Source organism: Amaranthus tricolor, chromosome 7, assembly GCF_026212465.1.
Source record: "Amaranthus tricolor cultivar Red isolate AtriRed21 chromosome 7, ASM2621246v1, whole genome shotgun sequence".
Lineage (NCBI taxonomy): Eukaryota > Viridiplantae > Streptophyta > Magnoliopsida > Caryophyllales > Amaranthaceae > Amaranthus > Amaranthus tricolor.
In genome coordinates, this window is record NC_080053.1 from 27061489 (window position 1) to 27205667 (window position 144179).

Below are 144179 nucleotides of genomic sequence, written 5' to 3' on the forward strand. Positions count from 1 at the left end.
CCAAGTGTTATGTGTTAAAATAGGCTATCCAATATTACAATAGCAAGTTGCAACAATTGTACCCCCTATATTGTCTAACTCAAATTATTTCACTGAATAATACTCCCTTTATTCTTTTTTTTTATTCACTTTTTTTTTTACGTATTTAAATGCAAATTTGAGCCTCGATATTTCATAATATGCATAATAAAAAATTAAAAAAATTATATATTAAAATTCTTTGTATCAAAACGAATCTAACAAGATTCCACATCACTAGTGGAAAAAAATGTATTTGCTGCTCAATATTTGCTGCGGTTTTTGTGTATTAGCAGCAAAAAATAGAAAAACGTATTGGAAAAAAAAAAATACTCTAATTGCTGCGGTTTTCCTAAGGACCGCAGCAAATACTCTAGCATCACGCATTTATTGCTGCGGTTTATGCACAACCGCAGCAAATACCCTAGCAAAATTGGATTAATTGCTCCGGTTTTCTAATGAACCGCAGCAAATGACCTTTGCACAAATAAAACCCGCCATTTCTTTTTATTTCTCATATATCTTCTCAAATACGTTAACGTTATACGTACAGTTGTTCTTCATTGAAAAAACACTTCATCTTCTTTTGCAATTCGTTCCTCTTCAACATCTTCACAAACGCTTCATATTGTGTTCGTTTCTTGTGTTCATCTTCATTTTCACAAACGCTCTTTTATTCATTTGCTGTTATTCATCTTCATTTGTACGTGTTCGTGTTGTTGTTCATCTTCTTCATCTTCACAAACTTGTTGCTGTTCATCTTCACAAACTTGTTGCTGTTCGTGGTTCTTCTTTTCATCTACTGTACATCATCAAACTTGTGTTTTGAAGGTAAATCCTTGTTGCTTCTTGTTGCTGTTTTTATTTTTAATTTTATTTTGAACTTTTGCTGTTCTTGTTGCTGTTTTTATTTTTATTTTTATTTCATCATCAAACTTCGAATTTTCATAAACGAATTTTGTTGCTGTTCTTGTTGCTGTTCATCGAATATATGTTTCTGTTCATCTTCTTGTTGTTGCTGTTCTTGTAAAAAATCTTGTGGTCATTTGAGAAGATGAAGTTGTTTTTGTTGTTGATGTTGCTGTTCATAAACCATGTTTCTGTTCATCTTCAACTTAAAATCTTGTTACGTTGTTGTTCTTGGTTCTTATTCTTATTGTTCTTGTTGTTCTTATTGTTGTAAACTCAATCAAATAATATATCAATAAAGCAATATCAAATAAAAAAGGGCAGTTTCGTCATGAAGAAGATGAAAGACTTCGAATACGATTTGTGTACGTAGGTTAGATCAGTCATGAAGAATAATGCAAGAAAAAAAAAACTCTTTAGTTTAAGAATATTAATTATTAATTTTGGTCTCTGTTTTCGTTGTATTTATTATATTTATTTTACTAATTTGCATTATTCAAGTTTTTCATATATATGTTTTACATTATTTGAATATATATGTGTGTGTATGTATATATATATATATATATATATATATATATATATATATATATATATATATATATATATATATATATATACATATATATATATATATATATATATATATATATATATACACACATATATATATATATATATATATATATATATATACATACATATATATATATATATATATATGTATATACATATATATATATGTATATATATATATATATATGTATATATATATATATATATATATGTATATATATATATATATATATATGTATATATATATATATATATATATATATATATATATATATATATATATATATATATATATATATATATATATATATATATATATATATATATATATACATACATATATATATATACATATATATATACATATGTATATATATATATATATACATACATATATATATATATATATATATATATATATATATATATATATATATATATATATATATATATATGTTTTACAACAGTTTTGGTCTCTGTTTTACATATATATGTTTTACATTATTCAAGTTTGTTAAATATTTGTGATATTTGTTAAAAATATGGTTTGTTGTTAATTGTTATACTTATTAGAATTAGAAATAAGTATATATGTTTAAAATTTGTGTATTAATTTTTTTTTGAATCAATTAATCACACTAATTAGGATGACAAACGATCGTTCTTGGATGTATGGAAGCATTGAATCGTCGGAATTTATTGATGGCGTATTAGAATTTTGTAGTATTGCGGTTGAACATCAAGTTAGGACGGGGGGAGTTGGTTTTTATTGCCCATGTGTCAGTTGTGGCAATGTATCAAAGGTAGATAGTGTTGATATCCTTAGGGAGCACATACTTCGACGTGGGTTTAGGCCTCAATATCATGTTTGGGTTTGGCATGGTGAGGAGGGAGTTTACAAAGAGAAAAGTGTTGTTGAGGACGTCAATAATGTGGCCGATGTCAATGAGGATGTAGTAGATCATGTTGATGGGTATGAGACAGATGAAGAGAATGTCGATGAGGATGTGGATCGTGTTGATGAGATGATGGAGGGAGTCGAGGATGAGTTAGGAAAACGTCCTCGTGTTTTTGACTTATTGACAGAGGCTTCTCAAAAGCCTTTGTACCCTGGATGTACAAAGTTCACCAAACTAACAGCAGTGTTGACAATTTTCAACATTAAGTCAAAGTTCAATTGGAGTGACGCTAGTTTCACAATGTTATTAGAAGCGTTAGGTGAGTTGCTTCCTGAGGGAAATGAACTTCCAAAGTCAACATATTATGCCAAAAAGCTCATGTGTCCTTTCGGCTTAGAGTACCAGAAGATTCATGCGTGTCCTAATGATTATGTGTTGTATCGGAATGAAAACGAGAACTTAGAAGAGTGTCCTAGGTGTGGGTTATCGCGCTACAAGCGTAAAGGGGCTCGGGATGCTAAAGGGCCCCCGGCTAAGGTATTGTGGTATCTTCCAATAATACCTAGATTCAAGCGCTTGTTTTCTATAAAGAAAGATGCGTTAAATTTGAGGTGGCATGCAGATAGGGTGAAGAAAGGTCACTTGCTCACACATCCATCTGATTCTCCGGAGTGGAAGAGTATTGATAGGTTGCATAAGACTTTTGGGGATGAGGTTCGTAATTTAAGGCTCGGACTGTGTACGGATGGAATGAACCCGTTCGGCAATCTTAGTTCTCAACATAGTACTTGGCCGGTACTTTTAGTGATCTATAATTTGCCACCTTGGTTGTGTATGAAGCGTAAGTACATAATGCTTTCGCTTCTTATCTCGGGTCCTAAACAACCTGGCAATGACATAGATGTGTATCTTGCACCTCTCGTTGAGGATTTGAGAAAGATGTGGGATGAAGGCGTTTCGAGTTCACCTTGCGTGCAATGCTTTTATGCACCGTTAATGATTTTCCGGCATATGGCAACTTATCGGGGTATAAGAACAAAGGGAAGAAAGCATGCCCGATATGTATCGATGACATGGAATCCACGTGGATTCCTAAGTGCAAACACGTATTCATGCACCATCGAAAGTTCCTCCCACGTGACCACCAATATCGTAAGAAGAAGAAGTTGTTCAATGGGGAGGTTGAGGATTTTATTATTGTGTTGAAATGGTTAGACTTGATAATAATAGTCATATGCTAGAAATTAGAAGTTAAGTTGCGATTTTATCCGTTTTTAAGCGTTTTTGTCAATTCCGCGCGTAAAGTAGCTCAAACATGGTTTGTTATGCACGAAACTTGGTACACAACACTATTTGGCATATATTATTGTGTTGAAATGGTTATACTTGATAATAATAGTCATATGCTAGAAATTAGAAGTTAAGTTGCGATTTTATGCGTTTTTAAGCGTTTTTGTGAATTTCGCGCGTAAAGTACTCAAACATGGTTTTGATGCGAAACCGGGGCTGATTAAGGCCTTGGTTATGCAAGGATTAATGTTGTGCGTAAGCTTTGATTAATGACACAGTCAAAAACTACAAATGATCATGAAAAGAACACGAAACAACCACAAACACTTAAACATAATTCTGATCTAGCAAACTGTCGACCAGCCCTCCTTCGGCTCAGCTTCTAGGAGTCCACGGGGATTGTTAGAATGGTTTTAGGACTTTGATAGCTAGATCCAAGTACTAAGATTCCATTTCCACTTTAGCCTAGGTCCTGGATGCATAGGTTTGGTCTCCACGTGTCGTGCAAGGTGGTCTGGTCACTAGTTTGATGCTGTCAATTTCGCGTTTTTATTTGTCAATTTCGCGCGTAAAGTAGGTCAAACATGGTTTGTTATGCACGAAACTTGGCACACAAAACTATTTGGCATATATTATTGTGTTGAAATGGTTAGACTTGATAATAATAGTCATATGCTAGAAATTAGAAGTTAAGTTGCGATTTTATCCGTTTTTAAGCGTTTTTGTCAATTCCGCGCGTAAAGTAGCTCAAACATGGTTTGTTATGCACGAAACTTGGCACACAACACTATTTGGCATATATTATTGTGTTGAAATGGTTATACTTGATAATAATAGTCATATGCTAGAAATTAGAAGTTAAGTTGCGATTTTATCCGTTTTTAAGCGTTTTTGTCAATTCCGCGCGTAAAGTAGCTCAAACTTTGTTTGTTTTGCACGAAACTTGGCACACAACACTATTTGGTATATATTATTGTGTAGAAGTTGTTAGAATTGAAAATCATAGTCATATTCTAGAATTTATGTGTTAAGTTGCGATTTTATGCGTTTTTAACCGTTTTTGACACTAACTTCTATTTTCTCTTAGTGCTTTCAACAACCTCCTTCTTCCGTTGACTGCGGCTACTACGCGCTGAAGTTTATGGACGATATTATAAATTCCGTGAAGGAATTTGGAGTCGAAAATATAGATGCCGTAAGTATTTGTTACGTTCTTAATTAAATATATTATTGGTAAAATCTAAATGCATGTTTCTATAGTAATAGCTTTTATTTCAATATTATAATATAGGTTTTAAACGACATTCCGAGGGAAACACGTGCTTTGAGAAGTGAAGAGATGCGCGAATTAAAAGACAAGATTGCCGTGTATCTTGCTAATATTTGTCCTTGATTAATTGTAATTAGTATATATATTGATTATTTTTTATAGTTTATTAATGTATATATATATATGTACGTACATATTATATTATATATATATACGAGCGAGAGTTTATTATTACAAAGAGATTAATGTTGATTATCTGTGATTATCATTGGATTAATCACTGTTATTACATTGTAATATTATTGCATTATTATAAGGATTAAACGGAAAAAGAAAAAAAAAAAAAAGACTTATTGCTGCGGTTCGAGACCTGACCGCAGCAAATAAACCTTCACTTATTGCTGCGGTTTTGCCCCCTGCCCGCAGCAAATAATGCTTCACTTTTTGCTGCGGTTTTTGCCCATAACCGCAGCAAATAACACCACTTATTGCTGCGGTTTTTTACCGCAGCATTTAAATTAGGACATTTGCTGCTATCACTATTGCTGGGGGCCAAAACCGCAGCAAATAATGGCAAAAAAAACCGCAGCAAACAAGGTTTTTTCCACTAATGCATGAATATATTTTCTCTCAAATATACATTTTAAAAATCAAATTCAAATTTCTCCCTCATAAAAATTGGAAAAACTTAAAATAAAAAAAAAACTGAGGGTGTTATTTTTGTATTTCTTTTTATTTGCAACTCTTTTTAAAACACTCATTTTATTTTCACTTTTTATCATGAAAAGTTACATCCTAGAGCCTCTTTAGTCATATTTGTTTATCATTTGACATTTTCTTAAAAATTACTACTATAAATTAAAAAGGCGATATCAAGTTACATCAAGACAAATCTAACAAAATTTCACATAAATATATTTATCTTCTATATAATTTTCAAAAATCTAGATCAGATCCTAAAAGGAAAATATTCTAAATGAAAATAACATTAAATAGAAAAGTATTATTATCACAATTTAAAACTCATTAACTATTCAATAACGTAGCACCAAAATGCATCAAACTAAGTCTTCTATGAATATACACTCCCTTTGTCCCTAACATTTTTAAATAGTTTTTTTTATTGTTCATCAATTGGTTTTAATTTATATTTTTTATTTTTAATTTATTTATAAGTTAAAACTTAAAATATAATTAAGTGAGATTTTGTTTAATTCATCTCCATATAAAAATTATTTATATATATATATTTTATTTTTTTATTATTTATAATAAAAATATTAATAATTAAACTAGTGCATTAATAGCGTAAAGATTAAATATAGCGAAATATTAGTGACTCCTTTTATTTAACATAACAAAAAAGACTAGTAGTTGACATCATTTTCTTTTACTGCAGTGCACGGTAACTTAAATTTTAATCGTCACTTTTAAAAAATGATTAATTCTCTCTTTCTCTATTCTATAGCTATAAAGATTTTATAATCCACCCCCGAATAAAAAAAAAGCATGACAATATGAATATAAATAGAAATATAGAATTGTATGATTAGAATAACCAAAAATCAGCAAAAATACACCACAAAAAACAATACATCATCAATCACATTCACATACATGAACGCGTCAAAATTCACAACATAAAAAAATAAACCCCCACACTTGACCAATTTACAATAATAAAATTATACTTTATACTAATTCCTTGTTTCTTAAGCATACATAGTGAAATTAATACTCTTTTAGTTTCACAATGTTTGATAATATTTTACTTTTTTTTACATATTAAAATTCTATACATCAACACTTGAATAACATTAACTTTTTGTGATATAAAAATTAGTGACAATAAAAAATGTCATTGTTTATATTTTAAGTGTAATAATTATTGATTTTTATTTTAAGTTTTACTATACGGTGACTTAGTGACACTTTATTTGGTCTTTAGTGACATATGTAATTGTTAGTATAGTATATAGTAACATTTATGAAAAATGTCACTAGTTTCTATGTCGCGAAAAGTTTTAGTATGATTTTTTATGCTGCTAAATAGTCTAATAAATGTTACTAAATCCACTATATACGCCTAGGGATGGTCATGGGTTCAGGACCCTGTTGGACCCGCCCCTTTTATAAGGGTCTGGGTCTTATTTTTAGAGACCTATCGGATTCGGGTCGAATATGGATCTACAAAAATAATTGACGGATCCGAGTCCAAGGGTCCGGACACGAACCTGAACCCGAACCCTTCTAATGATTAAACTATCTTACTATTTTGTGAGTATTGTGACTTTTGTCTAATGTTCTGACTTCTACCCCCACACCAAAACCCCATTTATTTTATATATATATTTTAACTTGATTATATCGATAATAATCCTGTTTAATATTTCTCTCTCCATATATAGGATATTATGAACACAACCATCGATGAATATAAAATAAAATAAGTATCCGTCTAGATATTTATTTATTTATCTATCTAGATTTAAAAAGCGTTGATAATTCAGTTTATCATAATAATCTGCTATTTTTAGGGATTGTGATACATTGATTTGTTTAATAAATGGAAGAATGATCGTAGAAGGTAATAGAAAAGGACATGTTATATGAAAGTTTACACGTTTAAAAAGTATAGTCACTCGGCCACAATTACAATTTATAAGCAACACAATATAAAAATTAATGAACTTGGATAACCCATACGATATTTTTAAATCAAAATACCTGAGTACTTGTAATACTCCCTCCTATTCAGCTTATGTGTCCCATTTTCTTTTATGGTCAAGTTACCTTAATTGTCCCATTTCTATTTTTGGTATGGGTTTTTGACTTTTATGCCCTTAGTAACTTTATCTTATTTTCAATTATATCCTCCATTACCCATACTAATCTTCCTCCCTTACATTAAAAAACTCATAATACCACTCTCTTTCCTATCCTTAGGGTCCCACTTTTGACTCTCCTTAAAATCCGTAAAAAGTCAAATGGGACTCTTAAGGTGAATAGGAGGGAGTATGTTAAATTGAATACTCCTATGTTCAGTAAAAAGAAAATTAAAATTTAAAGAAAAACGTGATATTTAGTTATAAATAAAGATAAAATAAATTGTGTGGATGGAATCAAAAGAGTTAAAATATATGAAAGAAATTCAAAATAAAGATAGTACGCGATTTACCAAAAATAGAAATAATACAAAATGAAAAAACAACCCAAAATAAAAAACTAAATCCTGGATAACAAGAATATAGTGAGTATACATATTTTATCTAAAATTCTTTTACAACACTAAAAATACTATTATTGTGTCGAAGTATATAACATATTACGAGGTCTCAACCATCAGCTTAGACTTTTAGTTGAGTTGGTTCCTTAACATGTTGTACAATGTCATTAGAACAATTTGAAGAGAAATACTATTACTCCTGGAAAACACGATGAGGGTATTTGGCAATGTGCATAGTGTTAGTTATTGGTTGTTAGTTGTTGATTGATATCTACTTTTATTCTATGTTATATGGTGTTGTCTGTTTTTATTGACTTTAAAAATAGTTAGATAATCAAGCTATTTAAAAAAAATACTCCCTCTATTTTCTAATGTTCTTCCCGTTTAGAATATTTTATTTTGGAGAGAGAAATTTGATTAACATTTTTAAGACATATATAGATGATAAAATTTATCCATGTGAGATCTTGTTAAATTCGTCTTGATGTATACTTTTTTATTATATATTTTTTATAATTTTTTATGATACGTATTTAGAGATATTAAAGGTTAAAATTTACTTTAAAAACTATGCAAAAAGTAAACGGGAAGAACATTAAAAAACAAAAATAATAATTAGTAAAATTTAATTGTTTATTAGAGAAAATTGGAACGAAAACCCAAAATCCAAATGCAAACATAGTTTTCATTTTAATGTAAAAGTCAAATTAATGTAGTCAACTAAAAAACCAGCATAAAAACCAACTACCAATCAATCCAATACATTTATCATTAGGTATTCATATACATGAACACGTCAAAATTCACAACACAAAAAATACACCCCCACACTTGTTGACCAATGGAGGCGGCAATAACAAGGTAACCAATAAATTAACAGGTGAAATTTGGTACTAGTAAACCACCCTATATACTATTCTATCAATATGTCTATCTTTCTCAATTTGCATTAATTTTTATTTTAATTATTTTACTTATCTCTTACATTTTTGGTAATAGTCTTATATTTTTTTAATTCATTTATTAACTTGCACTTACTCTTCATCTTAACCACCCATTTTTATCATCTATTTATTTTTTTATCGCATTTTTCAACTTAATTTGGGACAAAAAAAATACTCTCCCCATCCCATTGAATTTCAGTATTTTCCATTTTGATCCATCCAAGCTAATTTACATCATTTTTATTTTTAGATAAAGACTCTTTTAATATCATCTATACATATTAATTCTATAGAGATAGTATATATTACTTCTATTATCTAATCTAGAAACAAAAAAGGACACGTTAATTAACCACCAAAAAGAAAAACCTTCCAAAAGTCAAACAAAACAAAATTTCAAAGTACCCAATTCCTGACTTTTATTATCTTATGTGATGATATCCTTTTTTATACCTTCCACAATCCACCCTACAAAAAGTCTCATTACCCCCTTTCAATTCAAACATCACCAAACTAAACTATACGAAAAAATGTCATCTACCCACCAAAAAATCCACCCTATACACGACGTCGAAGCCCCCCCACCACCCCCATCCGCCCCACTAATCCCACCTCACACACTACGTTCCGATAGCAAACACCACCCAAATCACCCCCACCTACCACCACTACCCACTCGAACCGGTCTTCCATCCACTTACCCAACCCCAAAACACAAACGAAATTGTTGTTGTCGAGCATTCTGCTGCATTCTCTGTACCCTTCTTATCCTTCTGGTGCTCATCGGAGCCACAATCGGTATCCTCTTCCTCATTTTCCGACCCAAAATCCCTCATTACTCGATCGACACACTTAAAATCACCCAATTTTCCCCCAACTCAAATAACTCAATTTCAGCCACATTTTCCGTTAACATAACCGCACGTAATCCAAACAAACACATAGGGATCTATTACCTTAGTGGGTCATCTCTTAGTGCATACTATAAAGACATACTTCTATGTCAAGGTTCCTTGCCTAAATTCTATCAAGGTCATCGAAATACGACCTTTCTAGATGTTTCTTTATCTGGTACCGTTAATAATGCAACTGGGTTTTCTTCTACATACCAAGAACAGTTAAGACAAACAGGGAATATTCCCTTGCTTTTAAGGGCCAAAGTTCCTGTTAAGATTAAGTTGGGAAAATTAAAGTTGATGAAAATGAGGTTTAAGGTTAAATGTGAGCTTAGTATTCAAAGTTTGGCTAATAATCAAGAAATTCGAATTGGGACTAGTAGTTGCAAATTTAGACTCAAACGTATATTTTAATTGCGAAGGCGGAGTAAAAATTGATATATATTTTTATGTTTTATATATCGATTAATTTAATACTTGAAGTTTCTTATTTTTAGAAAAATCTCTACCATGGAGTATGTGATACATGCCTAAAACTTTCATTGATTCTTTTTGAATCCTCTTTTATTTCCTTGTATATTATTATGGTTTATATATATACCATATAAACCATATTAATTTTTTTTTAATTTATTTTATTGCCTTGAGCATCTTTATACTTTTACTTATTCATGCATTAAATAAAGATTTAGGGGATTATTTTTTGATCATCCATAATTCATAGTTTAGGTTAGTACTGTTGTACTTGTATATAAATGACGGATATGTTCCATCACATTTTGATGAATATAAATATATTGGTATACTTTTATTAGATTTTTTTTATTTATATCTATATCTATATCACTTTTTGATATATATATATATATATATATATATATATATATATATATTTATATATATATATATATATATATATATATATATATATATATATATATATATATATATATATATATATATATATCATCCTACTCAGTGTATCCCGCTCATAGATTGAGGACAGGGTTTGGAGAGGGAAAGATGGCGGCAACTCATACCCATAAAGGATAGCGCGGCCAAAGGAGTCCCGCGGCTCGAAGAAGATAAATAGACGTAATAACCACGGAAAAGATAATGTAAAAGGCCTATAAATAAAACAAAAGCAAAACCACTACAAAAAGAAAACAAAGAACTAATAGAAAAGAAACAAGAAAAGTAAGAGGTTAAGACATTAGAAATCTAAGACATGGATATGGCTTCTCCACCACTCTTATTCCTAGTCAAGTCCGCAAAGAGGTTTAACTTATGCAAGTCAACTCTTATTTGCTCATCCCAAGTTCTCCTGGGTCTTTCTCGACTCCTCTTACCCTCTACTATAGTGCTTTCTACCCTCCTCACAGGGGCGTCGAAAGTCTTTCTCTGCACATGCCCAAACCACCTCAATCTATTTTTGCGCATTTTTTCAGATATAAGGGCTATCCCTAGTTTGTCCCTAAAATCTTGGTTCCTAATTCGATCCATCAACGTGTGCCCACACATCCACCTCATCATACGCATTTCTGTAACTTCCATCTTGAGTTCAAAATTTTTCCTTACAGGCCAACATTCGGTCCATATAGCATAGTCGGTCTGATTGCCGCCCGGTAAAACTTTCTTTTTAACTTACTTGTAAATTTCCTATCACATAGCACTGCGGTGGCTGCACGCCACTTGAGCCAACCCGCCTGTATACGATCATTTACATCTCTCCATATATATATATATAAATATATATATATATATATATATATATATATATATATATATATATATATATATATATATATATATATATATATATATATATATATATATATATATAAGTATATTTTTTTTGGACTTGAACAAGTGTACATATCAACATATGTAATGACGACAACTTTGTTTTTTTTCACTTTAATTTGTTTGGTTTCTATTGTTTTGATCATTATAATATTATGCAGTTGGTGCTTTAAGTTGTAAAATAATTGATAAAAAGAGAGATATCATGAAGAAATAAATATAAAATTTAATCGGGTTTGGGGTTCATCAATTGTTAAATTAAATTGTGTACAGGTTTATGTCGAATTAATATTGTTGATTAATGAGTTAAAGTTAGTTTTATACTTTTATATAAGTTTTTAGTGTTGTTAATGAGTATGTGACTGAGTCAATTGGTGTTAGTAGATTAAATATATATCCAAATTTTTATGTTTGGTTGTTTGGTAATATTAATCTATTTAAATGGACCATATAATTAGAGTTTATTAGAGTAATAAGAAATTAAGAATATTTCTTTTTATCTCTTACCTATAAATGGTATTTAACGCCAAAATTATGATAAGGAGTAGAGATGTTTAACAAAAGAAAAAAGATAAGAGTTGGAGTAGACAAGTGAATACAATTAAAAAACGTTGTTCATTAGTATTATGGATTTGTGAGTTTTATTGAGCATGTTTTGGGTTTTATGTCTAAATCTTGTCCATTAACCCATGAGAACACGATGTTTGGATCCTATGAAAAAGAGAGAATATTTGTGTTTTGAGGTAAACTCGTAATTTTATTTTTATAAATCTAAAAGTCGTGATCAATGCAAAAACAATTTATAGAATTATGATTGTGGTAGTGGTCATAAATTTAAATATGTGTATAAATATAAGAGAATGCTCATTAATATTGTTGTGTTCCTAATAAGTGTTTACAACCAAATGGCAAATGTTTTAGCGACCAAGTTGGTGTTATGAGGACTTCATGTGTAACAAGATTAGTGTTGAAGTGTTAATTTTATTATTTATTTATTTATTTATTTATTATTTTTTTTTGTGTGTGTAGTGTGCATTACTAAATTTGATCAAGATCAAGTGTTTATCTAATAAGTTGGCAAAGCTTCCATGGTGTGTTTGGTCATTTGCGGTGTACAACTTATGTTTTAGCTGCTGGCATGGACGAAATCAGAAAATAAAAGTTGGGAAGAAAACTTTGAAACAATATTAATAATATATGATTTTAAATTTTGCAAGGGCCAAACTAGAAAAAATGTTGTAAGAATAGACTGCGAAAGTATATTGTATGGGTTGGGCCTCTATCAGCTCCTGGCCCACTTTGTTGCTTCGCCCTTGGTTACACTAATACATGATGCTACTATGTGAAGTTATATTTGCGATAAAATTTTGAATTAAGGAGAGTGCTGGTTATTACGAGTGAAAGTTAATTTTCTAGTTTTTAAAGTTAGTTGTTAGTGTTAGTGGATATGTTTTGACTTTTTAATCTGATTTTCTCTTGTTCACTATTACTACTAGTAAGTAGCAAATAATTTATAATCTCATGCTCGGATATAAAAACGTTAATTTTAAAAATTAATATAGCGTCACACTTGTTTTGCAATTTTTAAATTAAAAAGTGTTATTTTTTCATTTTCCCAAGTATGGACCAACTCCTCAATTGCAGGAATTTTTGAAATTCTGGAGTGAAAAAAAAAATTAATTAAATAAACTAATATTTAAACTTTTTTCAAAAGTAAGCGTCCAAATCCTAAAGCTGTGCTTTGGAGCTGTTCGCAGTTAGTAACTGCGAACAGCTATTTTGTCTTTTTGCTGTTCGCAGTCTAACTGCGAACAGCTATTTTGTGTTTTTTGAACTGTTCGCAGTTACCAACTGCGAACAGCTAGTTTGTCTTATATGCTGTTCGCAGTTAGTAACTGCGAACAGCTTCAAAGCACAGCTTTGGGGTTTGGACGCTTACTTTTGAAAAAAGTTTAAATGTTAGTTTATTTAATTAATTTTTTTTTTTTCACTCAAGAATTTCAAAAATTCTCAATTGCAGTCCATCAAATTAATGAACAATGACCAAATTGTTGGACCGGACTGCTTCTTCATTGGCTGACATCAAGTATTCCGCCTAATTATAAATATTGGATCCAATTGCCTATTAAAAAATTATTTAATTTACATATCAAAAAACACAAATTCTTGTATAAAACGAAATTACCTAATTGAAAAGACAAATTCTTCATTAAGGACATCTCATTGTACAACCTTTTAATATCGCTAGTCTATTATATAATTAAAAAATAAAAGAAACAATTTCATATTCAATTACATTTCAATTTGCTTTATTAATTTATTTTAAAAAAAATTATTAAATGAACTGCTAGTATGAATTTGCCTCACAGTAAGATAGTCTCGTAGTGAAATATTACTAATTGTGGGTTAAAAAAATCTTAAAAATAATATTAATTAAAATAAAATTATTATTGAGTTAAAAATGATTGACCAAAATAAAAATATTAGCAAATAATACCAATTAGTTTATCAGTAATTTCATTTCAATCAGATAAATCATTGACCTGGTCAATTCATAAGCCAAAAAGATATCAACTCTAAAAACCCACAAGAATAACTCAATCAACAATCAGCAGCATCCACAAAAAAACTAGCATAATCCTATACGAGGTGATCAACCGCACAGGGTTCTTTCTTTCTCTCGTATATAAAAAAGTTAATAAAAAATATATTAAATTTATTAATAAAATAAATATATTTAATATAAATAAAGTGCTAAGTAAAATTTTACTAGCAATCAGCAGTGTAATGTAAATTTAAAGTCCTGAATCTTTCGCAAACAAGCTTGAGCCTTCTCAAGTAAAATATCCACCCTATCTTTTTGCTTTCTTTCCTTCTTACCATTTTCTATTTCAATTTCATTTTTCAAACAAACCCTTTTTCTTTTTCTTCTCATTGTCGTTGATGCTGCAAATTAAAACCAATAATAAATAATCATAATTAATTCTCATATTAAAGGTATATTTTGCTATAATAATATTAATTACCATATTAATAACAACTCTCAAACAATAAGTTTAAGTCAAAAGTTAATTTTTTTGGTTTTTTTATAATATTTACACTCTTTTCTATCTTTGATAAATGGTTACTCAATAATTTTCTATTTTGCTCTGATTTTATTCATACTTATTAAATTATTACTTTTCTCTTACCATTTAAAGGGCTCTAAAATAGACAAAGATGCATTGAAACTAATGTAGAAATAGAAAAATATTTTAAAAGTGAGTTTACATAAGTCTTGTGCTACCATCCAAAGATGTCATTAATTCTCAACGGAGAAAATATAATCTATTGCATCTAAAACTATTCAAAACAAACTAAATGAGCCGATATTTACACCAACTGATAACCTAACCTAATTTGACTCGATTTCAAAATAAATTTAGAATAATATAAGACAAGACTCAATTTTTAAACCGACTCAAAAAACCGGAAAAAAAAAAATTGATTAAATACAACTAATTGCTAAATATTTCAATTGGAATTTGACTATATCGGGAAATCAACTCAACTAGAAGCTTAAAAAATGGTCGAACTCGTAATTTATAGTAATAATGAAAAAAATAGAAAGGAAAAGGAAGAACCTTGAGTGGTGGCATAAGAAGTAGAAGGTAAAGAGTCAACAATAAGTTGGGATTGGAGAAGAGAAATGAAGGAATTAAGCTCATTTTTGAGATAATGAAATCGATTAGGATGAAGGGTTTCAAGCATTTCTAGTTCTTCTTTTGCTTTCTCTAACATTCTTCCCATTCTTTAATACTCTTTCTTCAATGGCGACAGATTATTGGTGCTCTTAAATAGTTAAATGGTAGTAATAATCAAGATTAGGAAAGGGGTTTCTTTGTAAAGGAAAGTAGAAGTAACGGTCAATGCAAATGCCAAAAAGGCTAATAAAAGAGGGGAACAGAAAGGTCTGTGCTTTCTTGGTATTTGCCACAGGACGAGACAGGGCGCATTACACGAGTTATGGCCCCATAATCCCTTAATATATGAACATTTGCTCGATCACCCCCTCGTAAAAAGACCTACGGTGAAACGATCTTAAAATAAATAGTTTATATATTAATGTTTTATAAAGTATTTTGTATATTACTTACTCTATTTTTTAATGTTTTTTTTTATTTGAAATATTTGAAAGAAAAATTTAATTAATGTTTTTAACATATATTTAGAAAATAAAAATATATCCATGTGAGATCTCGTTATATTCGTATAATTTTTTATTATGTATTTTTTATAATTTTTTACTATTTGTATTTAGAAATATTAAGGTTTAAAATTTACATTGAAAACTGTGCAAAAAGTAGATAGGAGGAACAAGAAAAAACGGTGAGAGTAGATTGACTACTTCATTTCTTAATAAAGTTCCCATTAAGAATATTCACGGGGATTAAGAAAAATATAATCTTTTAAATAGTAGAGATATTATTTTATTTTATTGACTAATAAATTTGATGTAAGAAAGGTGGAAACTATAAATATTTAAAAAATATTAAAAGAAAGCTAGTTGAAAAAATATGGAAACCACAACTAATAAAAAAATGTTTTTATAAAATGAGTGAGTAACATGTGAGAATCAATATAAAAATGATAAAATGAAGTTAATGAAAGATATCTAGAGACATAAGCATTATTAAAATAATAAAAGGAGGATGAGTAAGGTTATTTTTGTCAAAATTTGTGATATAAATGGAAGGATTCTTTCTGAAAACAACAAATAAAACACCCCAAAATGAAAAGTGGAAACTTAACGGAGGGGGTATTTAACTCCAAAAGGTTAAAAGGATATGTAATAAGTGTCACAGAGACCGTCTTATACAAAAATTTATGTAGTTGATTAAAACAACATTTATAATCCTAATTACTAATTAAAACTTTATTAGTTGGTGTTACCAAATTTGTCATATTTTTATTTTTAATAATGAATTATATTTTTTTATTTTCTTTCATATATTTAACTTATTTTTACATTTTATTCACATATTTCTATGACAACCCAATAATATTTGTTTTTTACTCTTTTATTGATTTTTCACTAAATACCTATAATGCAAATTGCAAATTTGATGACACGGTGAGTACTTGTGTTTCCAAATGGAAATGCTTTTATGATTTATGGTGTGTGTTCTTGGCTTTATCATTTATGTTAATACATAAATTATACTCCAATTTTTTTTATATGTCTTGAAGAAATAAATCTAAGTACGAAGGGATAAAAATAGAAAAAAATGATTAGAATTGGTAAAAAAAGAGTATGTTTTATGAAAAAGTAAGAAAAATGTGCGAGAAGAGTGAAAGTTAAATATGTGAATAAGAATTAAAATATATGTGAGTCATAATTAAAAATAAAAATTTGGCAAACACAATGAGACGGATCAAAAAGAAATAGAGCTCAAAAATGATGCTAATTTCAACCAAAATAAACTTTTCAACCTGTCTTATACCCCTTTCGTTCTTTAATGTTCTTCCCATTTGAATTATTTCACCTTAAGAAGAGAAAAATTTAATTAATGTTTTTAACACATATTTAGATAATAAAATATATCCTATGTGAGATCTCATTATATTCGTCTTAATGTATACTTTTTTATTATGTTTTTCTTATAATTTTTTATTATGTGTATTTAAAGATATTGAGGTTTAAAATTTATATTGAAAACCGTGCAAAAACTAAATGAGAATAACAAAAAGACACGGATGGAGTATAAGACTGTCTCACTGTGAGACGGGTCCATACAAACAGCCCAATAATAAAAGAACATTAAAAAAAATGAAAACTGAACTCCCACATACAGGATTTGTTTTTTTTTTCTAAAAAAATAAATGTATTTTCATATTTTTTTTCAAAATACTTTGGACTGGCTCAACTGAAGTCGTCTTACGGTGAGACGACTTTAATTTAGAATTCAAAAATTCTTGTATGAGACGGTTTCATCCGTGAGACATGTCTCATACTAGGTTTAAATAACTCAATAATAGAAACTTTTAACTTATGAACTTCTTGTTTTGAGGTTGTCTGACCGTAAAATGGTCTTACAAGACGGACAATCTAGAATTAGTGTAAACTTAATGATATGGGGATATAGGCCGAACTTGGTCTTCCCTCGCGGTGCCCCTAACAAGCGAAAATTTGAAACATATAAGGAAAAAAAAAAATTAAAAATCCAATAACAATCAACTTTTGAAAATATTTTCCAAAGTAAGCACTTTTTACACGAAGTTGTGGTTAGGATAAGTTCGTTGTTAATAACACCAGGTAAATAAGCCAGTCAATTAATGGTCGCTGTTATTAACAACGGGCAATTAGTTTAGTCAGCATTCGCCCGCTGTTAATAACAGCGGCCCATTAATTACCTGACTTCCACTTAATTTTTAAACAAATCCTCCAATGTTTTTACATATATATATATATATACACAAAATGTTATTTACAATTCAATATATAAAAAACGTCTGTAATAACTTTTCATTCCTCGTCTACCCTATCTAATTGCGACGGCCTAGTTCGTCTCTTACGATAGTAAGAGGTTGTGGTGTGACGCTCTGGCTATTGCACAGCAGGTGCCTGTGACGATCCCGCATCGTCATGTGGATAAAAGGATACATCTAGCTCATCCAAATGCCTCGGTGGGGATGTACTCGGCTCCTTATCAGTCTGTTGAGCAGCGAGCTCCTCGACATTAAGAATAAAGTTCTCAAACTGAGAACCCCGAAAAATAGTATGTCCTATCTCCCTGACGAGGACCTCCTAACTTGTGTGGATAACAAAAGCCACTCCTTGTGCCTTTAACAAGAGTAAATAAGTGTTTGTAATTGTTGTATAATCAAAATGAATTATAAATATTTAATTTCATAAAGCAAATAGTACTTATAAATGCAATCATCATAGGTGCAGCGGGTGCGTACTGGGCTGCAGCAACAACATGTCGTGGAGTCATCCAACGACGAGTGATCGATAAGAACCAGGGTAGATAATCAGGCGTCGTAGGGACACCATTTTCCTGGTCGATCGAAATACTCTGTTGTAAGTACTCTTGCCTTTGGTCCTGCAGCGCGATGTGGCACGCATTGATGTCGCTCCAATTCTTCAGGCACAGGACCCATTCTGTTGGATCGATGAAGATGAGAATCTGTGTTGCACTCCAAAGGAATTCCTTGTACCATACTATACTGGTGCAATGCGTGCTCAGGTAGGTGTAGCTCGATAATGTCGAAGCATATTAGTGGTACAGCGCTCCTCCAAGTGCCCGTCAACATACCCGAATGCTCAGGCAATGCAGTGTATGCCATAGCAGGGTACGGATTCCAAGAAAACTTTACAAATAACATTAATTAATTCATTAGAAAGCAAACACAAATCTCAACAAAGTGTAAGGAGAGAATTAGATACCTGATCAACTCTAAGCAAATCTAACTGATTGCGGTAAAAGCACACACCTTTAGACGTGTGTGTCCGCGTACGCTTGTCAAACAATCATCTTGTTCCCCATGGAACATCTTCAGCTGGCTCTTAGGGATGAGCAACAACACCACGACCAACAGGCCGTAATGGCTGGCCAACGCGTATATGTTCCCAAGCCCAAAACTATTCACATATAAAGTAAAAAGTTAGAATAATAATCAATTATTTGACTTTAAGTAATTCAACGTGCTTACCTGAAGGAGTACTAGTGGTCCAAAAATCCCCTTCTCGTTCTTTTTTGATGCACGGCATAGACTTCTATATAAGTACGCTAGTGCCCCAGATCCCTAACTATATGATTCAATGCGCTTCCAGGGCTGATCCAACAGGGTGATATACAACATCTAGATCTCGTCGCTGCTCTTGTTGGCGAACAAAACGGCACCAATTAAGTAGAATAGGTACGCCTTAGCGTACCTCTCAATAGTCACCTCATCCGCATCAACGGGAAGCTCACAGAAGGTTTCAATCAGCCATGTGGCCCTCAACACACTACCTCGACTACTTTGAGGGCGTTGTCCCAATACCCGCTCAACTATGTCTTGCCAGCTATGAAATTGGCAACTAACTGTGGAAACGGCATGTCCCTCAATGGGAAGCCATGATAATACAACGATGTCCAATAAGGTGATAGTTGCCTTACCTAGTGGAAGATGGAACGTATGTGTCTCTTGGCGCCATCTCTCAACCAACGCCGTGATCATAGCTCAATCAACACGACTTGATGATAATCGTATAACCTGGCTCTAAGAAGATATGGGATGATACGATCATCAATCTCCCATGGCGCTGAGTCGGGATGCCTACAATACAATGTATAAGTCTGAAACATGGGCATCCCATAATAATGTGCTCCTATGGTCTTCTTGCAACGTGAGGATGCTAGGGTCACTAGGGCGGGGAGCTGCTGGATCTATGTGGATCTACAAAGCAATGATATTGGTCACTATGCTTAAATCCAAATAAAATCAAGTAGTATATGTAAATATTTCCTAGATGAGTTGGTTAGTGTATTGTGTTCTACATAAGTGACCCGGGTTTGAAACCCATGAAGTGCATTTAACTTTTTTTTGTACATCACTTTTTTTTTTCCTGGATCCGCCACTGCTAGTATTCATCCCTAATTGCCTACGTCGGAATGTTTGTAACACCCCGAGATTTTAATAATGAAATTATTTAATATTTTAATAATTTTTAAAGATTTTACAATTATATTAAATTATTTCTGAATTAGTTTTAATAAATTTCTTTCATACACAGATTTAAATGTTAACTTATATGTATATATATATATATATATATATATATATATATATATATATATATATATATATATATATATATATATATATATATATATATATATATATATATATATATATATATATATATACATATATATATATATATATATATATATATATATATATATATACATATATATATATATATATATATATATATATATATATATATATATATATACATATATATATATATATATATATACATATATATATATATATATACATATATATATATATATACATGTATATATATATATACATATATATATATATATATATACATATATATATATATATATATACATATATATATATATATATATATACATATATATATATATATATACATATATATATATATATACATATATATATATATATATATATACATATATATATATATATATACATATATATATATATATATATATACATATATATATATATATATATATATATATATATATATATATATATATATATATATATATATATATATACACATATATATATATATATATTAAAAATATAGTTACGATTTCTCAAATAAAGAGATTCGAATCAAAATGATTATTTTATTAAAATGTGTGAGCCCACGAAGGTGAGTCTCTTAGTTGGGTCTCACAAGAAAATAAATCGAGATAAAAATAAATAAATAAACCTAATAATAAATAAACGTAATAATAATAATAATAATAATAATAATAATAATAATAATAATAATAGTAATAATAATAATAATAATGATAAGAATAACAAGGATAAAACGCATAAAGCTGTCGTTGCTCAAAACCTAACTGTCGTTCTCCTTTGTCCTTCTCCTCCTTCTTTCTCTCTTCTCCTCTTGCACCGCCTCCTCTTTTCCCCAACCATCTGTCGCCTCCTCAGTTCCCCACCAGCAAGCAGCTACCGCCTACGTGATCACCAACAAGCAGCCGCCCTCGCCTCTCCTCGCAAGCAGCAGCAGGGGCTGCGTTTTTCCCCCAAACAACAGCTGCCCAGCAACTAGCGCCACCACCTGTTGTGCGTCTGCTTCAGCCACGACCGCCAGCTTGCTCCTCCCCTTCTGCCGTGAAGGCTGCCGCCACCAGCAGCCACGATTCAGCCGCGTGGTGTCCTTCACAAGTACCATCTAGTCTTCACTCCTTTTCTAATTGCCCTATTGTAAGTCTCTCAAGTTTACTCTAAGTAATCTTCCTAGTATCTAACTAGAATTTTACTAAGTTTATGAGTGTGGGGTTAATTTTGTATGATTGTCATTGAATCTTGTTATGGGTAAGAATTTGATTGATGATTTGAATGTACTTATGAATTGGGTTTTTCAAATATGGATGAAAAGTGTTGAACTTTGTATTATTTTCATTGAATCTTTTATGGGTAAGAGTGTGTTTGATGAATTTAACATATTTATGATTTAGAGTTTGAAGTATGAATGAAAATAATGGTTGTGTGTTATTTTGTTGGTGTCTTAGTACATGAGTAACTTTATTTATGTTGAATGTGGGATTTAGGCATGGTAGTCTTAATTGGCCTTGTTGAAGTAAAAGAAATTATTAATGATGATTAAAAGTGCTCTCGTTAGATTTTTAAAGTATAATTAAATGATATTAGTAAGGCTATGAACATAGTGTCAACTGTTGAGAATTATTAAAGTTACTTGTTATGATGTCTTGATTTTAGTTCTTTCTAACCTTAGAGAATATAATAAATGATACTGAGATGTGATAACTTTAAGATTCGTCCTTGTCGTCATATTAGCACTACATCAACATTAAGTGTGAATCGTCGCTTTATATTAAGATTATGTGAACCGTTATAACTCAAAGTTAGTTGGTGTAATGAAACAGTCGACATAATCCTTTTATTCTTTCCCGATGGAAAAAGTTGTGTTATTGTTGAATAGACGATTATGCTTGGTGTTGAATGAGATGCGTACGTGCTAGAAGTAATTGAAAACTTGTCGTGAATGGATGATAGTGGTTACTTTGGCTTTTAGCTGGTATGGCAAAGTAGTTAAGGGAACATATTAGTTCTATTCATAACTTATATAGGTCCCCACTTCATAAGAGGAAAGTAGAACCTTAGTCGGGTGATTTTTGTAACTTGTGGTCGCGCAAGATCCAATTTGTTTTGACTCGTTAGGGTTAGCCCATTACCTTGAGTGAGTGATGCTTGCAGGTACGTACATGCAGTAATTAATTATTATATTCATCGTTTCAAAGTATTATCAATATTACATGATTATATACATTGCATTAGAATTATAGAATGTCAGAAAGTAAACCATGCTAGTGAATAGTCATAATAATGATATAGGCAAGTAGAATAAAAGTCTTAGGAGACTATGAGAACAGATTTCTAAATAGTAGAAAACGCACCATGGTTGTGCGTGGTATCGAAGTGATTTCCTACTTATTGAGCGTTGATTCATGATTAGTTGGCGTGACTCAACTGGATTATGTCCGGTTGATTTAGTAGTCCCCTAGTTGAGGTCCGACGGGACCACCGTAAGGGGGTATGAGCATGCTTGGGTCACTGGGCGCCGGATGGCCGATACCTCCCCTTAATCGAGGTGTTACCATGCGGGCCTTGCAAACCCCAATATGGTGGCGTCTTCACGGGTTTAGTACCCCAGTGTGTTAGTTTTTCCCGAAGGTAGGACCCGAGAGGGTTAGCTGGAGGGGGCATGAGCTCATACTTTGCCATGGGCGCCGGATGGCCGATAATGCCATTGGTCGTGTCACTATGCCATGAATATACTCGAGAGATTAGTAGTTTGAAAGAGAAATTATGAGTAAATAGAGGTGTTTAGACAGATGAGTTGACTCGTTATTGCCATACTATATCGTTGTCTATAGTTTTGTTCGATGACTTCAATTGTTATAAGTTCATTAATTGCTGACGTGTATGTGTTTGTTGTTTTTTGCTCATGACTCTCTATGATGTTCTTGCTATGACACATCTGACTATGGTCATTATGTTGATAGGAGCTTCTTTTGCTTTGCATTGGGGGAAAGAGCGGAGTACGGTCGTAACAATTGTGTACAAATTAAATTGTCTAATGCTTGTAGCTTCTATATTACTTGTAAAGTTTTCTTTTGGGATTGTATAATTTCTTTTGTATGGAGCCATGTGACTTCTTGTATGATTCATAGTTCCGTTGCATAGTTTTTGGATGTACAGTAGTGAGAATACTCCTTTAGTTTCCGTCAGATCAATACGTTAACACTGGAACCATGATCCTCGTTAGAGTTGATAATTTGAGAAGCCGACGATGATTCTTTCCATCGTGACGTATTCTTGAAGGCATTAAAGGCCTTAGATTATTTTAGTTATGTTATCCATTTATATATCCTTGTTACATCCTTAGTTTTCAGCAAAGATGCTGCCGAAATTTCCACTTACTCACCTTTTTAATTAATCTTTACCGTTATTCTAATTATTTTCCCTTTTCTTTTTATGTAACACCCGGATTTCCTCCCTTCCTTCACGATTTCGATTTCGTTTAAGGGGTTGGAAATTCAGGGGTGTTACAATGTTCAAGATACGCAGGCTTTGCACCTATATTTGATTATTCTGTATAAGAGGCGTATAGTTGAAGGAGAAAAAGGGATGCTATTGTACTAATGTATTGAAAGCATGACTTCTCACAGGTAATGACATTCTTTGTGAGGCCGGGTAAGGAGTTGAAGATACGCAGGCTTTGGGCACTAAATATCATGCTCGGAATGCAAGTTAGGGGTGTTGGTTCTTCATGGAAGATAGGATATGGATTTATACTTGGTATCATTATTGTTACAACAGTTATTCTACAAGTTTTGTCCATGCTAAGAAGCTCAGAGAAGCCAACTCAACCTTCTACTTACCAAATGAGTTAACATCCATAAGAATTTCTATTATGAGTAATGAAATAATACATTTGTATTAGAATTTCTACTCGGTGAGAGGACTGGTGGGTAGTCCAAAAAGGGGAGGGTGCAAAATGTAAATATATTTTTGATGAAATTATGAAATGAGTTGTACAAGATATTTAGATTCCTATTGTCTTAAACTTCAACTAATAATGTTTCTCAAATTAAAAAAAAACTCTAATCATACGGTTAAAAAAGTCAGCCTTTAACGGCTAAGTACTCCATTTATATCCAATACTAGCCTTATTTAACTTAACAAACAATAGTATAACCAACAAACAACAGTATATCATGATCTTTGCCCTAAAAGATTCACCAAAAAAAATTCATCCTTTGCCCTAAAATGTTAAAAATAACAAAATAAAAAAGAAAAAGTTATACATTTACGCAATTCAAGTTTATCCTAGATCAATTAAGAAGTCTCCAATTGAAAGAAGGAGATGTTTGAGAGTTTTGAGGGTTTTTAATGGAGGGAATGGCGATTTTAAAGTTATGAAACTTGGGGAAAATGAACCGAGGAAGATGACTGTTTGAATTTAGCACGCGAATGGGCCACTGTTATTAACAGTGGGTGAATCGTAACTAGTAACTTTAGTGTAAACTAATTGCCCGTTGTTAATAACAGCGGTCCATTAATTGTCTGACTTATTCGCCCGCTTGTTATTAACAACGAACTTATTCTAGCCACAGTTTTCTGTAAAAAGTGCTTACTTTGAAAAATATTTTCAAAAATTGGTTGTTATTGGATTTTTTTAAATATTTTTTACTTATATGTTTCAAATTTTCCTTAACAAGCTATCCAAGATAAGTAAGATCAAAGCCTATATTTTAAAAAATAACGAAGCCTTTTTTTGGCCCCTTTTCAAACCTTTGTTAAGATCTTAAGTTGTTTTTATGAAATCGTCTCACGGTGAGACGACCTCAAAACAATAAGCCTATAAGCTAAAAGTTTAAATTATTAAGTTATTTAACCCAAGCATGAAGCATGTTTCACGGTGAGACCGCCTCATACTAGAATTTGTGTAATTTTTTTAGGCTCTCAGATAGGTTATATATGAGTTTTTTAATACGTATTTGCATGTTTACTTTTTAAAGTAAGAAGGATAAATTATAAATTTATTTCAGTTAAATTAAGTATTGATTCTTTAAAAAGAACTAAGTATTGATTGACTCAACTAATCTAATTAACGAATAAAAAATAATAAATTAAGAATAATACTACTTAGTTACCTAATTCAAATAATATAAATGAAAAAGTAAAAAAAAATATCAAAGAATACCCACTAAACTAATAACCCAAAATCAATAATTAGAAGAAAATTACTCATTATCAAGATAATAAATCGACATTATTATGGAAAAATATTGACATAAAATTTTAATTAAAAAAATCGAATATATGAACAAAATTTTGGCCTTCTAAATAATAAGGCACTGAGCCGTCGCTCATGCTACTTATGTGGTTGAGTCGGCCTTGCATAATCTAAGCAAGATCCAAGAGGTATTCATTCGAGTATTCGACTAAATTTTAGTTATAATATATTGAATCTAATTATTTTTCGTTTTAAGACAATTATAAATAACTTGATAACTTACTTTTTAATTTTTGTATTTTTTTTTTGTGCGATAAAATCGAGTCATACTCAATATCAATTAATGAGATCAATTTTTGTCCAATTCTATGTATAGTGACACAAACACGGCGTATAAATTACTCTTGGTAGGAATAGCACGAAACCACGTAAGTTTCCCGACAATCTCAGAAAATAATACAAAATGTTCAAATATGAGTTATGACATGTGAATCATATCCTTAATTACGACTATACGAAGACTTCATTTGTCAATGTCCTTATCTCAAAATAAAACTTTGCAATTTGGAAAATAGCTCAAAGAAAAATCAAATTTGCAATTCCCTTAAGGTACTACAAAGAAGAATAAAAATTTAAATTTTCAACCCTTAAATTATAAAAACATTAAATTTGTTAATAAATTCATAAATATCGTATAATATTTGAAATATTAATATATTTATTTAAAATTAATTATTACATCAAATTTTATTTTTTTTGGATTATAGATTTAGAAGAGAAAAATTTATTACATACTCATAAGTAGAAAATATGGTGTAAAATGATTATATTAGGATAGATTTTAAGGTTTTATGAATAATAAAATTCTATTTGTCTTAATCAATTTGTATATTGTCAATTTTTTTATTTTTTGTTTTGAAAATGTATATTGTCAATTTAGTGTCCCTAATATTGCCATATTTCTCTAATGAAAATATGAATGTTACTTTCAAGTATTATCTTTCACACTGATAATATTTTAATAATTAAATCACTTGTTAAATTTGTGTGCTAAAACATTTGTAGCAATCTTATCGGAACAATGATGTACCGTTTTAAAAAATATCACAAATAATTTTAAATTTCTGCACCACAACAAGTCTAGGGGCGACCTTCCGAAAAGCCCCTCCGACGCTCAAGTCAGTTGCAAAGATAGAAATTAAAAAAAATTATAATATGATGAATGCAATATGAATGATTATTAGAGGTTTAGAAATGGTATGAATATGTAAATGAGTTAGTTAAATGTGAATAATTGTAGAGGTTTAGAAATGGTATGAATATGTAAATGAGTTAGTTGAATGTGAATAATTGCAGAGAATTGGTAGAATGAAAATGCTTGGCCCTCAATGAATTTTGTAAGAGGTATTTAGAGTAGCTAATGAAGGGATTAAGGACAGTTATTTAGGGAGATCATGGGTGACATGAAGCATAATGGAGGAAAATAATGTGTAGTGGCCTAGTGGGTGGTTATTTTAATGTTTTAGGAGCTTACTTTCTTGGTGGTCAAGCAAGGTGAATAAAAAAGTCGTAAAAAAAACGTTGACCATAAGTGAAGGTCACCAAAGGATTAAGGTCAATAAAATTAAAAGTCAACAAAATATAAAAATAATCTTACGATAAACAAATAAATAAATAAATATTACCATAAAACGTATATTCCACTCTAAATTAATTCATTTTCTATTTTAGTTTATCATCATCAATTAATGGTTATGTCTAATTCTGTTTTGGGACATAAACCATCACTTGCTTTATAATAACCTCCACGGCTCCACATTTTATTCCACTATATTGAACTCCATATTTCCCTATTATTTATAAATGCGAGAAAATAATTAAGATGAACAAAGTATAATATTAGGAAAAGAAATTTAGTGAACGACAACTCCACAAACCTAAAAAAACGTGGAGGTGTTTGGTAATAAATGATTAATAGCTCATATTATTTCACCATTTGAGTTTATTAGTTGATTTAATCAGTTAATTTTAAACACATTGTTAAAAATAAGTTGTTCAAAATTAATCTATTTACAACAATAAATTATTTAAAGGTAATGATATTTTAAAGCTCTTAGGATTATACAAAAAAATCAACAAATTCTCTTTATCATTAATAATTTTAAATTTTCAAGAAAATCTAATCTACAAATTGAGAAACAATACATATTTTATATAATCACTTTAACTTCCCAAGAAAAAATAAATATTAAAATAATTAAATATAATTAAATGTTTATGTTTCCAAAACAAAAATAATATTAAATTACATAAATTAAATACAAGATTCTTTCTTATATACAACCTATATATATCATTTTCCAACCAACTATTTACAAAACATTAATAATTAGATGATTTGACCATCATATATCTATTTATGTCAAAATAAACTAATATTATTCGTTATAAGCATTGTCGTTCCTGACAAGTTTTTGGGCGTAGCAAAAATTAAAAAAAAAGCCCTTAATCATAAACTTAACTGAGAAATCTAATGCTGTAAGTTCGATCCATGCTAAATGCTACTTATGTAAATACTAATTTAATTATAAGAATTAACTCAATTTGAATCCTTTATAAATTGAGCCTTTGACAATTGCACCTTAAAATAGTTTCGAAAACGACCCTGGCAATAATTTATAGCCAACAACGTCATGTTCACAACGTCTTGTTTAATAATGAAGTATACAAATAAAATTTTGCATGATGAAGACATTGATTCCACTACAAATACTCCACTCATCTCTAGTTGGTGTTTATCATTTAGCACATAATTCTCCTTTATTACTCCACCAATTACATACTCTTCTTAGTCAACCCAATCTTTCATAAATGGATCATCTTAAATCCAGACCCGCTAATTCTCCACCACTCACTCCATTAGGCTACCTTGAAAGAGCAGCCACCGTCTATGGCGACTGCACCTCCATTGTTTACTCCAACACCACCTATACTTGGTCCGATACCCACCGTCGATCTCTCCAAATCGCCTCTTCTCTCGTTTCCTGCGGCATCCAACGAGGTGATGTTGTCTCTGTTCTTGCTCCCAACATTCCGGCTTCTTATGAACTCCATTTTGCGGTTCCCATGGCCGGTGCGATTCTCAATAATATCAATACTCGTCTCAATTCTAGAACCATTTCTGTGATTCTTTCTCATAGCGAATCTAAGATTGTTTTTGTTGATTATCAGCTCTCTTCTCTTCTTCTCGAAGCCATTGATTTGCTTCCTAAAAATCATCCTCGTCCCCGAATTGTTTTAATCGAGGAAGCCATTAATGGCGGTAAAAATGAACAGTTTTTTACAACATACGATGAAATAATTAAAAATGGAGATCCAGATTTTGAATGGATCCGTCCTGAATCTGAGTGGGACCCGATTGTACTGAATTACACATCTGGTACTACATCTTCTCCAAAAGGAGTGGTTCATAGTCATCGTGGATCGTTCATCATGTCAATCGACGCTTTAATCGACTGGTCAGTTCCTAAACAACCAATTTATCTATGGACTTTACCGATGTTTCATGCTAATGGATGGACGTTCACATGGGGGATGGCGGCGGTAGGCGGCACAAATATATGTCTTCGAAAATTCGATGGCGCCGCCGTATTCGCCGCCATTAAAACCCATAACGTAACCCATCTATGCGGCGCTCCTGTTGTTCTTAACATGCTATCGAATCTCCCAAACCCGACCCCACTATCCAAACCCGTTCATATCCTCACAGCCGGAGCACCGCCTCCGGCCGAGGTTCTCGGCCGGACTGAATCCCTCGGGTTTATTGTCAGTCACGGGTATGGGTTAACGGAAACGGGTGGGTTAGTTGTTTCCTGTGCTTGGAAACCAAAATGGAACAAATTCCCAGCATCAGAAAGGGCAAAATTAAAAGCTAGACAAGGAATTAGAACAATAACACCATCAAAAATTGATGTAATTGATCCAGAAACTGGTAAATCTGTTCCAAAAGATGGAAAATCAGTAGGGGAAATTGTTCTAAGAGGTGGGTATTTAATGTTAGGGTATTTAAAAGACCCAGAAGGGACTAACAAATGTATGGGAAATGATGGGTGGTTTAGGACAGGTGATGTGGGTGTAATGCACCCAGATGGGTACTTAGAAATTAAGGATAGGTCAAAAGATATAATAATAAGTGGTGGAGAAAATATTAGTAGTGTCGAAGTTGAATCGAGGATTTATAGCTTTCCGGGGGTGAATGAGGTGGCGGTTGTGGCGAGACCGGACGAGTATTGGGGCGAAACGCCGTGCGCATTTGTGAGTTTGAAACAAGGGTTGAAGAATGTACCAAAAGAAAAGGACGTAATAGAGTATTGTAGGATGAAATTGCCACATTATATGGTGCCTAAAACGGTTGTTTTTAAGGATGAGTTGCCCAAGACTTCTACAGGGAAGATTCAGAAGTTTGTACTTAGAGATATGGCCAAGGCTTTAGGGCCTTCAAGAGCAAGTCGTTTGTAAATTGTGTGGTTGTAGTTGTAATTGTAATGCATTAGTATAATAATGACTAATGAGCTTGTTTTTATTGGGGATTCGGGGTTTACGGTTTTGGACTTTCCTATATGGTAATGCTGTTTACTTATTTCGTAACATATAGGTCGGAAATTTCTCATTTGAAATGTCTAAATGTAACGTATTGAATGGGACCGAATGAGTGATGAGAGAAAGTTGTGAAAAGTTAATACATAATTACATTACATATTGAGCTAGAGTGTAAAAATAAATCGTGGTTTCAATCTTGTTATAAAAACTTTATTAAAAGCATTTAATTGTACTATTTTTATATATTATTATAAATTTATGTAAAATATTCGAAAATTTTCATTTTGATTCAACCCCAACTATTTTAATAAGTAATTTTATTTGTATTTCTTAATTATTTTTTGAATGCACTAGCGCACAATATTTTTACCACACCTTTTGCATCCGACCCTTAATAATTAATATATTTTAAAAATCGAATTTTCACAAATACACAAAAGAAGTTAAACAACAAAATATGTATTTAAATAAATATTATCTCATATTTCTAACATGGTTGGATTTTGTTGTAGCTTTATCGCTTGTAATGGCAAATCTCTAGTCCATGTAATTGCTAGATGGAATACGGGATTAGTTAATGAGAAAATATGTATGGATTAGCTGAACTTGATCAATAATATTTCGCAGGTTCATTTCAAAAAAAAAAATGGAACTAACCTTGGCATTACCTCTTGTCTTGTGGGGAGGAAGATTTAAGACCCGTCTGACACCTCATCCACCTTAGTCATTTGATGACCATAAACACATAGCCCAATACTCTCTATCTTATTTTTTATCATAAAATCTTGTAGAGACGATCTCTTTGAGAAACCATTTTAAATTAGGTCAGCTCATTATATATTTTTTAAAATATTATAAGTAGGCATTAAGAATAATGTAAGTAGATATTTAAGATATTAAAAACAGCCATCAAGGATACAGTAAGTAAGCATTAAAGATGATATAAATAAACATTAAAAATACAGTAAGCGGGTATTATTCTTTAATGCGTTGGACTTAAAATACGTCTTTCAAAGAGATAATCTCTCGAAAAATTAGTTGTTTTTTAAAGGTACTCTCCATGCCATTTAATTTGTACAGTTATACTTTTTTTGTAGTTTTTCTTTCCTTCTTTTGGTAATGATTTTTATAACTTTTTTAATCTCATTACAAATTCATTTAATCGTTTGATCTCATTCATTGTGAACCACACTTTATTATATGTCAACTATAAATTACTCCCTCTAATTCAGCACTAATTTTTATTTGCTTTTGGATACTATTTATCTCTTACTCTTAATTTGTATTTTATTATTATTCTAAAAGTTAAAACATAGTTATGTGGGATCTTGTTTGATTCGTCTTAGAGTAAGAATTATTTATATCAATTTTTCATAATTTTTAATAATACACAATTAGAGATATTAATAATTAAATAAATATATTTGATAGAGTGCTTAAAATAAATAGAACGTTAAATTTGAGGGAGTAATATTTATTTTTCTATAAAAGATGTGAAAATAAAACGGGACAGAGTTGGTGATAATTAAAGCAAAAGGGTGAACATTAGCTTTTGAGTTTTGATGAACACCATTTTTAGAAGAAAAACATAAAGACACCAAATCACATAGTCAAATTAGTTTTGAGCATTTAAGTCTCAAAAAGGCCTTGTTTTTATTGCACTTGTCAGTCACCAACTCGGGACAGCTTACGATACAACTTCATTCTGTCATTCATTATATCTGCAACATATTTAATTATCACATTTAATTTTACCATAAAAAACAAAATGGTAAAATGGGCAATGGTTGCGGCGTGTCTTCTTCATATTCATATTTATTTAAAAATTTTCACACCTACCACTTATCCATCACCTATGGTAGGTAAAATTTTTATATCTACGTCTGTCCATTTGGATATGTATTCAAACGCATCTCCACCCACTATGACCAACTGGATATACTCATCATGGGTATACTCGTCTCACATTCTCTACAAGTCCACGTTATTATATACTCTATAGGTCTTTACTAAGTTAATTGTATATCTAGTTTTATTTAAACCATATAATATAATAAAATAAAAAGAATATGTTTAAGTTTTTGTCAATAATTTTTAATAAAAAATTTTGATATAAATTATTACATAGTAGATATAAGGCAAGTGGCTGTAGGGCAGGGAGTTTGGTTATGTGGTTGGGCGATGGATATGGGGTGAGTAAGATCTCATACCCACCACCTACCCACTACCCATGGCGAGTATTAAAACATTTTATGTTTTATACCCACCCATTGCCCACCAAATTCATATTCATCTCCGCTCCAACCGAGGTGAATGAGGTGCAAAACCCGTATACTTTTACACGCCTGCCTTCCCTAGTTAGTACTTCTATGTACATTCTAAAATCCAAGTCCTAAATCCCAAAGAATATCTTGCATTGAAAATCAAATTTTATCTAAGTTAGAGCAACAAGGAACTTGATTTGATTTTCACTACTATTTCCTCTTCTCTAAACCTACTTATAGGCTAATACCCGTCAAAAAATATTTCATATAAGAAGAGGGAACTTTAAATAAGTTTTTAGTGGATATATAAAAGTTACAATACATTCATATAAAATTTTATTAAATGTATAAAATTTTAATATATGCTTATATAACTTTATAAAAAATATATTTAATTATCTATTATCTTATCGAGTCATTTTATGACCTCACTTGATATACAACAACAATTTAATATTTGCATTTTTTTTTGAAAGAGATGCTAATTAAATAGGAGGAACGAAGTATTATGCTAATATAAATAATTAGGTACTTTGGTGCAATGTTTAATTAGATACTTTGGTGGACCTAACATTCCTTATCTATCCCCTATTTATTTATTTGTCTTTTTCTTCTTCTAAGGCTTTTATTTCTATCGTATTAATGTTTGTTTTTATCTCTGAATTTTCAACTCATTTGATACAATCGTTTTTATTCTGCATGTAGACTCAATTAGGAATGGGAACAGCAACAAGAGGGGGGGTGAATTGTTGTTGTTACTAGTTTAAGCGTTTTTGCCCTGTTTTTGCGGAATTGAAAAAAATAAATAAAGCTTAAACTTAGAGCGAAATAATTAAAAGAGACAAACGATTTTTACGTGGAAACCTTCTAGGCCTAAATAGAAGGAAAAACCACGACCCTACGGGATTTCTAAATTCTCCACTATGTTTAAGGCAACTCGTTACAATTACATTAAACATCTTACTTCACTCGAAGCGCATCAACTAGGCCAACTCTTCTCTCTTAAATTGCTTCACTCAAAGCAACAAACTTAGCTTCACTAAAAGCTAATTCTCACCACTAGCTTCACTAGAAGCTTTCTCCTTAGCTTTACTCAAAGCTAATCTCTTCTCTAGCTTCATTAAAAGCTATCTAATTTCCCCCTTAGACTCACCCGAGTCTAATTACAAATTCTCTCAAAAACCCTTACAAAGGATAAAAATTCTCTAAAAATAAAATCAATGAGTTGCACAAGAAAATATTATAAATTAATTGGCATTTTAAAAACAAAATTTTCTTGTAAAAATTCTCCCAAAATTACGTATGATTTAATGGCTCATACTAAGGCGAGTTTTGAAGAATAACCGAGTCCACTATTTATAGAGCTAAAGTCCCTAATAAAAAGGAATATTCCAATCCATTATCCCATCATCAAAAAGATCATGGGAGTAATGTGGATTTTAATAACCAAGTCTTCCTACGGTTAATCTTAAAAATAGGCATTTAAAGTTGACCAATTCAAGCCCACGGTTATTTAGCAATAACCGCTATTCCCTAATAATAGGTTATGTTCCCTTTAAGGCAGCAGTTTTACAAACAGCTGTTCCTGTTCCAGTACTAATTGCTGGAACGTGTTTGCTATAAATAGAAACGGTTATACTGATTGGGAATGATTACTTGCTAACTTTTAGGAATATAGACGGTTTAGAATGATAGCTAAGACCCATTCAACAACCACTAATTCTATTTTTAGTAAATCCAATATTTACTAAAAATAGATCCTAAAATAAAGGATCTTAGAAAATAAGGACGTTAATTCATTTTATTTAAGAAAAACGATTTGCCAATTAATTTTAATAAATTACTACTGCAACAAATTAATTTTATTAAATACATTAACTAAAAATAATAATTAAAATATAATAACCAGAATTTTCAGTTAACGTAGGCTGACTGCAGTTCAGGAACAGTGCGCTGTTTCCAGAATCCAGTTTTGCTAGAACATCCAACTTAGGAACAGTAGACCTGCTGTCTCCATTTTACATCCCAAGCGATATACTTCTTCTAACATCCCTTGAATCCTTTTGACACGTGCATTCCCCTGAACTAAGCCATAGTACTATCAACGATCACAATTAATCGGATATCGACCTGCACACAATCTCTAAACACATATTTGCTTAAGTGTAGTCATCATCAAAACTCAAGAGGTCCAACACTGCATATACTTAATTTGTTAACGTTAGTTTAAATGTCAACACTCTCTTATTAGTATGAGAAACAATTTTGATTATCTCATAATTTATTATATGACTTGCACATTAGCAAAGGAAATTTGTTGTGCAAAAAATTTAAAGGTTGATGTTTAGATTGCTACGTAAAGTGATAAATTAAGTGTATATAGGATGCCTTAAACAAGGTAAGAAGGTACATAAGGATCTTAGTTCATGCCTGAATAAGGCAAGAAGAAGGAAAGAAGGTGTCCTAAACGAGGCACAAGTAATCAAAAAAGTCAATAATGCTGAGAGCAAGTGCTTGTTCAAGCACATGATGTGCTTGTTTGAGCACCCTGGTGCAGGGCAAAATTACAACTTTGTTTTTTGCACGATAATTGGGGGCAAGTTGTCTATTTTAGGGTATATTACTGCAATTCGGCCTATATAAGGAACTAAATCAACATTGAGAATAGAGTGTGGTGGCTAATGCAAGAAAATTAGTGTTTTTAATGCATCCGTTTGTTTAGCCAACAAATAAACAGAAGACATAAATGATCCGAAAACAATAGGATGCTCTACAAAGTTATGATAAGTAAAAGGATATAAAGGAAATAAATTAGATTGGAATCATAGATTAAATTTTTCACCAAAAAAAATCTTAAGTGAAAAATCTTTCAAAGTATTAAATGTATATCATAAACACTTACATACAACAAATACATTCAATATGATAAGAAAAAATTTAATGAGCTAATATCATAATTTAAAAAAATAACATATATAAACGAAAAGGCAATCCAACAAAACATATCTTTAAATTAGAGTATACAATGTAATAATAAAAATATTACTAACACTTTATAGCCAATTTGACTCTATTGATAAGTGTATGGTATGACGTTTTCCAATTCTTTTTAAACCCTGATGATAAGTTATATAACTTATATGAATGAAATATATTGAGTATAATGATGATAACGACGACTTTTATAGACGACTTGTCAAGGTTGTAACAGCAATATCACAATGTTGTTCCAAACCTTTAGCAATTTCCCTGAGCACATATTTCTGAATTTTTCCGGTAGAAGTCTTAGGAATCTCATCCTTAAACACCACCCTTTTAGGAACCATAAAATGTGGCATTTTCTTTCTGCAATATTCAATTATTTCTCTTTCTGTTGGGTTTTCCGTCCATCCTTTACGCAAGCTTACAAAAGCACATGGTGTTTCCCCCCAATACTCGTCGGGTTTGGCCACAACAGCAACCTCATTCACTGCAGGAAATGTGTATAAAACATTTTCAACTTCAACACTGCTAATATTTTCAGCTCCACTGATAATAATATCTTTAGAACGATCTTTAATTTCCAAGTAACCATCTGGGTGCATTACACCAAGATCACCCGTCCTAAACCATCCATCTTTTCTCATACATTTCGATGTTCCTTCTGGATCTTTCAAATACCCTAACATAATAGAACCACCTCGAAGAACAATTTCTCCCATAGCTTTTCCATTATGATCTACAGACTCACCCGTTGTTGGGTTAATAACATCAATTTCAGTTAAACCTATAGTTCGGACACCTTGACGAGCCTTAAAACGGGCTCGCTCTAAAGCTGGGTATTTATTCCAATTTTCTTTCCAAGCACACGAAACAATAACCCCGCCAGTTTCAGTAAGCCCATACCCATGCCCAACTATAAACCCAAGGGACTCCGCCCGAAGCAAAACAGGTGCGGGCGGAGGTGACCCGCCAGTGAGTACATGAACAGGCCATGAAAACGGATCTGGATCCGATGTTAAACTAGTAAGCATATTGAGAACTATAGGTGCAGCACACATATGGGTCACACGGTGGGCCCGTATAGCAGCATGAATGGTAGCACCATCAAACTTCTTAAGACAAATATTAGTCCCACCAACAGCAGCCATCCCCCAAGTATAGCTCCACCCATTTGAATGAAACATGGGTAAGGTCCATAAGTAAACGGGTCTCTTGGGTACTGCCCAATCAATTAACCCATCCATAGTAGCAATAAACGACCCACGATGACAATGTACAACACCCTTAGGTGAAGATGTTGTTCCTGATGTATAATTCAACACAATCGGATCCCATTCATTTTTTGGGCGGATCCAATTAAAACTCGGATCCCCTTTCCTAACCATTTCCTCATAATTTGTAACAAATTCTTTTTTATCAACACCCTTAAATTTTGTTAAAGGTTTGATAGAAAACCCGGCATTATGATCATACTCTTCATCCGTAACAAGAACGAGCACAGGATGAGCCTGTGCTCGTTCTTTTGGGAAAAGTGCAATAGCTTGCGACACAAGGGATAACAATTGCTCGTACACGAAAACGATTTTGGACTCACTATGTAGAAGTAGGATAGATATGGTCCTAGGATCGAGTCGAATATTAATGTTATTTAGCACGGCCCCTGCCATAGGCACGGCAAAATGTAGCTCATATGCTGCAGGGACATTTGGGCTAACAACGGATACTACATCTCCTTGGGCAATGCCTAGGGACGATATCGAGGAAGCGATTCGGAGACATCGATGGTGGGTTTCGGCCCATGTGAAGGTGGTAGATTTGTATACAATTGATGGGCAATCACCATAGATTATGGCTGCTCGATCAATTAGAGTTAGAGGAGTAAGTGGGGTGGAATTTGCTTGATTTGGTTTAAGTTCATTCATGTTTGTATTGGGTACTGTGAATGAATGGATGGAAATGAAAGAATTGGGTCGTAATCACACTACATTTATAAGGTTAAACTTAGAATTAATGAGGTCAAGGGAAATAATTAATTATTTCTTCAATAGGATATGGATTTAATATAACTATATAAAATATTATGTTGGTTTTTGAGTTGATTGTTTGAGATAGTATCTGAGTTCAACGTGATAAGGAATATCACCCACCTCTTATTTTGTAGGGTAAAATAAAAGATTTATGATTTTATTTGAGACCACAGTGTAAAGATAAGGCTGCATCACATGGCATTGGATCAATCACGTTTTAAAGATTTTCAAAACAAACGAACCAATATTATCCTGTTGTAAAGGTGTAAAAGTTTGCGCTTTGGATACATGGATAACTTATGATTCAACCAATATTTAGGCGTTACAATAACCGCATCATTGTTACCGAATCACCATTCCGTTACCACATTTTTACGCTATGTTTGAGACCCTTAAATTTACAAGACTCTATACAATCGATCATCTTATACATGCTCAGAACCACGTTTATGTAAATAATGCAAGGTGGTTATGATCTAAACCAGTGATAAGGAAACCTAACTGCAGTTATGGAAGTTGGAAAAGCAGTTGTGCTGATAATATAAAGAAGACCCTTCTGAAAGACTGTTGTTGAGTGTGAAGATGAAAGGGTAAGGTACAGTTTGGCATTCAATAAAGAACAGCAAGAAATTTGCTGGAGTAGTTTGGGAGTTAGGATGATTTATGGTTGAGCCAGAATTTTGTAATAAATTGGGTCATAAATTGTTCATGCATTGGTCTAGAAACTATATGTGAATAATAATTTGAGAGGTATTTAAAAATTTCGCGTCTTATCTTAGTTGGTGCATGTACTATATTTTCTTTCGAAAAGATCTAATTTTGATTCTCACTATTATATTTTTTAGCCGTTAAATTCCAACAGTCCAACCTGTAATAAAAAAAATGGTAATATTGAGTGTTAAAATGAATTTCTAGTTCATAAAACTCACATATTAATGTTTTAAGAGGAACAAGAATGGAGTTTTGGTATGTGTTGTCACAATTTCAGACTAAATTAGAGCTACGCTGATCTCTTTAATGCCTAGTACAAAAGAGTAATTAAAATCCATGGATTTTTTAGGAAAAAGGAATGTGTGGAGACTATAATTTAATTATGATGCTTAAATAAAAAAATATAATGTTACATAAATAAAGAAATTTTAAAAAATTAACTCAACTAAAATTTTAAGCTAATTGTTAAGGTCTAATATATGTTACATATTCTATCACACCCTTTTACACGAGTTCTTTCATCTAAAACTAGAAATGTAGATGTTGTATAAATTTTCATATCTAATTCAAAATATTCCATTTAAAATGAGAGTAGTTGAAATTTAAATCTATAATCGTCTGTTACTTTAACAACAATATAATATTAAAAAATCAATTAAACTAAAAACTTTAGTCGATAATCAAAGTGCCAGGTTGAGACATTCTTCCCAGTAAACTAACGAAATGGACAAATCAGTTAGAATTTAGTTTAAATCAAGACTTAAACCAATAAAAATTTAGTCAAAAAAGAGTATAAAAAACAAAAAATATCCAAGAAATGATAGAGATGGTTAACGGTTGGCAATTGGCATCTGAAGACTTGTTGAGACGTTGTGGACTTGTTTGTCGGATTCATATTAGTGTACAAGTTACAACTGTATAATAATTGTAGTTTGCATAAATACTCAATAATGTAATTCTCTACTTATATTCACAATAATTAAGGAAAATAGATATTTTTTATAGTGGGTATATTATTTTATTAAATAATAAAATTAATGAAGAAAAAATATAGATTATAAATATTAAAAAATATGAAAATAAAGTTAGTAGAAAAAATATGGAAACTATACCTAAGAAAAATGTTTAAATAAAGTTAGTGGAAGCAGGTTAGTAAAATGTTTATTTTTCTTTTTATAGCCTAGGTTGTAAAATGTTTTTTGAGTTAAAATATATTTCTTTTAATTGCCAAAAAAACGTTAGTAGAAGCATGTGCGGACTATAATCAATATAAAAATATAAAGTTAATGTTAGTAGAAAATATTTGGAGACCATAAACGATTTAATTTAAATGAAAACAAATCGGTAACCATAAAACCTCAAACAATGCCAGAATGAAATCCGGACAACAAACGCATGTTGTGCTCCACTTAAAACATGAGCCCATGGTGAGCCTCTACCTTGGAACAACACTCTTCCTCTTATTAGGGTGATACTTAGTTGATAGCCAGCTCACCTCTACTAATATAGAATATTTTGTTTTAGTAATCCTGGATAGCTTGTATATATATACCTCTTTTGTTTTAGTTTAAGAGGCATAATTTTTGATTGAGAAATAAAAGCTTCTTCTTCTTCTTAACCTTCTTAATACTCATCTACAAATCAAGATTATCTTGATTTCTTATCTGCAAGTTTGCAGTTTCTCATGGTATCAGAGCAAGATTTCGCTCCTACTGCTTCCGTCTTATCTTCTTTCTTCATCCTTTGATTTCTTCTTTTTCTTAAAATGGCTGATTCAGAAACGCCATTTTATAAACATGCAGAAACACCTTAGACAATCAATGATGAAATTTTGTTAACAAATAATCCTGAAATTCCAGTTCAAAGCAATATGAATTTCAATTTTGATGATCCTTATTTTCTTTCTTCTTCTGACATTTCACAACATTCTATTGTCGCTCTTCTTTTTTCGGGTTCTAACTATGTAAACTGGAGTAGATCTGTGAAGATGGCTTTATATGCAAGAAATAAAGTGAGTTTTATTGATGGAACTCTTCTCAAACCATCTGTTTCTTCCTCTGATTTCAAGAAATGGATCCGGAATGATTACATTGTAAGATCTTGGATCATCAATTCCATATGGAGAGAGGTATTGCAGAAACCTTCATGTTTGTTGATTCAGCTTATCAATTGTGGAAGGAAGTTAAAGATAGATATGGTCAAAGCAATGTGCCTCAATTGTTTGATCTACATAGATCTCTTTTTCCTATTGAACAGAAAGATTCTTCCATTACTGAATATTATGCTAAAAAAAAGAGATTATGGGATGAAATTCATGACCTAGAAGGTTTTCCTGATTGTTCTTGTGGTATTCTTGCTAATTGTTCTTGTGGAATTCTTAAAAAAATCTTAGATGCTGACAATAGAATAAAGTTAATTCAATTTCTTTCCGGTATCAACCCAGCTTATGATCAAGTTAAGACAAACATTCTTAGTACTGAACCTTTACCTAACATCAATAAAGTATATCACATTTTACAATCTGTTGAGAGACAACATCAGAATAACCTTTATACAAGTCATTCCAATGAAATTAGTGTTTTTGCTGCTCATCAATTCAAACCTGATAATTCTGCTGGTATGGGGAAGGATTCCAAGAAAACTAAGTTTGAAAGAGTATGTGAGCATTGTAAAGGCAAAGGTCACACGATTGATCAATGTTTCAAGCTTATAGGCTATCCTGAGTGGTATGCAAACAAGAAATTTAAATCCGTTTCTAGAACAGCTGCAAATGTTCAAATTGATAATTCTGCCATTCTTGGGTATGTTCCTTGTTCTGGTTCCACTGGAAAGATCTCTTCTCCTGTTATTGATCCTCAAATGCTATCTGTTGTATGCAAGGAAGTTATTAAATGCATGAATCAATCTTCTATATCTACTGATCTTCTTACTTCTTCCTATACAAATGTGAACTCTGCAGGTATTTTTTTGTTTCTCATGTTGCTTCTAATTTTCCAAACATTCTTGTCAATTCTTGGATTATAGACACTGGTGCTTCTGAACATATGTGTTCTAATTCTAAATTTTTTTCTTCCTTCCACCCTCTGCATTCTCCTATTCTTGTTGGATTACCTGATGGTTCAACAAACACTGTCACTCATTCTAGATCTATAAAACTTAATTCTGATATCACTCTTAACAGCGTTTTATTTGTTCCTTCTTTTAAACATAATCTTTTATCTGTTGGACAATTGTTTGACAATAACAATCTTCTTGCTAAATTTACTAATCATTCTTGTATATTTTAGGACCTTACAACTAATGAGGTCAAAGCCACTGCTATGAGAACATCAGGCTTATATCTTTTGTGTTCTTCAGCTTCTTCATATCATGTTTCCCCCAATAATCTTCTTGTAAATACAGCATGTTCTTCTTCTAGTCTTGATTTACTTCATGCAAGATTAGGCCATGTTTCTTTTTCTACTATGAAACATATTCCTCATGTAATAATCAATAATAATAAAGAGAATTTTCATTGTGAATCTTGTATTTTAGGCAAACATCATAAGTTTCCTTTTCCTGTTTCATCCTCTCATGCTACTGCACCTTTTGCACTTATTCATATTGATCTTTGGGGTCCATACAGATCACCCTCCTTATCAGGAGCCACATATTTTCTTACTATTCTTGATGATTACTCTAGAACTACTTGGACACATTTACTTCACAGTAAACACCAAGTTTTTCATATAATATCTAATTTTCTTTCCTATGTCTCAAATCAATTTAACACCACTGTTAAAATTATACGGAGTGATAATGGCACTGAAATTTTCCAACAATCTTGTTGTTCTCTTTTTGCCTCAAAAGGTATTATACATCAAAGGAGCCTTCCTGGTTTACCTCAACAAAATGGCAGAGTTGAGAGGAAACACAGGCACCTTTTAGATATTGCCAGAACACTAAGATTTCATGCTGATTTACCTATTAAATTTTGGGGTGATTGTTTATTAACTGCCACATATCTCATAAATCTCATGCCCACCCCTGTCTTGGATTGGAAAACTTCATATGAATTACTCATGAACAAGCCTGTCACTTTTGATCATCTCAAAGTTTTTGGTTCTTTATGTTATCCTGCTCACAAAATTAATGACAAATTTGCTCCTAGAGCTAAAAGATGCATATTTCTAGGTTATCCTTATGCTCAGAAGGGATACAAATTGTATGATTTGGATCAACACAAAATTCTTCTTAGCAGAGATGTTATTTTCAAAGAAAACATTTTCCCTTATAAACAACAAGATTCATCTAATTTTACTTCTCAGCAAACTGAGCCCATTTTTCTTTCATCAGATACTTCTGATGATATTTCCAATTTTCAACAAATTCCTTCCATTAATCCTCTTTTAACTCCTTCTTTCAGTTCTCCTCAAACCACTAGTCCTTCTTCTACCTTTGGTTCTGATCAGCACAATAACTTCATTGCTTCCCCTAATTCTTCTCCTCTCCTTCCTAACCCAAGAAGATCTTCCAGAATCCCAATTTTCCCTTCTAAATATCAAGATTTTATTACCAATATTCCCAACATCAAACCTTTAACTACTCCACAAGATATCTCTTCTCCCTCTTCCTTATCCTTTAATGTTCATACTGAACCTTCTCTTCAACATATGTCCTCTGCAGACTTAGATAGTCTTTCTTCCATGCTATCTGTTTATGAACCCACTTCTTATAATAAAGCTAAAGATGACCCTAGATGGATCAATGCCATGAACAAAGAACTTGAAGCTTTGGAAAACAATCATACTTGGGACTTAACTACTTTACCTCCTGATAAGACTCCTATTGGTTGCAAATGGGTTTACAAAATTAAATTTCAACCTAATGGAACTGTTGAAAGATGCAAGGCTAGGTTAGTGGCCAGGGGTGATAAGCAGGTAAAAGGAAAAGACTATAAATACACTTTTAGTCCTGTTGCAAGGTTCACCACTGTAAGAACTATTATTGCCCTAGCTGCTGCTAAACACTGGAGTATTCAACAGATTGATATCAACAATGCTTTTTTACATGGCTACATATCAGAAGACATATATATGAATCCTCCCCAAGGGTATTTCAAAGCTCTTCCTGGTCAGGTATGTAAACTGAAAAGATCTTTATATGGCCTTAAACAAGCTTCCAGACAATGGAATATTGAACTTAAAAAGTTCCTGCTTTATTCTTTGGATTTTATTCAATCCAAGCAAGATTTTTCAATTTTTACTAAAAAAGATCGAATTGATTTTACTGTTATTGTTGCTTATGTTGATGATTATTTGATTTCTGGTTCAAATAAATTAATCATTTCTCATATTAAATCTCAACTTCACCAAGCCTTCACTATCAAGGACTTGGGTGATTTGAAGTTTTTCCTTGGCATTGAAGTTTATAGACTTCAGAAGGGATTCTATTGAATCAAAGAAAATACATTCTTGATTTGCTTCAGGACACAAAAATGGAAAATTGCAAAATTTCTCCTTTTCCATTACCCAAAGGTCTCAAACTCAGTACTTTGACTGGTGATTTATTGGCTAATTCTGAGATATACAGAAGAATCATTGGGAAACTCCTATATTTGAACATGACTAGGCCAGATATTTCTTATTCTGTCCAGCAACTTAGTCAATTCTTGAGTGCTCCCAGGGCTCCTCATTTTGCAGCTGCTTTGCATGTCTTGAAATATCTTAAGGGTTCTCTCAATACAGGGTTATTTTACAGTTCTAAAATTGAATTTCAACTACAAGCTTGTAGTGATGCTGATTGGGGAACTTGTGCTTACTCTGGCAAATCTCTCACAGGCTATTGTGTTTTCCTTGGACAATCCCTTATCTCCTGGAAGACTAAGAAGCAAAAAGTCACTTCTAAAAGTTCCACAGAAGCTGAATATAGATCTATGAGTCAGACAACCAGTGAATTAGTATGGTTGGAAGGTTTATTACAAGATTTGGATATTTTTGTTCCAAGACCTATATCTCTTTTCTGTGATAACAAATCAGCCCAATACATTGCAGAGAATGAAGCTTTCTTGGAAAGAACTAAGCATCTCAAACTCGATTGTTACTACATCAGGGATCATGTTGTATCTGAATTTATATCTCTATCTCATGTCAATTCCACTCTTCAACTGGCCGATTTGATGACTAAACCATTAGGCGCTGCTCAGCATAATTTTCTTTGTTCCAAGATTGGACTTCTTCACTATCCCTCATGTCCATCTTGAAGGGGGGGTATTAGGGTGATACTTAGTTGATAGCCAGCTCACCTCTACTAATATAGAATATTTTGTTTTAGTAATCCTGGATAGCTTGTATATATATACCTCTTTTGTTTTAGTTTAAGAGGCATAATTTTTGATTGAGAAATAAAAGCTTCTTCTTCTTCTTAACCTTCTTGATACTCATCTACAAATCAAGATTATCTTGATTTCTTATCTGCAAGTTTGCAGTTTCTCACCTCTTGAAGCTCATTGTAACTAAAAATGTATTAAAGGGCTTAAAAACATAAGAATCAATATTCTGCAAGTCAAAGCAATATTTAAACTTGTTGAATGAAGCTGATTTAGTAAAGAAATCAATAGGATTGTCAACAGTCCCTACCTTCTTCACCTTTAGTACATAAGAAGTGATACTTATTAGCATGTAGCTTAGGTGTCTTGGATGGGTTGCGTACTTCTAGGAATTTGATAGGTTTATGAGAGCTTGCCTCAAATTAGGTGTGTTGTTTTTATTAGTCATTGTTGGACATCCTTAGTAGATGGTATTGGTGACACCTCTTTGAGGTGGTAACATCTTGATTGAAATGATGTTTTTGTTTACAATGATTAGGGTTCATTCCTGATAATTACAGAGGAATAACTCGATGGGTTGATCATTTTTTTAAGATAGACAATTGTTGAGAGTGACTTGTGAATGGAGCTTAGTTAGTTTATGTGGGGAAGAAATGTGAACAAGGTGTTGTTGAAGCATGGCTTGAAACAAAGAATTTTGCATGGATGGCGTGAAGAAATGTGGGATGCTCGTAGGAGCAGGTGGGCCACTTGTTCGAGTTAGTGCTACTTTTCCTCTAATTGCGAGCTTTTTGATGCTTTTGTTCTTTTATGCTGAAATACATTAGGTTTGCTCGCTTGAGTGCTCATTCTCAGTTCACTTTTTGCGATAAAATTCCTCTTAGATTGTCTTCCCTTGTATAGTTAGTCACAATTCTATTATTCTTCAACATAAAGAGAACATTGTTGGGTTTTGCCTAGGGTTTAACAACATTATAAAGAGATGATTTAAGACTTAAAAAGCCATAAAAAGTGAATTCAAGTGGGTTTAACACTAAAATTCCATGGAGTTTTGAGAGTAAGATTAGAAAAGGCTTGTCCCTTTTAATCTCATATACACAAACTTCTCAAACTCTAATTGTCCCATTTTTTTTAGCACTATTTATTTATCACTCTTAATTTGTATTTTACTTTTAATCTATAAGTCAAAATATATTCATGTAGGATCTGGTTTGATTCGTCTCAATAAAATGATTATTAATATCAACTTTTTATAATTGTTTTTAAGAATAATTTGAGATATTAAGAGTTAAAATATTATCTCGACAAGTGTAAAAAGTCAAATAGAACAATTGGGTTGAATAGGAGAGAGTATATTAGAATAGAGAATACAATATATTTCTTTTTCCTACATAAAACCTTATAAGTACCCCGCTAAATTGCATAATTCCGTCTACAATACCCCAATAAATACCTACTTTTTCATTTTTTTTTCTTGATCTTTGTATCATAATTCATCAATATCAAGGGAGTGGAGACAGTATTCACTGTCAGACTCCCATCAAACATAGTAATTGTATTAATGAAAAATTCAGAAAACTGCATATCAAAAAAGATATTGATGTATATATGGTTGTTTGTTCCAACACTGAGCTATAAAGAGGGGGTAACATGAACAATGCTGTGTTGAATTTAGCTTACAAGAATCTACAATTACATTAACACTTTGCACATATGAATTTCCTTGGATTTTCCATAACAGAAACCATATATTTCTAACCTTTAAGCCTAGGAACCACCTGCATGCAGAGAGGTGGATTGACACCGGCCAAAGCAAGTATAGAACTAGGCAATGTCCATATTCCGTCCCCACAAATCAACCCAGAAGCAACTGCAGGTCCAAATGCATCGGCATTGGCTTTATTACGGTATTGCCAAACAAAAAGTATCAAGCTACCAACACACATGTCGATGGCAAAGTAACCTCCGATGTAGAAAGGTATAGCCATAGCCATTGGAATTGGTATAAATCTTGCCCATTTGCTACCCACGGAGTCTCGGAGCCCATTAATGGCCATAGCAGCAACGAAGAATATCAAGCATAAAGTGAGGCAATTTTTAGGCAATGAACCAAATCCCTCGACCCCAAGAACAGCAATGTTCCGGTAGATGAGAGCATATGGTGCCTTATACTGTGATGTTGGTTCTCCAAGATTAGGGTAAGCCTTGTAAAAAAGCCAGAAGACACAAGGAGAGATTATACAACCCATTCCTGTTCCTATTATTTGGCTCACAAACATAGACCGGGGAGAAGCTAGTGTCAGGTAACCAGTTTTGAAGTCCTGGGAAAGGTCAGAGGCGGTGGAAACAATGTTCATCATGACTCCGCAGGCTGCTAGTCCAGCGACAATGCCACCATGAGAAGATCCAGCCCAAGCACCAATCATAAAGATTGCCAATTTTCCGTAAGTTGAAGCTAAGGACCAGTCAGTGAGCCCGCAACCGTAGGCATTACAGAAGGCCAACATTGGTGCAATAATATACATGACTAGAATATAATACCACTTAAGACTATGGAATATGTGAGGCAGTGTAATGATAGATACAGTGGCAATTGTGACATAGCCAGCTACGGCAACCCAGTTTGGGATTTGGTCCTTGATGAAATATTGAGTTCTTCGTTGATCGTCAAATGACTGTGATGGAGAGACTTCATCATCTGGGTGTTCATCAGAAGGGGTAAAATTGTCTGATTTTTTTGCCTGGAATTGTCTATATAAACCGAGAATTGTTTGCCCAAACACTTTGACGAAGTTGTACAATCCATCACCGAGAATGATGGCTATGGCTATAAATATCTACAAGAAAACTACAGATGTCAACTTCCAAGCGCAATGATTCTTCTTGAGTACTAAGAAAAGTTAAACATGAAATACCTGATAACCTTGCAAACCATGCATGGTTTTAACAAGGCTTGCATCATACCAATCACCCTTCCTCGCTTCTATAAGAGGCCACATGATACCCCACGATAAAATTGCTCCAAATAGCAAAGATACATTGATAAGATATGGGCATATCATACCAACACCAACATAAGTTGCAGAGAAATCAAAGTAAAACCTGTAGGTACATCATGAAAAATATACAAACAAGCAGATGTAAGAACTAAATATCACTTGTAAAGTTGAACTATACATCAGCTGGAGTTAAAAAAAACAATAACTTGCCAATCATGGCAACCAGTGAAATGCATTCTACTGTGTTCACACATAGTACTTAATGCTTTCGTCGTCATTTAAGGACAAGTATAGGTATCAAGATAGCCATTACAATAGCATTTTTGAACTAAGTACTGTTGTATAATTATAATGACAGTGTATAATTTCAATTTTGCTGGATGACAGCTAATATGAAATAGAGAGAGCAATAGCAATTCCTTTATGTAGTGTTTGGGAACAAGTATTTCATTTTAAATTATGAATTTCAATTATGAAATCATAAATGAAAAATTTGAAAATGACAGATTTGGGTAATTATTTCAAATTCTCAACTTTAACTACTTTAAATACAGTGGTGAAATTTAATTCAAATCCAAATTTGATAATTTTTGAGTTGCCAAACAATAAATTTGGGTCGATTCTAAATTTTCAAATGAAATCATGGTTCCCAAACATAGCATTAGCCATTTCAGATTAGATAGAGATTTGCAAGAAAAGTGAAACTCATATTGCTATTACATAAATGATAAATGCACCAAAGGGTTTAGAAGGGGTGTAGCACTTTTCATATACATACCTGTTCTCAAAGGCTTTCAAACCAAAAGTTGGAAAATTTACAAACCCACAGTTGTCACCTCCAGTGAAAAACCATTGAAAGAAAGCCCACAAGAAGCTGAACGAGAAAAACTTGCCTAATGCCTTTACTTGCTTCCTGTATACAAGCAAAAAAATTGCCTCAGACTGCATGTCTAGCTGTGTAATGCCAAGGAGGCGGACATGTAGTAGATAAATTTGTCTGCTTGGAAAGCTTACTTGGCTAATTTGGCACCCTTTGGTGTGTGCAAACTATTGATAAGATAGGCGGTAGCAGTCCCACTAGGATAAATAAGCTTGAAGTCAATAATCATAATCTGCATGATAAGAAATAAATTTGGTGAACATCTGTATCTGCTAGTGAAAATTAGCTTTTGATTGGATGATTTTTACATTGTTTTTAGACTCGAGATGTAATTCTTCATTTTCCCTCGAATACATGTGTGATCTTCTCAACATTCTAACATGGGAATGGAAAGATAACTGAACTGAACATGATTTAATGTGTGCAAGTCAAATTATTTTTTTGGGAAATGCTCTACTTACATCATGTCTCATTTTTATTGCATTTATATAGTATAGTTAAATACGAAGACCTTTACTCTCCATAATCAAACTTTAGAACATAGAATTGACACTTGATACATTATAGATTAAGGGTTGGCTGTGAAATAGTTTCATTTTTAGTACATGTCGGTTAAACTTGGAAAATTTCAAACATCAGTGGGTTAAGTTCGCACAGTGAAACATAATTCATTAGTTAGTTCGCCTTTTGGATTTGCGATTCGCTCAAAATGGTTCAAAAATAGCGTAAAACCGACCATAACTTGTTTTTTTCTATTCGCGATTCGCAAGGCCGATTAGCGAATCATGTGACACTGGTTCGCACAAAGGAGGATATTAAGACAAAAGAATAGGCATTGTTGGAATTGAGTAGATAATGCAAACCTTCCGCAGAGGGACAACTGAAAACAGGCCGAGAAAGCTAACAACAAAAAGAAATCCGATCAACTTTCCAAGATGTGGATTGCTGATATCCTGATGAAAGGCTTTGTCTCCGAGCTTGGCAATCTTTTCGCTCATGCCAAAAATGTAACTACCAAAACCACCTGTTGAGAAAAGTGGCTAGTGAGTAGTGATTAGTACAATGGAACAAAAAATACTTGCACGCTCTACTACAAAAGACAATAAATCAAAACAGAGAAGTAAAACGGCCAAGAAGCCAAGTAGCAATAATACTGGGAAAGCATGCTTCCATACTTGTATCCTCTTTTATAGTAGTAACTAGTAATCACGATTATGTAAAGTTGGATTAATTGTATCAAAGTCAGGGATGTATTCTAATCTTAAGTAAAACATAAGAAGGTTTACATTGGCATTTAGAACAATTATTGAACCAAGAAAACACAAAGCAACATATTGTTTTGAAAGCTTTATAAGAAGTAACTGTGCACCATTTTGACAGATCATACAAAAATAAGAATGAGGTTTTCATTTATCAACTTCCATAATGTGAAGCTATTCTAGTGATGAAAACATAGAACAGTAAAAAAACAAGCAGAATTCTCTAGTTTTAAATGTTGATTTGTTTAAAATTTTTTGTTTATGAAATTAGCTCAAGACAACATAACTTAGGATTGTTCAACATAACTTAGGAAATCAGCCTTTTGATTAGTAGAATTTTTTGCAACGTGAGTTGACACTTGAAATCATCAGAGGAGGTTTTGAACATGTTCAACATGTTTGACTGCACAGGGCCCCGAAATATCCGGAGCCTCAATTACGTAGTATATATTAAGTGTTCAAAAATACAATGTTGTTAGAAAAATATTATAATTTATAAAATTACACAGGGCCTTCAAAGAATTTTTTAAATTTTGCTCCGCCATCAAATCCCGTCAATTCCTCTGGAATCGGATATGGTTATTCATTCGGTTATCTTGTCCCATAAATAAATCGATATGACTCACATATAAATCTAACAGTCAATGCATGTTAAGGATTGTTAGTAAGTATTGACAATTGTATTATGTTTAGCTCTACATTGTTTTGGATAGTTGGTTATTTTTAGTCTTTCCTTTATTTTCTTTCTTTCGTGGGTTAACACATAATGTTTTACATGGTATCAGTGCTTTGGTAGATGGCATACATTATGTCATCCACCACCAAATGGTCAAGTAACACAACAGCATGATACGCTTTGGGTTTAGCGTCTTTTTCATATCATCACGAGTCACATCATCCATTTGACGCCTGGTACCATAATACACAATATCGCCATTGGGTCTATAATCCCCTCTGCCTCAAAAACTCCAATACATGGGCAAAAATCTATAAGCAGCTTTAAGATATCAACTAGATTTTTTTAAATTATTATTTATAAACCAACTAGAAACACATCTCTTCTTAAATGATGTGATACACACCATTCCAAAGAGGAGCATAGACGCTTTTAGCTTGCAACAAGAGCTCTCGATGTTTCCATTGGATTTATTTAAAAACTTTGCATTAAGATCAGCTTGCCACTTTATATAATGAAATAGGCAATCATTCTTAAGTACGAGAAATTCAATTCCAACCCATGATTTTCTATACAAGAATCTAAACTGATAGACTAACTATATTGAAACAAAGGCAAAACTACACTGCTCATACGCTTGACGAATAAGAGGTTGGATAATATTCTTATATTTCAAATCAAGAGTTTCAATCTGACCCTTAATATTTCATCCAATTCAGTTTCTTCCATTTTCGACCAAATTCTTCCCTTTAGTTCGTACCAACACGATTGATATTTCTAAGGAACACCAATCGATGACTAGAGAAAATATGTTGAAGTAACAAGAGACTAGAGAGTGGAGAGAAATGTTAAGGGTTAGATTGAAAACTATTGATGTGAATTATAAGAATATTATTCAACCTCCTATTCGTCAAGCGTATGAGCAGTGTAGTTTTACCTGTTTCAATACAGTTAGACTATTAGCTCAGACTCTTGTATAGCAGTCATAGGTTCGAATTGAATTTTCCGTACCTAAGAATGGTTGCCTATTTGACCATATAAAGCGGCAAGCTGATCTTAATCCAAAGTTTCAAATTAAATCTCGATGTTTGTTACAAGTTGAAGCCGTCGATGCTCCTCTTTGGAATGGTGTGTATCACATCATTTAAGAAGAGATATGTTTCTGTTTGGTTTATAAAAAACAATTTAAAAATCGATATGATATCTTAAAGATGCTTATTGATTTTTGCCCATGGGTTGGAGTCTTTGAGGTAAGAGAGGATCATAGACCTAATGGTGATACTGGAGGTGTTTGACAATTGGTTGTTAGCTGTTGGCAGTTGACTTTTATAGTTCGCTTGTTTGACCAACTAGAAATGTTAGCTGTTTTTATTGGCTTTTAAGTTAGCTAAAAAAAACTAGTTGTTTATTATAGAAAAAAATAAGCAACAAGCCAAAAGTCAACTAAAAAACCTAACTGGAGTAACTTTTTCATTTTGGCTTAAAACCAGCTTTTCAGCTGCTTTAAAAGCCATTTACCAAACACTTTTTTTAGTTGTTTGACCAATCAACAAGCCAAAAGTCAACCAAAAAGCTAAGAACCAAACACCCTCACTGTGTATCATAGTACCAGGCGTCAAGTGGATGATGTGACTCGTAATGATGTGGGAAAAGACACTAAGCCCAAAGCTTATCATGTTGTTGTGTTACTTGATTATTTAGTGATGGATGACATGATGTATGTCATCTACCAAAGCTTTGATACCATGTAAAACATTACATATGGTAAAGAGGAGTACAAAGTAAAATCAAATAAAAGACAATGCAATGCTAACCCAAAACAATCTTTGAATACAATTGGATTACGAATAAGGCCAAGGGCCAATATATATATACAAGGAAAGGGAGGGTGCCAACGTGGCATGTTAACCCACGAAAGAAAGAAAAGAAAGGAAAGACTAAAAATAACCAACTATCCAAAACAATGTAGAGCTAAACAGAATACACTAACAATCTTAACAACCCCCTTCTAGCTTAGGATGATTTTTGAATGCCAAGTTTGAATAAGAGAAGATGAAACTGATCAGATGGAAGGATTTTAGTTAGCACATCAACTAAAAGAGAGGAAGAAGGAAGATATGTCAGCCGTATAAGCCCTTCCAAGACTTTGTCACATGTAAAGTGACAAGCTACCTCGATGTGTTTAGTTCGATGTAGTCAACTCATGACAAATTTATCAAATCCCATCATGGTTAGTTATGTTGCTCGGACTTAATAAATACTTTCTATATGTCCAACTAGTGTATTTTGTAAACATATTTCATCATTTAGGTTTTAAATGACGTGTTAAAAAGACTGCAGTGATGGATCTTCATCCTAAGATAGAGAGGGTAAAGTCTTTATTCAAACAAAAAAATTATATGGGTCAGGATTTAAACCCCTAGTCTCCAGCTTTAAAACTATACTCTTAACCAATAGGAACATTTTTTATCATAATAATGAAACAAAATTTTGCTTTTATATAATGACCTACAAAATTTGAGGGAGGCTAAGCCAGATTCAGCCTTAGTAAAGGTCCGCCTCTGAGAAAGAGTCATAACTCATAAGTCATAACAAAGTCAAAGCTTAGGAGATTCGACATGAGGTATCTGAGGTGAAAAGAAATTCCAAATAACATAGGTATTGGATTTCCTTACTTACATTTTAAGAGTTAAGGGTGTATTTCCGCTACCTTAAGCATAATTTAGCTAAGAAAACGAAATCATTTATATACATAGTTTATTCATTTATTACTAATATATTATTCAAACTTTCACTCTCAACAGTGACTCACTCAGATGGCAATAGATCAAGACTGAGACTCTAGAACTGGAAGCAAGTCACAATCGATCCAGCAAAACCGGAAGTCAAGCCACGATTATCACTCCACGTACTCCAGCAGACAGAGACGTGAGTTCACCAATTAATACTATTGACTTAATTAAGAATAGCATGTGAATAACAGCTTGGACGTATAACTCCTTTTAGTGCATAATCATCGTTCAATAAAGAGACATTAACTATCAAATATTCCTTCTGTTCACATGAAAATACACCATTTTTCCCTTTACCATGTAGCATTTTTATTTTTAGCAATACTCTTGCTCCCTTTGTTTTCATCTAATGCACGACCTTATTCTCTAATCTCAATCACATATTTCTCTCATTCACTTGTATTTTATCTATTCACCAACTATAAACCTGTAACACCCCCGAGAATAATGCAAGGTTTGTTTTTTTATAAAATATTGTTATACTGTGAAAAAACGACTGTTAAATACCTTTCGGTCTACGTGTCGGGAAATGGGTGAATTACTACTTATTTCGAACAGATTTTCGAAAGAGTTAACCAATAAGGATAAACGCGATGTCCGTTTTTTGAAAAAATATCGTTAAGATGGATAAAAACAACGTTAAAGTGCTAAAATACAAGGGTACTATCGGTAATTAGATCAAATTTGATTAAAAATGGTAGAGTTGGTCAACAATCCCTAGACTGGTGTAGACTACGACAGTAAGCAATAAATGCTAGTGTAAACAATAATAAAATTACCCGATTCTTATTTGTCGCCACCCTTTTCATTTTATCGCCACCCCCCTCCTAATGAAATTACGAATTTGCCCCTAATCTTTAAAAATTTACAAATTTGCAGTTGAGTTAATAACTTTTCATTTTCATTTTTTTTTAATTTTTTTTAATTATTCTTATTTATATTATTATTGTTATTATTATTATTATTATTATTATTATTACGGTTATTATTATTATTATAACGGTTATTATTATTACGGTTATTAATAATAATAAAAAAAATTAAAAAAAAAAATACCAGTTGCACAAACCAGTCGCACAAAACAGTCGCATGTTTTGTGCGACTTGTATTTTTTTTTTAATTTTTTTTTTATTATTATTATTATTAATATTGTGGTTGTTATTATTATTATTAAATTATTATTTTTGTTTTAATTATTATTGTTATAATTGATGTAAGAAAGAAAGCGTAAAATTTTATTATTAGAGGAAACCCAAAATACAAATATTGGCTAGATTATAGAAATTAGGAGTTTATAAATTACTCCAATACAGAAAACCTTAGCCAAAACAAATTTTTTTGGGATGATGCAAAACTAATGCCCAAGACTCCTTTTATAAGGAGAAGAATAACAAGCCTTTGTTATTCTTCCGATGTGGGATAATGATAAACATTAATCTTCCAATGTGGGATAATGAAAAACATTAATCTTTCAATGTGGGATAATGACAAACATCAATCTTCCAATGTGGGATTCAAGACATAACCTTACATTGGAAGATCGATGTTTGTCATTATCCCACATTGGAAGATTAATGTTTTTCATTATCCCACATTGGAAGATTAATGTTTATCATTATCCCACATCGGAAGAATAACAAAGGCTTGTTATTCTTCTCCCTATAAAAGGAGTCTTGGGCATTAGTTTTGCATCATCCCAAAAAAATCTATTTTGGATAAGGTTTTATGTATTGGAGAATTTATAAACTCTTATTTTCTATAATCTAGCAAATATTTGTATTTTGGGTTTCTTCTAGTAATAAAATTTTTCTCTCCTCTGCATGTGGACTTAGTCAACACATTGTCGGTGAACCACGTAAATTGTGTTTTGTGTTTGTCAATTTTTATGCTTTCTTTCTTACATCAGTTATAACAATAATAATTAAAACAAAAATAATAATTTAATAATAATAATAATAACAACAACAATATTTATAATAATAATAATAATAAAATTAATAATAATAACCGTAATAATAATAATAATAATAATAAAATTAATAATAATAAAAAAAAAAATATCAGTCGCATTGTGCGACTGATATTTTTTTTTAATTTTTTATTATTATTATTATTTTTATTATTAATGTTATTATTATTATTATTATTAGTATTATTATTGTTATTATTATTATTAATAACCGTTATAATAATAATAATAACCGTAATAATAATAATAATAATAACCGTAATAATAATAATAATAACTATGATAATAATAATAACAATAATAATATAAATAAAAATAATTAAAAAAAATTTAAAAAAAATGAAAATGAAAATTTATTAACTCAATGGCAAATTTGTAAATTTTTAAAAATCAGGGGCAATGGCGATAAAATGAAAAGGGTGGCGACAAATAATAATGTAAAATCAACGGTTATTATTATTGTCTCTTTCTTTTCTCCATTGAATTCAGTATTTAATAAAATAATGTATTTATTATAAATAAATTGATTTTTATGTATCTTAATTTCGGTAAACATTAGATTTAATAACAATTTTTTTAAAACAGAAAAAGTAATAGAACTTTATTAACCTGAATTTGGTTTTAGTAAATAGTAACCCCGGCTCATAAGACTAATTTATTTGAGCAGAAACAAGAAAAAACGGGCAACTCTATTCCTTGGAAAAAGAGACGGAGTATCTTTAAAAAGAGACGGATTATCTCAGAATACTCCGATTTCGTAACACCATTAAATTAAATAAATAATATCTATTGAACTATTTTTTTTAAATCTAATCTATGAATATTTGATAAATAGTGGCTAACAACTGTTAAAAATCGAAGAAAATGTATAAAGATAAATTTAAAACTCGTATTAAGGCAGAGCCTATTTTTTTCTTGGAAAAGCATTGGACCTGTAAACTTATTATAGCATTATCCATTAAATATTTAAAAATAAACAAGTTGAAAAATCATTAATATGATATAGATAATTATGGAATATCAATTCCATTAAAAACAAAGGTGTATCCAATAAAAATAAAGAACTCACCGGAAAACGCTATCCCGGCGGAGGCAACAACGCAAGTCTGAATAACAGTATTTTCCTGACGAGTAAACGGCTGTTTAAGAATTCCAAAACCATCGAGAATTTTCGTCCAAGTTTTAACAAAGAAAAATCCCAATAATCCGGCAGAAACACTGAGAGAAGGAATAACTCCAGTTGTAAGATTAAGCTTCATAACAATGAAGGTAAAAAGAACGCTTAATATTAAGCTAACCACAAAAGCTCTTAATGTTAGCTGTCTCTGCCATGGCGGAACAACCTTCCCCGAGAACAGCTTTTCTACCGATGCGTTTGCGTCGCCGGCGTCTAATGCCGAAACTTCACGGTGTGGAGTTGAAATAGGGTCCGCCTTCTCCTCGTCCATGGCGTCGGGGTTTAGAGGAGAGAGAAAATGCGGATTTGATGGAAGGAATTGTTTGGGAATTAGGAATTTGAGAGATTGTGTAGAGGAGATTTTTATAGGGATGATATTTGTTTAAAAAGGTGATTCTGGATCTATATAGGAATTGTGATCTGTTTGAGTGTGTGTTTGGATTTTAATGGGAAGGAAATCAGAAATAGGAACTTAGGAAGTATTCTTTTATACTTCTTCCGCTACATTTTTTTTTGTTATGCCCTTGTCGATTTTAATTTTTAATATTTTTAATTTTATATTATAAAAAATTAATATTATGAAAAATAAGTATTATGACAAATTAAATAAGATGTTATTGACCATATTTTACATTATACATGAAAAAAATATATCAAATAAGATCAGTTGATGAACAGTAACTAGTATAAGAAGTCTAGCAACTAATAAAATTCAGAAGAAGTATTTGTTTTTTCACAAATTTCATTCAATGTATATTTATTGTTTTAGATTGAAATAAAATAATCATTTACAATTAATGTGATCAGTTAAGGAAATGAGTTTAATAATAAAGAGCTCGTCTTATGATGAAATAATCACGTATTTTAGATGTGGTATATTTTATTTGATTTATCTCAATATAAGTTTTATTAATATCATTTTTTTTAACCAAGTATAATGAAAAATATTTAAGATTAAAGTAATATGTCGACAAGTGTTTTGAATCCTCATTATCATCATCATCGTATCTGGTGTATTCTGTTCATAGGAAGACTGTGATTAGAGTATGGGGAGAGAAGGTGGGCGATAACTCATACCCATAAAATAGAGTGCGGTCAAGGAGTCAATCGACTAATGTTTTGAATCCTAATCCCTCATATTCAAAAAAAAACCTAAATGTCTCATTTGATTGAACACATTTGTCAATATGTTATTTCAATCATTAATATCTCTAGTCTTATATAATTATAAATTCTAAAATTGTTATTAATAATGTTTATATTGAGAGAAATCAAATAATATCTAGCATAATTATATTATCATTATAAATTAATAATAAAATATAATTTAAAAGTACTGGAGTATAAAAATCAAATATAGCAGTTGTATTGAATATGAATCACTAATAAATGCCAAAAATGAAGTCAACATTTGGTTGTGAATAGGCGCACTAAATACTCTTATCATATCAACCAAAATAGCCAACGTTTTACGACCAGCGACTTGATTCCTGAGTCCATCCATATTCAATTATTCACATTTCAAGGCAAATCCTATCGCAAATAACCATGAAAATTGTGCTTCTGGGTCCCGCATGAGCAGGGTAAATTTTCGTGCAAAATTGTGTCGTTTCAATTAAGCTAACAATTTAGAATTTGAGGTATTGAATGGGGCGGGTCAACCCAATGAGTTAAGAGTTGGGTTATATTTTAACGGGTTATTAGTTGGTCGGGTTAACAATTAGTCTTGGTGTAAAGTGTGGGATCTGATAGTTATAGGAATTGATTGTGAAAAATATTTAGCAATTTTTTTATATATTTATACAATATTATTGTATAAATAGGTGGGTCGACCCAACGGGTCATAAAGTAGAATAAACAATTTTATGAAATTTTTTAAAATGGGTTAAAGTGGGTCAGATTTAAACGAACTTTGACCCATCATGACCCGTTTAACATTTAACATGACCCGCCCCGACCCCACCCATTTAAATTTTGACCCGACCTGGCATGTTGAACACCTCTAGTGAGAACTGAGACGATCTCATTATAAGAAGTTCTATATATATGGATGAAATAGTCTAACTAATATGATATTTAATAGAGTTATTAGTATACGAGTTATTTGTTTTAAAATCATTTCAATAAAAGGCGGTTCCTCGTTAGAATAGCTCCATGGATCAATATACAACTTAAATCTATCTACTACCAATTCGTACTTGTGTCCATTCACATGTCGTACTCGTTTTACACCCTTTTTCTTTTTGGCAACTGTCCAACTTTTTATTTTTAATTCTCATCCACAAACTTAATATCTCTCTTTCATCTTGATTTTTAAGCATTTATTTCTATTATCTACTTGTTTTTTATCTTATTTTGCAACCCAATTTCACTTTTCACCAAAATTTCACTAAAAAATAATTTAGAAATTCCTAATCAATAACGATGACTTGTAAATCACTATAAAAAGACAAAAATAATAAATAGATTATTAAATTCTTTAATGTAGTGTTTGGAAATAAATATTTCATTTCAATTATGAAATTATTAATGAAGAATTTGAAAATGACAAGGTTTGAGTAGTCATTCTCAAATTCTTAACTTTAACTACTTTAAAAACAATAATGAAATTGGATTTAAATCCAAATTTTAAAATTATTAATTTGCCAAACAATAAATTCAAGTCAATTCCAAATTTCCAAATGAAATCATTGTTCCCAAATATGACATAAAGGTTTTGTAGGCGGAGTAAAAAATTATTAAATTCTTTAAAGATCTTGTGCAATTTTAAAAATTATGTTATTTTTTCTAATGACTTTGTGTCTTTAAATACTTAACATATACAACATAATTTAATATTGAGGCCCTCAAATTCTTCAAAGCCCTACGCGGTCAAACATGTTGAATATATTCAAAAACCTTTCTTACCCATATCAAACGTCCTCACTCGTGTTATATCATGTCATGCTTTGGGTCGAGGTTGGACCATGTTGTGCCTGGGTTCCCTCATGCCAAACCGACCTACTTCCATCTATAATCCCAAATCTACCTTCTTATCCATGTGTTATGTCATATGTGCTTACTTATCTCATTTTTTGTTATGATCTATCTGAGTTATTACTTTTAGATTGGATAAAATTTTCGAGTTTAGTGGTTAAGTTTGATGTACTTATATGTGTTTTTTGGTTCCCATCATTTTCGATTAATATCATAGTATTTGTCAATCAGCTTGGTTAAATAGATAAAAATTATTTGGTGAATGACTTTTAAGCTAAAACCAAAAAATTATTCACAATACTTTTTCATTAATTTTTGACTTTTGGTTTGACTTTAACTAATAAACAACCAATAATTAGTAAATAATTTTTAGCAAACACCTCCTTAACAACTAACTGATGATTCAAAATTTTCAACGAATAAAACCAATAAATATTTAATCGGCAACCCCAATCATTGTAAAATATACAAATGAAGAAACAATTTGAGACACGTGTCACACTGTTATTAAAAATTTTTTCGTCTTTTTTCAATTATTGACAGGAAAACTTTTGATATTTGATTTGATATTTAAGAAAACAATTTACTCATTAAAACATATAATATTGGTTGATTGACTATAACTATATGCTATGATCTATTGAAATATTCTATTTAATTATACAAACCAATAAGAATATACATGTAAAATTTGTATTTTAACTTGGATGATAAATCCTTATCACTAATGAATACGCAAATTGATTTGGTTATTTTTTCAATTAAGCTCTCCCTCCTATCTATCATGGTTGAAGACTTTTAAAGTTTATTTGTCTTAATTATCAATAATTACTATGACTATATGTTGTAATATTGTTGTATAATATTTATTCACTTTGATAATGATAAATATCATACAATGTACAGAGATTTAATAATTAAGTTTTGTTGTAAATGAACTAATGTTACATGTAATTCTATATTTTAACTTTGATAATAAATCATCATTATATATGAATAAGCTAATTAATTTAGTTATTTTTTCAACTAAATTCTCCCTCCTATCTGTCAAAGTTGAAGAGTACTTTTTTAAATTTAATTTGTTTTAATTAATTATCATTAATAACTATGAGTATATGATTTAATATTGTTGTATAATAAATTTATTATTCACTTTGATAATGATAATATCATAACAAATACAAAGATTTAATAGTAAAGTGTATATTGTAAATAAATTAATTTTATAAAATAATATTATTATTCGTATTAGTAAATATTTATAACATCCCTGTTTTAGACAGAAATTTATATAGTTAACAATTAGTATTTGCCAACCAAGGTTCTATGTTGTGAGTTGGATTACAAATTTCACATAATAATATCCATATATACTCTACTTAGAAATGCGGAAACTACTTACTAAATTATATTGCAGTAGATTGTTTTTAAGCCCGGGTTGGCGCAATCTTCATGATTCACACTCCAAGGCAAATTTTGGAGATGTAATTTGTAATTGTTATCTTATCCAAACCCACCAGTATTTACTACTCAATTCCACTACTCAATTATTGTTTGACCTTCTTCCACTTCATTTACTATTTTTTACTACATAATTGGCTAAAACATGATGTCAAAACTCGGTTGAGTTGACTCAAAACGGCCGAGTTGACATGGTTTTTCAACACACCGTTTCGAGAATTTGCGATTTGTAACGGTGGGTGAAAAAGGCGCATCAAAATGGTTATCGGCCGTTATGACCGTTCCAAATCGGATCTAAACCCTTTTTACAGGCGAATTTGATTGTTCCACGTCAATTGACAAGGTAAGTTACAAAATTAAAATGAAAAACCGGAAGAAAAACTTATATAACAATTTAAAAGATGAAATATTGAAATAAACTATAAGATTCGTACATGGAAGCTGGATTTAAATGAGAATTAGAAAAAATGGAAAACTTTTACGGCCCGTTTGGTTGATGGTAATGAAGTAATGGGAATGAAATGTTGTAATGGCAATAGTAATGAAGGAATGGATATGAGAATTGGTAATGAATATTCTTTTGTTTGGTGTGCATGACTAAAGAATGGTAATGGAAGATAATATTTCATTGATTGCATTTGGTTGTTAGTAATAAAAATGGTAATGACTCTTAGTTTCATTATTGTATATTTGTATCTAAAAGCATTATTGTATCTAAATTATTCTATCTAATGATTCTTTTTTAATAATAATATTTTTTTGGATAATTACATACATTACCTTTTTTTTCTTCATTATTTTTTTTCTTCAGCTCGAAACAATATTACCTTATTTTATTACCACAGTAATACTTCATTACCATTACCGCCTAATACCATGTTGTTTGATGGTAATGAAAATGGCCCTTTTTGGTAATTTCATCACCTTATTTTATTACCATCCATTACCATCAAAGGCATCCAAACAACCAAAATTTTCATTACTTAATTTTATTACCATTACCGCCCTCTAATACCATGTACCAAACGGGCCGTTAGTGAATGAAAAAAGTATGACAAAGAAAGAGAGCTTTGAAAAAAATTGAAAGAATAACCATGCACCGTAAGTTTTGAATTAAAGTAGTTGTACTTTATTTTTTATTAATTAATTACTAATATGGTGTGTCGAGTACCTACTACTTGTAAGGGTGGGTGTAGGATATTTCCACTACTTACATGTCAGATACCTTTACTTAATTTAATTACTTCGTTTCATAATACCCGCTATATTTTTTATTTTTGGCAATTTCATATTACTTACTACATTTCCGTTTTTAGTAATAAAACAATCATTTAAAGTTCTACCTACCCCTATTTTTATCCTACTCTATACTCTATACTCTATAATAAAATACTATACTATACTCTATAAAGTAACCTAACAACCTATTTTTCCTTTTTCTTTTTCGATTAACAATAATAAAATACTATACTTTATAAAGTAAACAATCAGCTACAGTGTAGGTCAATCTCTTTTCTTAATTCTCGTGCCCATGCAAATATAACAACTAAAACGGAACGAAGGAAGTATATTAATATTTTTCAAAAGTAAAAGTAAATTTCACCTTTATACATATAGTAGTTCACCGTTCAATTTTAACGTTATTTAATTTGTATATACTATTTTTAATACTTATAGTTTCAATAACTTTTTAATATTAAATCATATATATATATATATATATATATATATATATATATATATATATATATATATATATATATATATATATATATATATATATATATAACATTTATCCTATATGAATATAACTATTGCGACCCGTTCCGCGATAACCAAGTTTTTTCCGTCCCCGTTACACGCTATCGCGATCGTGATTGCGATCGTGACCGCATTTTTTCACCATGGGCTAAAAGAAGAGCATATATTAACAACAACGAGAATCGAACCTTTGGATTTATTTGTCTCAGTTTGAAAAGTTTTAGTATTGAACCTCTTTCTATTAATTATTAAAAAGTCATTATTAACAACAAGAATCGAACCTCAAAATCTACCTCGAGTTTGAAAGGGTCGAAACTACACATTAATTATGAGCACTGAGTATTAATATATGATATTAACTATTAAAATGCCATTTTTCTGATTTTTTGAATATATAGTTATTTAATGATGGGTAAAGTTATTCTTCATTTTTTTGGAAAAATAAGATTATGTCTTATCAAAAGTATTAGAATCATTAAGTAATAAGTTGTATTATTTAAGTCCTTTACTTTATTATAAGATTATATCGACTAAATGATATGGAGAAATTATAAAATTTATAATGAGAGTATAGTGACCATTTATAGTAACCGTTTTTGATATATAGATCTTACCAAATATTTAAAATCATCTAACATTTTTATTAATTTTCTTTATTACTTATCCTTACTATTATTATTATTATTGATCTTATCAATTAACAAGAACAACAAGTCAACAACAACAATAATAATAATAATAATAATAATAATAATAATAATAATAATAATACTCATTATTATTATTATTATTGTTATTATTATTATTATTAGAATAATCATAATTACTACTTTATCTAATTTAAAGCAAATGTCTCATTTGAAATTTTTAAAAGCAAAAAGTAGACCACTATAAAAAGTATCTACGTTTATAAATTATGAAAAACATCAAAAAAAAGTTTATATGTATAATTTAAAAAACGAAGCACAACAAAAAAAGTGTCTACATATATCAAAATTCCTTACTAAAAACAAAATTGAGACAATTAGGATAAGCTGAATTAGGATAAGATGAAAGTTTGATTTTTAGTTTGGATTCGATACAAATTCAAATCAAACTGAATAAAATTTGGTTTTGATATTTTCAATCCAAATTGAACCAAATTGAATTTTAAAATACCAATCCAAATTGACCCGAATAGACCGAATTGCACCAATTTGTATATTTTGCACCGAAAATCAAATTTGCAGATATTGTTTCAAAATTATTCTTTCTAAAGCTACTAAATAGATACTAACAATTTTAGAGTTCTTAATTTGAATAAGTAAAAAACTTTGAACAAAAATCTAAAAATAAAGGCAAAAATTCAAACAAATCAAATGGTAGATATAACATGCCTTTAACATTTCGGTTTTTTCGGTTTTGTTGGGCCCTAGACCGAGTCCAAACCGAACACCAAATTATAATTAAAAGTCAGTCCAAACCAAACCAAAATTTAAAATATAGTCAAACTAAATTACTTATTCGATTTGGTTTGGTTCGGTGTTCGGTTTTTCACCAAATTACTTACACTCCTGATTCAGATCAAAATAAATCAAATCGAGATCAAACGAAAATTAATAAATTCAAAAAAAAATTAACATTAAAATCTAATCTTTCACTGATTCGCAAATTCGCAGTGAAAAATCCCAATTTTGAATTATCTTTAATAAACCAATATTTGCCCTTAGTTTGCTATCAAAAAACTAATAGAATATATTGATACCAAACTAAAGGCAAAATATTGAATTATTAGAAAACAAAAGAGTATGCTAACAACAAAACAAGGACATCGATTAGATTATTAAAATAAATTCAAATATAAAATTATTAACAACAAATAAGTGAAATATTAGATTATTAATATATAATTAAAATCGTATTTGGATAGATAGGAGAAAAGAACATCAGCTAGTCTCTTTTAGAGACGGATCTCAAGCCCAGCCTATTATAGAATAATGCCTATTTATCGTATTTTTAATGTTTACATATATTATCCTTAATGCTTATTTACCGTATTCTTAATGACTACTTTTAATATTTTAAATGTCTATTTATATCATTCTTAATGTCTATTTATAAAATTTTTAAAAATATGACCCTTTGGACTTGTCAAAACTAGAATGTTCAATTCAACAAATTACATCGTTTTTATGCACTGAAAAGTCTATAGTAGAGATCGTAGTGCGTAGCGATTCAACCAGGGCCAATTTTAGGCACAAATTGCAGATTTGCGAAGAAAACAACACAACTGAAGAAGATGCGAGGAACCGGATCCAAGCGTCATCAACCATCTTTAACCACCGCCATATTCAACTTCTTTCGTGCGGCTGAATTTGAGATTCTTTTCTTCCTCTTCTTCTTCATCGCCTTCTTGCTTTTCAAAGATCTCGTAAGTTCATCTTCTTTGTTCGATTATAGTTTTTCTATTTTCAATTGAAATTGAATTGCTTGTTCGGTTATATGAATTGATCATTTTTCCAAGCTGAACAAAAAATCCGGCTGTTTTTTTGGAATTGGTATCAAATTGGGGAAAAGCTTGTCCAGTATTCCATGATCGTGTAGGTGATGCTTTGTTTTATTTTGAGAATCGTAAATTAAACTTATTTGTTGTTTATTGCATGGTTCTAAGGTGATGATTTTATGAAAATCATCAATTGATAATTTATCCATTGTATCACAAATTATTGTGAGAGACTCTAATTGGGTCGGGTTATAAAGAAAAATATGAGTAAATTACTCTGTGAGCATTGAAGATTTTGTAAATATTGTAAGGAGCCATCAAGAACTTAATGATACAAATAGGTATTAAGGATGATATAAGTAGACATTAAGTTATAGTAAAGCAAGTACTAAGTAGGCATTGGACTGGGCCTTATTGACGTTTCTCAGGAGGCTGTGTATTATATTTACAGTTACACGCTTAAACAAGATCAGATGAGCTTAATTTGGGTTGAAATTGTCGGGCCGGTGTGGAACTTCTATCATATAACATCGCAAAACGTTAAAACATTTATTGAATTTGAGTCATTCCTATCAACTGAATTGATGTATGTTTGGAAATTCTATAGTAATTTACTACTACAATATTTTTTTCTTTTGAAAGATACTACTACTATATTAGATAGGGACGAGTGTCCTTTATTTCGACTTGCCAAAGATTTAAAGTTTTTTGCTCTTTAAATCATGTGCACATGATGTTTGCTAGCCGGAGTCAATCGGAAACAAATTCTTTGTTTGTGTTATCAGTTTATCAGTAGCAAGGGTGAGGTTGCTTTTATTCGACCCTCCAAACTGTATTCTAGGTGGGAGCCACTTATTGTTGTTATTAGATAGGGATGTTTCTTCTTCATGTTTGGCTATGATTTACTTATTTTATATAACTACAATTTCATGATAAGAGTCAGTGTTATGGTTCATTTTCTTGTTAACTTTTTTACTTGGAACATATTGGTTCCTAAATTATTTTCGTACTATTACCCTAATGCCATTAATGGGTCCCAACTAGAATTTTGAATGTATACAATCTTATGCTTGTTACTTGTTAGTGATGGCAAATAGGTTGTTTCCGATTGATCCTTAGTAGCGAATATTATCTTTGTGCAACTTCACATAAGTAAAGAGTGCATATGATTAATGAGCCATTTTAATATAATCCCTTTTAATTCAAAACCAAAGAAGTATAAATCTTGGCTCCATCAAGAATAGATGGTGTTTCCTAAATTATCTGCCAATCAAAAATACTACTATAATGTTTGAGAATTGAGAATGAGTTGCAAAAGTTACTAGACTTAATTTCACTATCTTGTTAGCGGTGTAGGCATTCTTTTAAAATTATGTTTGAGTGCCTTTCAGTAAATAAATAGACTTGCATTCTCGTTAACCCTTAAACGGATAAAATAAATCACATTCATGGAACTTTTTAACATGGGCAAACAATAGCTTAGAATGAACATGAGTGGCGTTTGGATGATCTTGCCTCCATTATTTGTAACAATCCGACTTACCGTTGACTGAGTAAACTGGATTATCACGGGGTTCATTTTCCAAGAAACTGAAATACACACTTTTAAAACTTGAGCAAAGGGGTCACCAGCTCTTTAATGTAACTAACTCAGCTAAATCTCAAAACAAACGTCTAACTAAAACACAAGATAATCATACAATTCTCTATCAAGTCCAATATAACCAACACAACCAAATTTAATATACATTTATCCAAAATCCTAATACAAAACTACAAAATTCCCACATGCTCAGCTCAATATGACATCCTTGGCACTCTAATCAATACCATTAACCCATCGCACCTGGCCGGTTCCGGTCTGTAATCAGACTAAAATTTGGAAACAATAGAGGGTCAGATTAAACTGAATGAGAAGTAACAATCCAAAACAACAACACAGTAATTTCTAAACAAAGATTTAAAAACTAGAATTATGTGCGCACAGGGAGTCTAGTTGAGAGGAACATCTATAGCTCTAAGGCTATGTCACTCTCGGGTGAGGCTAGTCGATATTTGAATGACAATTCACCTCAAAACAGGGAAATAGGAGACAATGTCCCACTACTCCGTTAATGACCAGCTCGTAAGCCCGATCCATTGACCAAATCAATATCAATATAATCATTCGTAACATATTTATCTCAACAATATAAATTTCACAAACCTTAATAAAACATTTAAAAAAAAAACTGTAGTCTGGCCAAACCCTTTTTAAGGGATTGCTGCTACTCACCTCAAAAGATGCTACAAGGGGTCGAAATCAGATTGCAGCTACCAACTAGAAGGGTTCTTCTATGATGTTGCCTCTTGAAGCATAACAAACACAACATCACGAAAGAGCGTTCGATGGTAAACTACTACCCTATAACTCATTACATCTCCTCCTATGTCTATAGATCAAACCAAAAGTCTGCTCCAGCAAAACTATTAATGAATGATGCACGTTCTAACTCAAACCTCTAATATGTCATCAAAATATTATAATCGTGATCTAAGCTAGTTTATACTCTTTTAAAGACTACTCATCCCCATAATTCTCTTTGTATTACCAATTAAACACAATATGTATACTTAAACCCAAAATCAAGAATATCCGAAAGAATCTACTAATCTCTATCATGAATATCAAACCATCTAATCAACATATACAAGTATTCTATCCCACAATCATTGGTTTTCCAAGGTACCTCTTAATTCATACAAGACCTTTAAATCATCCATAATCCTACAAATAATAACCACTTTTCACCAATTTCTTAATTTCTAAGTTCATACTTTTCATGCTAATCATCAAGATCCACCAACTCAATTCAACATCCATTATTTCTCTATATAAGGTCATCAAACATAAAAGTAACCATTCAAACATAAAAGTAACCATTCAAACCACAAGCATCCAATATTCCAATAAAACTATTTGCTAAAAAAACAAAACTTAATTTGGCCAAAGATAACTAAAAGCAGCATAATGCAAATCTTGGCTTAATACTTGCTCTGATCTCCGAATATCAATTCAAGATTGCTATTTGCTTTAAAAGTGTGCATGGTTGAAAATTTATGATAGATGTCTGGTGAACTCAGTGAGTAAGAAAGGGCTGTATTGTAGTTTTTTTTTTTTTTTTTTTTTTCTTTGACCAAAACTGTTTGTTTCTTATGGTATGAACTGAAGTATAAACTTAATTTGGGCACAACCCAAAGCTTGCTAGTGTTCATCAGCAAGAAGGGAGCTGGCCATGGTCAGGCCTAACTTATGTACCTTTTTTGTGGTAACTTCAACCCAATACATTGCTCTGCTACCCATGTTTGTTTGTTTTTTGTTGTAGCCCAGAAACTTATCTGCTTCTCGTCTCGTGTCTCTACTTCCTCTCACTTATTCCTTAATCTCTCCTTCTATCTTTCGCTCTTCCCTCCTTTCCTTCCTGTTCAAACTTCAATGTCATCCTCTTTCCATGTTTCCTATATTCAAATTAGCTATTAGTACTAAAGGTTCACACACTTTAACTCAATTGTTGGTATTTGCTTTCTCTGTCCATTGATTTGCTAAATTTGCTGCACCATGGCATGAACTGATCGTGACATGTCAAATTCGACTCTTATTATCTGAACAGTCCATTTGTTTATGTGGAGATTCATGCAATGTATTATTTCCTGTAATCGTCTTTCATTATTCGTTTCTCTTCTGTTGCTCTGCGAATGTGGTTGCGTATAAGCTATAAGGAAACAAGGAATTAGTGGTGGGTGTCTGGCCACAAGGAGGGGATAACATTGGATTAGTGATGGTGGGCTGGTGGTGGTAGCGCAGGCTTGATGGTGATTGTTAGCCTAATAGAAAAAGGGGTGACAATTTGGCTCAGGATATAAACAAAGCTTTTTATATCAAACACTTGAAAACTTATTCCAGTAAGGTTTTCATTTGCAAAACCTTTGAGTTTACCAAATGAAATGTGCTTGCTTCCTCATGTCACCCACTCACCCCTCCTAGATTGGCTTGGCACGTGACTTGATGCTACTCAGGTTCTGTTCAAGATCGCTGGCTGCCATCTTGTACTGATATTATAAGGTTAATTGCTTGAATTTAAAATGCTAGAAAAGATAAATTTTTTTGAATAAACCAAGTCTGTGAAGTTATGGACATGTTAGAATAATTATCAATATTTTACTAGGAGTGTGTTTGGATGCGAAACAAGAGGAAGGGAAGGAAAGGAAACGGAAGGGAATGGTAAGGAAGATAGATGAATTTTCCTCTCAATTCTCTCCATTGCACCTTCCAATTTTTTTCCCTTCATTTCCCTCATTTCCAAATGAAATTCCATCCTTTAATCCTCTCTTCCTCATTTCCCTCCATTACCTTCAATGCAAAGAAAACATAAGTGTATGATGGGCATCATTTGGTGTATTCGATATCATTTATAAAACCATCTTAATGAGAAAAAAATAAGGTCATATTATTTTTTGAAGCTTTTTTGAATGAAAATCCATCTTTTAATCCTCAATTCCTCATTTCCCTCTATTATGTTCATGGCCCCTTTGGTTAATGGTACTAATTAGTGTTAATGAGAATGATTTGTAATGTAATTTTTCATGATATGTATCATGCTATTCGTATGATAATGAAAATTTGATTATAAAAAGGATTTTTTGTTCATAATTTTCCATTACCACCTAATACAACATGTTTAAATGGTAATACATTGGAATGAATTTTATAAAGAAAATGAGATTGTATAAGGAGAATAAGCTTGGCCATTAAATTTGTCAAGAGATACTCATGCAAACATTACACTAACTTTTCATTATCATTTCCACCATTTATTGCCGATTAGCAAATGGACCGTTGATGCAAACAAAACATTAGTGTATGATGGGTATCATTTGGAGTATTCGATATCGTTTATAAAACCATGTCATTGAGAAATAATTAAGGTCATAGGTTTATTGTTTTTTGAAGTAGTTGGTTAAAAAGTAAGGGAAGTACTTTCTATCCTAAAATATCCCATCTTTGCCTTCTGTGGTCAAATCTGTCATAAAAAGTATTAATCATGGATTAATTATATTCTACAAATTCACCAATTTTAATAATTTATTTTGATGGTATATGTCGCAGACATCAAGACCTGAATACAATCAGATTCTGGTGAAGAAGCCTGAACATGATTTCTGGCCTTTTTAGGAGATCATGAAGTTGTTTACATTTGTATGAATTTTTAATTTCACTGATTAGTTAATAGTTATCTGTCATTTTTACGATGATTACTTGCTGATTTGTTATAGATTTTTCTAAAAACTGTATCAAAATGTATTGGTGTTGCTTAGGTAGTCTTGGTCCTTGTTTGGATCGAAGAAAAAATAACAGAAAGAGAAGGGAAATGATTTAGAGGGATGAAAATCCTTTTGTTTTGATAGCAAAAAGGAGGGCCGGGGGTTTGGAGGTGAGAGATTTGGAGGAAAAATATTTATATCTTGTTAACATTAAAATTTTTTTAAAGATTTGAAAGGGAAATAAAATTTTCTTTTTTCTCCTCTCCATTCTTCCTGAACAAATAAGGGAGTTTTTGCCCTCCTTTTCTTCCTCACCTTTCCTTCTTCTTTCTTTCCTTTATTTTATTTTTTGATTTGCTATTCAAATATAGTATCAGTGTGGTCTCAATCGTCTCATAACACTCATGTCTCATAGTCATTCTAAGAGTTCTAATTATGTTATACAATCTGATAAAAAGACTGTAAAATTTCAGATGATATTAACATAAAAATTTGTCATATAGAATATAACGCGTTATGTAAATAAAAAGTATATTAAATTCAAATGGCACTTAAAGCAACTTAGGTAGGGTATAATTTTGACTTGCATACTTTTTATGGGGATGTGGTTGCATGCATAAACAAAATATCTTTTTGTGTGACCCAGAAGTCAAATGATCGGACTTGATTGTATCATTAAATGTCATTTGTGTGCTCAAATCAAAAATGATTTTACCTTTCACAACTTCATTTTGATAATTTGTTTAAACAAATACTCTTAGGTCTATGATTTTGCCAACTTGTTTTGGGTTGTTTTTATGGGAAATTGTATTGTTGTAAATGGAGAATTAAGGCTAAACAAACAAAATCCTAAATTGACAAAAATCAATGATAAAACACTTGTTTAATTGAAAAAATAATTACCACAAATCAGAATTTTAAATTTTAATGTAAGAAAATTTTAAAACAATGTAATCAATCCACACTAAATTTTATTGAAGTTTACACAAATGTGAGTTGCTTTTTTCTTAGGTGTAATTGTGTTTATTATTAAGGGAAATTCCATATGGTAGCATCGAACTTTTATGAAATGCGAGTGGTAGCATTTTTGTAAGATTTTTCTACATGGTAGCATTCAATTTATGCACTATCTAATTGTCTTCTTGGCAATTTTCGTCTGATTCATCATTTTGACGTTTATACTCTTATTAAGTGTTGGTTGTTGTCTTTATAATTTGCCCTAAACTATTATTATGCTCTCAAATGTTTAATTCACCATTTTGACGTTTAATTTATCAACGCTCTCAAATGTTTTATTCACCATTTTAACGTTTAATTCATCAACGCTTTTAAATGTTGTAACAATTTTGTTTTCATTCAAATTGTTGTCTTTATAATTTACCCTAGTTAAGTACATATGTACTAATACTTGAAATTGACCTTTTGGATTTTATAATCCTAATTAAGTACATATTAAGTGAACATTATGGCTTATTTAATAGTGCTTAAGGCACCTTTTGTCAGAAATGCCAACAATTTGAATGAAAACAAAATTGTTACAACATTTGAGAGCGTTAATAAATAAAACAGTGAATTAAACGTCAAAATGATGAATTAAACATTTGAGAACATAAAAATGATTTAAGGAAAATTATAAAGACAACAATCAACACTTAATAAGGGTAGAAAAGTCAAAGTGGTGAATCAAACGAAAATTGACAATAATTTAATGGAAAAAAATATGGCAATTAGATAAGATATAAACTTAATGCTACTATGTGGAAAAATTTTACAAAGGTGCTACTACTGGTATTTCATGAAAGTTTGATGCATTATTTGGAATTTCTGAATTGTTAATTAATAAAATCAATAGTTAAAAAACTCAATAAAGCTCTACAATTAAGGTTCTCCAATCGTTGGAGAAGACATTAAATGTCTCGGACTAGAAAATTAGGATTACAATTAAGAGTAAAATTCTTGGATACGAGAATTGACAATATTTATAGATGATACCCTTAATTACATGTACAATGAGCTTAAGTTCAAAACATTGCAAAACACAAGAGATCAAAACACTAAAGTCAAGTGGACCTTTAGATTGCCAACCATGAACTTATTAGTAGGCAATGTCTTGGTCACATATCCTTAGGATTATTTTTTGCCTTCATAATGAACCTAGTGTATTATAGTATTATAACCTCTGAATCTTTGATGATAAGCATTCAATTAATTGAAACTTTTACTTTAATTAACATAAAAGTTAAATTTAAAAAATTGACAAAACTAGTATAAACCTAGTGTAATATTGAGATTAGGAGAAGACAACATATGAAAGTGTCTTTTTGAATATATGATTCATGTATTATTGATTAAAGTAATTTTTGCACGTCAACTCTCACCAGTCTTTAACTCGTTATCTTATAAAAGGCTATAATAACATTAGGGGTGTTCAAAATCGAATACAGGGTTGACTCGAATCCCAAAATTCAGATATTTAAAAATGGGACCCGGTTCCTATCCGGTTTAAATTAGGTCGGAAACCGGATATCCGGTTTTGTTTATTTCCTAAAAATTGTGTTTTTTTTCTTATTTCTTTTAACATTTTTTTTATATAAAATTCAAATTCTAAGTTGTTTACATGAAAGATTTTCCTAATTTAGAATTTTAGTGGATATAAATTGTTTACATGATAGATTTACCTAATTTAGAATTTCATTTTTTTAAAAATTGGAGCTAAATTAGGCAAAATATTGTGTAATTTATTTTAGCAATTTCATACTAACTTAGAATTTGTTACATATAATTGAATGAAAAAGTGATGTATTTTTTAAAAATTCAATATTTAATTTTTTCTTAAAAAAATCATGTATTCGATAAATTTAATCAAGATAATATATACTTACATATTATATGAAGTAATATTTTTATATTTTCTATAATAATAAATCCGTGCATTGTACGGGTTTTAATACTAGTAATAAGATAAAACTAAGTAATACAATATCTTTACTAACTAGTTATTACTTATTACTTTGGTGATCCTAATTAAATTCTAATTATCAAGGATAATTTTAGTAAATTTACAATCTAATTGCCAATACCACATTAAGAATAAGTCAAATTCTTGAGCTAATCATCGGATGAGATATTTTATGAAACATGCTGTCAATCTAATAATTACTGAAAATACTTATTTTAAAATACGCTGTTTGAAATATTATTTAAGAACAATAATAGAATATAATTTAACACATTACTTTGAATTTCAACACATTTTTTTTTTGGGGAAAAATGATTATAATAAATTAATTATATTAGATATATTAAGAAGAAGCATTTAAATTTTTTTTTTAAAAAAGCACAAAACCGGATACCGGGTACCTGATTTGACTAAAATTGATATCCGAATCCGATCTGAATACCTGGTCCGAAATACCCGATTTTGAAAAATCGGGTTAATTATCCAGTTTTTTAAACCGGATACCGGATAATCCGGGTCGGATTTTGCAAACTAAGTTTTTTTTAACACCCCTAACTAACATCCCTATATGATCAAATTCGATTTTAGTTTGAAAATACATTTACAATAATATAAAATCAACATAGACACAAAGACACGATTATAACTCGACCCAAAACACTTAAGCACAAAAAACCGATTTTATGATCTGAATGAACACCACTAACCCTGAATCGCGACTAACCCTGAATCGCGATCTATATTGCAAAACTTGACCCGAATCGTTCAAAGCCCGAACCGACAAGGCCTTTGCACCGAATATCGATTTTTAAAATCAAAAAAGCAATTGCCCGCCATTTATTAAATCCATCATACCACAACTCATCAAAACTCGTAATTCACTCACCTTTACAGAAAGGGTTTCGGTTTTGGACTTTGGAGTATTTGGTTTTTCCTCTTTTATAAACCCTAAATCCTTTAATAAGTTCCTTGAATTTTTTAATTTTCCATCTTAACAACGATGAATTCTCCAGTTCAGATAATCGATGATGAAGAAGAGGTAACGTCCTTTTCATTTCTCATTTCTTCATTAATTTTTTCTCCCAAATTCAACCGTGTGTTTATGATTTCTTGATTCAGGATTTTGATTGGGAAGCAGCAGTTCGAGAAATCGATGTTGCTTGTCAAAGTAGTTCAACAAAAGCACAAAGAATTCCGCTTGTGAAGAATGGGAGTAACCATCAATTGAACAAAGTTCAGAACAATTGCCGTCAATTGAAACTTGATGAATTTCTTAGTAACGGCGTTTCGAAATCATCTACGGTGAATGAAGTTGGAGTTCGTGGTAAAGATGAAGAAATCAAGGTTCAAGAAAGGGGTTGTTATGTCGATATTGATCCTGAAGCTGCAAAAACTTGGATTTATCCAGGTATTTTTTGGGAAGTTTTAATTGAAATTTGCAAGTTTTTTGTACTTAGAATTTATTTTCCAAATGTGCGCGAAATTTCAACTTCTAGGTGCTGTGAGTTTGCTATATGAATCTGTAGCATTTTTCTTTAATTTGGTTGGATGGGTTGGGACTTGGGAGGACAAGATTAAAAATTTAGTCCATATAGATGGTATTAAATAGAGAAAATATGTATGTATGAGAATTAAATAAAGCGTTGTCTCCTTTTCTCTAAAATGAAATGTTTCAAAAATCATGAAAATGTAGGAAAGTGAAAAGGATTGAGGAGGTCTGAAAATAGGCCAAGGCCATGCCATTTCTCAAACGCAACACCTTTAAATCTGTAATCATCATAAAGACCTCTGTTTGGCAAAATAAACGTAGCGTTAGTAGATAGTATTGGGTTAGCCAACACAAAGGATTATTTTACTCCCCTTGCATGTAGCCATGTAGAGAATCTCATGTCTACCTCCTATAAGAAAAATAAGTTTAGCGGGCTTGTTCTACCGAAATTTTACTGATCTTATGTTAAAGGAAGTTAACTATTTAGAAAAAAGAACTAAACTTTGAGTGTTTAGTAAATTGGGAGATAGTAAGCAGTGGGCAGTCCTGAAGACCTGAGCAGTGCTTAAAGGAAGTTGTGGAGCAGTTTTGAAGTTCTTATTATGTTCAATTTTACTAATCTGTAAAGCGGGCACGTGTTAGCTGAAATGGAGCTTTGCAAGTGTTAGAGTTCTTTCATTTTGGGTTATTTTAGTACTTTATATGGTACTTAAGCAAACTATAGTGTCTGTGATTCAGATAAATGTTTTTCTATTGCTGTAATCTATTACACTAGCTCATTTGAAGCTCATAAAATTCATCTACTATCATCATTTTACAGATAATGTTCCTCGTCGTGAATATCAAGTTGCAATTACTAAGACAGCTTTATTTTCAAACACATTGGTGGCGCTTCCTACAGGACTGGGAAAAACTCTCATAGCTGCTGTTATTATGTTTAATTATTTTAGATGGTTTCCTGAAGGTGATATGGATTTGGTTTAGTTTATTTGGGTACCTCATGACTTTGATTGACCAACAAAAGTCTTCTGATATTGTCATTGATGCCTTTTTTCATCTTAAATCACAGGAAAGGTAGTTTTTGCTGCTCCTTCGAGACCTTTGGTCATGCAACAAATAGAAGCTTGCCATAATATTGTGGGTATACCGCAGGTATATTGATCTCTCCATTATTGTGTATACTTGTATCCTCAATTTTTCTGAAATTCAAAATAGTTTGTATATGACCATGTTTTGAGAAGGATTGTAAATAAGTGATTGCAGGAATGGACAATTGATATGACAGGTCTGATAACTCCCTCTAAAAGAGTGTCCTTCTGGAAATCTAAACGGGTTTTCTTTGTCACACCCCAAGTACTTGAAAAAGATATTCAAACAGGTATTTGCCTCCTTTGTATGCCTCTGAATATTGAATTCATGACAATCATGAAATTTTAAGAGGTCAGCATCCGGTGCTATAAGGTTAAGATAGCATGCTTTCTTGAAATGAATTACCATTATTTTTACATTCTTTTCAAAATCCATGCTTTGCAAGCAATTTGCTAGATATATGTTTTTCGGAATATTTTACTCTTTTGCCTCCATCACCAACCCTGAGTACCTTTTTATTTCCTGCGGTTATACACATTTTCCCTTGATTTTAACTTTTTGTAAATAATTTCCTTTTCTAGACAAAGTTGCATTTCTGCACCTGGTTCCCCTATCTTTTCCAATTCTTGTATTCTTGTTTGACTTTGTTGATGGTGTCATTTTAAGTTACACGCTTTTGTTATGACCACCAGGGGCATGTCTGGTGAAATATTTGGTATGCCTGGTGATTGACGAGGCTCATCGTGCAATGGGAAACTACTCTTATTGCGTGGCTGTTCGCGAGGTGTCTTCATGTCTCCTGTCTATATACGACTATATTCAGTATGATTGTGCTTGATGCATTTTATTACTCAAACTAGCAACTTAGGTGCTTCTCTCTTCTGTCTGCAGTTGTTGGCAGCTCCTGTTGAGATGAGAATTTTAGCTTTGACTGCCACGCCTGGGTGTAAGTTTGTTATCATCCATTTATGCTTGTAAAATCTTCTATTGGCCTTCCCGTAACAGCTACTGTTGGTTTTAGCAAAAAAGGAAACGATTCAGCAAGTAATTGATAACCTGCAAATATCAACACTAGAGTATCGCAGTGAAAGTGATGCTGATGTATGCCCTTATGTGCAAAACAGGACAATTGAATTAATTGAGGTAAATAATAGCTATCAGTATCTAATTGTTATCGGTGAGGTTGCAACTACCATTTATAATTGGTCAATTTCTTCGTAGGTTCCATTGGGAAAAGATGCTGATGAGATAAATAACCTACTAACAGAGGTTATGCGGCCAATTGCTGGCAGGCTTTGTGCAATGGGAGTGTTAACAGGCAGGGACTTTCAAACAGTATGGCTTTTATCTCTTTGCTTTAATATCCTTGTTGATTCAATTTCTTGTTTCATAATGGTATCTATTTAACCTTGTTATACACCAATCTGCAGTTTGAGTATTGTGGAAACTTCTGAATTTTATGAATGAATGTCAGTCTACTTTTTTTCCTGCTAATTGTATTGTATTATCGGGTTTAGCAGTTTACATGATTTTGGTAACAAAAGTTAGACAACAATATTTCATTAATCATTATATACCTAACTATTTATTTGAAATTTCTTTTTTGTAGTTTTAACTATAGCTTTTTTCCCTCTGGCAAATTTGAAGCTTGACATTCCTTATTTTAAGTAACAACAAAGCATTAGTTTATGAAACCTTTTTTAGCAGGGTGGGTAGGTCAGAGTGATACGCATCAGGTTAAGAAGCCACCCGTCAAGTTAACACTTGCAAGGTGTGAGATGTGCAAGAATTTAGCAGGGGCAAAGAGGAAATCACTTTAATTCTGTTATTCCTTCCCTTTTATTATTGATATTAGAGCGGTTATGACTTCAGGCAAGAGAACTATTAATTAGAGGAAAGTGAGGGGGAGAAAAGGTGTGCTTTATCTACTCTCTGTAGCTTGGACAAAATCAATCAAGGAAATATTATATCTTTTCTGTCTACTTATTTTCTTTAACTTTTTAACAGTATTTGCACAATTTTATACATTGGTGACTCTAAAGGGTTTAAATTATGTTCTATGTGAATGATGCTTCTGATTCTTATAATTTCTACTCTAACTAGTTGCAGCATATGAGGTGTCACTGAGTTGCTAGCTATTAAATATGTTAAATTTTCTATTTTCATTTGGTTAGCATAGTTGAAGACAGCGTGTCAACATTTTGTAATCTTACCTGGTAAGAGTAAAATGATGAAGGAATGTGGCCATGTTTGACAGAGGTGCAATATCTTCTGCTGAATTGTCTTAGCAAATTCAGTGTTTGATATCCATAATTGGTGCTATTAGTTGGCTGTCCTTATACATTTGCTTTGTAATTATGCAAAGCAGTTTTACAATTTCTTCGTAATTAATTTTTGTATGGAGGAAACTTTCATTTCTCATCTACAGAGTTGGCACTGATTTGATGTTTTCCCATCTGCAGTTGAGCCCTTGCGATTTGCTGAATTCCAGGGATAAATTTCGTCAAGCACCTCCACTAGAACTTTCCCATGCAAAGTATGGTGAAGTTGAAGGTTTCTTTGGTGTCCTTATTACACTGTACCATATACGGAAGTTACTAACTAGTCATGGGATAAGACCAGCACATGAGATGCTGGAAGAAAAGTTGGGACAAGGGTATGCTAGTGTTCACAATTATTACCATTTAGTTGCAAGCTTTGATGTCCCATATAGATGAGTGGTACGCAACATATCGCATAGGTCTACTTGAAATACAGACGAGACTTAGTATCTGAAAATATGTAGCCTTGTGAAAGTTAGGTGGCCTAGAAGGTATTCCTAGTTTAGGGAACATAACATGGGAACCTGATATGAGGCATTTGTTCTGGTTGATAATTTTTAGTTTACAATGCCTACTGCAGTTTTGACTCTTGTAAGAGAATGAGCATTATATATTGGAAATGTCTGTAACTTATTCTATTCGAACAGATAAATCTATTTCACAAAGTTTTAGTTGTGGGCATAGTGCAAAAATAATTACACATCACCTTATCACAACTGTATCATAAAGTCTTTGACCTATTGTGACTGAAATAGAGGCCAAGACAACCATAAAACTATCCGCATTGGCTAAAAATTCATTTTGCGGCCGCTACTGAAACCATATTTCTCACTTTGTGAATGGGTCTTCAACTGAGCTTTGTACTTGTTGATATTCTTTTTTACTGAATTGTTCAGTGATCTTTGATAATTTTACGTAATAAAAGGTTGTTTGCATATAAATTCTATTTTTTTAAAAATCCTTGGAAGTTGGTATATATAATTGTGTGTTTAAGTATAGAAAATTCTTTTGTGTCAACAAACAATTTTAGTAAATTTTTAGGAATTTAACAAAGGAAATAAATTCATGAAATCAGAACTTCCCATGGTAATTTCCTTCCTAGGTCAAACAAACGACCTCTAAGTGTGATTAATTTTGCTTCTTCTATTTAAAATGTTCTTTAATTCTAAGCTTTTTTCTCCGAAAAGGTGTAATTGGTTGATCGACTAATGTCAGGTATTTTGCGAGACTTATGAGTAGAAATGAAGCCATTCAGAGAGCAAAAATCCTAATGCAGAAGAGTTTGTCACATGGTGCCCCCAGCCCAAAGCTGTCAAAAATGATAGAAATTTTAGTAGATCATTTCAGTATGTATCTCTCTATGCTTTTCTTCTCTGTTTTTGTTCTGGTGTGGGTCTGTGGGGTTTTAGGCACATAATATTAAAGTTCTATTAGCATCAACATGCACAGAACTATTTCTCTATCTCGATATCTTTGCATCTGCACCTTCTCATTGTGAAATTTGGTTATAAATAGAGTGTAGATTGGATCTAGCTTATATGAACTATTCTCTTATTGAACTAAATGTCAGAAAATGCTTAGGAGTGACATTGGCACTTGTTATTTTAAGTTTTGGAAGATTTGGTTATAAATAGAGTGTAGATTGGATCTAGCTTATATGAACTATTCTCTTATTGAACTAAATGTCAGAAAATGCTTAGGAGTGACATTGGCACTTGTTATTTTAAGTTTTGGAAGATTTGCACAGCAAATCTGGATCATATAATTAGAAGCCTGTAATCCTGCAGAAATTACCAGTCAGTTGATTTCTTAAAGAGGTTTTTGTTTAGCAAAAAACAAGAACAAAGAAGCCTTTATTACAATTTCTGTACTTAAGTATTTGGTGTCTGTATTCTCAAGCATTGAGTTTTTTGTTAACAAGACTACAAAAGTTCTATCAATTAATTTGACACCTGATTTTTCTTAGTTTTAATGCATCAAAAACAGGCCCCTACCAAATGGCTCATGTGTAGGAGTGTAGGATTAAACCCCTAATTCTAAACCTGAATTTTCGAGAGCAATTTCATTTGAATTTTGTTCACATTTATTATGATTGCCCAAGTTTTTCTTTCAAATTGCATGACTTACTTTCGATCATGCTTTCTGTCTTGTACACATTTATTTGTCAATGGCATTGGTCTTATTTTTATGACAAATTATAATGCAATTTTGCAGGAAAAAATGATCCACAGAAATCAAGGGTAATAATTTTTTCGAATTTTAGGGGAAGTGTCAGGTGAATATATTAATATTGTACAACTTTAATATGCTTTGGATTTGATTATCCGCCCTTTTTTCCATTGGACGGGAATAATAGGATGATAGGCTAAATAACTTTGTTGATACTGAACTACACAGGGACATATTGGACTCATTAGCTCACATTGGGCATCTAGTTAAAGCGACTCAGTTTATTGGTCAAAGCTCAGGTTTGTTTGAATGACTTTGGAAAATCCCTGCACTGTCTTAGGATATTGAAAAATCCTTCATTTTTTGACTTTTAAGTTATAGGCTGATTCATTTATTATAGTAGCGTAATTCTTATCTAAAATGGATCTCATTTCAGACCCTGAAGAAATAGTTTGTTGACTCCTTTTTTGGGTTTTATTTCAATGTTCACATGTGAACATAGTAGTTGCATTGTTGTCCCAATTAGAGATGCCTTGGAAACCCTTTTGAAGTTCATAGTGTTTGAGAAAATAAGCTGACCATACTGGATGATTGCCACTCTTTGAAGTTCAGTGTCTGATTAGCAGAGAAGAAAATATCAATTGAAAATACTCCCTCTTTTTTTTAAGTGCACCATTTAGGTTGGGCACATAATAAGGAATGATGAGAGAGGGAGATCGTTAATGTACCCAAATGCTCATGTGAGTAGAAGTTTTCTTAAATAGAATGGTACTGTTGAAAAATGACAGAGGGAATCGTTTGAATAACTGCATTTACTAAAGATATATATATATATATACACTTCTATATAGTTGTTATATACTTTGTCATTCCATATATATTATGTTCTGCTTTCTTATTTGCGCTATTTCTTTATTTGTTCCTCTTTCCTTTTATAGTAAATAAATTTGTACTATATTAATATTTTATCAATAAAAGGACCCCACATGATACTACTTTCTTTATTATTTTGTATTTTTATCAATATTTTATCAATATAAGGACGCCACATGAATCCATTTTCTTTATTATTTTGTAATTTTATCAACATTTTATATTTAAATCAAGGATATCCACTTGCATTTAAAAGAACCGTACAAAATTAAAGTGGAACATAATATTTGTCAGCGAGAGTATGTTTTTTTGTCTGATTATACTATGCAATATTGTATTTTCCTAAATTGTCCTTGATCGCATAATATACATGCTCGTGTTTCTTATATTTTGTCCTAGTAGTATACGGTTTTTCGACATGGATATAAAAGGTTCACTTTGATTGCTTTAAGCCATTGGTTCAAATGAGAAATGACTTGCTTATATAGTGAGCCCTTTCTCTATTTGTAAGTTTGAAGTTTGATATTTTCCTATTGTTAAATAATATTAGTTATACTAATTGATTCTGTTCATGCTCTCTTGTATTATTATGAACGAAATTTTATAGCATTTATCCTTTTTTAATTTACAATATGCTCTTTTACAGGAAAAACATTAAAAGGGCAGACACAAAAGGTCCAACAGGCCGTCTTAGAGGTTACAAATGATATGCTATTATGCTACACTGATTTATGATCTTACTTTAAAAAGCATTTTCATGGTAGTATATCTTAATATTGTTTTGGCCCTTGGACAGAAGTTTCGTATGGGTGGATATAACGTGATTGTTGCTACATCAATCGGTGAAGAAGGACTTGACATTATGGAAGTTGATCTTGTGATATGCTTTGATGCAAATATCTCACCTCTAAGGATGATTCAGAGGATGGGAAGAACTGGAAGGAAACGTGACGGCCGAGTTGATATCCTTGACTGCTTGCTCTTTCTCTTAGTTCTTTCAGACTTCGGAGTTGTGGCCTTTAATCTGTGTTTTTTCTTTAAAATTCTCTTATATTTTGTATAATGAGGGCATCTGCAGTCCTTGACTTGCATTACTTGTTTTAGCATGTGAGGGTACCGAGCTAAAAGGTTACAAGCGAAAGCAAGCAACAGGTAAGACTGTGAGGAAGCACTTGCAAAATGGGGGCATGAACGTATTTAATTTTCATTGCAGCCCGAGGATGGTAAGTCAAATCACGACTTTTGTAGATCACCTTTATTGCCTCTAATTTTTGTAAGTCCTCTTTGTTCGTGAGATTTGTTGTAGGTTCCTCATCTTTTTAAACCAGAATTGCAGTTCGTTGAAATATCAATAGAGAAGTTTGTTCGTCAAATTAAAAAAGTTAAAGTTCATTCTCCCCAACAATTGAAGTTCAGGGAGAGGCTCTCTGATGATGAAGCTGCATTGTTGGAGAAGTACTTTTTGCCTAGTGAGACAATAAAACCATCTCTTGTTGCCTTCCCTTATTTCCAGGCATATCCCTCCAGGGTGCACAAAGTAATGCATTCATCTCGAACTGGATGGCTTATTGACGCAATGCAGCTTCTGCAAGGATTGTCATTCTCCGATAATGGTAGAAAATTTGGTTGTGATGTATGTCTACAATTATGCCCTTTTTGGAATACACATTCTACTATTTCACCATTGTCTTGTATGTTTTACTTGTCTTCATCTCATTGCAGTTTTCTAGGAGAACCCAATGCTTACAGGAGGGTGTTGAAAATCACACTGAAAGTGGACAAGGTAATACACTTTAAATTAAAATATTTTACAAGCACTTACAAGGAATGTCAGATTCCAAGTCAAGTTCGGAAGTAATTGGTATTACTATTCCCTAATAAACAGTAGGTAGAAGGTCCTTTAAGTTTGCAAACACTACATGTTTGTCTTCAAGTTTCTTATGGTTTGGTGAGGGAAAATGCTAAATAGTTTATTAGTTCTTTTTTAGAACCATGTTGCATTGAAGTTTCAAGGGTTGAATTGATTTTTGGTAATAGGAATGTTTAACAATTTTATTTTTGATGATGATGGTGAGAAATCTAACTTTTGCTTTCTTTGTTGACTAATAAGGCGAGATGTTTTTGCCTTAGATTACATTTGAGTTATTCGAACGGAAGAACCTATAGTGATCAAGCTCTCTAAGAGGTTCTTCAGCTATTGTCAATTGTTATAGGTAGATATGGTCAACGCATAATTTAATGTATTTGACTTTGATAATTAATCTGTTGTATACTTGTATTGGTATATATTAGTTCCAAGAAAGCTATATAATTTTAATATAGCTTGTAATCAGGATGAGTGGTTGTATAGAGTTCTTATTACAAAGTTACATGTGAATTTCTCTCAACCAATCAACAACCTTCTGGATGACAGTCTACAAAGCTGATTGTGGAACTGTTGAGTACTGTTGTTACAATCTAGGAAGATTGTTAAGAGTGTCTTCTGTTGATTAACATTCCCCACAGTCAACCTGTGGGGCAATAACCACAGAGGTGAAAAATAGGAGTTTGTTACTCCACAGAAGCCACTATTGAACATCTGAACAAGGTAGTTATCGGTTATAATTGAATTGCTTGATGACATGGGTAACCGTTTCAAGTCATGAGAATATGAGATAGATACTTCAGTCTTCAAGTTGCAAGAAGACAATTCAAGGACTTGGAAAATAAATCAGAGAGAGCGAAAGTCTAAGAAACATTCCAGCAAAAAATGCAAGTCCTAACATACTCAATAGCCTCTTAGAATAAAAAATAATAATCAATAGCCTCTTAGAAAACCTCTCACAAGTAGGTCCTTTAAGAGTCTGTTTTTGTTTACAAATGGTTGATACTTACGGTGTGTGTCTCTTGTTCATTATCAAAGATCAGCAGTTTGCTTTTGTAATTTTCACAAAGATAAATGCTCATATGTGAAGGAGGAAATGCTTACAAGCCTGGTGAACTTTGAAGCCAAGTTGTAAGAATTGGATTCCTAGCTTGTCTGGATTAATAATATAGATTATCCATCTCCAACAATGTTTATCTATGATTTTCCCATTGCATATGGTCCATGATTTTCCGACTTCCTATACTCTAAGACTTGTATATGATATTGAAACTAGTCCATGATTTTCTAAGCCTCTCGGACTTGTATAGGATATTGAAACCAGTAATCGTATAAATGATAGGTAACTCATGGTCTCTGTAACAATGTTGTTTTAATCTTTGTCCGTATTTATATGCTCTCCAATTTTATTGATAAGTCACACCAGTCACTAGTTACTATGGCTTAGGGACATTTGACACCAACCAAATGTTATATAAGCTAAACTGTTTATGATTATATTGCTAACAAGGGTAAGGTTGCGTACATATGAGCCCAAATCTTGCATAAGTTGTTGCCACTTAATAGCATCGGGTTAATAGAATATTGTTGTTGCTATAGCCTAAAAGGCATTGACAGTTGACTGTATCTAATACTTGCAGACGTATCATGTCCTGTCAATCTCGTTGCTTCACAGATAGATATTTCTGAGGCAGAGGTCAGCCCATCTGACCGTTCATTGGCTGAGGAGTACATTCTTGATTCCCCTGATAGACAGCTTCATATAGAGGTCCCAATTCCAGCAACATCACCTCCTGACAAACATATGATGCCCAGTTCCTCCATCCAAGATACATGCAATGTTCATTTGGTTGAGAGGTATGATTCATCAAGTGCCCAGAAGATGCTTGGAGCTTCTGTAGAAGCTTCTGTAGATGATGTAATTGTCCATACTTCACCATATGACGAGAAATATCCCGAGGAAAGCAGTGACAGTGAGATTGCAGATGGGGATCTCAAATCTCCTGTCACACCGGCTGCACAATGTCTGCCAAACATTGCAAATTCTGATTTCAGTCCTCATCTGACCAGTTTTATGGAAAATGGCTTTGTTCCCGAGTCTCCACTGAGTAATGCTGGTAAGAAGAAATTTGATAATCAAGTTGTCCTCTGTCGACTGCCAAGTTCTTTTCTAGTTTGAATGCTGTTACATATTTACTCCTCTACTCACTACTGTAGGTGAAGATATCGTGTTATCCAAAAGAGATGATGTTGATTGGCAAAGTGGTGAAGGGAAAGATGTGAATCTTGTTTCAGAGCTAATATCGACTCCCAAGCCTTGTGCAAATCTATTAACTGATGATAAAAAAGTCTCTGCCATTTCTTCCTCTCAGAGAATGGCGGTCAAACCTTCTGTTGGAAATGAAATATCAATGGAGCCATCTGATATTCAGTCTAAATTGGGAGGGGCCCTTCAGTCCTCATCTTCCCCTGAATTTCGGACTCCTTTGCAAAATTTAACTAATAGTAGCTGCAGCAAAGACTGGCAAATGAGTTCTCAAAAGAAGTCTGCATCCAATGAGCGGCCATCGAGGTTAAAAAGGTTGCGCAGGATCGGAGATGTTTCCAGAGAGAGGTGGCAAAACCATATACAGAGGTCAGCCTGCTCTGTAGAAGTTGCATTTGAAGTCACTGATGTACAGCCTAATGTTATGAAGCATACCAAAGGTATTAGGTACTCTATATTATTTATGCGTTGCACTTGTGAAAACTAATACACTAATATTGCATTGCTGTCTCATCATAAGCTTTAGCAGGGAAGCATTTATTCTTATGCTTACTATAAAACCAATATGACCGTCTTTAAACTCTAATTACTCCTCTTTTACTGTGTTTCTGCTGCTTGCAGTTAGAAAATCATTTAAAGATGCTAGAGACTTTATTGATGAAGAAGCCGAGTAAGTCAATTAAAGAACATCTTTTTAACGCTGCTCTTTTCCCTTTTATGTTATAAATACATGGTCCTTAATGATGCATAAAAAGTTTTTTGAGCTCTAGAATCACTTGATTTTAAGTGAAATTTAATCATTTATGAGCCTCTAGTTCCTGTTATAATCCATTTCATTAATTATTCAATTCCATATTAGATGTTACTGAAAATACCAAGGCATTACTGGTTTTCTATTCGTGTACCAATCTAATATGAGAATTATTTTTGGTTCTGAAAATCAATGTAAAATGCATGCATAACCGTATATATGATTGTTATATTTTGTAAAGAATGAAGTACGAGGGAAGCAAGTTCCTGCACCTTTAATGTTTGCTGGATTATTGTTACATTTTTTTTATGCCCAAAGCTCTGAATAGCACATATCTAGATTGTATGTATCAAAACCCAACTCTGATATGTACTTGCTCACCAGCCTTACCTATGGAGCATGTGAATCTTGTCATTTTACATACTTAATTTTAAGTATATCTAGTGTTACATGTCTCGTTTGTTTTGCCAAGCAATAAGGCATGTCTTTTTGATACCTTGTATGCTTTTACTCTTTTTAGTACTGGAATTGATGGCAAATAAGAAGCTAAATAGGTATTGGATGATTGGAATTGATATATTTTATGTTCGTTTTTCCAAATAAGATTCTCATTGAAACCTGTATATATTTACTATCTTAGTACTCGAAACCAAATTTTTATGAAGATATGACCATATGGATTTATTATGACAATTATAGCTTTCATCTCTGTTGTTTCTTGTAGTAGAAGAATTTTATTGAAACAGCAAGTATTTTCGAAGTGACTTCTGATATAAATGTTTATTCTCAGGGTTTCTTCAGAAGGTGTGGCACCTGATTCTGAAGATGAGGGTGTTTGTGAGGATAGTGATGCTTATGAAGAGAGTTTTATAGACGACCAATCTGATTCAGCAATTGGTAGTGGTCAAACAGATAGTAAATTGGATATGATGGCAATTTACAGGTACATGAAAATTTTCTGGTTTTCTTTGGCCACTTTTAACTTTATGTGAGCTTTTGGTTATAGTGAAAATTTTCTTAAAATAAATTTCATCTAGTGATCATACAGGTATGATTTTGTTAGCACAATCCCTTAACACTATGTAAGCTTAAAGTTTGAGGATTTACAGTTATCCTAGGTATACCATCTCCAGTTAAAGACTTCATCTTAAAAAGTTGCACAATATGTAATCAACTTGCATAATGGAAAAGCCATCTAGGCTCTGTCAGTGTTGTATATACATCCATGTTATCCCATCAATTATTTTTCTAAGATTCCTTGACCTAGTAATTACTTTAAGCACAAAAATTGTTTTGGGGGATTATTCATGATATATGTTAGTGTGTAACGAAAATTATATTTTCCATTGAGTCATCGAGTGTATAATACACAACCACATGTCAAAGTTGTAATCACAACAAAAAAAGATGTATGAGATCGTTGCTAATAAAAATTAAACATTGTTCGGCTTATTTATACTGATTACCACTAAGAAAATTCATTACACATATATTCTTTTTTCATTTATATCTGTTATCTGCTGTGAATTTCAATTCTTTATGTCATTCTTTACTCGTATAATTATTTTGCTCAAGAGGGTTCTTTTATGCCACAATCTGCAGAGTGTTTGTTTATACAACACATTTAATATTTTGGTAACTTCTTGAAACAGGCGCTCGTTACTCACCCAATCACCATTTCAAGCACAGCAAAAGCATTACAGTGTAGATACTCCGGAGTCTTTGCCTTCTGGTGCCACAATGGGAGTAGTCGGAGAATGTTCTGGGAGGACTTGCTCTCTTGAAACTCCTCACAGTTGCTTGAAATCTCCTAACATCTTCACAAGAAACTTGGCAGATTCTCACTTACATCTGATTCCATGTGAAGCTATACCAAGCAGCAGTAAAAATGTTCAGTCAAACCTGACCAATACAGAAAGCTGCAATAGAATATTGATCTCGAGCAGAGCTTTTAATCTTCCTGCAAAAAACCTCGAGAAGGAATTCTGCTCTGATTCCGCGCTACCAAACAAAGAAACACTATCATCGTATCAAACCAATGGTATTGATACAGGATGTGCTTCTTTTTTGGATGATCAGTTTTATGAAGGTTTAGACCTTGATGAATTAGAGGCTCAAGCAACTAAACTTTTGAGTCAAAAAACAGGATCCTCTGCACAAAAAAGAAGATTCTCTGAACTCTCAGCAAAGAACAAAACTCTCTTCAGCTCTCCATTATTTGATCTCGGAATTTGATCATACATTGCAACTACCTCTGCATCTCTGGTTTCAGTTAAATTAAACATCAGCATCAACATTACATGACTTGCTGTCAAAGAGAGCAAGGTTGCATCATCTAGATGCTGAACGTGTGATTCTTACCTAAGTTATCGAAACTCAATCCTGTTCGTTTTTGTGTATAGTCTGTATAGTCAGAAAAGATAATACTTGGTACATGTGTAGAATTTTGATGTTATATCATTTGATTTTGTTAGGGAGACTTCCTGGTACAATTGAATATCGAGTTTTTTCTCTATTTCTTTGAGATTGCTACTGATAGTGCTGATAGTGATATTTTACATGTTGTGAGCAAAAATGTCACTATCTCAAGCCAAAAGGATGGAGAAACACTGGTATGTAATAGCATGTCTCACAACCATGCTAGAGTAGAAAAATGCTTGTTCTGGCTGAATGGAGACATTTTACTCGTCTCTTGTTTCCTTTTTTCTTGGCCTTTTTGTACTTGATTATGTGAATTGAGACTTGAGATCTCTAATATTAAGTTAATGGTTGACGGAATCGATGAATAGTGATCCCTTATTGAAGTTCTTAGCCTTTTATTAGTCCGTGTCAGTGATTTTGCCTTAAGTGAGAATGACACGAAGATTAAGAAGTTGAATTGAATGGGTTAGAGTGATGAATTCATTTGAAAAGAGAAAAAAAATATAAAAGTAAGATGTGTTAAAGTGGTGGAGTCATATTCAAAAATAAAAATAGGCAAAACTAACGATAAACCAACATTGAAAATTGGGGAAATTGAAAGAGATAGGAGTAGTGTTCTTGAATCACCTACCCTTTTTATAGGATGTTTTAATATGCTAGTGTCTTGTTTCACTCACTTAAACTTGAGATTCTAAAAACACGAAAAATAAGTATTAATTTTTTATTTGATAGCAATGATGTTATTGAAAAAAAAATTCTGCATGAACTAGAATAAAAACAATGTATATTAAAAACGTACGCAGTTGGTTTTGGACAAGACGGTCTAAATATGAGACAGATAGTCCAATCAGTTTAATTATAATTTTTCTCAATATGTGCTTAGTATTTGATTTATTTAAGGTTATAATTGATACATTTAAGATTAAAATTCAATTTTTTTTATAAGTTATAACTAATTATAATTAATCAATTTAAGGTTTGAATTGATCATTCTTAGATCAAAATTGAAATTTGTTATAACAAAGAATCCATAAACATTTGATCATTTCCAAGAGCATTCATTGAATCAATTGGCAAACATAATTCGAAATCGACACTTCTTCCACCTTCACATCTAGGGTAAGCAAACATTACACCTACAATTTTATTTCTAAGTCTATTATGAAGAGAAAATTGTTGGGGGAAGAGCAATACCACTATTATTGACCAATAATTACAGATACTCTTATGTTCCATTATTCCATTAAAACCATCATGTTGCATCGTATGAGAGTACTTATAATGGGCAATATTACTTTTAACACTATTATTGATAATGTTATAGCATTCATTTGTTGTTTGAAATTCAACCATAGAATAATACCATTATATTACCTCCATTTTGAAATTGTAAAAAAAAAAATCATATTTAGGTAGAAATTGATCAATTTAATGTCAAAAAATGATCAATTTCAGGTCAAAATTGAAAAATTTTATTTAATTAAAGTTTATTTTAAGTTGAAATTGATACCTTTAAAACCAAAATTGATACATTTAAGGTTAAAATTGATACATTTAAGGTTAAAATTGAATTTTTATTTTTTAATTTCTAGAAGAGTGTCTGTTTTCATTTTTCAAGTTTTGGCTTTTGGGCCAGCCCATGTTGATGGTCTCATTATGAGGAAAATTTGAAAAACATAAGAGAAAAAATAAAAAAAATTAACAAAATAAACTAAGAATCAAACTTATTCCAAAAGTAAGCGTGAAATTCCAAACCTGAGGTTTAGGGCTGTTCGCAGTTACTAACTGCGAACAGGTCAAAAAAGACAAAATAGCTGTTCGCACTTACTAACTGCGAACAGCTATTTGACCTGTTTTGACCTGTTCGCTGTTAGTAACTGCGAACAACAACAGGACAATATAGTTGTTCCCAGTTACTAAGTGGGAACAGCTATTTTTGTCTTTTTTGACCTGTTCGCAGTTAGTAACTGCGAATAGACCCAAACCTCAGGTTTGGGATTTTCACGCTTACTTTTGGAATAAGTTTAGAACTTAGTTATTTAATTAATTTTTTTTTTACTTAAGTATTTCAAAAATTCTCATTATGAGACCATCTTGTCTAAATTTTTACGTTACGTAAATAAAAGAGAAAGAAGGATTAAATGAATAAGAATTGACTATAAATTGTTAGGTCATTAAAAAGAGTAATATTGCAATTTAGATGTGAATGTCTAATGAACAAAATATGAATTATGTTTGATTAAAACGTGAGAATTTCATTTTCATCCCAGCGAGTAATGATAAAAGTTTAATCGTCACAAACGTTCATTTAAAATGGTCTAATTATATACAATTTCTTAACTAAATAAAAAAAAATACAATTAAATTAATTAATATTCATTTTTACAGTTTCATAACAAAAGTTTTAATTTTATTAGCTACTCTTATGAGAAACAATTTCTCGATGAGACAATATATTCATATACTTATAATTTGTGTTATTGGGCTATTTAATCCATATGTAAGACGAATCTCAAGGTGAGAATGTTTCATATAAGAGTCTATATACTTATACTCTGTGTTATTAGACTATTTAGCCCACACACTCTCAAGATGAGACCTTCTCATTCACAAATTTGTATGATTTAATTTAAATTAAGATACTCTTGTGAGAGAACGTCAAAACAAAAAGCTCACATTCTTATTTTCTCTTTAATTTGTAGTAATTAGACTATGTAGCCTATGTATAATGCGTGTCTCGGAGAGACCGTCTCTCAAAACAATTTGTCATTCAAATTTAATTTACAGCTCGTCTTGTATTAGACCGTTTCACCATGAGACAAGTTATATAATTAGCCCATTTCTTTAATTGATTACTTAAAGATCGTAAGTTATCGTTTTAAGATTATAAGTAATCTCTCTAAAACTATAAAAAATGACAATTTAAAATTTGTAAGTGATTACTCTAACTTTATAAGTAATTAATTTAAGACAAAGTGTATATAGGCCAGCCCAACATAAAAGACCATCTCGTTTAACAATTAGTATTTAATTTAATAATGTGAAGTCTCAACCGCGTAGAAAAAGTCAACAAAAATTCCAGCAGAAGTAATTCCTGAAATTCTGTCCAGAGTCCAGACTATGTATCACCCCAGAATCTTAAAAAAATCCCAAATTTCTAACAAACACTTTTCTCAATTTCTATCTTCTCCTCTCCAATGGCGTCGTCATCGTCGGTGATCTCTCTTCTCTTCCCACTACTCTCTCTCCTCTTCATCTCCTCCGTTTCAGCGAGACCAGGTTTCCATTTCCACCCTTGCAACACCCTCATCATCTCCACCTATTCCTTTTCTGTCCTTCCTCAAAACCCTAACCCTAACCCTAACCCTAACCCCAATTTCCGTCCTCAATTCCTCATCGTTTCCTCTGATTTCCATCATTTTCGCCACCGACGATTTCTTCCACTTATGGTCAACCATCATCCCCACCTCGATCGAAAAACCCAAGTTTTAGAATCCCTTAAAGAACGCCCTGAGTCGTTTTATTCTTCTTTTGGGTTTTCTTCATTTAAAGATAGAACTAAGGATATTCTTAGCGTTGTTGCTTCTCTTCTGTTTGGTGCTGCTTGTGGGGCTCTTACTGCTGGTACCATGTATTTGATTTGGTCTCTTTTTAACCACCGATATGAGGGATCTTACCGTTCTTTAGATGGTTTTACTAGCGATGATGATGATGATAATGATGACGATGATATTTTTAACCCTAAGAAGAAAGGTTATGTTACGATTCCTGCTGCTCCTGTTAAGGATGTTGATTCCACCCCTGTTGCTGTCTCAGTTCCTGCCAAGGAGTCTGCGTGATTTGGAGTAAAGAGAATTTATTTTGATGTTTTTCGTCTTTTTTAGTAATATGTAATATAATCTATGATGTAATATGATGTTGATCAATTTCACTTGGTGGGATTTTTCATTTTATCAATGAATGATAACTTGACTGTTGATGCTTATGTTATCCTAAATACAAAATAAATTTACTGTTATTTGTTGGTGTGGTTTGGATTATTAAGTTATAATGCTGTTAATTGTGGTTAGTTTCATGTTTTTGGGTATGTTTTTGCAGTTTGATTACAGTTTTTTTGCAGAAGCTTCTATTGGTTCCATCGTAGGAGGTAAGGTAAAGGTGGCGCCAACTGAATGTGTGAGATGATTTATTATTAGAAATGCCGCGATTATTGGCGATGGCTTGGTTTTGTATATTTGTACTTTATCATTGTGAGAAATTCTATTTTAGGAGGCACTTCTGGGATTGATGAATCATGTCATGTTTGTGATCTTTAAAGCTGTCTAGTATGTTGCTTTTAGTTAGACTATGGTGTTAAAGATGAATCTTTTATGATCGGTTATACACTGTACTAGCTTTTTAGGTGTTTTTTTTGCTAGAGCTAGTGATCTTGTCCTAAATTGTGGATGATAATTGGACATAGAGGTTTGGTTTGTTATGCATCCTGCATCACATTGTTAGAGAATATATGAAAATATATTCTTACCTTTATTAGTCCCATTGTATAATTGTAAGATAATTATATATGTTAGGACAATATTTTAGATAACCAAAAGCTTAAGCCGATGGTTGAGGCCTCAGGATATGTTATATACTCTGACACGCTCGCTCACACGAGAGCCTATTGGGCTAGAAGTATGGATGCGCACAGGCGATGAATATTCCACTTTAAATGAGAGGTGTTTGAGATATGAATCCGTAACCTCTTGTCACGTTGGCTTCTGATACCATCAAGTAACCAATTCAACCAAAAGCTTGTCCACTCTTGTCCACTCTTGTCCCTGTGTCATCTTTAGTTTTCTCGTCTTTGAACATGCCCAAACCTTTTTTAACACTTGTCTTTTAACTTTTTCCTCAATATTTGCAACTTCTAAATTATTTCTTATATTTTCGTTTCAAATTCTATCCCTCAAGATATATGTCCACTCGTCCATCAAAGTATTTGCATTTTCGCTACTCTCATCTTTCTACTATGATCTGTTCTAAATAAAATTATGATTTATATAGTAGCCCGGTCCAATAGCCATTCGTATAAAACTTAGCCTACATCTTGATCATAGGGCTGGAATTAGGGGGTTAGTAATGTCAATTGGCATCATTTAATTTTAGGAAAAAAATAGTTTAAAAGCTATATTGGTTGAGTTGGCTGAGTAATGCACTTTTAACCAAGTGGTTTAGTGGTTCAAATTCCCTCTAACTCTTTTTTGTTATTACTCCACATTTCTATTTTCCTTCTTTCCCTCTATCTGGCATTCCCGCCCTTGTTGATTTTCTTTCCCCATTTCCCCTGTTTCCTATTTTCTCTATGAGCTTCAACATAAACGACAGTCAGTAGCAGAGCTACTTCATCTTTCGGCACGAGAGTCCTGCATTGGTAGCCACCACTTAATACGCAGTCGTCAGTCCCACACGTCGCACTGCGGTTAGCGGTACCGACCCTTCACTCTTCAACCTTGTTCTATTCTTACAATCTGAACTATCAGGTAAATGAGTCATCTATATCTCTTGAGCTATTTTTCCATTCCCCTGTCCCCAATTGGCCAATCCACTATGTTATCTTATTAGTTTTTAGGTAAATTTTTTAACTTAGGTAAATTAGGGCTTTTAAAAAATTACCTAAATTAGGCCTTCTAAAAATTTGGGCTTTTTATTTGCTGATCTATTTAGGTGAATTAGTACTTTAAAAAATTGGGATTTTTTAAAAAATCTATTTAGCAATTGTAGTTGTATTATTCAAATTTTACTATATTGTTTGGATTTGTACATTGGTTTAGTGAGTTTTGGTATGATAAGTATTTTAATTGGTTAGAATATGGTATTAAAATTGATGTTTTTTTTTGTTTGCAATTAAAACTGAAACTTTAAGTCACCATGAAGGAGAGTCATTCACTAGTAAAGGTTTAGGACTTGGAATAATATCAAAAGATTTGAATAACATATTTGGAAACTAAATAGTATTCATAATCAATGTGTGAAAAGATGTGAAGATTTTATAATGCAAAAGCAATCAATACAAGTTGCTTTAAAAAACAATCTGAACAATTTAAAGTTGAACATAGAAATTGTTTGAATGCGTCTTTGGATATTGCTAGATTACTTTTGTATTTTGGATTATCTTTTCAAGGTCACGATGAAAGTGAAACATTTATTAGGAAGGTAATGTTCTTACTTTCTTGAAGCCAAAAAGAATGAAAGTATTGGTAGTGTAGTTTTTTAAAATACTCTTGGTAATAATCAAATGATATCTCTTCCGATCCTAGAAGATATTTGTCAATGCTTGCTATAAAAGAACCATATTGATGATTTCTCGTACAAGAGCGGTTGCATGGCACTCCTATACCATACTTAAAACAGATTATCAATGAATTGCACAATCAGAAATTTTGGCATAAGGAGCAGTTCGAATGAGTTGATATATACTAAACTCTGTTTGCTATTTAGTAAAAGTATTTCAATCGTCTTTGAGTAACTCTTCACTTCCCTTTCAAAAGTACATATCGATATTAGCATGACGACTATTACGTATCAAGTACTTCTAAACGACACGAAAAACAAAAACAGGGATGAAACATCCCATAAGACTTCGGAGAATCATCGGTGGCTAAATCTCCCGATTTCATGTTTAGTTGAAACTACAGGTCTGCTGTGGCTTGTAATATCTCATTTCTGCGATATATTGTTGACAAGGGTGGAACCGATATACTTCTAGGATTCAACCGAGAACAATACTATGATCTAGCTGGAAAGACCGAAAGTGTTTGTCCATATGAAGCAAAGTTGATATAATGTCTTCCATCTGCTTGCGACTCCTTTTCCCAGCTCTGAATTCAGAAACAACACCATCGACTTCAATCAAACTGCATCCGGGCACTTTCCTGACCATGTTCTCGTGCATTTGCTCCCTTACGTGCGTAACTCCATCCCACTTCTTTGCCGATGCATAAATATTCGAAAGCAGTGTGTGTACTCCACTATAATCAAGACCTCGATCACTCAATTGTTGGACAATGTCTTCCCCTAGCTCGACATTGCCATAAAGTCGACAAGCATTGAGTATTGCACCCAACACATAAGAATCGGGCACCATTGACATCTTTCTAACTAGCTGTTCTGCCTCTTGCAGCATGCCTGATCTTGCTAATAGGTCAACTAAGCAACCATAATGCTCGATTCCCGGATCGATTCCATACCAGTTTTTCATGCTTTCAAATACTCGCAACCCCTCATCGATCAAACCCATTCTACTACATGCAGCCAACACGCAGACAAAAGTGACTTCATTTGGAGTAACCTCTTCAAATTGCATCCTTTTGAACAACTCAATTGCCCTCTCACTCTGCCCATGATTTGAAAGTGCAGATATCAAAGAAGTGAATGCAAACACATCCCTAGAAGGCATATTTTCAAACACACGATTTGCCATTTCGATACACCCACATTTTGCATACATATTGACAAGAGCCGTGGCTAATTTGACATCCAATTCCATCCTATTTCTATCCACAAATGCATGTATCCACCTTCCTTGATCAAGAGCTCCAAGAGCTGCACAAGCTGTCAATGCCCCCACTAGAGACGAATGATTTGGTCGAAAACCGGACTTTTGCATATCATTAAAGAGTTCTAAAGCCTCTTTAAACAATCCCATTTGGGCATACCCAGTAATCATAGCACTCCAAGAAACCACATTTCTCTCAGGCATTTTATCAAACAGTTCTCTAGCATCTATAATCCGGCCAGCTTTAACATACCCATTAATCACTGCAGTCCATGTAACCACATCCTTACTTACACTCACACCAAACAACTTACCAGCTAAATCAACAGAATCACATATAGAATACAAATGGATCAACCCATTTTGCACAAAATCATAAGATTCCCAACCCAATCTGATAGCCTGAGCATGAAGCATTAACCCTACAGACAAATCACAAAGATTATTACAAGCTCTAATAACAAATGAGAAAGTATAATTATTGGGATAAGACCCATATGCAAACATGTTCTTATAAAGAGAAATTGCTTGGGTGGGTTCATTATTATCAATAAAAAACTTGATTAAAGTGTTCCACATGTAACTGGATCGATTAGGTGAGCGAATGAGGAGTTGATAAGCGTTAGAAAGATGAGTTGGGTGGTTAGCAAAGGCGAAAACGAGTTTTCCAGCAGCGTAAGAATCGGAAATGGTGCCGGAAACGATGAGGTGGGATTGAATTTGCTTTAGTTGTGGGATGGTAAGCCATTGATGATGATCTAAGAGATGAAGAATGAGTTTGCTAGATTTCAAGTGGTAGTTTTTGGAGCCAAAAAATGTCATTAGCTTTGCCCAACAATGTACTAGTTGGAGTACATGGCATTACCTAAATCTATGTTAATGCTATGTATTGATGGAAAATTTGAAAATTATATTATAGTTAATTTTTGAAGCTATTTTTCAAGATAAAGCAGTTTTTTTTTTCTTTCAAATTTAAGGTTTAGAGTTGTTCGCACTTAGTAATAGCGAACAAAGATAGAGGGTTAAAAAAAGTAAAGGGTCTGTTCGCTATTACTAATAACGAACAAAGCTAAGTCCTGATCAAACAAGAGAATTTGCTGTTTTTAGCTTGCATTTGTTCATTGTTACTAACGACGAACAAATACTGAAAGTCAAAAATAGTCAAAGACTTTATTCGTTGTTAGTAACAAAGAACAAACTCTTCCACTTTTTTTGACTTTCAATCTTTGTTCGCTGTTACTAACAATGAAAAACCCCAATTCACAACTTTGGGAAAAAACTGCTTATCATGAAAATTATTTTGCAAAGTTTGCTATTGTATGGATTTTTTTATATTTTTTTGCTTACTTGTTTTAAATTTTCATCTATTGATATGCTAGGTTAAATTCCCAATCATAATCCAAATTTCAAATTATAATTATTCGTTGATCACTTTTAATCTTAGAATTTAAATAGGTTTAAAAAAATTATAAATCGTGTATATATATAAAGTGAATTTTAATTAGGAGCTTATTATGGGTCATATTTTTTAGAGTAAATTGAATATAAATGTGTCACTTTAGAGCAACTATCTTTCATTTTTCATAGCAACGTTTACATAAGATTAGTATATGATTTATTTTTAAAATTTCATCCAAGCCTAGAAGTAGAACAATTGTGTCATTGTCAACTATTTTATTTGTAAAGAATTGCTATTCGAATTACTTTAGAAAACCTTGGTCTCTCATTGTCAACTGCTCTATTTGTATAATAATAGTCAATATTTTAAACTGAAAAAATGTAAGATCGCGGATAATATTTGCGGTTTGCGGTTTTATTTGTCTCGTTTTTTACGTTAAATTCAAATCTCACGTGAATCTAGGGTCAGAAATAACAATTTAGTCCCTTAAAGTCTAAAATGTTATTTTGTTATGATTAATAATAGAGGTGTTACTGATGATTTGATGTTTATATAACTTTGTAATCGAATTTAACTTTAACCCAACTTTAAAATAAATTTAAAATTAGGTAAAAACTGACGTGAACAGTTGCACATAACTCGATCATGACCTAATATTGCCTCATGACCCAAATGAATAGTTGTAATTGATATGAACTCCATTTTAGGGTGTTCTCCATCCATACAAAGACTTGCTCTTATTCCACATAAGAACTTGAGATCATTAGGGTAGAATCTGAGTAGATGACCATGGATGGTTTATTGGTAATGGTATGAGCTTCACTCAGAAATTCCTCCATTAGAGAAAACTCCAACACAGTATCAAATCCAAAAATGGAGATTCACTCAGAAATTCCTCCATTAGAGAACACCCCAACACCTTCCACCATCGCAACCACCCAGCAACCCACATCAAAACCCCAACCAAAACGCTTCATTCGAAACCAAATCCCGTCATCAATTCTCAACAATCCTTCCTTAAACGCCGCAATTTCTCTTCTTCCTTCCAATTACAATTTTGAAATCCATAAATCCATTCACAGAATCCTCTCTCTCAGTTCCCCTTCTCCCCGTATAGCTCTACAACTCCCTGAAGGTCTTCTCATGTACTCACTTTCACTTTCTGACATCTTCCACACTTTCGCTTCTGCTTCCGACGTTTTTATACTATCCGACGTTACGTACGGCGCTTGTTGTGTTGATGATCTATCTGCTTCTGCTCTTGGTGCTGATCTTTTGATTCATTATGGTCATAGTTGTCTTGTTCCGGTTGATAATACGGTTATTCCTTGTTTATATGTTTTTGTTGAGATTGGAATTGATGTTTCTAAACTTGTTAAAACCCTAGAAATTAATGATTTAGGGAGCAAGAATTTGGCTATTGCTGGTACCATTCAGTTTGCGGGTGCAATTAGGGTTGCTAAGGTTGAATTAGAGAAATTAGGGTTTAGGGTTTTGGTTCCGCAATCGAAACCTTTGTCTGCTGGAGAGGTTTTAGGGTGTACTGCCCCTAGGGTTTTGAATAAGGATGCAAATGAAGATTTGGTCATTGTGTTTGTTGCGGATGGGAGGTTTCATTTGGAAGCGTTCATGATTGCCAATCCGGGGGTTAAGGCGTTCCGATATGATCCATATTTAGGAAGATTGTTTTTGGAGGAGTATGATCATGAGGGGATGAAGAATTCAAGGATGAAGGCAGTTTTGAAGGCCAGAGAAGCTAAGAGTTGGGGGGTTGTCTTGGGGACACTTGGTAGGCAAGGGAATCCAAGGATTCTAAAGAGATTGGAAAGGAAAATGGAAGAGAAAGGGATGTTGAAGACAATTGTTTTGATGTCCGAAATATCACCTTCTAGGATTGAATTGTTTGAAGATTCCATTGATGCTTGGATTCAAGTTGCTTGTCCTCGATTATCGATCGATTGGGGGGAGGCTTTTCAGAGACCCTTATTGAATCCATTTGAAGCTGAGATTGCTCTTGGATCGATTCGCGGTTGGTGGGAGAAAGACGATGGCAGTATTGGTATTGATTGTGGAAGGAATGAGGTTGAAGGTTGTAGTTGCAATGATCAAACTAATAAAGGTGGAAATGAGAATGGAGTTGATTATCCTATGGATTACTATGCTCAAGATGGAGGAGAATGGAATTCATCTTACATGAAAGGGAAAAATCATCCTACCCGAAGAAATATTCGATCAAGTCCTAGCTTGTCCTGTTCATAGCAATATGGATATGTTACACAGTTTCCTCTTGCAACTTTCCTTCAGGCAGAAGGCTAAGCAGTTTTGCACTTCAAGAGGAAGAGCCAACTTTTAACTTGTAATACTCTTTTCTCTTTTCTTTGTTTGTTCATTACTGCGATTTAGATTACTTGTTTCTTAAGTGATTGTATGAATTGAATGTAAGCTTCTAGTTTATTAGGAATGAGATGGTGACATTTGTGATTCATGAATTATTAGTATGGTTTTGATATGCAAAGTAGTTATTAGCTCTATGATTTTCAGTTCCATCACCACACTCACATTAAGTGTGTGATACCACGGTTGAGCTTTAAAAAGGATTGATAGATTACCCATATCAACAAGGTGCATCTTCTTTTCTATGAAACTCATTTGCTAAGAACTCCATAGTTAAGCGTGTTTGGTGGGGTGCAAATCTTGGAATGGGTGACTTCCTGGAAAGTTTTTCAGGTGCGCACGAGTGAGGACAAAGTGTGTTAAAAAGACTTGTGTTGATTTGTTCTATGGGGCTAGTCTACAGTCCTTATAGGTAATCACCGGCAGTTCGATGGGCCGGGGTGTTACAAAGTGCCTCTCCCCCAAACTCAGATGTGGATACATCAACCTTACCTTGTAATGACAAAGAAATTGTTAAATAAAAAGTGCAGATAATTTACTTAGTGATTTTGCTATAGCCTATCATCCGAAACTAAAGAATTATTAACCATTTGCTCTGTTTGACAATCATTAGCTCTACGATTACAATGTGAAAAGCAAATACTCCCTGGATGGATTGAATTATGGATTACCACAATCGCGTCAGATGGCTCTGCTAACGTAACTTTTGAAATCTAATAAAAACTGGGAATTTGTGGAAGGTAAGAGGACGATGTGGATTAATGATGACTGATGAGGAAGGATGCAAATAAGGAGAGTGAAGAAGATATGGATGATGATTGTTCATTGCCTTCAAATCAAAGGACCCAAAAGAAATAGAACATAAGCAGAGGGACTAGGATGGCAAGGCCAAAATAAAGCATGAAGAAACAATTGAACTTTTGGGGTTTATTGTAGTTTTGAGGTTTCCTTTATTTAATATTCCAAGAATTGAACTTTGTGGAAAACTAGAAATGCTTTGCCAGATGATAACATAGATTGCAGTTTCTTTGTAGATTTTATTTGTAAATCAAGGGAAGGTTGGTTTGATATGCTTTATGGTATTAATGAAAGGAAGAAGCTTGCATGAGGAGCGTAGAAAACGGAATTTACCCCAAGTAAATGGAACCAATGACGTAGGAGTTCCTATTTACCAAATCGATAACATCAAAGATGAGACATGTACTCTCTTCACAGTCGCTATTGGCGAAAATGGATCGGTGGAGTTAACTAGATGAGTAATGAGTTATTTTCTGTAGTAAGTAGGAACAGATGTATTCAAACTTTTTCACTGCTTGAATTGGCAAGAATTAGCTATTAAATATCCAAAAGCAGTTATCTTGACTTCCTTTGAGAGCATGTGGTCGTGGTGATGGCCAAGGTCATTAATTCTGAAAATGCCTGCTTGATTGAAATGTCCCTCAAAAAGATTTTTTAGCCCTCTTAATGATTTTGCTGTGGTGTTTTCTGGATTGGCAGATGTATAGTACAGGGTTTAGGTTTTTGGGGCATAGTATTAAAATGCGGTACAGTCACGATCGCGTTAACGAAACGGTGATGCGGTAAGGTGAGTGTGAGTGATGCGGTTATTGTAACGCTTAAATATCGGTTAAAACCATAAGATATCTCTTGAGACAGCCTAAAACACAACACCTTCATAGTGCAGGAAATATCTGTTAGTTTATTTTGAAAATCTTTACAATGCGGCTGATGCGATCTGGTGGGACCTTGTTTTTACGCTATGCTTTGGGAGGGTGTAAATGGCCAAATATTTGGTTATTGGTAATGAAACTTGGTTGATGTTCTTGTCAAAGCATGAAATGCTTTTGCTCTGACCTCAGTATCTAAGCTAATTTTCATTACAACTTGAGTTGCCGCATCACCTTATCACAGTCATATTGTAAAGGCGTTCGAGTTTACCGCAACCAAAATACAGTTTGCATTGACCGTGAAACCCGTTTTGCAACCGTTACCACGACTTTTTGCACAATGGTTCACCCCATTTGTGTTGATTTCTTTCTTGTTTAGTTAGAGATGTAAACAAATTTTAGGGACAAATAATTGGATCATAAGTCATAAACTTGCATGTGGTGACTTACATCTTTTTTCTGTTTTAGGCTGAGACATAACATGATTAACTGCTGTTTTACTTTCCCCTTCCCTCAGATTTTTTTGGGTACAAGATTTATTGGCTTATCTTTGATGGGCTTACTAGGGTAGGGTAGGTATAAAAGCACCATTTGTGGATTTTACTTGTTTAGCATATGGTATTTAATTATTCTTATAAGAAATTTAGGCTAAGTTGTTTCCTCTTTAATACCATTTCTTAGCTTAGCTGGTTAGAGTGTTGCTCTTATGAGTCGAAGGTTACAAGTTCGAGCCCCTCGTGGATCAATGCTGCTAATTCGATATCATTAAGATCAAGATTAAGGTTTTGACATTATTATCGTGTGAGTTTTTCGAATTCATTTAATCCGATTACAACTTATTTTTTCTTTTATATTATTTTCTTAGAATTGAACCCATTCATGGACTTGTGTTGATTATTAGACTCGAACGTTTTATATAATTTGCTACATTTTTTATTTGTTCAATTGATTTGTTACATTTTCGAGTTTGAAAATGATCACACTCACTCCTACTCTTCTAGGCAAGAAATACAATTGTTTTATTGAATTTACTACAATTTTATTTATGGCTATGATGCACTCTCTTTTTAATTTTCATTCAAATGTTTAACTTATTTATTGAATCTTTTTTTTCCAAATTTTCATAAAATACCTCTCCCAATCTTTAAAATTCATCCGAATTTACTTTTTAGTTCTATGGCCTGTATAAGCTAATAGAAGTGAAAGATAGACATCATATTATTATTGGTAAGAATTTAATATAGCTGAATGAAGTATATTTGTTATTAATAATCTCTTATATTAATTTGTTTTGGTTAACATAGATGGTGGCTTTAATATTATTGTAAAAATACATTGTAGCTTTTATATATTTTACAAGCTAATAGTAAAGACTTTTGTGCATTTACATAAATGTTTGTCTATTTTAGAATTTTTAAAATAGATAAGTAAAATTATCAAAAAAGAAACATATATTAAGCTATATTTCAACTTATTTTTAAATGTAAGCGTTTAATTTCCAAACTTGAAGTATAAGTGTGCTCGCACTTACTAACTGCGAACAAAGGGTTTGATTCAAAAAAAAAGCTAAAAGAGCTGTTCGCACTTATTAACAGCGAACATAACTGTTGATTTTTTTGACCAAGTATCTTGTTTGCCTCTGTTTGCAATTAATAATTGCGAACAGTTTGGTTGATTTTTTTTTGACTAGTTTGCCTCTGTTTGCAGTTATTAACTGTGAACAGAATTGAACCTGAGCTCTGAAGCTAAAGGCGCTTACATTTGAAAATAAATTGAAATATAGCTTAATGTACGCTTTTTCTTTTGATAATTTTATTTATCTATTTCAAAAATTCTCTATTTTATCACATAAACTACTCTTGTCTTTTCTGATAGGGTGTGTATTAGTTAGGAACTAGTTTTGGAATAGAAGTGGTGTTAGTATGTACCAATCTTATATGAAATGAAAATTTCGATTTAAATTGAGAAATGAGAAAAGATAATTTAATATTTTGGAAATATAGAAACAAAATTACGTATGTACGCAATGTAACCATAAATCTAATAATAAGTCTCTAATTATAATCATAAGTCTTAATATCACAAAAGTAGAATATACTTAAGTTATAATTAGTTATAAGCACAACAAAAAAATAAAAAAAGTTTTTCCCTATTGAATATTGATGCAAACAAGTAATGGAAAACATTAAGTTAATATTTTAAATCAAGTTTTCGTACCGTTTTGATATGAAGGTTACAACGATTGGAACTAATTTTAGTTGCATAATTATTAATTCCTCTATATATATATATATATATATATATATATATATATATATATATATATATTCTCTCATTTTACACAATTTTTTATTTTAATTCATCTCACTAATTTTGTATCTTTATTTTTAACAATGATTCTACTCTCTTTTTAATCTCATTCATTTATTTATATTTTTCGCTAATTTCTATCCTTAGTATCAATTCAATCTTTTTTTCCACTAAATTTTATTTATTTATACCAGATACTAAACGAGAATGACCGTTCTATTTTGGAAATTGCTTACTACTTCCTCCATTTCATTATACCCGCTATATTTTCTATTTTTGGCAATTTCATATTACTTGCTACATTTTCGTTTTCAGTAATAAAACAATCATTTAAAGTTCTACCTACTCCTAATTTTATCCTACTCTATACTCTATAATAAAATACTATAATATACTCTATAAAGTAACATAACAACCTATTTTTCCTTTTTCTTTTTTAATTAACAATAATAAAATACTATACTCTATAAAGTAAACAATCAGCTACAGTGTAGGTCCTACTAATTCTCATGCCCATGCAAATGTAGCGACTAAACAAACTACACAAATCACATGACCGATTTGGGTACCCCTAAGCTAAAGTCTAAGGCAGAAATTATTAAGGTGTAATTGGTACAGTACACTATTTTCTCAGACCAAGTTACATATCTTTGTCATGTAAATATGAAATCTACTTTTTTTTCAACGAAATGACTGTTTTAATATGAATTCATTAACACTTACTCTCCCGTGAGACCGCTTTAATCGTCCAACTGACCTACGCTTAATAACTTTTAAAAAATATTCTGACATATTAATTTTAAGCTTTAAAGGAATATTTTAAGACTTAAAAATATAAATTTAGGATTTAAAGGGTCAATTTCAAAGTTTTTAATATCAACTTTAATGTTTGAGTCATCCTATTTTAAAGTTGAAATGAGAATTTAATATCCTACAATTAGTCTTTTAAGTCTTAAAATTGGTTTTTTAATTATTAAATTTGATCTTTTAAGTATTAAAACTGTCAAATTCTGTGACTTAAAATGTCAATTTCAAATCCTTGAAATTGATCTTTCAAGTCTTTAAATTTGTCCTTTAACTCTTAAAATTGACATTTTAATTTGTGAAATTGGTAAAAAATATATACAATTGGGCCGGCCTAATGAGTCGCGTCTCACCCAAGTTTTTGTGATTCATTAATTTTAGATGTAGTACTCCTTTCTTTTTTTTTTCTTTTTTACTTTTTGTGTAGTTTTTAAAGTAAATTTTAAGCCCTAATATCTCTACATACGCATAATAAAAAATCATAAAAAATACATTATAAAAAAGTTTATTTTAAGATAAATCTAACAAGATCTCACATGGATATATTTTATCTTCTAAATTTATCTCAAAAACATTAATTAAATTTCTTTTCTTAAGGTAGAATATCCCAAACGAAAAGAATATTAGAGAATGAAGAAAGTGTTCATTTTATTTATCTATTATTTTTATCATTTTGAGTGCTAGGACAGTATGACTCTTAATAAATAATTTTTATCCCAATGAAATACCCCCAAGCTCGCAATTATAAATGATTGAAAATCATAAAAATGAGTAAAAGTTGTAAAACTATATTAGATATGAAAATAAAATAACTATGTGAATGAAATGAAATTTTAAATTTAATGACAGAACGAAAATCAAAAAAATATTTTAGGGTATAACAAAAAAAAAAAAAAAAAACAATCTTAATTAAAAGGACTAAAAAGTAAAATAACGCTAATTTTTGGGATAGAGGGAGTACTCTAATCCATATCATATTGATTTTTCGAATAATCAAAGTAAAAAATAAAGGGAAAAAAAACGCAGAAACTGAGGAATGATGAAAAAAAAAAAAGTTGAGCCGAGTGGAAATGTATTGTCAAGTTCTTCATTACAGTCATCTGTTAGCTTGTAACCACTTATAAATTGTGATTCAACTTTTTTTTTTCTATGGAAAAAGTCCAAATAATTTGGGGCCATTGGTGTATTTTCAGAAAGATATTGTGAGGCTTTGAGGGTCGTCTATCCTACTTTCCACACTTTCTTTTATATTTCATTTGAAAAATTAAATAAAAAAGAATTTTTAGTTTTGACCATTATTATCAATTATGCATCGTATTTTTCTTGGGAAATAATTTATGATAATGTAAAATCAATAAAATAAAATTCGTATCATTTGAGAACTATGAGTTGGTATAGTTGTTAAATAATATTTTACTTCATGTTTATAACGGGGGTATAATTTTCACCACCTATAAGAAAAATTAATTCGTTCTCCCTTCTCTTTCTCATAGGAAATCTCAACCATAACACTAGACGGTGTCCAATGGGGCAGATCAACTTAACAAGTTTAGTGTCCAATCACTTGTAAATGAGTGATTAATGCCATTAATGGGTCGGGTTATTGACAGATTTTGATGTAAAGAGTCAGGTCGGCATTGTTCGACTTGATTATGATTTTTTTCATATAATAATATTATAATACATAGGCAAGTCAATCAACAGATTACAAATTCACACTAAAATTCGGATGAACTTATTTTAACGGGTGGGGACAAATTAAGTCTAAACAGACTTTGATCTGATCTAACCCATTAAAATTTTAACTGGCTCCGCCTCGATTTGACCTAATTAACAGCTCTACTTACCACGAATCAAAAATAGTCCAACTGAGTAAGTACCACTTTTTACATGGAATCATTCTATAAGGTTTCAGGGTAGTTGTAGGCTTCATTCTCATGAACCGCACTCTCCTTTATAGGTATAAGTTGTCGTCTTTCTTCTCTCTTCAAAATCTAATTATAATTTTTCTATAAACAAGCTATACTAAGTATGATGGTGTATATACCCGACTAAAAACATTGTCAGTTGTCACCTTTTAAGAATGTGAATTTTAAAATTATATTTTTGGATTTTATGTTAATTTGTTGCTCTTTCTTTCACTTTCTATTTATGTGTCTTTTAAGGTATAATTACTTTAAGAGCAGGGAATAAACAGTGGTCCTAAATCATACTCCATATGGATTGGAAAGGCAACCTTTGAACTTCAGACATTCTCTGTCGGGGAACCAGTCTTTGCACTGTTTAAGCATGCTTCATTACAGACACATAAATATCATCATATCCTCTCACGTATAGTGGAGATATATTCATTTAAAAAATCCAAATAAAAAATTACAATATTTCAAATTAATTTTATTAAACTATTTAGCACAATTTAATACTGTCTTATTAAAAGATCGTTTTAAATGAGAATTTGTAATAAAAATCTCCCTTACATTAAATTTTGTCTCCTGTATAGTTGTATTTGTAAACATATTTTCTTAAGTAATTGACATAAATTAACCTAGTATTAGTCCAACATTATCATGCTAAAACCTTTTATCTTATCATTAATCATAAACATTTTCTTACCTACTATATAATTATTTGCCGTTGACATTTCCGTAGACCAATTTTTTTTTATTATTTGAATTCAGTTGGATCAAATATTGATGGTTATTTGGTTTTATCATCACTATTATTATTTTATCTAGTAAATTTCACTGAGTAGCGGGGTTTAAGGTAGAAAACATACAAATTATACCTAAACTCCCTCTTTACAAAAATAAGGAGGGATTATAAAAGACTATATTAAAATAACTCATTAAATTGTGTGTTTTTATTTACTTGAAGTTGTACATTATATTTGCTACTAAGGGTTAATAAAAACAACTTTGTTAATGTTAATGTACGGTCACGTATATCCGACCCTCCTAACATTACCCTAGGGAGCCACCTAATTTGCCATTAATGACTGTTGGAAAATAACTCATATGTGATCCCACGTCGAATAATTAGAGAAGGGCTGACTAACACATATACATGATAGGCTAATCCTCCTAATACTAACTGATTTTAAGATAGAATTTTATCGGGTTTTTGTGTAGTCAACTTTCCTTTTATGCAAGTCTTGTTATGTACAAGTCTAATAACAAATTTATGAATACATTGAGGTATTGTGATGTGTAATGTAATGTAGACAATATGATTGGTTAGTGAATGATGTATTTGTTCATCTTCCTCTTCTGAGAATATTGATGTAAGTACTGTAAGGCGTCAAGTAGGACCGTGAATAATGATATGATCGGAATTTTAATCATTTACCATACAGAAGTGAGGATATTTGGATTCTGGATCAGATAAAATGAAAGAACATGAATGAGGGATTTAATGATCACTGCTTATATTGCAGGTGCAATTATTCGAAATCTTTCATGTTTCCTATTTTCTGATCTTGGAAGTTGTAGGCGCTATCCGCCTATATATTACAACCAAGGTACCGAGTATCTGAGCATGCTTAACATGTTCGATCGTATTATACTTTAATGAAGTAGATTCCTTAAAATCAAATTACATAGTATATGTTAAGTATTAAAAGATATAAAATTGTTGTAACAATATTATAATTTTAGAAATTAAACAGACTTCAAAGAATTTCTTAATTTTTGCTCTGCCTCTGTATTTTCGTCTAGTTTTTAATTACTTTTATAATATCATCCATAAATGAAAAGAGAGAATACATTGTGTGGAATAAATTAAAAAAGATTTAAGTTGTATGAATGGGATTAAAAGAAAGTAGTGAGTCATTGTTTAAAAATAAAAATAATGTAGAATGAATAAGACGGACCAAAATAACAATTTATGCAAAATGAGTGATAAAAAAATAGTACTATTTTTTTAATTATAGAAGTAGTAGTTTAGTAATCAATCATTAGTTGTGTCCTTATAATGTTTAACATTGCTAATCATAATTTATTAAGGAGTGGCTAAACATCATTATAATATTGGATCTTAATGAAGCAAGGTGATTGTTTATTGGAGTTTATTTGTGGAATTTTTTTTTTTACAGTAAAAGATAAAAGAGAAAAACGTAGATAAAAATTAAAGAAATGGCATAAATTATAACAAAAAAATGAAAATTTAATAAAATGAATTAAAAAAATAGGCCTAATTCTTTGAGACGGAGCTGAGTAGTATCTTATTCTAAGTGGTCTTTAAATTTCATGAACAGATGAAGACTACTGCTCATAATTATGTTGTTTTTGTAACGGCCATAGAAGTTGTACATAAATGATGAAGTACGGAAGGAGAGTCGAGCAGTTGGACGCAATTAGAAGTGTTTATTTGCATCACTGGATTGATTTTGAGTTGGGTGTTTCAGATTGGTTTAAATTCGAATTTTGTGTAGATTATTACATAATTGTAAATTTATTTTTAAATTGTGTCAAATTGAATTCGATTACAAGGTCAGTTGAATATCGGGTCTGTTAGGACCCTAGGCTAGTGGATTGAGCCAGGAATTATGCTTAGAAAGTCGAGTGGTTTAATCAACAGCATTGACGAATCTACTAGTGGGCATAGGTCGGCCATAACTAGTGATGGGCATGGGTCTTGGACCCTAGGGGTCTAGACCTAAACCTAATTTAAGGATCTGGATTCATCTATTTTTGGACCGTCGTGTCGAATTGGGTCCATGTCCTTAGGGTCCGGGTCCACACGTTTAATACTCTAATCCAACCCAGATTCGACCCATGAACCCATTTACAGTTTATTTATCAAAATTGTTTATTAGCTATTATGTGTATTTAATTGTTTGATTTGGAACTTAGATATATTTTGGAACATTACGTAATTTGGAACTTTGTCGATTCATGTAATTTAAAATGTGGTCGTTGTACCTATACTTTAAAAATCGATAGACTTGATGTATATTTCCTTTTTAAAACCTTGAGTTGGAAAACATCATATATTTGGTCACTCAGTTAGTATAAAATTTTAGAGATCATTGTTAGTTGAAAATATTTAAATAATTGTATAAGAATATATGGATGAAAATTGTATAATATATCTTTTAAATTTTTCGAAAAAAAAACAAAATATTATTTTTGACCCAAGATCTAAACCCTAGATCCGTCAGATGCTAAGGATTTGGGTTTGAGTTTGGTTTCAAAATTTTCAGATCCTATGAATCTGAGTCCGGATCTAGATCTAATAAATAAACAGGGTTTTAAATCTATATTTAACTGGACCCGATCAAAATCCGACATATGCCTTACACCTAGTCATGACACTCCTTAAAAAATTAATATTAATGTTGTCCTACAATTTGTTTATACTCTAGGTCTAAGTCGTAGTACTTGCTAGTTTTAACCTTTAATTAATATCTTTTTGTGATGTTGATACGAAGATAGACTTTTTTTACTAAAATTCTAACTTCGCCTGTATTAAATAACATTATCTGATTAAGTCAGCATCTTGCGAACTCACCATTGGAAGCTATGTACTCGTAGTAGAACTTAATGCTCCCAAGATAAGCTGAGTTCATTGAAATTGAATTGTATAGATTGATAAAACTACATAGAGTCTAGAGTTTAGACGTTTAGGGATTATTGGTTCAATTTTATATTTTGATGTGTTTTAGATTGGCTTAAAAATAGGTTTTGTGTTCATATAAAATTTTTACATTAAATCTATTTAAAGTTGGTTTAAATTAGATTCAGTTATAAGCTCGAATATATTAGATCGTTAAGTTTATTTTAAACACCTTTAAACTCTAGAGACGACCCACAACACAAATATTTGTACCTCAAGGAGAATCATGGTTTTAGATTCTTTGCTAGGGATGTAGACTAATCAAAATAGAAATCAGAAAAAGTTTTCTATTCTCTGATTTTTTAGTTATTCTCATTTAGTTTTTGTGAATTTTGTAAAGTAAATTTTAATTTTTTATATCTCTAAATCTCCATCATAAATCATTATAAAAAATATATTATAAAAAAGCATAAATTAAAACGAATCCAACGAGATTATAGATGGGAATATTTTATATCTATATATCTCATAAAAATCTTAACCAAATTTTTTTTTCTTAAAGTGAAATATTCTAAATAAAAAGAATATTATTAGAAAATGAAGGGAGTATAAATCAATTTTTCTCTTATTGATGCTAACAAAGGTGTTAAATTCTCAAAATAATGCCAAAAAAATTGTAATTCTCATAATAATATCCTTGTAGGATCCATTTTGGATGAAATTACTGATACTGTTAGAGATTCATTTTAGTGAACTGCTTCTCACGTACAAGAAAATTTTAGATTTTTCATTCTAAAAGTTCACATAAACCAATAACAATGTAAATTGCGAACAATTTTAGAAAAATAATTCCGAGAGGCGAAGATTTGACACAAGATAGTCCCCGCGCTCTGAAGCCATGTTAGTTTGGTTTAGATTTTAATATAAATCCAAATCAAACTAATTAAATTCAATTTTGAGTTTTTCCGTTCGAATTCAAATTATTTTTTTAATCCAAATCGAAATGAATTAAATTACACTTTTGATCTAAATTGAACCAATTTAACTGAGTAGACTAAATTGCACCGAATTAACAATTGTTGAACATTTAGCGTATATTAATTCCCTAAATAAATTATCACCAAGTACTATAAATAGTAGTGGGACAGAATGTATTAAAAATGCAAGGTCCAAAAGAAGTTCAAAGGATAGGACAAAAGAAAAATTGAAAAACCGAGTCAGCAAAAAAAGCCGAGTTGGCTAGCCTGGTATTGGGCCTAAAGCCGACTCGACTTTAGGTTCTGGAAAAGTTATTCTGTCAAGTAGGAAAACCGAGTCATCTTTCCTAGGGTTAGAGCAAAAGCCAACTCGGTTTTTTCCTCTGACATGACCGTTGAGTCTTTACATTTCCTTTGAGTTAATTGCATTGGATTCTTTCACTTATTCCATATTATTTCTGATGTTACAAAGGAGTAATTGGAAGGAATAATGCTCATGAATACCTTGTTTAAATAATATAAATAGGGATTTGGAGAAGGATATAGGAGATAACAATTTTTTTGAATTCTCATTGTTGCTTTTCTCTTTCACTTGTGTTCTTTCAAAAGAGTTATAAACTTTTGTTAGAACTTTCAAAGTTTATAATTCATCAAACACTTGTTGTTAAGTGACATACCCTAAGTACTAAGGGTGTGTTGTATTGTTTGTATCTTGTTGTAAATTTCCAAGTCAAAACTCAAATATCTTTATGGGGGAAATATCACAAAAGGAAAGTGATTACATGCCTGTAACAAGTATCAAGTTTCCGGATAACTTTTCGTTACAAAGATAATCTTCAAGTTTATTCTTAGTGTATTTTGTAAGTTTTATTTTAGCCATCAATAAAGGAAAAATACAAATTCTTAATTTGTATTTTGCATTATTAATTTGTAATAACAATATCACGGAATTGACCGCAATGCCAAGCTATGTTTTAATTATCGAATTGTATCAAATTAGACTGAAAAAAATCCCTAGATAACTAAAATAATTGTAAATTAACTGTGTGTTTTAACAAGCACTAGGTTGTAGGAGGATTTGGGGGAAAATGGTTCATTTTGTTTTGTTTGGGTAAAATTGAAGTGAAAACAAGAAAATTAGTGTTTGATGATCATTATCATCCTACTCAGTGTATTCCGCTTATAGAAAAATTATAGACAGGGTCTGGGGAGGGAAGGACGGCGGCAACTCATATCCATAAAAGAGAGCGCGGTCAAAGTAGTTCCCCGGCTCGAAAAAATATGGAGACGTGATGACTACATGGAAAAGATAAATTAAATGCATATAAATAAAATAAATAAGTAGACCCAACTACAAAATAAAAGAAAACACAAAAAACTAATAATAAAATTAGTGTTTGATGTAGCTTAATATTTGTGGGTGTTTTGGTAACTCAATTTATTTGAGTTTTTCGATCATGTAAAAAAAATTACAAAATATGGTAAAAATAAAAACAAAAGAAAGAGCCATGAAACCTCAGATATTGAAGATAAAAGTAGATAGTCCTTTACATTTGTTGATCATGTACAAAAAACTTTAAAAATATGGTAAAAAAAATGACCAGAATAACAAAAGTGTATTCTTGCGGGTGTTATTAATGAACATATTAATTGGATTTCATTTTAATATTAATATATACTTCTATTCCGATGAAATTGTTAAATTTTATTAAACATTTAGTTTAAAAAATCCTTACACTAGGAAAATAGCACTTCTATGGTTTAATTGTAAGAGCACTTAACTATTGAGAATTAAGATTTATTTTAGGTTGAAAATTTTCGTCTTTTTCAAGTAAAGTTTTTAGTTTAATTATCGCCTAATTTTTTCATTATCTCAGCCCATTCGATACCGAGTAATAAAAAAAGCTCTTACTATTATTTAAGCTTCCACTTGTACTCTTAAACAATGTCCTAATAAATTAAATTATTCAAATAATAATTTTTAAATTAAAAGAATCATAATTATACAAGTTAAATATTTGAACACTTTTCCCACCTGAAAATCTTTCGTGTTAGATTTGTAGAATCTATTCAACTTAACATACGAAATATTTATAAAGGAAAAAAAAAAAAAAAAAAGAAATGGGTGTGGTCCTAAGAAAAGGGAATGAAAAAATATACAAAAAGAAAAGAAAAGAAGGTTTAGCATAGCTTTCAATTTGAAAATGACAATAGTAAAAGGGTCTAAGGTATCTCCTAAAAGGAAATAGGACTTAGGAGAACCTATTGATTTGCATTACTTTTTAGTCCGTCCCTTTTACTTTATTATAATTACTTTTTACAGAAATGTATCTAGTATTTGTTTTATTTTATATTTATCTACATCTTTTAATTTTCTATATTATCATCCATTCATACGATTTAAATGATTTTACTATTTTTTTTATTTTTGTGTAAAGTCTTTTTGTTGTAATTTAAAAAGACTAGAGAGTCTTGAATAAGACCGTCTTTTTCTTGTTTAATATTTTTGTTTTATTAAGAATTTAATTATTTTTTAAAATTATAAACTTTAACCTTGAGGATTAAATGGTTATCATTCATACAAAATCATTTGTTAGTACAACAATTTTTGTATAGATCGTCTCATTATGAGAAGATTTCATATAATTAATCTATTTTTTTAATTAATTATTTTAAGACTGAAGTGATCACTTTAAGAAAGTAAGTATACATTGGACTAACTCAATAAAAATAATTTTACCATAATACCGTTTTATTTGCGAATTTGTGTTGTTACTTGCAACATTTCGTTTTTGGCATTGTTTATCGTTTAAGCTTATTTTATATAGTCAAATAGTATCTTATTTGAAACGTTGTTATTTATAATTCAAGATGTAATTAATTAAAAATAACGCATTGGGTTGTGTAAATAATTAAAAAATTTTAAGTATATAATAAAATGGAGAAAGTATTATAACATGATAGAGTATATACAATTCCACTCCCTATGATGTAAAAAAAGTAAAAACTTTCAAGTACTATAAGGCATTGGATTGTTCTTCCTATTTGAAATATGGGAAGGAATCAAAATGAGTAATTACGAAGAATATGATTTTATTAATAGTCATTATTAATTGAAATAATTAATAATTATTAGTACTTGAAATCATAAAAAGGTGTAAAAGATTTAGTAAAAGAAGAATGAGTGATAATGAGGGCAAGGATATCACTAATGTGAAAAACTTAAGTGATTTTTAAGGTTAAAAATGTAAATATGTGATGTCCTTTTAGTTATATGTGTTTGATAAATAGGGTTATTTTTGTTCATAAAAAAGTCCCAAAATAGGAAAATTTATAATGGAAAGAATTTTATATAATTTCCATTTGGAAAAAATGAAAAAAAAAACAGAGTGGATAAAACACCATTAAGTTGCAACTATCGACTAAAGGTTTTAGTTGTGTTGGTCATTTGATATGGTAACAAAACACAATATAACATATGTCATAAGTTTCAATCTCATTCATCTTTGAAATACTATGCGTCACGTATAAAAATAATCATTCTTATGCAAGGGAGAATTCATATTATTATAAGATAAACCGAATACTCATTTGTATATTTGTGTTTAAGCAACTCAAACGACATTCATTAGTGTATATGCTACATAACTCAATACTAATAAAATTTTTATTAAATAATTCAAGTCATAGCTTAAGTAGATCTCTTTAAATCATGATTCTTCTATTTAACCATACTACTCACTCTATTTCGTTGAGTTTGCTATTAAAAATGATATTTTTCCTCACAATAACATGTTAATTTCACAAGCAAATTCAAAACAACATAAAAATATTCTTTTTCTTATAAACGTATATTATTAATCATTTGTAGTCAAATTTTATACTTTCTCCGCTCCAATTTACTTGCTACATTGCAAAAATAGCACTATTGATTAATTGTTCTTAATTTGTAATTAATTTTTAATCTATAAGTTAAATAATAGTCAACTGAGATATTGTTTGATTTGTCTCAATACAAGAATTATTAATATCAACTTTTTATAATTTTTTATTATATGTAATTAGAGATATTAAGAATTGAAGTAGTGTATTAGACTACGTGAAAAGTCAAATATTGCAAGTTTTTGGAACGGAGAAAGTATATAAATAGTGGAAAAAAGTCATTATATTCTAAATTAAATTAAAAACACAAAAAATAAAGTAAAAAGTGTGAAAAATGTTTAATCACTCCTACAATTTTATCATTGCTAAGTTGAATCTCTACACAATCTATCTTTTTAAAATACATGGAAAATTCAAAAAAAAAAATACTTTCTCCGTTTCAATTGCAATATATTTGCTTTTTTACATATTTTAATGCACTAATTTAATTCTTAATATCTCTAATTATATAAAATAAAAAATTATAAAAATTTGATTTTAATAATCTTTACAATGATACGAATCAAATAAGAACTCACTTGACTATATTTTAATTTATAAATTAAAAACTAATTATAAATTAAAAAAGATGAATAAATACTGCAATTATTATTTGAAATCGGAGGAAGTAATAAGATGGAGAAGGGTTCAATAATTCCAGAAATAAAGATGGGCAAAAATCCGTACCCTCATTCTGACAGTGACTACTGAAGGATGGGGGCACATGCCTGCTGTCATATCACTGTGACTGTGAGCATCTACGCACGGTCGCGATTTACTGCCTACCCTTTCCTACGGCTCCGATTTTACTTTTCTTTTCTTCTAATGTCCCACATAAATCGCAACAATTTTATTTTAATCCATTTTATAAAATTTGCTATATATTTTTTATTTTAACTAGAGATCCTTTTCAATTAATTAGCAACAAGAAATAATGATATATTGATTAAAAATTAGGAAAAATTATCGTGAATATTATAACTTTTTGTTAGTTTTTCCATAATAATATCGATTATTAATTAATTATGAATAGTGCCAATTTAAGGGGTATTTTCCTAGAATAATATCAACTTTAGTTTATTAACTAATTTATCAATTTTTTTTGTCTTATAATCACCTATAGTTTGATTTTTAACATATTAGAGATTTTTTATGAAAACATCCTTTTAAGTAGGTATTATTTATAATTAATCAAAAGTTGGTATTATTGAAGGAAAATAAATAAAAGACTAGTAATTTTTCCTAAAAATTAAAGGGGACAATTTGCGGTATAAATAAAAGAAAATTTACTGATAAGAATTTAAAAAAATAATAAGAGCAAAAGAAACACAAAAGAAAAAATCAAAATAAAAATATAGTCTAGCTGATAGGAATAGATAAAGTATATATTCAACTTAATTTACATCTCATTTACACATTTTTTCACCGTCTGTATGAGACTAGAGGAGTTTACATTTGAGTACATGAACAATTTGATCGTCATGGTCATAATCATCAGCCCAGTGTCCCACATAAAATTAGAGTTCGAAAAGAAAAAGTAGGGGACAAATCATATATGTACCCCTCGAGGTAGAGAGCAAAATATATGTGCGCAATCAAATAAACCCCACACATGAACAATTTACGCCCTTTTTTTACTCTTCCGTCCCATTTAATTATGGTAATCCGACGATTCGATATTTACCAGATATTATAATCAATTCTAACTTTAAAATAAACTTTTAGTTGTGTAAAAATTCATATGAATATAAAACTTAATTTTAACACAGTTTAAAATACCTAATCTGAAATCTAGTCAATGATTAAATGAAGTTTCTTTTCAAATCAAAATGTTAATGAATGAATGTAACAAAAATTACTTCACTTACCCAAAAAAAAATTGAAACTAAAAAATCCCCTTATTTGTTTCTCTCTCTTCATTTTTTTTCTCAAGCTCATCTCTTCATCTTTGTTCTCTCAGTCACCACTTTCTCTCTCTTCTGCTCTTACTACTGACTGCCCAGGTCTATTTCTGGTCGGGTGCTAGCTTATTTACCTCTACTTATTTCTTCACTTGTCTTCTTATTCTGATAATACTGTTATTATTACCTACTTAAATCCATTAAAATAAAAAAAACAAAAGGAAATAGATTGATGGGTTTTGTTTCATCATGTCTTGAAACTTGTGCTATTATGGTATTGACACCCTTTTAAGTTTTAAGGTTTGGTAATTAAAAAGCTTCTATTTTTGGTAAATAATATAGGAAGACGTAAATAAAGTTTGTATCTTTATATTGTTTTAATATTGCATATAGTTAGTTCTTGAATTTGATGAGAAGGGTACCTATGAAAATGGTAAAGGAGTGATTTTGAAGGTGTAAATTTAAGTGGGTTTATTTTAGTTTTGAGAAATGTGGGGCTTATAACCCTCTTTTGGGGGATTTTTTTTTTTTTACCATTTTTGGTTGTAATTGAAGTGTTGGAACTAATGAAGGAATGGAATGTGGTAATTAGTAGGAAAAGATTGTTTATGGGTAGTAAGGGTTTTCAATTATTAGTGGGTATGTTCAAGTGGGAGATTATCAAGTTTTATATTAGTAAGGATTGTTTAAGTTAGCTCTTACCCAGAATAGTATTAAGTGGGATATGAAGCTTTCAACATCAGGATTGGGTCAGCCTGGTAATGAAGGTATCACCTAATCTCTCTTCATTTTTCTTGATTCATGTGTTTTTGGTTGTAAGATACATAGCATTATAGTACTTTTTAGTTCTTTTGTTTGTTATCAATTTATTGTAATGGGTTCGAGCTGAGGGACTCTTTGGTGGCAATTCTCCTTAGGTATGGGTTGTTGTTTTTCTTTCCTTTCCAGACCCTAATCATAGTTCCTATCGGCAGTATACACCGGGTACATGATAGTTTGAGCCATTTTTAGATGTATACTTTTTATGGGATCTTTATGGAACATAAATAGTTAATTGTATTATAAGGATGAATCCATGATACTTATATGAAGTTGACTGAATACTAGTCTTTGCACATGTACTTAACTACAGTTATGTGTTGTATGCTACACAATTCAATAGTAATGGTGTTTAATCAAGGTACCGGGTCTGGGACCATGGGCTATGCACTATGCCCATCTGGGTCTAGATTCCCATGGTATTATTGATCAATGATTCCTGTATACTCCATCTTAATTGTATTTCCATTTTGATGAGACTATTATAGGGGGTGAAAAGAAGTGTCTTAATTCAGAGCTATGGCATGCTTGTGCTGGTCCTCTTGTGTGCCTACCGACTGCTGGAAGTCGCGTTGTTTACTTCCCTCAGGGTCATAGTGAGCAGGTTTAAGTCTTTGACTGCAACAGAGATTTCGTTCCATTATAGTGCGATTGTATGTTGAATAATTTCAGTTTGCGGTTTGTGACTTCGTGTGATTTAAGTTCAGGTTGCTGCCACTACTAATAGAGATGTTGATGGCCAGATACCTAATTACCCGAGCTTGCCTCCACAGTTGATTTGCCAACTTCACAATGTCACAATGCACGTATGTCCTGTGCTCGTTATCTTGAAATATGTTCTCTTTCGGTTAATGGATTTAGCAAGGCTAGGAGACTACTCACTCTGTCCCTTTGAGTTTGACACACTTCAAAACTCAATGTGATAGCCTTTTGAGAGAAGTGTGTCGAACTCAATGGGACGGAATGTTTTCTTTCGGTTAATTGATTTAACATACTCGCTTTGTCCCTTTGAATTTGACACACTTCAAAGATCGATCTGATAGCCTTTTGAGAGAAGTGTGTCGAACTCAATGGGACGGAATGTTCTCTTTCGGTTAATTGATTTAGTAAGACTAGGAAACTACTCGCTCTGTCCCTTTGAGTTTGACACACTTCAAAAATCAATGCAATGGCCTTTTGAGATAAGTGTGTTGAACTCAATGGGACGAAATGTTCTCTTTTGGTTAATTGATTTAGCAAGGCTAGGAAACTACTCGCTCTGTCCTTTTGAGTTTGACACACTTTAAAAATCAATGCAATAGCCTTTTGAGATAAGTGTGTCGAACTCAATGGAACGGAATGTTCTCTTTCGGTTAATTGATTTAGCAAGGCTAGGAAACTACTCGCTCTGTCCCTTTGAGTTTTACACACTTCAAAAATCAATGCGATAGCCTTGAGAGAAGTGTGTCGAACTTAATGGAACGGAAATACGGAATGTTCTCTTTCGGTTTATTGATTTAGCACGGCTAGGAAACTACTCCCTCTGTCCTTTTGAGTTTGACACACTTCAAAAATCAATGTAATACCCTTTTGAGATAAGTGTGTCGAACTCAATGTGACGTAGGGAGTATATGCTCCTCACTGCCGATCGAGTAGGAAATCAGAAACTAGACTGAAATTTGCATGTCTGAAATTTCAGGCTGATGTTGAGACAGATGAGGTCTATGCCCAAATGACTTTGCAGCCGTTGAGTCCGGTAATCTTCGTATTATTAGTTAATATGATTGAGGTGCTTTATCAGCCACATAGAAAACTCCATTAATCATTATTATACATGTATGTAGCAAGAGCAAAAGGACGTATATCTTCCCGCAGATTTCGGGATCCCTAGCAGGCAGCCCACCAATTACTTTTGCAAAACATTGACGGCTAGTGACACAAGTACTCACGGAGGATTTTCTGTTCCTCGACGTGCAGCCGAGAAAGTTTTTCCTCCATTGGTAGTGTCTTACTTCCGCTTAGATTTTCGTTGGTTCAATTTTTTTTTTCATCTATATTTTTACTTTCTGAAAACAAAATAAAAAACATTCTTGTAGGACTATTCTCAGCAGCCACCGGCTCAAGAGCTGGTTGCTAGGGATCTGCATGATGTTGAGTGGAAGTTTAGACATATATTTCGAGGTATTTACTTTCCTGTTTACGTTGAAGAAATCTTTGACTTATCTTATGATATTTTTTGGGAAATTATGAGTATATTACCAAAACGGAAAGATCCAAAGAGACCCATCAGGTGTTGGTTATGATCAGTGAAACATGATTAGCTAGTTAGTTCACCTTTTAGATTCGTGATTCGCTCAAAATGGTTCAAAAATAGCCTAAAACCAACCATAATTCGCTTTTTTCGATTCGCAATTTGCAAGAGAATGAGTAAATCATGTGACACTGGTTATGATCATCAAGCCATCAAAAACAAAACAAAACCAACAACCCTACCTAACAAAAACATCCCCAGCTCAACCCTTCAACAATTATTCTCACATTGATATTGGTTCATGTAGTAGACCCTACATATTGGGATAAAAGTTTTGGCATTGTTGTTGCATGTTTTTCTATTTTGAGATTTCAGTTTCATTTTGTTTAACAAGTTGATGTTTATTTATGCAGGACAGCCCAAAAGGCACCTACTTACTACCGGATGGAGTGTCTTCGTCAGTGCTAAAAGGCTTGTTGCCGGAGATTCTGTTCTTTTTATATGGTAATGTGCTTTTTTTTACCTTGGAGCATTCACATTCTGTTGTCTGAAAGTCATATTCTTGCCTTCCGAAAAATGAATAATACATGAATGTGCATCTAAACTTAGGAATGAGAAGAACCAACTACTTTTGGGAATACGCCGGGCCACTCGACCTCAAACTGTAATGCCTTCATCCGTTTTATCAAGTGACAGTATGCATATAGGACTTCTAGCGGCGGCTGCTCATGCTGCTAATACTAATAGTTGTTTCACTGTTTTCTATAACCCAAGGTCAGTATCATGTCGTTATTCTTGATTTCGTTACTGCTAGTTTTCCCGGTTTTGTTTTATGTATTCTTTAACCTTCTCTTTGTGGTTGCTTTTCCCCCTTCGTTCTCATTATAGTTGTAATTGTGTTTAGGGCAAGCCCATCGGAGTTTGTCATACCTTTGTCGAAGTATGTCAAAGCAGTGTATCACACACGTGTTTCTGTTGGGATGCGGTTTCGTATGTTGTTCGAGACTGAAGAATCAAGTGTTCGTAGGTAGGATTTTTTTAGAAGTTGCATTAGTAAGAGGGTATTTGACAAATGACTAATAGCAGGTAGCTAATAGCTGATTATAGTGGCTGATTTTGCCAGCTGATTTAATTAACTGATTTGACCAGCTGATTTTGAACCCACTGCTATGAGCAGCTTGTTCAAAAACAGCTTATTCATATCAATAAGTTGTTTCAACCAGCTATTTCACCAAACACTAGCATTAGCTGGTTTGACCGTCCAACCCTCTATTTATATCAAAATAAGCTAAAATTGATCAATAAACTAATTTGCCAAACAACTCCTAAATCTTGTTATGATGAGAGGTTTCTATATCTAGAAAGCATGTTTAATTTTCAATGGCACTTTGTTGAATATTTTAATGATTACCTTAGTATGGGTGTGCCGACTTTATAGTATTTTCTCGAGATGTTAAAGCACTGTTGTTTCCTTAATGATTAATCTCACACTCCGCGCCGTGTTCTACTGTACATGACTTTACTAGCAATGGTGTATCGCCTTTGATTGCTTACTGCTTGTGCTATTAGTTACAGTCACAATCATCGACGTTCATCATGCATACACATTTTCTTTTGAACTTTCTAGGAGAAATCCCGAGCTATTTTTTGCTGCACATCAATCTTTGTAATAGTTTATGTGGATAGTGGCTGTGGATATCGAAATTTTACGCCCTCGTACTTTGTGCAGATACATGGGTACTATAACGGGCATTAGTGACCTAGATCCTGTCCGTTGGCCGAGCTCTCATTGGAGATCTGTTAAGGTATTTTTCCGATATTTTTTGTTCTTTTTAGTTGGTCGATTCTGCTTTTTAAGTTGCAATAATATTTCTATTTCCTAATCAACAATTGCTTTATAGGCGGCCAACTCTCCTTTTATGACAAGCCAATAACAAATTTATCATATGCCACCTCGAAATTTCAATCCAAACAAAGATCATGAAAATTTGTCTTAAAATACCCAAGTCTAACAACTAGACATGTGCCTGAGTTCGACAAAAGTACACTGGTCCAAAATAATTTGTCTCAAAATACCCAAGTACACCCAAGTCTCAAAATTTGTCTCAAAATACCCAAGTATACCCAAGTCTCAAAATTTGTCTCAAAATACCCAAGTATACAATTGGATTGGATGCTTTTGAAATAATCGGGGAGAAAATCCAACCTTCTTATCTGGTGCTACTCATGAAAACTCTTATTTATGGTTGCGTTTGTCGACGTCAATTATAATTCTTTCCCTTTTAACTCTATTGGTCGTTTTGCATGTGCTGCTCAATCCTCTTTATTAAGATTTCCATTTCTACCTTTATGATCTTCTCTAATGTTTTCACACGTTTGGAAGTCAGTAGTTCAAGATACCTTGGTAAAACCTTAGCGTAGGTAGGTTGCTTTTGATCTTCTTGTGTTTCAATTGGCTGTTTGTTTACAGGTTGGTTGGGATGAGTCAACTGCTGGTGAGAGACAACCCCGAGTCTCGTTATGGGAAATTGAGCCATTGACATCCTTCCCCATGTATCCATCTCTCTTTCCCCTCAAGCTCAAAAGACCTTGGCATGCCGGTACATCGTCATTGTTAGGTAGTGTTAGCTTTTCTGACATATATATATATATATATATTTTTTTTCTTGTGGAAATGACCGGGAACAAAATGTGATTGGCCTCAATTCCTGTTTCCAACTTCAGACCATGTAATGTTATATGATCATTATAGACTATAGACTTCCGGGCGCTCATCGTTTTTGTATTGTTGTGCAGATAATATTGATGATGCTACAAACAACTTAATGTGGTTGCGGGGACAAGGTGGAGAACAAGGTCTAAACTCCATGAATTTCCAGCCCCTTGGAACGCTTCCTTGGATGCAGATGAGAGTCGATAGTATGCTTCCGCTTCCGCTTGGAAATCAGAATCCGCAGTACCAAGCAATGTTATCGTCCAGTTTTCAAAATTTAAGAGGCGGTGATATGTTGAATTCTCAAATGATGCAGTTTCAACAACCATTGCAATTTCTCGAGCAGTCGGCCAGTCAAATCCCGATGTTACAGCAGCAACAACAACTAATTCATCCATCAATTGCTCACCAGATCTTGCAAGGACAGGCACAAGATTCCAAGGATAACCTTCCGCAGCGTGTTCTCCCGCAGGAGTACTTCAAACATAACGAAGGACTAGCATTAGCAACCCAGCAGTTATGTGGGTCTGAGCCATTTTCACTTCCAAATAATGAAATGCAAAACAGGCAGCAACTTACTATGACGTCATCACTCGGAAAAGCCGATACTAGCACTGGCAATGCCGAGCTTGGTAGTTCTACTCAAGGAATTAGTAATTTGTCCGACATTTCACTAGTTAATCAAACAATGTTAAATGAACAGAATTCCCAACATCCCTTGGTGTCGTTGAACTCGTTTACGGCCATTAATGCCTTTGCGGATGCCGCCTCACTACCACCATACCCGGGAAAAGATACTTCCATAGAAACAGGAAATTGTAGCTTAGATGTGCAGAATCATAATGTATTTGGTGCCAATATCGATTCTTCGGGGCTGGCATTACCAATGACAATGCCGACCACTTATCGTACTTCATCAAATGATGCTGATCTATGCTCTATACCGTCAAGTACTTCCGGGTTTCACAACTCGATGTATGGCTGTAATAGCTACTCTCCTGAGTTGCACAGTCAAGGGCAGGTTGACCTACTGAACCCAACAAGAACTTTTGTTAAGGTACATACTCTTTTTATGTGTAGGAAAACAATAATTTGTGGCTTTTAGCCCTTTTCTCCCGATGTATCATCAAGTATATTTCAGGTGTATAAATCTGGATCAGTTGGGCGTTCGTTAGACATCTCCCGGTTCAGCAGCTATCATGAGTTGCGCGAGGAGCTGGGTCAGATGTTTGGAATTGAGGGAAAACTCGATAACCCTCTGAGATCAGGCTGGCAGCTTGTGTTTGTTGACAGGGAGAACGACGTTCTTCTCCTTGGAGACGACCCTTGGGAGTAAGTAAACTACCCATTATAAATTTCTTGGATTAATAAAAAAATGTCTGCTAGTTATTGAAGTTGTTCTTTGTTTCATGCTCCGTGATAGAGTTGTTCAAAACAGACCCGACGACCCGATATTCACCCGACCTTGTAACCGAATTCGACTTTGACTCGACTTCAAAATGAATTTAAATTATATAAAAATCAATGTTGACACAAGAGCCGATTTTGAACCGACCCGAAATACTTGACCCGAATGAATACCTCTACTCCGTGATGTGCATTTGAATACAACTTAGTTATATAGAGTAACAGTGCTGGGTCTTTTATTCTCTCTTTCATTAAGTGTTTCTAACTTGATTGCCCTTTCGTTTATTTTATTGGGACTGATGTTTAAACCGTAAACCATTCAGCAACAATCTGAGTTAGTACTTTTCATCTACGTTCTCCATGTCTCGGTTCTATTTTCCGTCTTGATTATGCACCATCACTTGTTTTCGGTTTTCTACGTGTCTCCCCGCACAGATTTCTGATGTCGATGTCCGTCATAATTTTGATTTGCAGGGCATTTGTATACAATGTTTCCTATATTAAAATACTTTCACCTGAAGATGTCCAGAAGTTGGGGAAGCTAGGGACCGAGACTTACTCATAAAAGGCGCGCTTAGAATATTACCGATTGAGGTTATGTATAACCGACCTTGATCGATTTGTCATTTACCCCCTTCAGATTATCAAGCAAGTGAAACGTTTTAGTATTTTCTTTAAAACGGCATGTTCGGAATACCGACTCACGTTTTGGTGGGCTTCATGCCTTAAATTCGAAACATCAAATTGGGTAGCTTTTGTTCGAATACACATTTTACTTGTAATATAAGCTCTTGCAGGATTTATGTAGCGTTTGAATTAGTTTTGAGTCATTTGATGAGATTTTCTTGATACTCTTTTTCGATTGCTGAAGAAAATGTTATGATATTAGAAGCTGACACTATTGATGCTTTCTCGCTAACTTCTTTCCATTCCTTACAATCAAGTTTGCGAAATTTTTGGAAGAAAAAGGAACAGAAGGAAAAAATACGAGATGGGTCCTCGATAAAACTCGGATTTATAAGATTTTGAGTCCGAGCTATGTCGACTTGTGTGTACTGTGATCTAACATCATGTTTCGATGGTCTTAAAGTGTTAGTATACCTTATCAGAGATATTTAGTTTTGGTGTAATGCAAGTCACGAATTACTCACTGAAAAACGCGCGTTATAAATGAGTTAAATAGTCCATCTAATACATAGTATGAGAATATGAGCTCTTTGTTTAAGGTCGTTTTACCGAAAGATTGTCATTGTATAGTTGTATTGTCATCTTATTTGTATACAATTTGGGTCTAGACCTAGAAATAGGTTGCATTGGTTTGTGGGCGGATCCAGCACGATATGATCGGGGCTGACATAGGACGAAGAATGAAATGATGGTCATGGATCGTGCCATGAACAAGAGATGAGGAACATCGAATTAGCCTTGATCACATCATCACATGGTTACAACTCAGAACTACATACTCGGTACTCATTGGCATTAAATCTTTTAAAATGAGATCGTAAAAGCTTCCATACATTCAAATTTTAAGAACAATCGGTACCTGTTATAATACAATTCACAAAATTGAAACACATGATATATCGACGAAATAAGCATTTTATACGTGAAATTTGCCGAAGTACTAATAAGAAGTCCAAAACTCTAGTACTACATAAAGATGCATACACATAGTTGTTGTGGTGCGCAAACGTCTCAAGCAATAAGAAGATTGACCCCGAAAGAAATCGAGCAGATCATAAGACCGAACAAGGCAAAGAAACCAAATTTCCTGTAAACACAATATCAAACAGTCAGTTTCCGGCAGAATAATAAACTCGAAAGCATAAACAATTTGCAAACTACTCGAGAAAATGATGGCACAAAAGAGTCTACACAAAATTATAATTGTGTACATTATGAGTCTGAAGCAGACAAGAGCACCCTTCTCGCTCTTTCCCCAACTCTCGAAACAATCTTTGAGTTCTCAAGCCAATGCACAACCCAGAAAAGAGCAAGCTTTTATACTCTAATAATACCACCCCGTTCATGACTGATCTTCACTTCCTCCCTTGAGAACCCAAGAATGCTACCCTGAGTTTCCCCTAATCCTAAAAGACCCACCTTAAAAAGCTCAGTCATGTAATTTCAAGATCCAAAGTAAGATTTCAAGCAGAAAGTAGATACTACTTTGGGGTTTGATTGAGTTGAGCAGCTTGCCGTTATTTACTAGGTCAAACGAGTTATCAACTCAAGACCTTTACAGCTCGAACCTAGTGGTTTTTTTAATCAAATCCTTTGATATAGTTTAGGTAGTTTGTTGCCATACAAGCAGTACAAGGAAAAGAGATCATGTACTTGAAATACATCAGGTTAAAGAGTAAAAAGATATAGAAGATGCTTTTATTGGTAAAAAAACATAGGAGAGTTTATCAAATATGTTTGCTTGTTATCAACTTGATACCTTAGCGAGTTGAGTCGAGCAAGAAAACTGCATACTCAATAAAACTATACTCAAGAACGATATTACCGATTCCAATGAGTTTACTATTATCCATGTTAGATAATTCAAAGACAATTTATACACTGGTTTATGCAACGTTGAAAGTGTTTGGCAAACACTTGATAGTTGATTACATTACAGTGGCTGATTTGACCAACTGGTTTTATTAATTGGTTTCACAGCTGATTTCAAACCCGCTGTTATGAGCAGCTTGTTCAAAATCAACTTAATCATATCAATAAGTTATTTCAACCAGCTAGTTTACCAAACATTAGCATTGACTGATTTGACCACCTAGCCTCTATTTGTATAAAAAAAAAAGCTAAAAGTGCTCAATAAGCTATTAAACTATTTTGCCAAACAACCCCAAATTTATTTTATTATTTTTCAAAAGTAATTTGGAAAAAACTTATTATCACCGTGCATCACAAGGGTACTAACCTAGTGCATTTAGTAAGGTTATGTTCTCCCCAATTTGTAAATCTATGTTCACAAATACTCCAATCCAATGACATTCAAACAATTTCTTCTCCAATGTGATAAAAATGTAGCAATTTCATTGAAGGAAAGATTCTAGCATAAGTTCAGAAAAATTCATAGCCTAATACACCACAAAGACACATTCAACATGATAAAATGAATCAAGCAGAAAAGAATCATACCCAATAGAAAGACGCTTCTGAGGATCACCAGATGAGTAGCCAGTGAAGTAGAAATAACGAGTAATAATGTAAAAGATTCCAAGCCCAGCACTAATACAAGGATGCCTCATTCCACCCAAAATCATCAATACAAAAAACATGGGCATCATTTCCAATGAATTTTGGTGTCCTCTCTGTTTCATATTCATCATCCATCAATTAATCATTTGAAATAACGATGAATTAAACCCATGATAATGATAAATATGGAATTATCATAAACGATTTGATACCTGAACACAATTAAAAAGCTTGGCCTCCTTGTTCTCAGATTCTAATGCATACATAGTTGGGTAAAAAACCTTATACCTGATTTCGAAATAGCAAAAACAAAATCACAATTTAAAATCAAACCAAAACCCAGTAAAATTAAGATTAAAATAGATAGAATCAGAGTTAGAAGTAATACTTTTTGCGGGCTTTGCCGACTTGAAAAGCCATCCAAAAATTGAAGATGCAGTAGAAAACTAACACCAAGACGACATAACCATATTCTTTCGTCAGAAAATCTTCTCCTACGGCCATTTTCGAACGATATTTAGATAATTGACAAATTTCAGATTAGATAAGTGAAGACAAAGAGATGATGGATGAGGAAGATGTAGAAATTGTTGATATTTATATGGGTTCTGAATTCTGATCAATGGTTGACGGAATCAAGAATGAGTGACGTAAGAGATGAGGTATGGTGATGTTTCCTGGGTTTGTACAAATCTGGCATGCTGCTTCCTGCTTTCTCTCCAAGCCACATATGGTAACAAATTTGGAATGTATTCATGGATATTGAGACTCCAATTATACTTTAGAAACAATAAAAATATATAAATATTCATTTCGTTCCTGTTAGGATGAACTTAATATTTTTTGAATGAAAATTGGTGAAAATGGGAATTGAATTGGAGAATAGAACAAGAAACTAAATGTATAATAGAAATAAATAGTTAAGATGGAAAGAGATAATAAGATTGAGAATAAGATTAAAAGAAAATAGTGAAATCATTGCCAAAAATAAAAGATAGCAAAATAAATAAGACAAACTAAAATGAAAAGTAATACAGGAATAAAAGGACTATATAACCAATAAAATGAAACAAAAGAGTAAAAGTCTAGTTACGAGTTAATGACTTTGAGAGTATAGTGGTTCAACGTTTGTCCTTCTATTCTTGTAATATGTGTATTAGTAATGGTAATTAGAAATCTTAGTGCGATTCAATCTATAAAATTACCCGACTTTAGTCGGAGAAACAAAAATTTGACTTTAAATAATCGTTTGATTTTCAAAATGGATGTCCAAATGTCTTCTCTTCTCTCTCCCCTTACTTTCCATGTCCTTAAAATTCTTAGCTACGATATTTATTTTATTAACGTCAATAGAAAACAGAGGGAGTAGATGACAATAAAAACACCATTAATAACAAGTTATTTTAACCATTAATAACAAGTTATTTTAATCAAAATTAATGGCAACAAGAAATACCTCAACAAATTATACATCGCCTCAAAAGATTTAAAATACATTGATATACAAAAAAGAAGAAAAATAAATTTAATTCTATGGGTAAATAAAATGATTTTCTCCCAAAATGAAGATAAAAACAATGAAGACAAATATATAACCTTGGTGTGGAATCCCTGTATAATAAAAGAATGTAAGAAAATGAACTTTCTTAAATTAGCTTCCAAAAATTGCAGCTTCCCAAGAAATATTTTCATTGAACATTTAGTATATGCTTGCAATGGCTCGACTGCTCGAGGCAAACTCTTGGAGAAGATAAACCGATCTTCGTAGCATCTCGAAATGTCTCCTGAATATGATGGACACAAATGAAAAAAAATCTTTGTCCGTGGTGCATTAGTACACTCCGACTAGCACCCTCAAGGGCGTATACTATAAGAAGAATGAATCATATTTGCATAACTTCTAGTCATCGGGATCCATTTCTTCGTCCTGCTCCAATGATGGTCGTGTCTCAGTTGAATTCTCTTCCTCGGGTTCCAGCTGCCTATCTAATTCGGCATCATCCTCTTGTGATTCATTTCCACTAAATAATGTGTCTTGTAAGCCGACTTTTAGCCCTTTTTCCATCCATTTAGGGCACTCATCGACACCTTTAAAAACTGAACTCGAAATCTTGGCAGGATTTGGTATCCGACAAGAGCACTCGGGAATGGGGTACGAAAGAAAAGAAGTGGACTTCGAAAGACGTAGACGTAGTTCCTTTAGAAGACCTTCCTCGCCTATACTCTTGTTCAAATGTTCTCTGACGGAAAGAATCCAGCTGCGTTTGGGATGGTATCGATTTTCACTGCTACTATTGAATAATTCGGCCAAATATTTCCTGGTGAACATAAACGTATGGCTCCTATCAGAAACTCGAATAATAGTGAAATGAGTTTAACAAAAGGTCGCTCATTTTCCAAATATCTTTTTTATTTATTCAACAAATCAAGGTTACGCATTAGTTGTTACTAAGCAAAATAAACATTATTGGGTATTTCCGGTGAATCATTTATTACATGTGGACTTCAGGGGTGTTTGGCAAACAACTGATGGCTGGTAGCAGATCACATTGACTGATTTAACCAGCTGATTTCCGGTGATGGTTGGTTTGACCAGGTGATTTTGAACCCGATGCTATAAGCAGCTTGTTCAAAAACAGCTTATTTATAACAATAAGTTGTTTTAACTAGTTAATTTACCAAACACAAGCATTGAATAGTTTGACTATCCAACCCTCTATTTGTATCAAAATAAGCTAAAATTGCCTAATAAGCTTTTTACCAAACAACCCCTTCATATATAGTGTATGAAAATGAATTCCGAATTCCTATTCCCAAATTTCCAACCCGAAAAAATACAATAAATGAGTAAAAAGAGCGGATAGATTAAAGTAAAAACAGAACATGCAAAGTTAGAATACTCAGACAGAAAGTACCTATTTGGTCGATATGTTCTTAACGAGGCCATTTCATAAAGTCGGTGTCCCATAACCAAACTTGAAAAATCCGGTAATCCACTGCCGTCATTATGAAACCCCGGAAAAAATGCATCTGCTTCAACTGACACTATATAATCAAGAGCGGCCCACAAGAGTCTATGTGCCTGACTTCTCAACTCGGTTTGTGAGGGGTCTGGCTCTACATTCGTCTCAGCAACCCAGCCATACCATCCCTCCTTCTCATGACGATAGATAGGTCTGTCGGGTGGAGGGGGAAGTGGCCTAGGCCTGGGACCAGCCTTTTCCCATTCTTCCTTGAACCGTTGCGGGCTTTTAGATGGAAGTGGCTCAACGAAATCCTCTGATAGTGGTTTTTCGGGGCCGATCAAGTTCAGCAACTCCTGTTTATTGCACAAGGAGGTGCGGTCTACCAAGTTGGTGTACATGGCACGGAGAGGGATCAAAACCCTCTGACCACCAAAGATCTCTGAACCTGCCACATATATTCTTGTGAGTGGAGGATACCCCATGGCTCGAAGCAACAAACCTACCTGAAGAACAAAAGAACCGCTGAGCATAAAAAACGAGCTCAAATAACTATTGCATGCACCGTTGAATTTTGGAGGTTAATCGTATACAAGGTGTTTTTGAAGTTTTGATCATATTTTGACAAACGTGCTTCAGGGAAATGACGATAACTACCAAACATTGAGGTCTCTTTTTCAGGCATTTATTAAATTGTTGGATTCTTCCCCATTCATTTAGATTTTCTACCATTTCAATTTGTAAGTTCATATCCATTTCCACTTCAGTCCTCCAAGTCATCTTTGGTCTTCTCCGCCCTCTTCTTAAGTCTCCCACATGGAAAAAAGTACAGTCGTTGATGCATTTGCGGAAACGGTCTCGGTGTTGCGGAAAACGGCTATAATAGAGTAATAACGCGAATTGTGGCCGATATGTGTGAATTTTCTTAAAATCACATGAGTGTTTTGAACTTTAATTGCATTTGTTGCTGAACTACTATTATCATGCAATAATAATTAAATCAGAAGATTCAAATTATTATAAAATCAGAAATCAATACCTCTTCGGGCATAAGGGGGCATGAACCATTTAACTTCCGTGCATGTGAATCGATAATTAATTCGTCTTTGATAATATGTTGCTTAATCATCTGTCCTCTCCTATACTGTATCAGTTCAGTGTGAACATCCTGATGTAGAAAAGACAAATCAGCATAGCACAAGGTTTTACATTTTAACGAAAAGGTCATGTACATTTTAGTTCCTGCATATCAAATATCATTACGATGATGTAACAAAGATACATGTGCATGACATCTCAAAAGTCGCTAAAGTTGTTGATGACCCGTCCACAACTTAGGGATTAGAATTTATCAGATCCTTGCATAATAAGCAATACTCCCTCCATTTCTTAATTTCCCACAAAGAATGTTCACAAGAATTAAGAAAAGTAGTTACTTTTTGAATAATGGATATATTATTTTATTGAATAATAAATTTGATGGAGGAAAAACGGATATGCTAAACATTTAAAAAATATTAAAAGAAAGTTAGTGGAAAAAATATGGGGACTACAAGTAATAAAAAAATGTTTTTATAAAGTTAGTGTGAAACATTTAGGGACCATAAGGAATATAAAAATGTTAAAATGAAGTTAGTGGAATATATGTGGGGACTATAAGTATTATTAAAATATTAAAATGAGGATGAATAAGGTTATTTTTATCCAAAATTTGTGATATAAATAGAAAGATTCTTTATGAGAACAACAAATGGAACACCCAAAATGGCAAATAGGAAATTCCTTAAAGAACGGAAGGAGTATTATTTTATTTTTAAACATACAAGTTTGAAGGAAAAGGTGAAAGTAAACCTGAAAAAGCTCTGCGCAACCGTGATAAGCTAATGCATCTCTAACAAGGCCGGGGTGATACGCAAGGTATGGTTGACCAGAAGCTCGTAACCTGAATAGAAATAGTTTCTTTCAGATTATTCATAAAAAAGCAAAAGGAAACAATCGCAATCACAGAATGGTTCCTTAGTCTCCAAAACAAGACATTATGTCGAGAAGATCAATTAAAGTATCAAACAATACAAAAGAGCCAGAAGGTCGATAATTCATTCACAAAGAGTAATCTCTTCGTTAAATGAAGTATAGAACACCTAAAAGAGATACAAATGAAAGAGGATTGCACTGCAGGCACATGCACTGCTTAATATGGTCATAGACTCGGCAACCATTTTCACTCTCCGAATAACCGGTTTTTTCGGACCGGAACTCGATCACGATTTTCACTATCTAAAAACCATATATCCGGATTTCTGGATCCGAATCGATCCGGTATTGGGTTTTGAGTACCCCTACTAAAAAGTGTTGTCTTCTTGTACATGTAATTATTCATTTACCTCATCACAATTTCATGTCCAAGCGCCATAATTTCTGCTCTAAAGCGCAATGAGTGATAAGCAACCCTACACCTTAGCCTCTGATACTCTGCGAAGCTGGAAGGAAGGGCATCCTGGAGGAAGAACCACAAGCAAAAAATTCATGGAACAAGTCGTAGACCAATTTTACAGCAAATTCAACCATTGTATTTTGTGACTAACAACATCTTAGTTTTGTTAATTTGCAAATGATTGTTTTACAATTTATGAATACATTATAAACGTGAAATATTACCTTAGGCTTTCTATTGAAATATTGGGTTATCTTTCTCACTTTAGGAATTAATCAATCAGAGTCAAACACGTGTAAGTAGATTATGCCATTGACATAATAAAATAGGGTAAGAAACAAAGATCAAAGAAAGAGACATTTATTTAGTAGTGCAATCCATCAGAAGTCACAACCATAACAAATTAACAACCTTGCTTTGATATCAAGGTGCAAATTTGCAACATGAGGATGTTATTCTACAATAGGACACGAGCAACAACATAATTTTATCTTTGAACACCAACCTACTACACATAGGTGATGGATGGTGAGGACAATTGACCTCCCTTCTCTAGAACATATATTTCATTCATGCCCAAAACTTCAGGTAGATTAGAATTGCACGTAATTTAATGAGTCACTTTAATATAGTCCATTAAAAACTGAAGCCAAAGAACTATACCCAACCACTAAAAAATAGAAAAAATTGTCGAAAAAAATCCAACATTTCACTCACCCACCTTGAATAATCCCACCTATTGATTATTTCCTAACAACCTCATTTTTTATACTCCCTCCTATTCACCCTACTTGACCCATTTATTTTTGGGCACTATTCACTTATCACTCTTAATTTATATTTTACTCTTAATCTATAAGTTAAAACATAGTCATGTGGGATCTTGTTTCATTCGTCTCAATACAAAGATTATTAATATCAACTTTTTATAATTTTTAATTAAGAATAATTTGAGATATTAAGGGTTAAAATGTTGCCTCGGCAAGTCTAAAAAACTAAATGGGACAAGTAGGGTGAATAGGAGGGAGTATATATATTTACTTCTTGCATACCCTGTGGATGAGGGAAGAGGTGGGGTTATGGTGGTTTAGGGGGTGGAGTTATGGTGGTTTAGATTATTGGGTATGCTGGGAGAAAAAAAATACAAAAGGTTGGATTATTTGAAAATATTCCAAAGGTGGGATTATTCGCAGCGGATGAGTAAAAGATTGGATTATTTTTCAAAAAAGTTACTTGACCCATTTATCGAGAAATATAGGAAAATAACTTTTAGTTAACATGATTTCCATCTAGCACAGCTCAAAAGTATACCATTGTTGATTTCCACACAAAATCAACTACAAAACATTTATAATACCAAAAATACATTACAAGTCACCCCTAGAAACCCATGATTGCCACTGGATAGTATATTTTATAAGTAAAAAAAAACTGTTCAGAATATGAATCTACAAGTGGAAAGACACAAGAGTAAGGACACAAAATACCTGTAAACAACCTCCATCAGAGATGACTAAACCGACAACCTTTGCTTTTTTCAACGTGGGTAAAACTTCTGATATATAGTAACTTGGGGAAGTAGTGCGGGTAGGCTTAAAAGTCGGAAACCGTTTTTGTTTTCGAGCTTCCTTCAACTTTGGAGGCAAGGTCTTCACAATTAAAACATCACTTTTCAATGCAGATACAAACTGCTCTTCGTTGTACACGTACGAAAAGCTTGAATACCTTGAGCTGGAACGACAAGCAACAAAGAGATGCAATCATTATTTGAATCAACGACTGCAATCGTTGATCTCCCGATATTTTACCCCCTTATTTAGAAAGAAATCTCAAATGCGAACTAAAGTGGGTCCAAGTGAACCTGATGCCTTTTGACTGGAGACTTTCTTGAATTTCGGGGATGACCAATGTGGCATTTAATAGTCTGGCTACAGCGACAAGATCAGCAATCTATTAAACCAAAAAACAATACTGAGGAAAAAAATCATTTGAACCAAATGCCGTAATATGAAAGAGAAGCCAAAGGAACAAAGAAATTTTTTCAGCAATATGTACCGAATTTCTAATCTTCTCGAACCCACCATATATTTTAGCATATATGAAACCGTTGCTACGAGCAGCTGGCTCTGCAATAGAAAGTTTGATTTATGATCTAATAACGTCAATTGTAGGGGTAAAATAGTAAGATAATTAAACATGCTCATTGACGTCAATTGTAGGCATAATAATTAAATTCCAATTCCTTCACTTTCTGGTCATTTTCAATCTTATTATCTCTTGTACCTTTACGGTTCATTTGGTAGGTGGTATTAAATGGTGGTAATGGGAATGAAAACTAGTGTAATTTTAGTTGAAAAATCTCTTGGATACCTTGATATCCATGCTTGTCCAACTTCAATCATCTCATTTTCTTTATAGAATTCATTCCAAAGTATTACATTCGGAGCGGTGGTATTAGGTGATAATTTGTAAACAAAAAAATTTTTTGTGATCAAAGTTTCATTACCATAGGAATGGCATAGAATTTTTGATGAAATTTTACACTATAAATCAATCCCATTACCACCATTTAGTACCACTAACCAAACGGGCCATTAGTTCTCTGCTCTTCTCTTCTTTATTCACTAGTTCTTATCCTTTGGAAATCTCCTCAAATTCTATTCGTAAACAGAAGACTGTACACAATCCAAAGTAACATGGCTAAATTTTTGTATCAAACAAGCATGAGTGGAGAATTTAGTGGACGTTTCAGCTTTTTATCAAGCAAGGGCTTTCAAGAGCTATATCTATAATTCTCAAAGTTTTGGAGAGAGTATAAACTAAGTTGAGGAAGAGTTCAATAAACTGCATCAGAAATGTGAGACATTATGGTATATGATTTAGGATTAAGGCTTTGGCATTGTTGTGTGATGTATGTTAGCTCCTCTGGGCTCTGACCTCGATCTTTTTTAATATCAAATTTAGTGGCATGGACGATGACATTAAGTCTTTTGTGTTAGGTATAACCAAAACTAGAGGTGTTCAAAACAGAACGACGACCCGATATTACATGACCTAGTTACCAAACTCGATTTGACCCAACACCAAAAATAAATTCACAATTATGTAAAAACCCACATGGACACAAGATCCAATTTTGAACCGATTCAAAACACCTGATCTGAAATCCATTTGATGGCCCAAATGAAAACCTCTAGTCACAACCTTGATTCTTACATTTGCATTCTATCAAGCCAAGCAACAAGAATATTTTTTGATTCTTTGACCAAGAAGCAACATATCAATGCCAAAGTCCTATCACATCAAGACGAGGTTGACAGCACGAACCAATAAACTATCTACTGAAGTCATCCACAAGAATCAAGAGTCAAGACGCAAAGAGATTGCTTCAAATATAACCAAATATCATATTTTCTAACGTGTCCCTGCCAAGCTTTCATACCTAAACTGATAATCTACTTCTCAATACCCAAGCCATTCACAATATACCCTTTCAAACCCACAAAACCCTATTTACTGCCCAAACTCATCAACCAAACATAACTGGCGCCAAAATTAATCCAGGAATCAGCTGGGATAGCAATAAAACTTAATTCCATTGAATTGATGTAAACAAAATCAATAAATAGTTTGTCCATGCACCAACAGTTCCAACACCTAACAAGAAAAATAATTTCACTAGTGATGGCACGACGATCAAAGGAAGATTCAAGTTGACATACATGCCTTGTCAGGAACTCTACTTTCAAAAATGATCAATTTAGAGCTTATCACCATCATCGATTGTGGAAGCACGCATAGCTGTGCAATCCAAAATATTTTTAAAGAGCTAAATTTGGCTAATTAAATCTAATCCTAATTGTGTGATCCAGCTTCAATGCCCGAAGTTCAAATACAAGAGAATGGCCAAGGGTGGACTAAACCCTTCCTCAAAAAAATCTTATGGCGGATCTAGGAATTTAGAGGGGTAGTGTAAAATATCATGTAAAAATGATTTAAAAGCAAAGATTGATAAAATGAATTCAGATTTGTAACCCATAACTCTTTCAACTAGCTTAGAGGACTAACATACTAAACTACCATTAATCCTAACTTTTTATTCAATGTAAAAGTATGTATGTTTTGCTACCCCTTGCTACAATGTAGAACCAAACGGGGAAACATATTTCCCTCATCAGCCAGAATGCAACATAAAAGTGTCTACAAAGTTCAAAAACCTTTCTCAAATACCATGAATCAAACACAATATATACTACATTAACCCATCAAAGTTCCAAACTTTAAACTAAACTTGTATCCATAGTGTAAAAACAAGGCCGCATCGTATTGCATCAGCCACGTTATAAAGGTTTTCAAAACAAATGAACCGATATTGTCCGCGTTGTAAAGGTGTACAAACACCGTATTTTGGGCCGAATCAAGGTATATCTTGTGATTTGACCGATATTTTGGCATTACGATAACCGCATCAGTCCCGTTACCGCATTACTTTCAGTTATCATGATCGCTACTGTTACCGCATTTTTACACTACACTTGTATCATGAAATATACAACTTTCCCAATGAAAGAAAAAACTGCATCAAAAAATACAAAATGCTAGAAAGAAAAACACAGAAACTCAACAAACTGTAAACTTGGACTCAATCATTACTTTATTAAGAAAAGCAATCAAATACCCAGAAAATAAAATTACCAGGAAAAGAAGTTCTAGGATTAGAATAAGGCTGTAAGGATTGAAGAAATTTCACATGTCCCCACAATTTCTTGTAACCCAAAACCTACACAAATCCAATAAAAACACCATCATTTATAAACCCACTTAAAAACAAATACAAAAAAACAAAACTTTAAAATCCAAACTAAAAGGGAACTAAAAAAAAAAAAGAAAAATAATGATCTTTACCCTAGTTCCTCCAACAGAAATACCAAAATCATCAGTAAGTATACTGATTGAATGATAGTGAACAAGATTATCAGTAGAATATTTTGCAAGAATTAAGTGAACACCCAGTGAAACAATTGATAAGATGAGTCCTCCTAGAGCTGCCCATTTAATTTTGGATCTGAATATCATTGTTTGTGTAGGAAGAATCTAACTTAATATTGAAATTTGAGATCTAAAAAACCATTTGAGAGGAAGAGTGAAAAGTATTGTTGGGTTGTGAAGTGTTTCGTACCTTCTATGGAAGAAGCATAATTTCTTGATTATCCCAATTTCCCAGTTTTTGGTCTTAATTAATTAATTATTATATCAAGTATTAATCAATATTTGGTCGTTGAATTGTCTTGTTTTTATTATCGAGTTTAAGTTTTTCGGTTTGCCCGGCGGTTTTGACGGTAAGGAAAAGCTACGCTCGTTATGATTACCGAAATCAACCACTTTTTTATTATTAAAATTATCAAAATAATTTAAGGACTTATCCGTTATACATAATTTCAGTTAATAATTATTTTCATTATTTTTTATTCGTATATATTTGCTCCCAACACATATCATTGTGAGAGAAGAGGGGTGGGGACGTGAGGTTATAGTGGGGTTCAAGGGGTGGGGATGTAACGGTTCAGATCATTGACTAAGTATGCTAAGAGTAAATAGATATAAATATTGAATTATTAGATAATAATCTAAATGTGGGATTATGCAGTAAATAAGTAAAATATTAGATTATTTTTTATTATTATTCTTTTCTTCTAAATTGGGATTACAAGATAAGATGAGAGAAAGAGTTAAACAAATGCTAATTGAACCCATGACCCTAATTGAAAAGTGATATTTGCTATTTAACTCAAAGAAAACTCGATTCAATTTCAACTACTTTCACTTCTTTGAATCAATGTGTATTTTTATTTTTATAAATTAGTCACCATTCACAAATCATGACCACATTGATAATATCATTTTTCTAGTATAGTTCAAGTGTAATATGATTTAGTTGATATTTGGGTCGGCAAAATTTAAAGTTTTTATTTGGTATAAGTTACCGATTAAGTTGATTACGTTAAAAGTAATATGAGTCATAGTTGATTAACAACCTTGTAAGTTAGAAGTCGAATTTACTTCGTTTAAGGATTCTTTGGGATAAAACTGAAATAGTTTAAAAATGACTTGGTTGTTAGTCATTATGACTTGTGCTAGATACTAAGTTGTTGACTGTAACTCTAAGCTTGGATTCTACAATAATGAATATGAGGAGGAGTACATATATTTCATGCATAACAATCAACAAAAAGATAAGGATTACATGATCAAGTTGATCAACACTTGATCTAAATCGGATCACTTACCATTTAATCAAGTCAAATACTGGTTAATTAACCATTGAGTAAATATTTTTGTATTAGTTCAAACCAAACAAAATTATCAAAAATTGAGTTATATTTTCACTACTTTAGCTTTTCCACAGGCAAATTAAAAAGGGGATAGGAAATACTTGATTCAAATATTAATACTTCTTCCATTTAGACTTTTAAAATGTTGGTATTGTAAAACTAAACATCAAAACAATTCTAATGTATCTTTTCAATCTATAAATTTTCTTATGCATCCATAACCAGATAAGATGTAATGTCATTTGTATATAATATAAAGGGGTCAACTCAATATGCATGAAATATGATTTATCAGCTAACAAAATAGAACAAAAAACTATTTACACCACCCAAAAAAATGATAAAATTAACAAATCTAAAACTAAAATCTGCAAGCAGTTTAAGACAAGCATCTACACAGAAAATAGTGACTTTCAAAATTCAACAAACACCAATATTTCAAAACAATACATTCAACATAGCTAAATAAATAGCTTAAAAAAGGAAAAGATTGAACAGATGTACCATCAGCATGTGTTTTCTACTCCTCACCAGGAAACTAAGGAGGTACAATCCTAGTAATTAGGTTTATTCTCCAGAAAAAGTAGAAGCGTGATCTTGAAGGAGAAAAAGAACGCCCGTAGGCACCCTAATACCCCTTCGAAGGTCAATCGCTTTCATATCTTCTAAAGCTGTCTAGCGTCTGCGGCTGTGCTTCTTCTTATTCCTTCGGTTCATAGCTGAATCAGATTCTGAGCTTGAGTCAGAACCTGAAGATGCAGATGACGAGCTGTATTTCTTTTGCCGTCCTTTCTGTTTCTTGTTCCTCCGCCTCCTCCTCTCATCTTCAGAATCTGATGATGAGCTGTAGCTAGAAGCACTCTCTGATGAGTAGTCCGAACCAGTACCTGAAGAAGATCTGCTATCAGAGTCGGACTCTGATGCTCCGCTATCACTACTCGACTCTGTGTCTGACCTATATTTCCTCTTACTCTTCTTCCTTCGCCTGTCACTCTTCTCCTTCTCCTCTACTTCCTCCTTTTTAATGTCAGGATTATCTTCATTATATGAAGCCATTAATTTCTGCCTTAATTTAGGGTTCTTAAGAAGCTGGCTCCTGGAGGGACGAGAGATGTAAACCCTCTCATTCTTGCACTCGTAAGTCCAATGCCCAACTTGAAAACACTTCTGACATTGAGAAGCTACCCCTCCGGTGGAGGACATATTAGCCTTGAGATCCTTCCTCTCACCCAATCTCACAGCCTTCTCAGTACTCATCAAGTACATCTGTCTCTTAGCTTCTTTCCTCTCCTGCCATCTGCTAGGCCCCTCTTCCTTCTGTCCATAAGCATTTACATTTCTGGCAGCAGCAGTTGCTGCTTTCTCAGCTTGGGCTCGGCTGAGACCCTTCGCAGCAGACAAGGCTGCAGCTTTGATTCTATCAGCTGCAGCTTGCGCTTTCTCTTCCTTTTTACTCGACATGGAGACTCCTTGTTACCAATGGGTCACAATTATTCAACGCGTTTATTGCACCGGAAAGCAGTAAACAGAAAGTGCAAACTAACAACAACCTCTTTCTAAAACCTGGAAAACCCAAAAAGAAGAGACTCAGTAATAAAACACTTTCCACAAGCAATTAACAGAGGTAATACGAAAATGGAGCTTTCCACAAACAAGTGCAAGAAGTAGCGCAATTAAAATAAGTATTCAAAAAGCTGATATTTCAATTCTAAACAAACATATCTTCACAAGTGATTCTATATAAGTATTAACAGAAAGCTAATACAGTATTGATCAAAGTTTCATCATATGCAGCAAACAATAAGCACTGAAATCATCAAAGAGTTTACCACATTGTCCACATAATAGATTATAATAAATAGATAACTACAGGTTTTTCCACTAATCAGCACAAACTTAGCCAGAGAAACAAAGCCAATATTGAGCATTTAAACAATATACCAAAAGTAGCTAAACAATCCATGTCCAGTAGTATTGACAAAAAGACTCTTGTTTCACTATTAGCAACACAACCACATGTAAGTCTAGAAAATTAATATATCTAATGGACATGAACTTAATGAGAAAATGCAAATCAGGACTTAAGGAGCTCTCGGCTGTGTGCCACTAATAACGGTGAATTCCATGATAACAACCGCCTTGATCTTTATGGCCGAATTGATTGATAGCCATGTAACTTATATATCATAGCATTTTACCAGTCTCCCGAATAGATACACGGCCATCTAGGAGAGTGAGCAAAGCAACCATAAACACATTCCTCTCGTTTCAAAGGGTCCAAATTTTCTAGGTTCATTGTTTGTTTTAGTCTCCCAATCTAACCGAACAAATTTTACATAATAATTTACAAGAGACATCTCTATGATCTTAAGTTTTGCGTTTATACAAATTATTTGGGGTCTAATTATTTTAATTGGCAAACACGGACAGCCCAAAATCAGAAAACGTGTTTCTGCACAAAGTCTTAAGGGTTTAACACACTCCAACATAGCTACAAGAAACTAATTGAAGTGGTATGAAAGAATTCAACTTTTTCTATAGAAAACTCAATCAACAACAGTGAAATAAAATTACTAGGAGGATAGTAAACGGGCCAGCAATCTAGTGGAACAGGGAGAAAAACTTTCTATTCTATTCAAGACAACATCAGTTTGAGCAAATTGAATTCAGAAAGTCATTAATTGTCTAAATATCCCATCTAATTCCAGATACGTCAGCTACAAGAGTTGTATACTTGCTCAATTTCACTAAAAAAAAATTTCACAAATTTAGTAGCAGAACTCTAAAGTCATCAGTGGTGCACATATCAAACAAAATCTGAAATAAGCAAACTACTAAAAATTCTCCACATTACTTGAGTATTAATTCCAAATTAATAACAAATCAATTATATCTAATTATCTGGTTCAGGAATGAAGTTAGTTTATTACGAAAGCAATCTCGTATTCAATTAAATAGTATTCTAAGCATATAGTTCGTTACAAAATCAAGCAAATAACATGAACAGATAATCCAAACACTATCCGCCAATCCTACGCTAAGTCATTAAGTCACCCGCGCAAAAAACAATACTTTACCCTAATTCAAATTTTTGTTTGAACTTTTGTTATCATATTTGAATTACAATCATTTTAATATAAATTATAGTTGAATCAAACATAAAACCAATAAAATCAAAGCGAAAACGGTTCAAAATTGAAAATGCAAAAGCAAAATCAAGCAATATCAGAAATCAAGCATAAGAAATCAGATCTAAAGAAATTGGTGAGAAAAGTCATTTACCTGAACAATATGAAAGACAGAGAACGGTGGACAGCGAGATAAGTTGCCGGCGCTTCGTGGACGACGCTGCTTTCCAAGGCTTCTCCGTGCTTGTGAGGCGTCACAAAGTTCGCCCTTCACAAAAGGAAAAATAAGAAGTGTAGTTGTTCTTTCCTCTTTTTGAAGTTTAGAGTAGACTTGTTAGACGGCGTTAACCGTAATGCCCAATTATCTTTTATAGAAGTACACAAATTTTTATTTTAAGACAAATTTTTATTAAGACCGTTTATTGTGAGACGCCTTAATATGGATTGGCTCAAAATTTATTTTAAAAAAACTGAAAAGAAAACCAGCTAGTCTTGGCCGAAACGGTCTCAAATTGAGACGGCCCAAAACATTCCAGTTCATCTTCAATAATAAATTTTTTAAAAAAACTACAAATATAAAAACTGCCAAATTTGAAAACAGCAATCAAAGAAACCCATTTTCAAACCGCCAAAACACTCACACGAATAAGGAAACAAATTAAAACGGGATTTTCTCTTCAATTCTTTTGAAAATCTCTGAAATTTTTTCTTTCAATCAAAGAAAATCAACATTTTAACTTCAAAATGTATGTAATGGAAGATTTAATGAATGAATTTGACATGAAAATGACATTACAAACATCACGAAGATATGTAGACGAAATTAAAGGTAATATTACGAAAATCGTATGTAGAATGATATTGTACAAAGATATATAATTGATAATCTGTTGTTTACAGATTTGACGCTTGATAAAGGACAAATGATGGTGGTTTATGGTGAAAACGAAGAAGATAATGTCGAGATTAATATGATTGATACAGGTATGATCAATTCTGCAATTAAAATGTTCAATTTTAAGCATAAATTGTTCAATTGTTCAATTCTCTGTTGTTCAATATAGCTTCATAGATTCCAAATGTCAAATTTAAGTGTTTCAGTTTAAAAGCTAACATATTCAATTGATATTTTATATATATCAATTGTAGTTCTAAATTATTCAATTTTAAACATAAAAGTGTTCAATGAATTCTCTATGATTCAATATAGGTTCATGGATTCCAAATGCAACTTTAAATGTCTCAGTTTAAAAACTAACATATTAAATTGATGTTTTAAATATTTCAATTATACTTCTAAATTGTTCAATTTTACATTGATGTTGTGCAATGTCTCCATTCAATGCGAAGATCTATTTTATATAGATAATTGAATATTATAAGCAAACAATTGAGTTACATTACAAAACAACAATTGTCAATATAAAGTATTCAATTAGTTCAATAATTGTGTAAATTTCAGATAAAACAACTGCAATAGAATGCTTGCACACTGAACCTTTAACTGAAAAGAGGGAGTTTGACATAAGAGGTTTATTGGAGGTGTAACATCTCGGAATAACTCGGGTCGTACGAAAAGAGAAGATGACCTTTTAAAAACGAGACAACTATAATCCGAGTCAAACCGGGATGTTAGAAAACAGTTTAAAACGGTTTTGAAGTTAAGGAAAACGTGCGGATCGAGTTCTATTAGCGTTATTATGAACTACTAGATAATAAGAAATTCTTAGCAGCGGATAAGAACGAAAAGTTAAATCTACTTATTACAACTTGAGAACGAAAATCGCCTCATAAA

The 144179-nt window shown here is 32.2% G+C and overlaps 14 protein-coding genes across 18 annotated transcripts; 7 read left to right on the top strand and 7 right to left on the bottom strand.

Annotated features, from left to right (window-relative positions):
- The first annotated feature begins 9635 nt into the window (after positions 1 to 9635).
- LOC130817324 (NDR1/HIN1-like protein 6) lies at positions 9636 to 10825 on the top strand. Its single transcript, XM_057682957.1, has one exon. It carries the CDS (start codon positions 9663 to 9665, stop codon positions 10440 to 10442), a length of 780 nt encoding a protein of 259 aa, XP_057538940.1. The 5' UTR covers positions 9636 to 9662; the 3' UTR covers positions 10443 to 10825.
- Positions 10826 to 14337: 3512 nt separating this feature from the next.
- LOC130817325 (uncharacterized) lies at positions 14338 to 15817 on the bottom strand. Its single transcript, XM_057682958.1, has 2 exons — positions 15455 to 15817; positions 14338 to 14777 (listed from the first exon to the last, which is right to left on the bottom strand). Exons 1-2 carry the CDS (start codon positions 15618 to 15620, stop codon positions 14608 to 14610), a joined length of 336 nt encoding a protein of 111 aa, XP_057538941.1. The 5' UTR covers positions 15621 to 15817; the 3' UTR covers positions 14338 to 14607.
- Positions 15818 to 28360: 12543 nt separating this feature from the next.
- LOC130817326 (2-methylpropanoate--CoA ligase CCL4-like) lies at positions 28361 to 30644 on the top strand. The gene has a single exon (XM_057682959.1). It carries the CDS (start codon positions 28735 to 28737, stop codon positions 30379 to 30381), a length of 1647 nt encoding a protein of 548 aa, XP_057538942.1. The 5' UTR covers positions 28361 to 28734; the 3' UTR covers positions 30382 to 30644.
- A 4977-nt stretch (positions 30645 to 35621) lies between these two features.
- On the bottom strand, positions 35622 to 37797 carry LOC130817327 (2-methylpropanoate--CoA ligase CCL4-like). Its single transcript, XM_057682960.1, has one exon. It carries the CDS (start codon positions 37628 to 37630, stop codon positions 35909 to 35911), a length of 1722 nt encoding a protein of 573 aa, XP_057538943.1. The 5' UTR covers positions 37631 to 37797; the 3' UTR covers positions 35622 to 35908.
- Positions 37798 to 46336: 8539 nt separating this feature from the next.
- LOC130817328 (probable metal-nicotianamine transporter YSL7) lies at positions 46337 to 56986 on the bottom strand. Of its 2 annotated transcripts, XM_057682962.1 has the most exons (7): positions 56627 to 56766; positions 56398 to 56546; positions 49496 to 49656; positions 48767 to 48864; positions 48531 to 48665; positions 47669 to 47855; positions 46337 to 47590 (listed from the first exon to the last, which is right to left on the bottom strand). In XM_057682962.1, the coding sequence occupies exons 3-7, from the start codon at positions 49628 to 49630 to the stop codon at positions 46508 to 46510; spliced, it is 1638 nt and encodes a 545-aa protein (XP_057538945.1). In that variant the 5' UTR covers positions 49631 to 49656; positions 56398 to 56546; positions 56627 to 56766; the 3' UTR covers positions 46337 to 46507. The 2 variants fall into 2 exon arrangements, with proteins under 2 accessions (XP_057538945.1, XP_057538944.1); XM_057682961.1 differs by having other exon boundaries at positions 56398 to 56986.
- Positions 56987 to 64833: 7847 nt separating this feature from the next.
- LOC130817329 (uncharacterized) lies at positions 64834 to 71826 on the top strand. Its single transcript, XM_057682963.1, has 2 exons — positions 64834 to 65113; positions 70332 to 71826. The coding sequence occupies exons 1-2, from the start codon at positions 64982 to 64984 to the stop codon at positions 70395 to 70397; spliced, it is 198 nt and encodes a 65-aa protein (XP_057538946.1). The 5' UTR covers positions 64834 to 64981; the 3' UTR covers positions 70398 to 71826.
- A 2239-nt stretch (positions 71827 to 74065) lies between these two features.
- Positions 74066 to 89045, top strand: LOC130817331 (DEAD-box ATP-dependent RNA helicase FANCM). Of its 3 annotated transcripts, none has more exons than XM_057682964.1 (23): positions 74066 to 74484; positions 74565 to 74853; positions 75755 to 75898; positions 76004 to 76086; positions 76198 to 76312; positions 76716 to 76807; positions 76915 to 76969; positions 77045 to 77166; positions 77245 to 77358; positions 78486 to 78679; positions 79560 to 79690; positions 80559 to 80619; positions 80742 to 80812; positions 82033 to 82082; positions 82183 to 82348; positions 82482 to 82609; positions 82693 to 83019; positions 83109 to 83169; positions 84891 to 85367; positions 85468 to 85956; positions 86138 to 86186; positions 87058 to 87210; positions 87920 to 89045. In XM_057682964.1, exons 1-23 carry the CDS (start codon positions 74446 to 74448, stop codon positions 88500 to 88502), a joined length of 3993 nt encoding a protein of 1330 aa, XP_057538947.1. In that variant the 5' UTR covers positions 74066 to 74445; the 3' UTR covers positions 88503 to 89045. The 3 variants fall into 3 exon arrangements, with proteins under 3 accessions (XP_057538947.1, XP_057538948.1, XP_057538949.1); XM_057682965.1 differs by having other exon boundaries at positions 74301 to 74484; positions 78486 to 78559; XM_057682966.1 differs by lacking the exons at positions 74066 to 74484; positions 74565 to 74853 and having other exon boundaries at positions 75841 to 75898; positions 76189 to 76312.
- A 2698-nt stretch (positions 89046 to 91743) lies between these two features.
- Positions 91744 to 92706, top strand: LOC130817332 (uncharacterized). Its single transcript, XM_057682967.1, has one exon. The coding sequence runs from the start codon at positions 91886 to 91888 to the stop codon at positions 92525 to 92527; it is 642 nt and encodes a 213-aa protein (XP_057538950.1). The 5' UTR covers positions 91744 to 91885; the 3' UTR covers positions 92528 to 92706.
- A 2335-nt stretch (positions 92707 to 95041) lies between these two features.
- On the bottom strand, positions 95042 to 97095 carry LOC130817333 (putative pentatricopeptide repeat-containing protein At5g40405). Its single transcript, XM_057682969.1, has one exon. The coding sequence runs from the start codon at positions 97045 to 97047 to the stop codon at positions 95440 to 95442; it is 1608 nt and encodes a 535-aa protein (XP_057538952.1). The 5' UTR covers positions 97048 to 97095; the 3' UTR covers positions 95042 to 95439.
- A 1010-nt stretch (positions 97096 to 98105) lies between these two features.
- On the top strand, positions 98106 to 100155 carry LOC130817334 (2-(3-amino-3-carboxypropyl)histidine synthase subunit 1). Its single transcript, XM_057682970.1, has one exon. It carries the CDS (start codon positions 98498 to 98500, stop codon positions 99881 to 99883), a length of 1386 nt encoding a protein of 461 aa, XP_057538953.1. The 5' UTR covers positions 98106 to 98497; the 3' UTR covers positions 99884 to 100155.
- A 16961-nt stretch (positions 100156 to 117116) lies between these two features.
- On the top strand, positions 117117 to 125169 carry LOC130817335 (auxin response factor 8-like). Of its 2 annotated transcripts, none has more exons than XM_057682971.1 (14): positions 117117 to 117918; positions 118459 to 118574; positions 118678 to 118776; positions 119649 to 119705; positions 119794 to 119949; positions 120046 to 120130; positions 120614 to 120704; positions 120810 to 120974; positions 121105 to 121227; positions 121930 to 122005; positions 122671 to 122818; positions 122997 to 123970; positions 124055 to 124245; positions 124795 to 125169. In XM_057682971.1, exons 1-14 carry the CDS (start codon positions 117876 to 117878, stop codon positions 124883 to 124885), a joined length of 2415 nt encoding a protein of 804 aa, XP_057538954.1. In that variant the 5' UTR covers positions 117117 to 117875; the 3' UTR covers positions 124886 to 125169. The 2 variants fall into 2 exon arrangements, with proteins under 2 accessions (XP_057538954.1, XP_057538955.1); XM_057682972.1 differs by having other exon boundaries at positions 118714 to 118776.
- A 201-nt stretch (positions 125170 to 125370) lies between these two features.
- Positions 125371 to 128287, bottom strand: LOC130817336 (uncharacterized). The gene is made up of 4 exons (XM_057682973.1): positions 127916 to 128287; positions 127740 to 127815; positions 127468 to 127640; positions 125371 to 126094 (listed from the first exon to the last, which is right to left on the bottom strand). Exons 1-4 carry the CDS (start codon positions 128029 to 128031, stop codon positions 126019 to 126021), a joined length of 441 nt encoding a protein of 146 aa, XP_057538956.1. The 5' UTR covers positions 128032 to 128287; the 3' UTR covers positions 125371 to 126018.
- A 359-nt stretch (positions 128288 to 128646) lies between these two features.
- LOC130817337 (protein EMBRYO SAC DEVELOPMENT ARREST 30-like) lies at positions 128647 to 138254 on the bottom strand. Its single transcript, XM_057682974.1, has 10 exons — positions 137830 to 138254; positions 137620 to 137704; positions 134980 to 135050; positions 134786 to 134874; positions 134412 to 134655; positions 132875 to 132987; positions 132342 to 132432; positions 131530 to 131658; positions 130443 to 130996; positions 128647 to 129845 (listed from the first exon to the last, which is right to left on the bottom strand). Exons 1-10 carry the CDS (start codon positions 137998 to 138000, stop codon positions 129428 to 129430), a joined length of 1965 nt encoding a protein of 654 aa, XP_057538957.1. The 5' UTR covers positions 138001 to 138254; the 3' UTR covers positions 128647 to 129427.
- A 1395-nt stretch (positions 138255 to 139649) lies between these two features.
- Positions 139650 to 142724, bottom strand: LOC130817338 (uncharacterized). The gene is made up of 2 exons (XM_057682975.1): positions 142539 to 142724; positions 139650 to 140819 (listed from the first exon to the last, which is right to left on the bottom strand). The coding sequence occupies exon 2, from the start codon at positions 140715 to 140717 to the stop codon at positions 139932 to 139934; it is 786 nt and encodes a 261-aa protein (XP_057538958.1). The 5' UTR covers positions 140718 to 140819; positions 142539 to 142724; the 3' UTR covers positions 139650 to 139931.
- Between the last annotated feature and the right edge of the window lie 1455 nt (positions 142725 to 144179).

Excerpts from the sequence above, each read along its gene's own strand:
- LOC130817328 (XM_057682961.1), bottom strand. The coding sequence starts at position 56,776 with ATGGACGAGGAGAAGGCGGACCCTATTTCAACTCCACACCGTGAAGTT. Across the intron at positions 48,666-48,766 it reads AAGGGTGCCAAATTAGCCAA|GAAGCAAGTAAAGGCATTAG; the intron begins GTAAGCTTTCCA and ends GCTTGTATACAG. Across the intron at positions 47,591-47,668 it reads ATGGTTTGCAAGGTTATCAG|ATATTTATAGCCATAGCCAT; the intron begins GTATTTCATGTT and ends GTTTTCTTGTAG.
- LOC130817333 (XM_057682969.1), bottom strand. The coding sequence starts at position 97,047 with ATGACATTTTTTGGCTCCAAAAACTACCACTTGAAATCTAGCAAACTC.
- LOC130817325 (XM_057682958.1), bottom strand. The coding sequence starts at position 15,620 with ATGGGAAGAATGTTAGAGAAAGCAAAAGAAGAACTAGAAATGCTTGAA. Across the intron at positions 14,778-15,454 it reads TTCTTATGCCACCACTCAAG|CATCAACGACAATGAGAAGA; the intron begins GTTCTTCCTTTT and ends TTTAATTTGCAG.
- LOC130817334 (XM_057682970.1), top strand. The coding sequence starts at position 98,498 with ATGGAGATTCACTCAGAAATTCCTCCATTAGAGAACACCCCAACACCT.
- LOC130817326 (XM_057682959.1), top strand. The coding sequence starts at position 28,735 with ATGGATCATCTTAAATCCAGACCCGCTAATTCTCCACCACTCACTCCA.
- LOC130817335 (XM_057682971.1), top strand. The coding sequence starts at position 117,876 with ATGAAGCTTTCAACATCAGGATTGGGTCAGCCTGGTAATGAAG. Across the intron at positions 118,777-119,648 it reads TTCACAATGTCACAATGCAC|GCTGATGTTGAGACAGATGA; the intron begins GTATGTCCTGTG and ends CTGAAATTTCAG. Across the intron at positions 122,006-122,670 it reads CTCATTGGAGATCTGTTAAG|GTTGGTTGGGATGAGTCAAC; the intron begins GTATTTTTCCGA and ends GTTTGTTTACAG.
- LOC130817336 (XM_057682973.1), bottom strand. The coding sequence starts at position 128,031 with ATGGCCGTAGGAGAAGATTTTCTGACGAAAGAATATGGTTATGTCGTC. Across the intron at positions 127,641-127,739 it reads AGCTTTTTAATTGTGTTCAG|AGAGGACACCAAAATTCATT; the intron begins GTATCAAATCGT and ends AATATGAAACAG. Across the intron at positions 126,095-127,467 it reads CAGAAGCGTCTTTCTATTGG|GAAATTTGGTTTCTTTGCCT; the intron begins GTATGATTCTTT and ends TTGTGTTTACAG.
- LOC130817337 (XM_057682974.1), bottom strand. The coding sequence starts at position 138,000 with ATGATATTCAGATCCAAAATTAAATGGGCAGCTCTAGGAGGACTCATC. Across the intron at positions 135,051-137,619 it reads TCCTAGAACTTCTTTTCCTG|AGCCAGCTGCTCGTAGCAAC; the intron begins GTAATTTTATTT and ends TTTCTATTGCAG. Across the intron at positions 130,997-131,529 it reads GCCCCCTTATGCCCGAAGAG|GTAGGTTTGTTGCTTCGAGC; the intron begins GTATTGATTTCT and ends TTTGTTCTTCAG.
- LOC130817327 (XM_057682960.1), bottom strand. The coding sequence starts at position 37,630 with ATGAATGAACTTAAACCAAATCAAGCAAATTCCACCCCACTTACTCCT.
- LOC130817324 (XM_057682957.1), top strand. The coding sequence starts at position 9,663 with ATGTCATCTACCCACCAAAAAATCCACCCTATACACGACGTCGAAGCC.
- LOC130817329 (XM_057682963.1), top strand. The coding sequence starts at position 64,982 with ATGCGAGGAACCGGATCCAAGCGTCATCAACCATCTTTAACCACCGCC. Across the intron at positions 65,114-70,331 it reads TCTTGCTTTTCAAAGATCTC|ACATCAAGACCTGAATACAA; the intron begins GTAAGTTCATCT and ends TATATGTCGCAG.
- LOC130817338 (XM_057682975.1), bottom strand. The coding sequence starts at position 140,717 with ATGTCGAGTAAAAAGGAAGAGAAAGCGCAAGCTGCAGCTGATAGAATC.
- LOC130817332 (XM_057682967.1), top strand. The coding sequence starts at position 91,886 with ATGGCGTCGTCATCGTCGGTGATCTCTCTTCTCTTCCCACTACTCTCT.
- LOC130817331 (XM_057682964.1), top strand. The coding sequence starts at position 74,446 with ATGAATTCTCCAGTTCAGATAATCGATGATGAAGAAGAG. Across the intron at positions 82,083-82,182 it reads TCCAACAGGCCGTCTTAGAG|AAGTTTCGTATGGGTGGATA; the intron begins GTTACAAATGAT and ends GCCCTTGGACAG. Across the intron at positions 83,170-84,890 it reads TCACACTGAAAGTGGACAAG|ACGTATCATGTCCTGTCAAT; the intron begins GTAATACACTTT and ends TAATACTTGCAG.